At 36.7% G+C, this 144,179-nt stretch overlaps 10 protein-coding genes and 2 non-coding genes across 12 annotated transcripts in view; 6 read left to right on the plus strand and 6 right to left on the minus strand.

Annotated features, from left to right (window-relative positions):
- Positions 1-12,582: 12,582 nt before the first annotated feature.
- LOC146136113 (solute carrier family 22 member 4-like) lies at positions 12,583-13,911 on the minus strand. Its single transcript, XM_083396159.1, has 2 exons — positions 13,690-13,911; positions 12,583-13,008 (listed from the first exon to the last, which is right to left on the minus strand). The coding sequence occupies exons 1-2, from the start codon at positions 13,909-13,911 to the stop codon at positions 12,583-12,585; spliced, it is 648 nt and encodes a 215-aa protein (XP_083252285.1).
- Positions 13,912-17,636: 3,725 nt separating this feature from the next.
- LOC146136114 (protein transport protein Sec31A-like) lies at positions 17,637-47,317 on the minus strand. Its single transcript, XM_083396160.1, has 26 exons — positions 47,084-47,317; positions 46,037-46,232; positions 44,829-44,963; positions 44,467-44,577; positions 44,090-44,212; positions 43,789-43,914; positions 42,635-42,808; positions 42,174-42,311; positions 41,802-41,891; positions 41,568-41,711; positions 41,185-41,259; positions 40,053-40,133; positions 39,279-39,423; positions 27,473-27,651; positions 26,406-26,532; positions 25,692-25,846; positions 24,672-24,851; positions 24,354-24,501; positions 23,978-24,042; positions 23,662-23,764; positions 23,068-23,156; positions 21,946-22,155; positions 21,395-21,592; positions 19,974-20,117; positions 19,339-19,410; positions 17,637-19,008 (listed from the first exon to the last, which is right to left on the minus strand). Exons 1-26 carry the CDS (start codon positions 47,287-47,289, stop codon positions 18,829-18,831), a joined length of 3,594 nt encoding a protein of 1,197 aa, XP_083252286.1. The 5' UTR covers positions 47,290-47,317; the 3' UTR covers positions 17,637-18,828.
- Positions 31,743-37,146, plus strand: LOC146136115 (uncharacterized). The gene is made up of 8 exons (XM_083395580.1): positions 31,743-32,462; positions 32,770-33,332; positions 33,538-33,890; positions 34,103-34,245; positions 34,555-34,711; positions 35,343-35,413; positions 36,361-36,487; positions 36,553-37,146. Exons 1-8 carry the CDS (start codon positions 31,743-31,745, stop codon positions 36,810-36,812), a joined length of 2,394 nt encoding a protein of 797 aa, XP_083251706.1. The 3' UTR covers positions 36,813-37,146.
- An 846-nt stretch (positions 47,318-48,163) lies between the features above and the next one.
- On the plus strand, positions 48,164-55,737 carry LOC146136116 (uncharacterized). The gene is made up of 7 exons (XM_083396161.1): positions 48,164-48,262; positions 48,966-49,184; positions 50,142-50,306; positions 52,930-53,055; positions 53,505-53,592; positions 54,775-54,976; positions 55,644-55,737. The coding sequence occupies exons 1-7, from the start codon at positions 48,164-48,166 to the stop codon at positions 55,735-55,737; spliced, it is 993 nt and encodes a 330-aa protein (XP_083252287.1).
- Positions 55,738-55,877: 140 nt separating this feature from the next.
- Positions 55,878-68,550, minus strand: LOC146136117 (uncharacterized). The gene is made up of 11 exons (XM_083395685.1): positions 68,411-68,550; positions 66,929-67,058; positions 65,438-65,584; positions 64,858-64,980; positions 64,443-64,564; positions 61,886-62,012; positions 60,950-61,084; positions 60,015-60,121; positions 59,065-59,185; positions 58,110-58,201; positions 55,878-56,444 (listed from the first exon to the last, which is right to left on the minus strand). The coding sequence occupies exons 1-11, from the start codon at positions 68,498-68,500 to the stop codon at positions 56,352-56,354; spliced, it is 1,287 nt and encodes a 428-aa protein (XP_083251811.1). The 5' UTR covers positions 68,501-68,550; the 3' UTR covers positions 55,878-56,351.
- Positions 68,551-69,320: 770 nt separating this feature from the next.
- On the plus strand, positions 69,321-79,697 carry LOC146136118 (cation channel sperm-associated protein 3-like). Its single transcript, XM_083396162.1, has 9 exons — positions 69,321-69,460; positions 70,338-70,500; positions 70,673-70,804; positions 71,291-71,425; positions 72,378-72,560; positions 76,833-77,000; positions 77,161-77,234; positions 79,057-79,233; positions 79,616-79,697. Exons 1-9 carry the CDS (start codon positions 69,321-69,323, stop codon positions 79,695-79,697), a joined length of 1,254 nt encoding a protein of 417 aa, XP_083252288.1.
- On the minus strand, positions 73,216-76,148 carry LOC146136119 (mediator of RNA polymerase II transcription subunit 24-like). Its single transcript, XM_083395300.1, has one exon. It carries the CDS (start codon positions 76,146-76,148, stop codon positions 73,248-73,250), a length of 2,901 nt encoding a protein of 966 aa, XP_083251426.1. The 3' UTR covers positions 73,216-73,247.
- Trnav-cac (transfer RNA valine (anticodon CAC)) lies at positions 77,891-77,963 on the plus strand. The gene has a single exon. It is a non-coding gene; the product is annotated as a tRNA-Val (tRNA).
- Trnav-aac (transfer RNA valine (anticodon AAC)) lies at positions 79,429-79,501 on the minus strand. Its single transcript has one exon. It is a non-coding gene; the product is annotated as a tRNA-Val (tRNA).
- An 11,697-nt stretch (positions 79,698-91,394) lies between the features above and the next one.
- LOC146136122 (tryptophan 5-hydroxylase 1-like) lies at positions 91,395-96,658 on the plus strand. Its single transcript, XM_083396163.1, has 10 exons — positions 91,395-91,527; positions 92,172-92,278; positions 92,415-92,482; positions 93,161-93,211; positions 93,589-93,706; positions 93,938-94,068; positions 94,567-94,726; positions 95,457-95,552; positions 95,750-95,883; positions 96,167-96,658. The coding sequence occupies exons 1-10, from the start codon at positions 91,395-91,397 to the stop codon at positions 96,282-96,284; spliced, it is 1,116 nt and encodes a 371-aa protein (XP_083252289.1). The 3' UTR covers positions 96,285-96,658.
- Positions 96,659-100,597: 3,939 nt separating this feature from the next.
- LOC146136123 (uncharacterized) lies at positions 100,598-117,237 on the plus strand. The gene is made up of 12 exons (XM_083396164.1): positions 100,598-100,765; positions 101,319-101,382; positions 103,413-103,463; positions 103,697-103,815; positions 105,828-106,008; positions 107,500-107,646; positions 108,836-108,979; positions 109,827-109,934; positions 111,053-111,162; positions 115,420-115,570; positions 116,702-116,811; positions 117,130-117,237. The coding sequence occupies exons 1-12, from the start codon at positions 100,598-100,600 to the stop codon at positions 117,235-117,237; spliced, it is 1,461 nt and encodes a 486-aa protein (XP_083252290.1).
- The window catches only part of LOC146136124 (uncharacterized), a 32,362-nt gene continuing 5,027 nt past the window's right edge, over positions 116,845-144,179 (minus strand). The window contains exons 2-13 of the mRNA XM_083396165.1: positions 141,183-141,325; positions 126,675-126,762; positions 125,480-125,567; positions 125,217-125,350; positions 123,231-123,417; positions 121,800-122,345; positions 120,590-121,687; positions 120,406-120,487; positions 120,117-120,213; positions 118,617-118,659; positions 118,102-118,195; positions 116,845-117,803 (exon numbers count right to left, since the gene is read on the minus strand). Of these exons, the coding sequence (XP_083252291.1) occupies positions 117,464-117,803; positions 118,102-118,195; positions 118,617-118,659; positions 120,117-120,213; positions 120,406-120,487; positions 120,590-121,687; positions 121,800-122,345; positions 123,231-123,417; positions 125,217-125,350; positions 125,480-125,567; positions 126,675-126,762; positions 141,183-141,325 (2,940 nt within the window). The 3' untranslated portion in view covers positions 116,845-117,463. The remainder of the gene's footprint in view (positions 117,804-118,101; positions 118,196-118,616; positions 118,660-120,116; positions 120,214-120,405; positions 120,488-120,589; positions 121,688-121,799; positions 122,346-123,230; positions 123,418-125,216; positions 125,351-125,479; positions 125,568-126,674; positions 126,763-141,182; positions 141,326-144,179) is intronic.

The raw sequence follows: 144,179 nt of genomic DNA on the forward strand, positions 1-144,179 counted from the left end.
ACTAGCATTTTAAGTGTCGATCCGGATTAAATAGCTCGGTTTTGTGCCTACATGTTTGTGGTTAAAAATTGGGAGTGGAATATTTTTACGTCCTGCAAAACATGTTATTTGTTTACCATTAAAGGTCGCACAATACCCTGTATAGCTATCCCGACCTAAGGTCAACACTGACATAAAATCGGTGGTTGGCGTCCGTGAATGTTTTACATAACAATACGCTTTTCAATAAGAATATCAAAGTCCATGCAGAAGTAGGTATCATTTTGAACGTTCATATGTTGAAAATGAATAAAGAGTTATTCGAAATGTTCAAAATGATACCTACTTCTGTATGGGATTTGATATTCTTATTACGTCTTACTACAATACACTTTGTGTTGGCGAAGTTGCCCAATTTTACAGTACTACTCTCCGAAAATGGTAACAGGCACTCAGACAGTAAACAACAAAATTGGGAATAAATTCCCTTTATTCAGCTTAAAAGTGACTATGGCTTGATTCTTTTCAAACTTCAATATGACGTAGAAAGGGACATTAAACTGGGGTCGCTGTCCCGTAGGGTCGAAAATGTGTTTTAATAAATCCACAACCTCTTTCATCTATGTAAATTCAACATTATTTCACTATAGAAATGCAATTATCATTCCTTACTCAAAACACAATTCCAAACTGTTATCCAATAAATAAAAAAAAATGTTTGGTTAACTCTGCCCTAGGGCAAGGGCATACTATAAAGCAGGGGTTCCCAACCTTTTTTACACCGTGGCCCCTTTAAAAATTTGGAGAAATCAATGGCCCCCTACTTTTTCCAACCTTTTGAAAAAAATTAAACAACATCATTTTAATTAAAAAAATGGTTTATACAGTACCCTACAGTTTTTCATGGCCTCCTTGAAAAGGGCTCATGGCCCACTAGGGGGGACGGTTGGGAACCCCTGCTATAAAGTATAAACGATTGGCGAAACTTAACTATTTGAAAATATTATTGGCTGTGTACTGTATAGGTGTATAACACTATTTTAAATTACAGTGACAAATTTTTCACGCATAACTTTAACATTAGACATGTCCATATAATAACTTGCTGTCACCAGGAACAACTCACTTTTATCCTCCATAAAATATGTATAACTCTATGTGTATAAGTTACTTAAATGTAAAGCAAACACCATCCAACAATTTAGATGTGACATATCGAGATGCAATAAAACGAAATAACGGCTCATTGTACCACACTTATCCTCCCACAAGAGGAAATACAATTGTTACAGCATAAAACAATGGCATTTAAACGCATACAGGATTTGCCAAGCATCGATATACAGATTGAAAACGAATTACCATGACTGGGCTAATCATGTGGTTTATAATGCTAGATTAAGAACGCACCTATCTAAAACTTTAAAACGGCAACATCGAATAGTTAGTATAATGTAAATTATATATATTGCCGATTCGATCTCATTTCAAAAAAAAAATGTCAACGTAAAATTTATTCCGTTGCGTGAAACCAGGAACAATTACTGCTTACTTATCTTGATGTAGCCTACATTATAGCCATCATCTACACCAAAGCTTAACAAAATTAGGTTTTCTCAAGAAGTTTAAGGGGAGTCGCAGGTATAGGGCTTCGCCCCCAACAATTTCACTCAAAGTAGTGCATTACAAAATATTTTTTTAGAAAATCGATATGCAACTTAAAAATGGACACGATTCCCACATTGCTTCAACAAATGCGTACAGAAGCTAAAATTGAAAAATAATATGTTTTTCATTGTTAAACGGAATGGGCCGCGGATGTTTTATTAAGATAAATCGGTAAAGTTCTTCTCTACACAATGATAATACAAAATAATCTCATATTCATATGCAAAAAAGTGTTTAATACTATTTTAGAGTTAAACAGCACCATAACTATATATATAAGATATAGGCAACTTCCAATACCATACCTTTAAACCAACAGTATCTGTACAATGCCATAGTTTTTCGATTTTAGACCAAGACATAATCGCACCAAATGCGCAATAATATCCGCGATGGAATGAGACCAAAATCGCAATTTTCTCACCGGCCGTCCCAGCATGTCATTTTGGCGCCGCTGTTTTGGCACAGAATTGTTCGCCTGGGTTAGGGTTACGGGTAAATAAAGGTTGGAGTTCGAAGTTGGGTTAAGGTTTGAGTTTTTTGTTGAGTTAGTGATAAAGTTAGGTTATAGGTAAAAGGTTGTTTAATTTAAATTCTGGCGGTTTAGATCTTAATCTAAAGGTTTAGGGTAATTCCGATGTTTTGTCTAATTTTGGTTCTATTTGGAATATGTTTGTTTTGACATTGGTGTTATTCCAGGTTCGGCTATTGTCTAGAGTCGTGAGGAAGTGTAGGATTGCGTTCTCGAGATTTTGCGACCGGCCTATCAACGACGCTTTTTGTGTGGCCGGATACGATTCAGGAGCGCGTGGCGAAGCAATCTCCGCTATGGCTTCGCATTGAAGCTTCGAGTTACCAACAGATATGCCTAAAACACGGGCTAGTAAGGCACACAGAGTGCCACGAATAACAGTGGCTTAAGCATGGCAACCATATCGGCTTACTTCGCCCAATGACAAGACGCGCGAGAAGACGCCGGCCTAAGATCACGCCCCATCAACCTAAAGCCATAGCGAAGCGTTTTTAAAGGTACGACGGTATTTCACCCGTTTGACGCACACAAGCTGTTTGTTTTGCGCAAACGTTGGGTTCGCGACATGCGAATGAACAGTGGTGCAAATACACGAAACAGGTTTGGCAAGCTTTTAAAATGGCAATTTAAACAGGCTTCGTAACGCCCGTTTATGGTGAATTTTATTGCGTATAGTAAAAGCACAAAGGTGGTGGTTCACGTCTCCTTAACTTCTGTAATTCAGAACAGGCTTCATGTTTGACTTTTAGCATTCCATGCGGAATACTCTTTTCTATTGGAAGGCAGACTTCCTCGATATAATCACTAATCGTTTTTATTGGCTAAATCATAACGAACGCTTTATTTGTTGTGCTCGTTTTAATCATAACAAAACAACCAAAACAGGACACCCACATCTGGGAGGTTGATTGCTTGTAATGTCTGTACTCGTGATTCCCGCATGTGTTTTGAATGAAAGGAGGATGTTCTTTGTCCGGTTGTTGATCTGGCGACTGGGTGTCACGCCGGTACAAAACGCCTTTCTCTTTGTGGTACGCTGTCGAGCAATATACCACTGTTGCAGTAATTTGTCGTCAACGCTATAGGAGCGTTTTTAACATGGCCTGTTTCGATGCTTCCGTCCGTCCAATTAGTTTGATGGAGCAGTTATTTTTACGTATTACTAGGTGCAAAATTAAGTTTTCGCGTTTAAATTGCTTATGTTTAAGCATCGTGAATATACTTACAAAAATACAATAGAGTCATATACGTGAGACACATTTAGGTTTATTTACGGAACAATTAAAATATATAAATAAATATATATATATATATATATATATATCAATAAAAGAGGAAATTACGAAACTTTTACATCACAATTACTTTCATATAAATAAAATATTCGTTGGTCGGCTACGCGTAGTTTAAACTGGATCTAAGCGCTAAGTAAAAATACAAAGGCGAGGTGCCACCACAATGAAAATGACACAATCTATGCGCTAAGGTCGCGGTTTAAAAATAGCTCTATTAGCGCTGAGCTGAAGGGTTTCACGTTGCATTTACCGCAAGTATAAAATATAAGGCTCTGTTTGGCATAAACCTAATACTAGTCTTTATTTGGGTAAACGAATTGCACATTAGTGACTACAATAGGGCCAATCGTTTTTGAATTAATAAAACAGATGTTTTGAGAAATTTAACTGTTTTGGCTGCTAATATGTATGATAGAGGAACGCTCCTTATTTTATAAAAATAATTAAGGGTCGCTTCACTAAGCAAAGTATAGTATCAAAACTGTTACATCTAAACTCGAAAAACACTTTTTAATCAAAGAAGAGTACTATTAAAACGGTGTCTACGTGTTTTGACAAAAAACTCATTTTGGACAGGCGATCAGACAAATTTAGATGACTTCAAGTCGGGTTAAAATCTTCCTTGTTCAGACTTCAAACCAAGCGGTAAACAGCTTCTGTCCAGCTTTCTGTCCAATGGCCTGCGATAAGAATTTGGTTAAAATTAATTCAACAATATTAACCCGGCTTGACGTGAGTTCGAACCTCACTGCAGGCTAGTTGTTTTTCTGGCCTGCCCTGTCTGCATCATTGATCGACAGATTCGGCGAGTCTGCAATGGCTTTCGGTGTACTAATGATACGTAAGCCGTAATCGTTGGTTAAAACGTAGCTTCAGAAGGGCTATAGATCTCAGTTGTTAGCACACATATGTGTGAGCATGTTTTATTAAACCCAAATGGTATGTGATTTTATAAAAAAACATTATAAAGGCATCATGCGATATATGCATTTTCGTTTTTCTTAAAATTGATAATTGCCATTATCTTAAATTTAATTAGCGCGTTTTTCACTTTATGAAAAAGTAGCATTGTGTAGCTCATAGTTGGGTATCGAACTTAAAAACTCGCGCTTATGTCCCTGCTGACAAAAAATACCGTTTACTGCCCAATTAACAAACGCGAGTAGAATAACGTTACCGCATCAAGTCATATACAGAACTATTATCGTCCAGTAGATCAGTAGTTATCTTCTGCTCGGCCTGTATTTTACCCGGCGTGAAGTCATACAAGTTAGTCTGATCGGGTGTTATGAAGCGTCAGGTCAGACGAAACCTTCATTGAATGCTGTTCCAAGCGTCGTTTGCTTGCCGAATTTGCGCCCTTTATTTCGGGATTTCCTGATCAATTGGAAATACCAAAATAGCGATTCGAGGCTCTTATAGCTTGGCTTTGTGTCAACAGTATCCAATCTTTTTTTAAGTAACTGAAAAATTGAGAAGTATTGGTGCGAAGAACTTAACGTGCAAACGACAAAAAATACCTGTATAGGCCATTAACGAAATATATTTACCAAGTAAAGTGTTCGACTTTGGCGATCTGAACACACACAAGAGAAACGTTTCCCATACCAAAGGCCTGCTTTAAATCATAGAGTTTCTACACGTTCTAGACTAGACGAGTACGTCACGATAACATGTTTACGAAGGCACTTGGGCGCTCGTCGACGCTGTGGTTAAAAATTGAAGCGTCGTGAACTCGAAAGCAAGCATTAAACTTTTTCCATATGCCGCTGAGTATATGATTTGTGCTTTATTTCTCTATGGCGTGGTCCACCTTCAAGTAAAGCTAAAGTAATATTATAGGTCAAAAAGGTAAAGGAAAATCAAACAGATAAATATCTCGATAGATTTATTCTGTAGCTCCCACCGGACTAGTCAAATGTATGTACTTAAGAGGCAACCAATCAACATGCAGTTGTCCAACTGCCTTATTTAAACAGCATTTCGAAGATTCCTTGATAAACCACGGGCTTACACCAGCATCAGTGCCACAAGTCACGTATGCGACGGCGATGCTTTCGTTAAAATCCTCAATTAGGTTGCCGAATAAATGATCGATACTTGCCTATGATTACACACCGTTAAAAACATTTTACCTTTGTTATCCTAATTTTAACGCGCCCTTAAATTTGCAAACAACATCGTTTCGCGGATGTTTTTTATAGGTTTGCCATCGTTTATTGTTATGTAAACATACCTCGGAATATTAATCAGTTGAGATTGAATTTAAAAAAAGTTAAGGTATAAATATTGCATTTTTAGGCGAAAAAATCATCTCGTTTGGAAGAAACAACCGTTATTTCCATTTTTGCGCAATACCCTTTTGCTGGTGGTCGCATTTGTCGGGTCGAAGCTGTTGCGCAACTCTATACGCACTTGACGTGTTACCAGCTTTATTTCGAGCACGTGATGTTTACCACCTCCCTTTGTGCCGTCGATTCGCTCGCTTTATTGTGCACTGAGATACGCAGGGCGCTTGCACCCAACACTGCAATGCAAATTCGCAAAGGCTATGTTAACGGCATTGGATAACCAACGAGATGGCCAGCTTTAAAAGACGGCACGATCTTTGTACGTTGATGAACCTCAAATGCCGTTTGTTGGTTAAATGCAAAGAAAGTCAAGCAAGGATGACAGTTAATAAAAACAGTTATTGAAAGCCCAACTAAACGAATATTGTCAAACAAAGTTAACCTAATTTCTCGTTTTTACAAAAATACAAGGATCAAGGCAGCCTTTATTGTTCCAAGTACACATAAATGCAATTCATTGTGCTCTTTTTAGAATCCACTTTAAAATAAAGTGGTAATACCAGCCTACAAAGCTGAATCATCAATTTCAACATTGCACAAAAGTGATTACTTCTTACCCCATAGACGGGAATTTCAGCGTCTGTCGCAACCACGACCGAGACTTCTTTGTTCCCAAATAAACTCCACCTAAGGTTAAACCTCGGGTGATTCCCCTTGTTTGTGCACGACGCCTGACCTTTACGCATCACGCCGCTACGCTTGAGCGCATACGGGCTGCGTTGGCTCATGCGTCTGCTTATCAAATGCCGACTTGTCCCCGAAAAACAAAGCGCTATATTTCTTCCTTAGACCATTAACGTTCAAGTCTAAATTCTGCCGGGATCGCGTTTAAATATTTTGTTACAAATTTTATCATGTTGTTGATTTAAAAGTTTAAGACATATAAGTTAGACATATAACAATATGTCTTATATCAAAATCTGCTATGGTTATTGTAAATCAGACGTGCACTTAGTACTAAGACAGAAGCAACTTTGCTACACTAAATATTTAAATGACTGTGTCTTGTTGCAAAGCACAGTAAACAGTAGTAATACTTTTGTATGAACCTTCTTTTTTATTAGAAAACTCTACCAGTATTTATTTTTTTATCGTATCATGCATCAAAACAAAAGTGCTAAGATAAACGGTTTTATTTCCTGGTTATCCTCAAGGCTATATCCGACAATAGTCGATTTCAAAGTAAAGTGTCTTGAAAGGTCGCGACGTTTAAAGTTGTACCCTGAACCCAAATTACCCTTTTCGCCCAATCCCATAAAAGGTAATGCCTAATAATTCGAACATAAAAGCGCATGACACTGCCACCTATAAAGCCCGAATGTTCCCCACAGAGTTGATTTGAAAATGTTTGTTTGGGTCTCAACTTTCGATAAGTTGTCCTATTTGTTTCATGTTGGTAAAAATACAAAAGCGTCATTACTGGAAGTGGAAACTAGGTTACATCACATACGTTAGGCGTTTATTTCATCAAACATGGTTTATCAATGAAAGGTATAGATTTTGTTTTAAGTTCGATAAATTCAAAAACGCTAACAACTTTAGTTGGCCCCAATTAAACGTCTATTTAAGTATGTGACACACTTTCAGCAAACAAACGTTTAGTAAAAACCATCAAGCCAAAATAACGGTATTGGAATTTGTATCACCGTGAAATTCACCAAAAATACCTGAATCATGTGTTTTTTAAAAAGATGTTCGACGAAAGATTTTCCGCATTTAGGCACATACAGCGAAATTTCAAGCTTTAAAATTAGACGCTCGGTCCTATAAATAAACCGGCGGTTGTATCACAATGTTTTGGCAACACTGCTTAGTCACCTGCGTGGCCGCAGTTCTATTATCGTACAGATCACCGATCAAGAACGAGGACTGGTTTGATGACAGGCATTTACCTTATGCAAGAAAGGAAAATTTTAAATCGAAAAAGCTGAAATTACGCTTCCGAACTAGATGGTAAAACAAATAAAAAGGAATCTTGATGGATATGACGTGTTGCAAACTCAAAATACACACGGACATGTTTACCTATTGATGTGGGCAAACAAAGCCAAATATATCAGAAGGCCACTGCAATGAAGGACAAATCAATCCTGTGACACAAAAAATCGCTGGCGTGGATCCAGGATTTTTGTTTGGGGTGTTCTATGACATAATTTTTAGGGGTGACGTCAAACATTTTGGTCACAACGTGACGTTACAAAGCTACGTCAAAGCATGGCGACAACAAGTTGAATATAATAAACGAGACGTTATAAATATACTTTTTCGATATATAAGCTCATATTGCCGTTTCGCACAACACAGTAAAGCTTTTGTATCGTTTAAGTAGACATAACGTTTCGTTATTGAGGGTAAAATGGTCGAATGGTAAGACATACCAGAAGCACAATTTAGATTTTGAAAAAAGTAAAGATTAAAGGGGCAAACAAACCAAAAAAACTTTTTTGGAAGAGGGCATGTCCACACGTGCCCCCCCTACCTGAATCCTTTCCTGCGAGTAATTTGTCAACAGATTAGGTAAACTAGAAGGCCACACATTAAAAAATTGGCGTATACACTTTGAAATCCGTATCCTTTCAAATAAATTTAATAAACGATACTTCTTTTTTTACCTTGTTTTTATTAAATACATTTCATTGGAGCCTATTGGGTAATTGCCAAACAAACTGCAACCCAACAGCATCAATAGCTAGAAAAGTGCAGCCATTAGGACCGCCACAACTGGCACGTTCGCGAAACTCGGTACACAGCGAGAACGACGCAAACTGCGACCGAAATAACATTCAGTAAACAAGCTGGCAAACGTCACTTCATGAACCACTTAGAGGTGGCTTTATTTAACTATAGCATTTCACTTTGAGAGAGGGGTATTGGAAAAAAGTGAATGCCACCCCAATGTCACGGAAGCCTTGGGAAATACTCAGAAGTGGGCTTTCGTAGAATTACGTGGAACAAGCCAATGTTTCAGCAGGCCTCGAAATTCCCCGCAGGGTCGTTTATATTTTGCGTATCTCGAAAAAGCAAGTCGCAATTCTGAGGCCACGACATTTTTATTGCTAGTCCGACGAATACGCCACAATACACGGTTTAGGTAAAATTCAACTGGTGGTATTTGTTTCAGGTTGGGTTCATGAATTTCTTTATGCGCGGCTTCTTATGAATTTTTCCGTTTTGCGTATCAAGTTCAATGAATAAACAAGTGCGCTAAATTAAGACTGCGTTAAACCAGTTAACAGAGAGGTTAAAAGTACTAAGTCATGTTAATTTTAAAATATTTTTATTTTATAAAGCCTTAACACGTTTTATCAGCACTGGGGAGCTTCGTAAATGTAGTTAATTACCAAACGTTCATCAGATCCAATTGCCAATACCACATAAACACAGCTGAGGATCTGCATAAGGCACATTAAAAATTCTCAACAATGAAAATAATGATGTAGGGTCACGTCTAGTGGTACAAACATGATATACACTGCTGGCAATTAATCTGAAACACGGCTAACTAATTGCCGCCCACCAAGCGTTTATTACGTCATACCATAGGGCGCTCGCTGTTTTTCGGAAACAAATCAAGTGAAATGTCGCTTTTTCCTCCGAAAGCTATTAAGTTTTGTGTTACTGAAAATGACGAAATTAGTTAAAACAATTGCGTAACTAAAGAGCGCAACGTAAAAATTCCCCCAGTCGATTGAAACTTTTTTGTAGCCGTTTTTTTAATGAAGGGTAAACGTCCCACGTTTCTATTCATTTCCATTTAAAATGTGCCAAATCACGCTTCAAAGTTCACCCCCCATAAATTGTTGAGCCTTTGCGGGGATTCGTGACAGATTTGCCTGAAATCGGACGCATTTGCATCAATTTGGGGCGAACGAGCTCAGGATACGTCCAACTCGGGCTTGGCTTTGATCGCCAGGAACGCGCAAGGTGGAGTGTCTGGAAAATTCGTAATTCATCACGATTCTTCCAGGTCGCGTGCCGCGCTAGCATGTCATTTGCGGCGGTTGGCGAAAGTTCAAACGTCAACAACTCCAGTTGCTGATAGTTAAGGGTTGAAGGGGTCTTCGGGGTTTCGCTACGGCTCCTCGGGGAGCATATAGGTGTGAACACCAGTGGTCTGAACCCTTGCTGTTAAACACTGTGGAGCATTGTTTTTCAACCTATGGGTCGCACGCAAAATTGGGTCGCTATTTTATTTGGTTGGGTTGCAGAATGCAGTAGTTTTATATGGTTAAGTTTGTAAAGATGGTTCCCCAAGAAAATTGAACGTCGAGTTGCAGCGATAATGCGAAGACATGACTTATTTTAACTAAATTCGAATTTATTCATGCGATTTTCCTTATATTTTGTTTTGTTAATTACAAAAAGCGAAAAATGTGCTGTTGTATTTACGCTTTTTATTTGGGTCGCTGCGAATAAGGGTTGAAAAACACTGCTGTTGAGTAAAACACCCAAAATGGTTAGACCCTTGAACAGTCGAGATGACGAAACTACATAGACAGAAGGGTCATAACATTTTTAAATTACACAATTTTTAACTAAGTCATAATATTATCTATCAAACTTTTTATCTTAACTAACGCGGATTGCCAAACTTGAGAGCAGTAAGGTTTCGACAATTGTTTCGTTTTAAAACATTATGTGATGTGTGCAAAAAAATGTTTACATTGGTAATCGTAGGGTTATAACGAAACCTTGGATTTGTGTCTCTTGTTACTTTGGTATCTCCAAGGTTTTGTTTACTTGATAAGCGTGCCGTTAGCTCAATAAAACACGCAAAGTTTCCTGCACGCCGTTTGCAGTAGCTTTACCGGCCCACCACTACATACGTAAACGGTATTCACGGATTTACTTCGTCTGATGTAATTATTGTCGCATTCGTGGAAACTCTGTATGCTTGTTAAATACTCGTTTAAATTTCAGATGAGAGTAATTAGTTTCACCGCCAGACAGGTTAAGGCGAAATTGGAGGGCAGGCGGTACACGAGTTTACATGATTGCCGTCCGTGCCTTAATTGATTGCCGATTCGCCCTCTCTCTGTTAGCATGTGGAAACAAGCGGAACACCGCAACAAAGTGACAACATTCACGAGGACTATGGACTGTGAGGTCGAAGTGTACAGTTTACAAATGTACATTACCCATGTATTGCCCAATGTGAATGCTGCTGGTCATAGATGCTTTCAACTAAAATATTTGCGTTTGGAGCTGTAATACTTCCAGAAAAAAACAGCTTATACCTATCGCCGTTTGTGACTTTATTGATTCATATTCAGAGAAACAAATGCACCCAGGCACGTTCCTCAGACGAGCTTTTGTCTTGCTTAACACAGCTAAATTCGAACGGCGTTGGCTGTACGATATGCATTATGCAGACGTAAACTCTTACCGTAAGTTCATGTAGGTTGCTTTCACCCGCGATCAAGCAACTGTTTATGCTCGAGTTGTTTTCAGGCGATAACTCAAGTTATATGTATATATACACATTCATATTCGTTACAAACTAGCTCGTGATAAACAATATAATAAAAACGGAATACGAAAGAGTTTAAGTGGCACTGTTAACAGAAAGTGGGCACAGCGTTTTTATCTATTACCCAAACAGTGCATCTGGATATTTAATTGTAAAAGAAGCACTATAGTATTACAAAAATAGTTTTATAAACGCTTTATCGTTATGTGTCAAACATAGCTAGACTAACCGCGGCAATAATTGCTTATGTCGGTTTATCGATTGACGTCAATAGCGAAATGTGGGCATATTGGGAAAATTCGAACACACTTTTCTGTTTACAAGGTGATTTCCCCTGGCGCCATGACGTGCAATAGAAAGGGCGTGAGTCAGCAATATCGTTGCGCAAACTGGTGGCAATTTAGCAAAGGGCACAGGCGGTGCACTACAATAGCGATCCGCTATTGAATTTTATGGTGACATTTAGTTGGCCTGCATATTGTGTTGTAGAGTTGACCACAGTGGGTCTGTTGCGCCATGCGCACTTCAGATGACTGGGCGCCGGAAGTATGTTACAGCTAACTGCCGTAAGCTCAAAAGCTTGTTCGAGCGAAAATGTCCTGTACTTTGTATCACTGCGTGTAATAACATCAATTAAATGAGATGTTTTAAACCGTCCATCGAATAGAAGCTATATCCGTGCATATATTTGAACAATGCGCAAGCTGCCACGGCAACGTATAAGTGACAAAGTGATGACAACTAGCGGTACAGAAAAACTGACACATACCCACTATTCTGCTGTAAGGTGTTAGCTAATTTGCTCCACTTTTCTGAAATAATTAATGATTACTATGAAGGGAAAGCGATTTACCCAGCAGCTAAATGCCAGGGAGAAAGACGCAGTTCACATTTCACATTGCTATAAGTTTGTTGTTTTACTTACTTGTTGCGAAAATTCCATACAGCGTAACAAAATTGCATATATTCTAACGACTAACTGCATCGAAAAATAACCTGCTCGTTGCCTTAACGCCCAGTTTCCTGTAATCCTATACACTATTCGCTTTATTCTGCTTAAGATTTTGTTACGTATTGGGTTCGATTTGACGTTAAGGTGTTGTCACACCACAATATTACCGGGGGCGTCTTTTTTCAATATTTTGGACAAAGTGTGTTGCTGTCACTTTGATTAGCTTTGTGTAATTCTATCAGACATCTGATTATATAATTATGTAAATCGAAAAAAATTGAAGTGACATGGCTTACGAAAGGTTTTTTTTTCGGCTTGCAAAAGGTACACAAAGTCTACTGGTTTTCTTGCTCTTTAGCGTCTTCAAGCGGACGCATTTCTTGCGAAACTTGCAACGTTGGATCTCGCGCAGACATCCCTGAAGCGCACCATCGCTTGCGCGACATCTCTTTGGCTTCTGCGACGCTCTCAGGCAGCTTGGTTCCTTTCGTTTCGGGCAAAAACGCGCAACCAAAAGCGCTCAGCAAAACCAGGCCTGCGACAACTAACGAAGGGACTAGAATGTCGCCACTTTTGCCGACGTAAATGAAAAATGGTGCCAGAACGGCACCAACTTTTGACGCTACGACGACAAAGAACATTACGGTTTGCCTCACTTTTGTGGGAAACAACTCTAAGATTTGAACATAAACAATGGCGTAGACAAAAGCCATTAAGAACTTGCCCAGCATATCGAGCGATATAAGGATTGCCACTTGATTCTTTGGCACAAAGCAAGTCAGGATCATAGAAAGTCCAAACAGTGTTGTTGGCAGAATGTAAGAGTTGACCCTGCCAAGTTTTTGGCCGCATACAAAAAATAAAATTCCACCGCCCAACTCCGACAAGCTCGATAAAAATATATTTAAAAATCGGTTTGCACTTAGATTGTTGGTGTTGAAGCCTAAAGCATAATACATGAAACCAATGGTACACCACATGAATGCCGAAATCACAAGTCGAAACAACAAAACCGGCTCTTTTCCAATCTTAACAATGGTTTGAATGACGGTAAATGTTTCTTGACTCTCGCGTTTGGGAATAAAAACTATTTTTTTGCCACAACCTTTGTTTATCCTGGAAATGTTTTGGGATACTTTTTTCGCCTCACTCACCCTACCAGTTGCAAGTAACCAGCGTGGTGTTTCGTCGATTAACCAGTAGTAGGGGATATAGAGAACACCAATTAAACCATAAAATCGTAAAAACCAACGCCAGTTGCGCAACCAGTAAGCTAATGGTGACATAAGCATGTAGCCTAACGAATATCCTAAAAGAAGGATAAAATACATCCAAAGGCGATATTGTTTTGATGTCATTTCGGAACCTATTACAGAGGCAGTGTTGTAGTTCACAAGGCTACCTACACCGCTTAAAAGAAATAAAAGTGCGTATGTCCAAACCTTTGTAGCAAAACTCAAAATGAAAACTATAATAAATTCCCAAGCGGTAAATATAAGAAATACTGGGCGCCTTCCAAAGCGGTCTGAGAGGTATCCGCTGATTGAAGCTCCGAGTAGGACACCTGAAAACCTTACCGAAGTAACTACAGGCTTCAACCACGCCCTGTCGCATACAAGGTTGAAATCGGTAACAGCTGAAATCTCAATTCCCTCAAAGTACATTGATTTACAGGGAATCTTTGTTTTGTTCTTTTGAGAAATGTTCCAAGATTCGAACTGAAAACACTTGCTTCTGGATATTTTTCCATCAGTATTTTCCAACGGGATCGTCAAATTAAGGATTCGTTCCGTATGCAAATTTCCGCTGTGATTTGTATGGTCGATAGTTAGATCTTTCAATTGATTTTTACCCTGAACATCGCATCTATGTGGTGGCGTAAAATGCAGGATTAAAACTAGAAAGGCTGAAAATCCATTTGGAATCGACGATAAAAACAAAAGTAAGGAGAGACGCCTTTCATAGTGTCCCAGGTTTTCTAGGCCTAACATAATCTGTAACTTTAAAATATTGTATTAACTAAAGTTAAAATCAAAACCTAGTACACTACGGAACAACTTCATAGAAGGCCACTCACGCAGCACTAAATTAAAAAATATTTTCACAAGCTAACTTTATATTATTGCTAGTATTTGATTTTATTTTTTAACATATGAATTCATTTGAATTAAGATATACTGACGATGCCTTGATTGGCGAAATATATATATATATCTTTTAAGATCTGTTATTGTGTCTGACCTGAATTGCTAGCTTTGCTAGAATATTTTGCTGTTACACCAATCAAATATATTTATACCTTTTTAAACGGAAAGGCATAGCAAATGTCATGATTGGTTTATTTTTTAATTTATCACGTAGATTCAAGTGTCACGAGCATGTAATACTGATTTTCTTTCATAAAAAGACAAAAAAAAATACGGGAACACCTAACAACTTCTCAAAGCACACAGTTTGAGAACCACTTCACTATACCCGTATTATTAAAAAAAACAGCATGTTAGCTATGAAATAAAACTGCTTTACTGGTGGCCCTGCGTCTCAAACGGTCATTCAATGTCACAAAAGAAGCAAAACAACCCGAGTCTTATAGGTAGGACACTTTATTGCCATTAAGGTAGCTAAAAACGTTATTTTTCTTTTACTTTTTATGTTTCCTACGTTCTTGGCTAAGCAGTAAGGTTTTAGCTACAGTACGCCAAATATTAGGACAACGCAATCTAGAAACGCTGCTTCGGAAACGTATAACTTGCCTTCTTACTGGAAAACTAAGACGCATTTTTATAGTTTCAATTTTATTTACCTGTTTCCTGCAGGACCGTACATCGCGACGTTTTTAACACGCCTTCCTTGGGCGACAGTAATTTGTTTTTATTGAGTCGCTTTGCTGTAAGGCATTTTCTTTATTGCAAGCTTGTTTCTTCAAAATATGCCGGAGGATATTCCATTAGTAAAACCGTTAAAAGAACGTTCTTCTAATTGTCTGGAAAGTCAATGGTACTAGCACCTCCACCCGTCTCGAACGTCACCGTCACCTCTTAAGGCCGCTTATGAAGCTCGCCTACCATCTTAGCCTTTGATTCAAACCCCATAAATCCTTGCCACTAAAGTTGCGTATTGAAGTGACTCGAATTCTCTGCAAGCCAAGATAAAGTTGTTCGACCATATTATCAAACGTGGGCACCGCCTTGAACGAACACATTTGACCTTTGTACGAGCCATTTTTTTCATAGCTTCATATCGCCATATTTTTTATACTGTTTTTCGTGTCATACAAACCGACAGACCACTTATTTGTGGGTTTTAAATCCTATTTGCCTGCAAAATTATAACGACAATTGAAGACAGTGTGAAAACCTTATCCGAAGACAGTGCGAAAACCTTAGCTAACACATTTAAAGTGTTTGTCTGACAAATTAAAGTTAAAGGCTTTTCACAATAAACAAATATATTTTTAGACGGAAATCATCCCTTTAAAACACATTTTTACGACGCTACACCTCATCCGCTTGATAACAAATTTAGACCTTTAATTATACAGCGGAAAACGTTTATGCTCTATAAAACTCTTTTGGCGCAAAAGATAAGTAGGAACGTAAGCCGCAAAAAAATTACTAGATAAAAACATTACATTGCTGTACAAATGGAAGTATAGACTACATCTATATCTTATTTGACAGAAAACACTACTTCGGTAAATGGATATCATAATTTTAAGGATTAAAAGACCCAATCTGAAAAAAAGTTAAGTGTTTTTCAACCGTATTGTATGATTTGGGCCTATATATAACTCAAAAAATGTTCCAGCTCATCTGGCCAGAAAAAAGCCGCCAAGGCATTCCATGTCAATTCACTATAGGCCAGTGGGGATAGAAATTATAGCAACTTATATTTATTTGGTCGTGCCAGAATCGACGTTCATCGAAAAACCGTCAAAATAATAAAACAAACTAAGCGCTAATGAACAAACTTAATATAAAAATAAAGCAAGAATTTTGTTTAAATTTGAAAGGCGTTGTGCAGGCTTAAAGTTAACACTATAATCTTTGTACTAAAAGTGTAGAATGTTAAATTTGTATTTGTTGATAAAATTTAGTATGATTTAACAGTGAGGCGTGGGAAAATGTTTAAACTTGGGAGCAAAAAATATCTTGGTTTAGTTACGAATTCCCGATGTAATGTTTTGGTTTACAATTCTTTGCTACGTGAACGCAAATGTTATGCAGCTATTTTTTAAATAAATATTCTGATTCTAGATAAAAGCAAGGATAGATCCAGGATTTTTCATAGAGTTTATAAAGATGATGTCACGAAGTCGCGCGAAACGCTAAACAACTTTTCGGGTTAATACAGAAAAATTGGAAGCAAGTGTAATGATATGTTTCATATATTCAGTTATAGTTTGCAAAAAATTGAAATTATGTTATTTTGAAACACAAAATGGCAATCACGCTCTCAAAATGGGTTAAAGCATAACATTGATAAACAGTTAATTTTTAACGGAGATGTCCTAGATTGATTCTTAAAGTGTTTTCGGTGCTGATTCTAAAAAGCACGTTAGGTTTACTCGAATTTTAATTTTTTCAATACTGTGCTGTATTCATAATATAGGCACTTTGCGCACGGTGACATTAACCATCATGTATGTCAAATATCCCAAATTGCATTTAGCAATACCACATAATGCCCTAATTAATGCGTTTTTCACTTCCTCATCATGAAAGTCTTGAATTCTCTCTAATAAAGCAGAAGATGTTGGTGAATGGAATTTTAAAAACCTAACGAAAGTATAAAACCAATTCTATTTTCCAGGCAGGTTTATACAGCCTTACTAGATATGTGTCTCTTTCACGAGGAAAGTCTGAACTGCTTGTATTAGAATTCAAATAAAACAACTTGCTTGACAGTAATGGGTTAATAAGAGAAAGGAAATAAAACTTAGATCTAGGTTTTTTTGCTACAGTCATTAATTAATAGAAAATAAGGAATACAAGCAATGAAACCACGCTGCTTTATGCGCTTCTGGGACAGCCGTGCTACCAACAGCATTACTTTAGAAGAGACAGGCCTAGACGAGAACACCTCCGTTTGAACCCACTGATCTAAGATTTTTTCCAACAAAATTTTAAGCTATTTGGATAACGTTAGGCTGTACTACGTCTTTATTCCTATTTTAATTAAAAATAAGTTATTATGGAGAAAGTTAAAAATCATTAACACTTCAGTATCTTCTGACGAAAAAGGTTTTAGACGTGCATAAAAACCACCATTAAAATGACAATTATCTAAAAATTTTACCGCCACCATAGGCGGTCATAAACCAACCACAGTGTTAGCAACTGAACGCAGCTTGTATTCTCGAAACGCAAAATGCCATATTGTTGCCATTTCACAATCAAAAAGGAAAATGTTCGCGTTCTTCCGTTTTTTCGCGAAACAAAATGTTGTAGACAAAGATTTCGGCGGCTTACAGCGCTCCGTCAAATTAAAAGCTGTATAAAATTACGCAATCGTTTTAGTGCTGATACGATTTATTAAAATTGCAGTCACAAAACGAAAAATAAACACCACGAACGTCTGTTTTGCTTTAAACCCTTCATCCTCGTTCATACAGAAGCAGCTCGTAAAGTGGCAGAAATAGTATAATTAAGAATAGACTTTGTACAAAAGTTTCTACGACAACACAACACCACAAACACAGAGAAGGCCCGAAAATGAATATTGAATAAGTCACATGCTATATATAAAATGCATTGACAACAACATTTTTCATACAGCAGCCGAAGTAATGATACCAACAAGCGGTGTTATGACACCAGTTAATCCAATGCCGAAAACCCTTAACCGTGTACCTAAATTGTACACTTCTATGCTTTTTCATGATTTTCGACTTGAAAATAAAGCAGTTTAAACAACCTTCTGATTGTGCAACGTGCCACCACGCGGTGGAACAATTTTTTTACCATAGGGTGCCCAGAACAGCAACTCAGTAGTTCAGTCAAGCTACTGTTAAAATACATTTTTAGCTTAAAAGATTACAGGATTTTATATGTTAATAAAGACAGTGGAAGCTTCGTTGTTAGGTACTTCTACCTTAAAAACCGCGACAAAAGCAAATTATCGTTATAAGCCTCTTTCGTTCTAATTTTGTTAATTTTATATTTTGCTGGCGTGTTGCACTCATTTACAAGACGAAGCACAACACATTACACGTTTCAATAAATACAACACGCATCATTATATTATTGTTTGATAAACTTCATACCTCTTATTGAAGAAATGTTACAACTTTTTCTGTCGCACAAAAAAATGTAACGATACAACAAATCGAGGGTATTCATTTAAATTAAAAAACATCGCTAGAATACAAAATACTTTCCATTTAATTTTAAACCAACAAAAATTTTAAAATCTAATTACCGTTTGTTTATAAGTTTAACACTCGAGTGTCCAATTGTCGCGAAATGACGTTTAAGTTTTAGTTCACGCCAAAGGAAAAAAAATGAAACAAAGAATTTAAAATCCCGCGCGGGAATTGTGACCTCAATTTCCGGCCAAACTTGTCCAACTTTCACAACCTCTTAAATCCGCAGGTTGGTGGCGATTTGAAGCAACGATTTTACTCCGGGCATAAATGCCGAGATTTCGGAGAAGTTGGAATGCGAGACAATCTGCTGATGGTGACGTAAGCCTCCCGCGTAGTCGCGCATCTGGATGGACTGCGCCACCTGGTGGAGGCCGCCGATCACGTTCGGGGAGAGCTGTGTGTCGTCACAACACAAAGTAGTTGGTTACCAAGTGTGGATTTTGTGTGAATATGCGATTATGCATGCATTAAAAACAACTTCTCGTTATAATGAGATTCGTGCTAAATGTAAACCTTCTATAATACCCAAATATATAAAAATAAATTATTCAAGCCTTGTAGTCTAATACCCTCCTATACTTCGTGTAACACAAACTTTTGTTGTAAAACTATGATTACGTCATTAGCATCCCAAAAATAAGCTTGGTTTTGGTACGTCATAAAATTTGAGATCGGTCTTATACGGATCTTGGAACTTGAGTCACTTAACTTAACGTGGACTCACCGAGTTAGCACGGAGTTTGTCGTATAGAAATTCCAATCTTCCAGTACAATCCGTGATCTTTCGTTTTGTTTGCTGTGAAAAATAAAAAATGAATTGCATAACCAATTACAACACACACCTGATTTTTGTTTAAGCGGTTAAAACTACACATCAGTAATTGTCTCTCATGTTAACCTATTATGCGAGATTTCCGTTACCAACAACCATTTCTTTAAACGTTTTTAAAGGTTATTGTAATTTTTTATTTGTTGTCAAAAAATATAACCGAGAAATCTTTCGTCGGTTTTACATTTCCCAACGATCTTCACTATGAGCTATTTTAGGTCATTTAAAACAGTGTTTCTTAATAAGGTGAATGGTTTACCCCAGGGTAATTTTTTTTTTTGCAGGGGTGAAAATAAGGGTGAACCTTTAGAAATGGATGATAGCTTGCGAAACAACCTAGGACATTTTGTGCTGTTATATATATATATGCGAGATTATCATGAGACAAGGGTAAATGAAATTTGGAGATAGATGTTAGGGGTGAACGAAAGTAAAAAAAGTTTAAGAAGGATTGATTCCAAACACACTTTCAAAGGATTGATTCCAAACACAGTTTCAAGGGTTACGTTAACCAAATGCTTGCAACTTACTGCGTTGGCACTCGGATGGTTGGCGCACTTTTGTATCAGCTCGCCGAGCTGAGTTTGGAGAACCTGGTGTTCCTGGGGTATTGGGTCTTTCGGCACGTCCTTCAGGGCCCCGGTGGGTACGGAGGCGACGGGGGCTGGGGCCTGCTGAAACACAAAAAAAACGGGGTCAGGTTAAGCAACGTCTGGTGACACCCTTATCCGGTGCAAAGACAAAGCCACAAGTCGCAGTGATTTTTAAACTTTTTGCTGCAGTGCACTAGTGAATCTCGAAGGAATTTCAAGTGTGTCGCGCACAATGCATTTTGCAATTTTGGCAAACAATCTGCTCGCTACGAGATTCAGGCAAGTATTAAGGACTTCATAAGGAAAATATTTTTTAATTTAATGATAATAATATCGTATTTTGATATTATCTTGTACTATACCTAGGGTAATTGTCAAGGTACAACTGCAATGTACTGTAATGACGAAGGTGTGCCGCTATACCTAAAAAAATTGAGAACCACTTGTGTAGTGTATAGTAAACAACAGTCAAGGTGAAGCATTTCGTTAAACCTGAACTAAACCGGAACCGCTAAGTTTGTCATTTTACGGTTGAAAAAAAACCAGATGATATTTGTAAAAGAATTTCTTCACAATAATAAAAAAGAACTTATGTTATTTTATGGGCTATGTTGCAAAACTAATTTAAATAAAGTCTCGAAAACTCTAAACGACCGAGTTTTATATGCGTAAGCGGCCAAGGCCCCTAGAGTCAATCCTTCGAAGGACCAACGTTTTTTCTTAAAATTGGGTTCCAATATATATAAATAATAAGCAAACGTACAAACGTGTTGTATATAAGAAACAATGCATAATTTTAATACATTCCACATAAATCTACACAATCATCTAAAAATTGTATAAATTTACTATAACAACTACAGCCTAAAACTAAGTACAAATTATTAGCTGTTAAGTGTTGATGGAAGGTTTAACTTTAAAGTAAGCTAAGTTTTAATTTTCACCACATGGGATGTATAATTAATTTTGCGAGCTATTTTAATTGCTTTAATATTTAACTTTAACCAATCTAAGCCTATGTTACGGCTACAGAAAGTTGACAAAACGGTATCGAAATCTAAAACAACAAGTTCTACATTTTTGTACCTCTTCATTGCAAAAATCACTTTCTTCGGAATACAACGATATATCCTGTTTGTGAAAACACGCCAAACGGTAAAGTAATTTTTGGTGAAACCAGAATAAAAATATTTTATTTAAACATTAAATATATAACTCGCAAAATAATTTAGTTGTAGCATAAGACAACCATGTTCACCGCTACATCGAAAATATCAACATCTTTAACCCGTACTGTACAGTGTAGTTTAACATATGTTGTCTTTTTATAAATTTTACTCTGAGCATTTGATAAATACCTGCATATCTTGCATCATCATGTTTGGCGCTGGCTGAACAGGGTTAGCCCCCATGGTTGGTTGAGGGGGATAAGCGCCCATCATTGGGGCTCCGGGGGCCATGGGTTGTCCCATAAGGCCGGGGTGAGGGGCTTTTGGTTGCGCAGCCGGGGTCATAAGATTGAGTTCGCCCGGGTTGATGGTCGGTTGCATTGTTTGCTGAAGAAAAAGTTTGTATAAAAATGATAATATAATCCGATATGACAAAACTGAAAACAGTAGTTCTACTTGTCGTTCTCTTACTCTACTAATGAGTGACACACAGATAATAGCAATTGGAAGAAACTGTTTTTAAATGGTATTTCGTTTGAATTGATTCGACCGAGCACTATAAAGTGTCTATTTTGTACTGGAAGTTAGCATTGTTGTACCTTTACTAGGCTATTTTGTCGAACTAAAAGCATATGGCAGCGATATAACGTTTACACAGCTCCCTACACTGTTGCTGCCACACTACATGCGAGACGCAAGTCTCATATTCACAAGGTTTTGTAAAAATCACGTAAAAACACCTTTTTCTTTCTTGGTACCCTGTTGGGGTCCATGGCTGGTGGGTCGTTCCACCCACCAATCTGTTTCCTGGCCCCCAAATCGCCGGCCCCTGGTTGACCCTGTATAGGGACTGGGGTAGATGAAGGCTGCAGGGGCGGAAGGGGGGCGGGGCCGTTAGAGACTGGGGCTGCGTACGGCTGGAATGGGGCCGGTTGGTTTTGGGATTGTACCTGCAAAAAGCATATTTTTGACTTTTTTTAAAACTGAAATTAAAATTACATTTGGAGCCTTTATAAAATATTTTTCTATAAATGTTCCTATGGGTGATTATATCGGCTCGGAGCCGATAAACGATTCTATGTGACAAACAGTGTATCGATACTTTTGAGCACCAGCAGGGTGGTATCGGTATCGTAGCCGATATACCAAAGTAAGAGGAATTTTAAGAATTTATTTTTTCATAATTTTTGCAGCGAGCGATTCTACATTGAAAGGATAATGGATTATAACTATAAACTTCTTAACAGTGAAGCAAATTTCGGTCTAATAACCGGTAAAATATAGATTTCGTGTATTTTGTTTCTTTTGGCATGGTAATGACGTAATTTTGTATCGTATAGGAAGGCGATACTCTTTCAGACTATTCGCAACTCTTCGCGAAGCTTCATTGATTTTCGTGCAACATAATAAAGAAATGGATAACACGAAAACGTAAATAGATAGCAAAAAATAACTTTCGGACTTTGGGATGTTTATGAAAATGGCTAATACACGAATTCAAACACAATTATGTCTCAATCAATTTTGCGTGCTTTGACGAAGCTTCAGTTAACAGATTAATAACTGCAATCATAGATATTAGCTTAACGAATTGGACTTAAAACCATTAAGTACTCAGACTATTTTCTGACAAATCGTTGTATTATTGTTCCCTAATACTTAAATGGGGTCAATCGATAATACACAAGACTATTTTTTTATTTTAATATTCTTTCAGTTTGCTTTACGTTCATCGATTTCTACAATATCGTTGTACTATCGTCAATGACGCGTTACGAATCCAACACGAACCAGAGGCACGAAAAAATTGGTAATTCGTTTTTAGTAATCCAACTTAAACGAACAACTTAATAATAAAGTACCGGCATCATCATTGGGCTTCCCATCATGCCTGGCGACGAGTTTGCGGACGGTTGAGGAGTGTAAAGGCCGCTGGGGGCCGTCGAAGCGCCTATGAGTGGAGAAGTGTGGGTTAATATTGGTGCAGTATAAGGTAGAAAACGAAAGAATGACGACAACATAAAACTAGCTTGATGCATTTATTTATTTATTACGCGTTTAACTAAAATATGACTTGTTTCATTTATTTGGATAAATATTTTTCGCAAGTGATTCCCAGAATACAAAACTACTAATTCATTCTGTTGCTAGTCTAGACTCTTTAAGTAGTTAATAAAAACGGAGATCAAAGAAGAATCTTTATGCTATCTAATTTGGCAACGAACAATCTCATTGACCGTCATAGGAAATGTCGGATACTAAACCAGCGTGATAGTTGGAGAAAAAATAGTCGATAACCTCTTCCATACTTACTTAAGAATTAATAAGAGCGACTCATTTTTTATAGTAGCCATGCATACTTGCCTATGATTTTCAAGCTTAAAACCGGGGATGACAAAGGAAACCGGGTGTATTAAGAAGTGCCAATAAAAATTGTTTGATATCGGTTGTTTTACCTGGATATCGACTCCTTGGCTGTGACGCGTAGGGGTTGGATGGAGCTGGGTTTGGCTGAGACATTATTGGTTGAGGCTGCTGAGGCATAGAACGCTGGTTTGGCTGGAAAGCAAACAAGCCGTTATATATACTTATATTTAAATATACAATATACTTGTACAATACATAACACTCTAGTGATGCGCTAGTAAGCATTAAGTGAATTCCTGAACAAAGAAGGAAACGGTGTTTAGACGTATTGAATATCAATTTGTTATTTTTAACAATTTAGCAACATACTGTATAGTAAGAGGTGTTAAGTCCGCAGCATTTTACCTGGTAAGCATGCGGTTGCACGCTGTTGGAAAGTTGGTTTGGCGCTTGATTTTGCATTCCGTAACCTAAAAAAAACAGTTAATGTTGTTAGGAAACTTGTTATTTTAAACTGACTTTGTTAAAAAAAACGTATTTACTGCAACAAACTAGAACAATAAAATAGGAAATTTATTAAGGAAAAGCTGCCTACGTCAAGTTAAAAGCCTAATTAGAATAGGTCATCCGAAACGTGATACAAAATATCAAATAAAACCAGCATTGTTGTACAAAGTTGCTCAGATCTCGATTTAAAATAAATACTAAAAGTCATATTCTACAATTAAGAACTGCAACTTCTGACTGGCAGACAATAGACACCACCTCTCTTTGTACTTACCCCTTCTCTGAGGTTGTACTTGCACCTCCGGGCGTTGACCCGCTATCTTTCCCCCCTCCCGGGCAAAGGGGAAGGGTGGGGCTTGAGCCCCAGGTGCGATGTCACTTTGGGCGTGGAAAAGCCTATCCTGAAGGACCCGGATAACCTCCTGTGAAAGGGAATCGAACTTGCGACCATTGGAACTTGGTGGAAACAGGGTAATAGTAAATTTAGCCAAAGTCTAGCTAGGCATTCGCTACTTTACGAGCATGAAGAGCACTCCGCCATTTTAATCAATTCAAAATAACCGACAAAATATTTATTTACTGTGTTGAATACCTTGTTAGAAGTCTTTGGCAATATCTCCATTGCAGGTCCCAGCTCTCCTTGCGCGGCAAGCAATGACGCGTATTCAGCCATCTTGTCGGCAGAAGCCTCCCCCAGATTGGGGGGTGTACGACCCCCTTGGCTGTTTAGCTCCACCACGCGGAACAACACCATTATTTTCTCAATCAAATCCTGCAAAATTTTACCAGATTTAGAAATAAAATAAAAAGGATGTAATTGAAAAACGAGGAGTACTGATATTTTCGTGGAATGTAAAATTGTTGAGTTTTAAACATCCTAGATAAGTGGGTTGCAAGACGCTTTTGATGATTTGGCAATAAGCGTGACATTTCACCAAAACGAGTTGAACTGCATTGTCGAATCTAGCGTTTGGCTTAAAGGGGTGTTGCATTTTTAAAGATAACGTGTAGAATGTTTTTTAGAGATACTGGTACTTGTGGATTTGGGCTAAAAAATCCACCAAAGAGTCAAAACACTGCAAAGCAAAAAGAGATTGCTAAGATTATCAGTTAGTTAAATTTTCGTAGAAAGTACGGAACCCAGTTTAAAAAATATTATGAAATAAACCAAATCAAGTCATCTGCAATATAGCTTAAATCCGTCGTTCCCAATCTTATTGTTGTCACGACCCCCTTTCTAGTTTTCGAAAACCTACGCGGCCCCCAATTTTGGAGCATTACACATAAACCAGGTTTCAATCATATTATAAAGTACCTGTATTTGCGTCATATCGACATTTTATATATAAAAAATGTGTTGTGTGATTATAACGCAACACTGGAAAGTTGACTACAGTAATTTAAATAAGCCAACAAAATGGATTTCAAGTTTTTTTTTAATTCTAAAATATGATCTTACTTTAGATTTTTTTATGTATGTTTTCATATAATTTTTTTATTTTGCTAAATTACATATAGTACCGGGGCACGATTAAATATATCTCATGTACATTAGTGTGCCGTGGCGAATGGTTTGGATTATTGTCTTTAAGATGTTTTTTTCCCCACTTACCTGAATGGTTTTACTTGCGGGTTCGGCGCCGTGTTTGTGTGGTCGAACCTTATCCCAGCATTTCACCAGACGCTCAATATTGCCTGAGCAAATGTAGCAGAGGCAGGCGTGCGACTGATACGCTGGGCTCTCTTCGAGACGGGCACCCAACTCGTCTGAAGGATAAAAGAAGGGTGTTGACAAGAAAAAATGTTTTTTTTTTTCGTTTCGGAATTTTAAATTGTACATAATTTTCATTGTAAAGTTAACCACCTAACTGTAGTCTCTTTCTAACCAAATGCCTAAAACACAGTTGCAAACGCTTTTAATCTAAACTTTGTAAGTTTGTGAGTTTTTATGGATAGAAATCGCTCTTCTGATATAAACGAAGTATAAACCGACGTTTCGGCAGCAGCTTACCTCGTCAGGGTAAATGTGAGTTTTTTGTTAGGGTTTGCCGACGTTATTTTGCTAAAAGAACACTTACTAATTAAAAAAGGTACTAATTAAAACATTTAAGCAGGTAAGCGCTGCTAAGGGGAGTAATTAATTACTCATCCAAAATTACACGAGTTAAGTAATTAAAATGCAAGTTAATGTTCATTCCAACTATATAGTTAAAGGCGACACAATTTACCAATTCCATATAAGATAGTAGCCCAGCGATAGATGTTAACTATAGGTACCTGTACTAACACTAGTAACCGATCTTCTGGACCGAAACGAGTAACCTACCACAGAGTGCAACGAGTTCGTCGGGCGCCGCGTAAGTGAGTAGCGAGGCGAGTGCGTCTTTCCAGTTCTCCAACTCGCAACTTCGGACCACGCTGCTCCAGTCTTTAGTCACCACAGCAGAAAGGAGCTGAAAAGAGTAACGAGTTAGTTAAAAGTAGGTACGATTTTCCGGATGTTGATTGGCAGATCGTGCTACGCGGAAAATTCTATAAGAAACTGGTTTCACGCTGTATTTTTCAACGTCGAGATTATGTTTCTCATCCAAACGCGTTTTACTTTAATAACGAATACCGTGATGACGCGTAGCTGTTATAGGCAAATAGCTCTGTTTATACTGTACTTAAAAAACAACCAATTGTTTTACGCACGGACAAGTTTTTCCACACCGCATTTAAACATAAGCACATCGTGAAAATTGGATTGGCTTTTAAATATAATTTTTGGTCGCAGTTGGATGACACATTTGAAATGATAACCTCATTTGGTTAATTATATTCACTGGTCGAATAACAACTTGAGACTCGTTGCAATACAATCAATATTTTAGAAACATTTTATAGAAAGTGGAAAATTTCGTATACTAGGGCAGTGTTCCCGCTACGCGCATTTTTTTGCTCATTTTAGCACCTCCGCACGTGGCAAAAAAATAGAGGGGTCACTGCTGAAGGGATATTTTTTACATTTCATATTTTGCAGTTTGCCGACAAAAAACCGGACCGAATCGTTTTGCGATTAAAATATTTCCGCAAAATCAGCAAGCGCACTTTTTAACAGAGCTTTCCAACCAGTGGGTCACGAAGCTATTTCAGGTTGGTCGCGAAGTATTTGTAAATATTACAGTGTTTCATTAGATCGGGAAATTATTGCATTACCATTACGTAACATTTATGCACCGATGTAACCAATACGTCACAATTAGATATTTTGTGTCGTATTAACTATTTCAGTACGTAGTCAGTAGTAAATATGCACGTTTACGTAACTTTATTTGTTCGATCATATCTCATTGTGGGTCGCGAACTGAAAAAGGTTTGGAATCACTGCTTTAAAAGATTACAATATCTTACCCCGGCCAGTTTGGAGTCGGAAGTCGCGAAATATCTCCTTTGTGTCCTCTCGAGCAAGCTGCTCCCTCCAGCGTTGGCAATAACAATGGCGTCAGTCATGCGGTTGCCATGGATACAGAGGTCCACCGCCGCCTCGTAGTCTCCGATCAACAGAGCCTGGCTGATCATGCTGTCCAGGTCTGGAAGGAAATTGCGGGGTTTATTGGAGTTATAAAAAACATTTTCTTGGATAAATGAAGACCAACAGGCTGGAAAGAATAAATACTAACATTAAAAAAATACTATAACAGAATTCAAAAATTTGAAACAACTTTAATTGAAAAAAATATTTTTTTAGAAGGAAATATCTATAGAATATAAGAAACAAAATCCGAAAACTTAATTTGTGAGAAACGTCAAAACTAAAGTGGGGAATATGGGAACTTGGCATGTTAAATAATAAGTGTTGGTCATATAAAAAACAGATCTCATTACCTGCCAAGAAAAGTACAGAATCCGTTTTTTGTTTAAAAAGTGTAATTTAACTTATGAGTACAAATAGAATCATGTTGTTTTTCAATTTGAATTAAAATTGCAATAACCGATTTATTATTGATTAAAAAATCGCACTGATAGGAATAAAGTGTTTCCAGTACGTTTTTTTGATTTGTAAACAAACAGCAAAAATACGCATAAATTTCTAAACTAACATCCACGAATGTCGCTAAACCCTACACAAGCATTAAACTAACAATCCCGAAATTGATCCAAGAAACGCGCAGTGTTTTTGCAAAAAATAAAGAAACGTTGAACAACGTCTGAAACGACAGAAAACATACTTGCAACTACTAACTTACTACAGCTACAATTTAGTCAAGTGGGCAGAAACAGAATAATAGTTGGTTTACAGGCAGTCAACTGTTTCAAAATAACCCTCGCAACAAAAAAGCTTTGGTCAGAAAACAGTCATGCTCCTATCGTTGTGACGAAAGAAATGTTCATACACCTTTTTTTCGTATATTTGGCTGAAAAGCACAATTCATTTTTAATTGTTCAAAAGTCGTCCAAAATGGTTGTATTATTCACCCGCCTAGGGTTTAACGAAGTGTATTTTTTTAAATATGTTTATAACTTTAAAATATATCTGGTTTTGAAACTACAGTGTATAATCATTTGCTCGTGCACCACCCACATTTTTATCGTCGAACTGTAACATTTGAGGACTTCGCACATAATCAGAGACATCTCATTCGTCGCCACTACGTGGGGTAAAGAAGGAGGACGTCACCGATCCAAGCAGCTAGTTAGGCCGTTCACGCTTGGCGGCACATGCCGGAACGCAATGCGCTTTTCGCATCTGGCTTCCTATTCACCAGAAGCGCTGGGCCGAGTCGACGAAAAGCAGAATGCGGTTGTGAGGTTCGGTGCTTAGGGTCGCTACCGATTCAACGCTGGGTCTTGGACGCGAGATTAAGTGTGGCTGACTAGCGATGACGTTGTGTGATCTGTCGTTGACGTTACCGCACAACAAGGTGGCCTTTGCGGTCTTACTAGGCGGAGATAGTCGCAGGCGGATCACTTGAATATGTTTAGAATCGATGCTGTATTTTTGAAATCCACCGCGGTTAATTAATAGGCCAACGTTTGCTTTAGTTTAGTGCAATTCGCTTTATTTGGTCATTATTGTTGTTAAGAGGTTTGTCACAAGAAAGGTGTTATTTTTTTTTAGATTTAAGCCAATAAATAGTATATCGCGCTAAGTCGTCAGTGTGAATTGAATTTGGGAAAAAATGCTAGGAGTTAAAAGTCGTTAATGAGTTTTATTTTTGCAAAGTAGGAATACGAATCAGTTAAAACAATCGCTTTGGTCGGCTTTCGAATAATAACCATAGCTAAATTCGTCAGAAGCTACTTTACTGCCATTTATGTAACTTTTTGCAGCAAGGTTGTGCTGTCGTTTATTATTGTCTATGCAGGTGGTTTAATTTGCTGGTTTGAAAATTTCTCATTTTAAAGTTTGACAAAGAAAAAAGGCGCTATGTACTAGTTAGGAAGTACATCTACAGGAAAAGAACGACATCCAGGCTTAAGAGCGTGACGATGCCTTAAGATATGTGCTTAATATGAAAGCAGATATGAGAGAGCGTAAGATTACGAGTGGTCCTGTGGCGGGTAAAGTGGCCAATACAAACAATGCCAAGTCAAGCTGGAGCAGCGCGCTGTGTGAGGGTGGCTGGGGTGTCAAGGTATATCTACCAGAGATGTTGGGACTCAAGGCTGGTGTTTTCATTTTAATCACAATACGAACGCGTTTGCTGTGCCTTACCATTTGTCCTGCCGTGTCTTGTGTTTCGACCCCAATCTCTACCTACTAACAATCTGCATCAGGGATAGCACACACATTTGCACAAAGTCCAACGCTTGACAGGCCATCGACTGTAGACATCTGGATGAACTCAAGTGCGCCAGCTTGAACGGATTAACTTAACCGAACGACAACCGATTCCAATACGAGAGATACTTAATAAAATTCGCTCGTATGATGTCACAAAGGTTAACACAAGTGTATGGCATGGATTACACACATTTACTACTAACAAAAACAGATGGAAGAGAAGTTTCATAAGAAACACTTGGCTTTGTGTGCATGTTCTTTCAATTCCAAAGGATGTTTTGTTTTGCCCGTGTTTGTAATATTGCAAAAATGTTCGCAGGTGAAATGTAGAAAACCTATTTTGCACATGGACAAAACCTTTGTTTTTAACAATAATATTCCACGGGAAAAACGAACGCAAACAGAACTTTCCCAGAGCCGAAAGCGGCCCTTGAATATAGCATAAGAAGTTCAAGAGACACCATAGTTTTATTAAATCCAGGATTATAGAAGATTAGAACAGCGATTTCCATCTTTATGTGAACTTGCAGTTCCTTATATGCAAAACACAACCCTAAGAGTTTGTAAGATCTTCATTACATAACGCAGCAAATCAAAGAACAACCAAATACGACAAGTACCGCCACACTTACCAAATATATCCGACAATGAATGGAATTAATTTTTTAAACAAAGTTTCTGGTTTTAATTGCAACCCTTCAAGCTATTACTTGAATCAGCAAACGACATCTACGAACTTCAACATTATGCGATGGGGACATTGCGTTGTATAACTTCTACACCTAGGATATGCGGTGGAGTGCAAACGGTGATATCGCAACACAGAGCTTACAAGCGCGTTAAGGCTCTAGTGTGGGGTTCATTTGGATTGTCCAGTCACTCTGGTGTGCACCCAGGTAGGGGCGGTCCAATCCAAGCTTGTCATATATTTCGAGATGCAGCAATTTAATTAGAGGCGCGCGTCGGCAGCCTGAGGAATATTGATTTGCGCTGAAAGCCTTAAGCTGGCGATATCGAGCGGAGTCGCGACAAGCTGTGGAAATAAGTGATGGCATCAGACCGGTGCGCGATACTTGCGCGAGTACAACGGTGTGAGAAAAAAACTTGTTAATAAGTGAGAGGCGTTTTACGTTAATTAGATGGTCCGGCTGAAATATAAGCTGGGCGAATATTGAGCAAAAGTTAGCACAAGGCTAGTGTTTTTTGATTTGTTCGATGTTTAGGGTCGTTTTGTCTTCGTGAGAAGTCAGGTGAGCATTTCAACTGTCAACAGAAAACTAACTTTGTTTTCGGGGTGTCAGATGATTTGCGCGAAGTAGCAAATGCGATAACCAATATATTGGTCAAAATGATCGCTCGTCCGAATCGCTACGCATTTTTTCGTTACTTGGCAATTGATTAAGTATGGGATGCCCAGCGTAATCGGGAATCTATCAACTTGACATAAAAATCGTCTGAATATTTCTGCTTTTTTTAACTCGTCTGTGCACTGTGAAAGGGTAAAAAAGACGGGTGTCAAAACCGCCGCGCACTGTGAAGGTTAAAAGTCGGGTGCCAAATAAATTTGTATATTGATTACCTTAAACTTATCGATTAAATAGGTCAGTTTAGGAATAGTTGGTTGATGTCGGTGTTCAGCGCTTTTAGGTTACAGGAAAAGGCAGATTTAGAGAAGCCGAACAGAGTTAGGTTTAGCAAACAAATTTCGTCATATTTAACGACAAACTAGTAATGCTTGATATACCGATTTATTATGAAATTATATAAAAAACACCTTTTCAATTTTTTATAGTGTTAAATTTAAAAATATTTTTTCAGTTTACTGACGTACCTCAATGATAACATTATTGGGATACGCACGTATTTATGTTAGGGGCTTCCCCTAACCAATTAAAAATGTCAAGCTTAAACAAGGGGGAAAAGCTGAAAGAAATTGATCAACTTATTCGTCGTTGCAAAAACAAAGAAGTTCACAAACTCTTGCTCCAGGAAAGGATGAAACTTCAGGGGAAACCCGGAAAAGATAAGGAGCAACAAATTATGGGACAACAACATAAAGAAAGCCCTAAGGAACCAAAAGAGAAACCGAGGCAACTTAACGAACATGGCAGAGACAGAGGGCAGAGAAATAATTTCGACTTGGATAAAAACTTTAAATCGACTCACAAAAAAGAAACATTGAGGGATAGACAACGCCACAAAAGTGAAGCCTCGGGTGATAAAAAAGAAAATTATAGACAAAGGACTTCCGCGAAAGATAAACAAAAAATTGAAACTGGGACTTCACATAAGGAAAAAGTGAAACAAGTTGAAACTTTAACAGGTGACGATGACAAATACAAACACAGCAAGGAGGTTTCGCACGAAGGTCGAAGACATCGCCGTCAAAACAAACACGAAGGACGAAAATCACATCAAATCAGTCCACAAAGAGTTAAAGACACTGACAAAAAACATAAAATTGAACAACATGATAAAATCAAGCAAAAGACAGAGAAAAGGGCGACAAGTCATGATGATATTCACAGACACGCACATCCATCTACAGTGGAAAAGAAATCCGCTACTCTAGATGCGAGAAAATCAAAAGAGCATGATAAACACAATTATAAAGAGGTTGGTTAAACAGAGTAATATTCTTATGTGGTTGACTTAAATAGAAGCGTGACTATCAAAGTTTAAATTTGCTAGCAGATACCAGAAGTTTCACGCTCTGACGCAAAGGAGGATAGCCCAATCAAAACAGATAATACAATAAAGCAAAAAGCTAGAAAAGAAAAAATTGCAAAGCATCATCAAAAAACTCATAAACTTAAAAAAGAAGATGAAAGGGTAGGTATAGTTTTATTGTTGTATTATGCAAACAAACATTTTAAAAAAACCTAATCGTAAACCTAATCAGAGTATACCAATATATTTTTAGAAAAACACTGAAGAACTGGAAGAATTAAAAATAAAACAAAGACCTTCATCAAAAGTGGTTACTAAAACACAAAACTCTAGGCCTAAAGTTGCAAATCAAAAAATGGTATCAACTGAACCCACACTGCGAGCTCATCAAGTTAAAGCAGCTGAAAAACAGGAAAAAAGTAAATCTAATAACGAAGTTGCAGATGAAGTTGGCTTGCTGCAAGCTTTGCCAACAAAGGTATTCACAGAGGAAGAGATTGCACAAATGTCAAGACCCCGTCGAACAATAATAAAACCTGGGTACCTTCAGCCACCGAATTACCCGGTTAAAACTAATACAGATAGTCAAACCATACCTCAAATATCGCCGCTTAACAAATCAACAATGTGGAAAGAAGTAGCAGTTTTAAAGACACCTGAAGTGAGCAGTAAAACGGAACCTGAGGCTGTTGCTCAACCTGCTATAGAGCTGATCAAACGGGGAGATTTCAATGCAAGCTCAGGTTCCAGCACAATTTCACAACGCTTAATGAAATTAAGAGAAAAAAAGGAAGAAAATAAATCAACGCTAGAAAGGTGAGTTCAGCTTTTTACACATCACTCAGGTTACACAAAATTTTTTTTTAAAAAAGGATTTAGGTAAAACAAATATTTAGCTGCTTCATAAATTATAAAGTATACTTGTATATGTTTGCCTTTGAATGTATGTGAGCTTAAATTTAGTTTTTTTTTTTTTTTTTTAAATCACAAACATTTGCAAATTTTAAGCAATTTTATACAGCCTTAAAAGTCCTGCGTCTGCCATAAAAAATGAAAAGAATGAACTGATGTCAAAATCAGAAAAGCGGAAGCACAAGTTGCTTAGGTGGCAGCAGAGTGCTCCGGCTACCCTCGAAGAAGGAAATACAAAATATTTGGAGATTGGAAACTCTGAAACTGAGACAAGTGACAAAAGATTTTATCCCAAGGAGCATTATAATCAAGTTGAGGCCAATACCAGAGAACCTCCAAATGAACTTGAATGTGACAATAGCAGGGTTGTGTTTAGAGTTGATCTTGACAACCTTCCCAAAAAAAGTCAAAAAACAAGGGGCCTTTCATCTTTTTTTAGGCAAAGAGTTATGAAAACAAAAAGTGCCGAAAACAGGTTAAAACTTTTATAATATGAATATTTTAATTTAATTTTAGGCCTTTTAAAATTAATTGTTAAGTCATTTTGCATTGAAACTACCAATTTATTAAAATAAATAAGTTGATTTTAACTTTTTGCATTCCAAGATTCCAAAACTGCATAGACAGTGGCATACAAACCAAACCATGGGAAGTAGCAGGATTATATCGCACAGAACAATCGCAAACAGCCCGCAACAGCTTCAATGTATCAACGCAAACCTTCCCAAAAGTCGAAACAACAGCATCCCAAACATACTTGCACATGAACAGTGTTGCAACCCAAAGTGTGCAGTACAAGTGTGATGCACAAACACAGGTGAAAACCCTTACAGGAATACTAAATAAGTAAAGTTAAATTCCAGTGTGATAATGGTATGCTTATGCAGATTAATATTGATACAAATAAAACACAGGTGTTTTTCAAATGCCAATGCAATGTTGCCCTATTAGGAGACAACAATTTAGAATATATAATGTTTATAAATTACATTTTCAGGTACAAAACTAATGTTCATTACTTTACCGCGTTATATTAGTTGAAAAGTGAACCAATTGTTTTTACATTATATTAATAATTTAATTTACACAAAAATTAATTTGTTATATATAAAAGTTAAACATTTAGACAATGTCTTCTGGGGTCACATCAGAAACGCAGACAGAAGATGAGGACAGTCCAGTTTGGGGCCGGGAGAACCGGTTGAGCCTTGACCGACTCGTTAGAACAAGAGGGAGAAGAAAAAGTAAAAAAAATATCAGCTCTGAAGATATCAACGGTTTAGGTAAGAATAATTACCATATGCAAGAACATATGGCCCAGCCCAATACTAAAATTGACAGTGAAACATGTCAGAATGCAATATACTAAAACTTGGGAGGGATGCAGGCTGTGCGGTTCTTATTGATTGTAAGCAGTATTTTAAATGTGTGCTGTTAGTCTTGATTACGTTTATCCTTAACAGATAAAACGATTTAATTAAACTGATTTATTGTGCAACTTTTGATCGCCAATATTTATTTATTTAATATTCTAGGCCTAACAGTAAACTACTCTATTTTCGGATATAACGTACTTAGAAAATGTAACAACTGGTATTCTAAGTACTATACAGTGCAAAGTTAAACCCAATAAGCAACTACATAAAGTTGTCAAAAGCTTTGTTGTTTTACTGCAATAGGATAAAATAATTAATTGGCTTGTCACCGCTATATTATGAAGGTTTCAGGTGTAAGAAAATAAGATTTTATACAGTTCATTCTTTTGTGTCCACATTTGGACAGATCTTTTCACTATTTGCTTTTTTACAACTTCTTTTGTATAAGACAAGGTATCTTAAAAACTGTAAAAATATATATATATATATATATATATAAATATTATGTAATATATGCGTGTACATCTTTACCCTGAAGGTAGACCAACTAAAGATGAAACACAGCCCAAAAGGAGTTCAACCCTTCCAAATACAAGCAGACAAAAAGAGGTATAGTTTATAGGGCACATGATCCGTTAGAAATCAGTGCATTTCTAAGCAAAAAGGTCTACGACAATCAGGGCATCCAATGGCAGAAAAGTCTAGACTTTTAGACCTTGAGGTCCTGGCAATGCACTGATTTGGACCTTTAGGTAAACTCCCGGCGAAGATAAATTAAAAATATTCATTAAAAGTTCAGAAAAGATAACAAAAATTGTGAGATAGGATTAATAACACTTGACCCACCTAAACCCTAACGCTAACCCGAATCCTAACCCAAATAATGTGCGTTATTTTAATAATTCTTTAAATGCTGGGAAAAAAAGCCCAAACTCGGATGGTTTCTCATTGAGGTATTGGGGCCTGAAGCGTTATAATTATTAAATTATCGCACATTATTTGGGTTAGGGCGCTGGTTAGCGTTTGGGTTTGGTTGGTTCAAGTATTGTTAAACTTAATCTTCTTATGCACATTTGTTAATGCAAATTAGTGCATTGTCCAAGACCTCAAAGTCTAAAAGTCGGACTTTTTGATCCTTTGAATGCACTGATTGTCGTAGACCTTTTAGCTTAGAACTGCACTGATTTCTGACGGATCGGGTGTATAGGGTTACTAAAAAAAGAGACAAATAAAGAGTTTGGAGCCAGTTTAAAGTGTTAATATTCAAGTCTAAAAAATGCTATCTTTTTTATATTCTTGGATACACTACTGTATGTACAGATCTGTAATGTAGCTTGATAATGAATTGTAAAGCCAAAAAGATTGAGTAGATCAACATCATTTAGAATTAGATGATACAAGCTCTTATTGAAATATCTTAATCAAAATTATGTCAAACTACTCAATATTTTTGGCGTTGAAATTTCATTATTAAGCTTTATAAGTGCTGTGATGTGTAGATAAAAAGAAAACATTGCACAGTAAACAAATACCAATAAGTCATATGCTTCTTGCAGAAACCAGAAACAAAACAATCAATAAAATCTTATAACTGGTCGCAAACAGACAAGTTTGTAAAGGTTATTGTATCCTACAGTGGAGCACACCTGGTTCCAGTGGACAGGATAAAACTATCAACAAATGGTAAGACAAACAACATTTAACGGCCAACACTTGGCAAACTATCTTACTATTTGTATCCTATTTAGGGATCAACCTCCGGTTAAAGATCAATTCGGAGGAAACAGCATCAACAAGTAATGCAAACAGTAACAACAACAGTAATACTGAGTATGGTGATTCAGGCCAAGCTGAGCTCTTTCTTCCAAGGTTACGCCATTTCGTGAGTGGACTTAGCTACACGGTTCAGTCAGACATGCTGACTGTCCTGCTTCGTAAGCAAAAAGTCGAAGATTGGGACTCGCTGGAGTTCAAAGGACAAACTAAATTGATTAACGAAACCATTTGAAATATGAAAACATAATTCTTGGAGGCAACAGTTAGAACATACATAAACTTTATTTTGCATGGCCTTTGATGCTTTTTTTATTGTTTTCTCTATGGGAACTTACAACTGGAGCGACTTCTTAACAAAAGTGACTCAAAGTATGGCTGTCATTTTTTTCTATTTTTAGGTGTACAAGGGTGGGGAATTGTTGGCGATTAGTGATTTGAAAAGACACCTGTGATTTTTTTAACAACATTAATTTTAAAACCATACAACAACACCTCCATAATGACTTCCAATAGAATATATGCTGATTTTCTCTTTTTTTTAATTACCATATTTTGACAACAAATTATTGTTGCATTTATGAGTTGGATGTTTCACATAGTTTTATTTAACTAAATATATATTTTTACTGTTTTATGTATTAGATGGTATTTTAAGCAATTCAACAAATATTGCAAGGTTTTCATTTTTGCAAACGAATTAAGATCAGAATCAGTATTAAGTTTGTTAAATCATTTAAGTAAATGTTTTAAAGTGTATATTTTCTTTCAAACATTTGACTATATATTTTTTTTTTTTAATTCATGTTCCATACTATTTTGTGTTAGCGTTTGTTGCTACAATCATATTATGTGTGCTGAATATTAGGTACACCAGAATTATCACCATTTTTGTGAAGTTTTGTAACATGAAGTTAGTTTATTGCATTAGGAATTATGATGCACAAGTTTGATTTGACTACTTACAATTTTAAAATAATGCCAAACAACTTGCTTGCAAATGGTTTAAAAAAAACATGATACTGCAAACTCCTTAAAAAATATTTCTAGCCTAATGAAACCTTTAGTGTACAAAAATTAAACTTCAATCCTTTGCAGTGTAAATCAATTTTCAACTTACCTAAATAAATTCAGACCACCACACAATACTAAAATCTAACAGAAATTGAAAGCACAAGATTGGCAAAAAGTAGAGAATTAGGCAGAACATTTTTGTGGAATAGAAAACTATGCAAAAGATTGCAGGTATTTATAAACATGCGGATTACGGTTCTATTCAATGCACTACCTTCACCAACTTTCCCAAGAGTGGAAAGTCTCCGACCCATCGAATCACGACTTTTAACTGGGAAAAAATCATTAAAAACCTTATTTCTTGAAGTGAAAGTTAAATTTGGGTTAACAAAAAATAAAAAGCAATTTTTTTTTATTAGTAAGGTTTGCCACTAAATAGGTTTTTAAGATAAACATAAGTGTTGCAGTTAGGAGTAAAATTTTACTTTTATGAGAATTTTATAATTTTATTTGACTATGTATATCTAAATAAAAAAAAAAAAAAAAAATACTGCTTTTATATATAAAGTGAAAATATTAAACCTTGTACCAATCATACCCACCACCACTACAAGTATTAAATTAAATACTAAAGCATGACACAACAAAAGCTGGTGAACAGATTAGTACACACAGTTATACATCAGATAGGTATGCATTTAAACAACTTGGTTCCAAGGTTAGATCTGTTTTTTTTTCAAACGTTTTCACCTGGCAGACCCCTTAGGCTTTCTTCTTGGTATAATTGAGGGCCTACTATATCTAACTGTAGAAAAACGACTTTTAAGCACAAATTAAAGAGCAGGATGTGTTTCACCAAAATAAATTTAACAATTAATGAGTTTAACATAAGTCGAGCAGGCACCTTACAACTACCCTTGGACATCTACTTTAAAAACCATTGGGTTAAGAGCAAATAGATACAAAGAGATAATTCAGTTGCTTGGCTATTTAGAGTGTATCCTTCGATGAACGCAAGCATGGTGGGGGTTTGGACAAACTGTCAATAAAGGAGGCTAAGTATACATACACAAGATAAAATAACCAGTATTTTAGGTTAAATACAGTATTTACCAGTTAATTTTAACTGGCAAGAAATGGTGTAGTACAGGTGATGTAAATTAATTACATCAGCAATAAGCGCGAAGCGCGATAAATTGCGAAATATAACTTAATTTCGATTGAGCAAACAAAATAAAACAATCCATTATGCTGGGGGCTTTTCATCACTATTGCATATGATGTTGCAACGTATTTGGTTACCTTTTGTTATCATGATTAAAAAACTGAATGTGGAAATTATTGTGTAACCAAAAAGTAATGTTGCGGATAGTGAAACACCTTCATCAGAAGGCCAAATAATGCAAAAAAATTTCAAATGGCATAACATTTTTAGAGCTACATATTCAGTTAATTAAGAAATTTTAAAACATGTTTTGTCTGTGTTTGTTTTTGCTATGATCGGAAGGCAGCCAACATTGTAAAAAAAAAGAAAGGCACTGGTCGTCTCTATTTGCTTTGCCATGTAATCAACCATTTCAACAGTATGTTTGTGAAACTAAGCAAAACAGTAAGGATTGAAATCGTGTAATGCAACGTACACAAAATTGTTATAGCAGTTACAAGGTAAGAAACACTTTATTCTTACCTCCACCAGACACTGGAATAACCATTGGTTTAGCTTCAACTTTTGGAGAAGTCTGTTGCTGACTTGATGCGATTTGATCAAAAACATCAGCGTCACTATTTGCACTTTCATTTGCCCCATTACTGCTGCTGGTGGCCGACTTATTCTGAAATGACAGTATTGTTTTAAAACATGCACTTGTGTAATCAAGCCTAATAATAAAAGTTGCCTATTACTGTATGTAAGTGAAGGGCTAATCAAAAATCAGTTCACCAACAAGGATATTACAAAGAGCTAGCAGTATCTAAAAAAACACAAACATGTGTTTTCTTAGATCACCATCATTCTTTTAAAAATAAAAAAGGTAGATTCAAGAGCAAAAGTACCTTGCAACACGTAGTGAGTACCCTGGGTGGATGACATTACTGCTTAAATTATTGGTTTAAACTTGAATGCGATATTTAGTAAGCAATATCATGCATGTCGATTGAGTATTTTTAACCATTATAATTCAAGCCCAAAAGGATGGATAACAAATTATGCAATTTAGGTCAAATTCGGATTTGTTTGATTACTTTAAATTTGTATGAAAAAGTAAATATAACACTGCTGTGGCATATAAATTTTGCAGTCAAATAAGTTTTTTTCAGGCTACTCGGTGGTGTGTTACAGTGCAACAGGGAAAAGCTTGGCTTAAGATTAATGAATATAAAAAAAATTAGCACACAATTTTGTAAAAGGTAAATAGGCAAAATTGCTGTGCGCACAAAAAAAACTTCTTGGGATGCATCTCACCTTTTCATCTAAAGAAACATCGCCTAATTTTGAAGTAAGTTCTCCATTCACAAGAGGTGTCGCTCCGAGTACAGAGTTAAACTGAAAACAAACAGAAACTGTAGAAGTCACTGACAAGTTTCCAAAGCCTGGCAAACCAAACAAATTACTGAACTAAATAAACCTCAAAAATGTCGCTGTACTGTACATTTAGAGGCAAGTTTTGTTGCACAACAATACTTTCTGCTGTTGCAAGTAACTATCAATTTACATCAAAGGAAAAGCAGAGTATTTAAAAGTTGTATAAGGTATCTAAGGTTGTAAATTGACATCCAAATCTTTTATGGTTTAAAACATTTAAATGTGTGAAAGATCATGGTAAAACAAGTGGCAATGTAAAAAAAAGCCTCCAGTTATATGTCATATTTTGGGATTAGCTAAAATGCTTTTACCGCAGTGGTTCTTAACCTTTTTTCAACTGTGCCCTCTTCGGTAATTGTCCTGTACACCCCCTAGGAAAAGCAATTCAGTACTTTTTAAATGACATATTAGTGAGACAACATAAAAATAGTAAAGTGTATCGTTGGTTGCGGAAAGCGCGAACATTTTTTTAGTTTATTTGGTTACATTGGCTAAACTGTAATTTGGGAGGCTTTTCGTATTAGGCACACAACAAATTGCTCGTGCTTGACACATTTAATTTTTTTTGAAAAATTTTTGCAGTTTCAATGTTAAAGTAGGGCAAAAAACAAGTTTGTACAGGTGTAGGAGTGGTGCCCAACACAATTCCACAACTTATAGCGCATGTTCATAACTTACTCAAGTGTCCAATACATGAGCACAACTTACAACTAGCATATTGTTCTGACTAAATACAGCCCAAATATATATAAAAAATTAGTAGCGAAGCACGCAAATTTTAAATCCATGAAATATTTCTTCATGCACTTAACTATACACATGTAATTATAATGTAAAAGTGTAGGACATCATAAAAACAGAATAAACGCCAAACAAAACCATTAAAATCACAACAAAAAGTTAAATTTTTAATTAGATCTTGGGCACACACTAAGAATTGCTTGGCATCCCCCGCGCCCCCCTAGTTTATGAACCACTGATTTACAGTATAACAGTTAAAAAGTTGACTTACCTTGGATTTGAGCTCTGGGGCACTATATCCAAGAAGACGTAAGTATTGTTGTCTTGGATCAGCTTCAAAGTTAACCTTCAAAAAACAAGATTGGAAGTGATTAAGCTAAAAGTTTGCTGTATTTACATTACCAAACAGATGCCAGCTAAATGTTTGGAACTAATTTTGTTTCACCTATTACCAGATCTAAATTGTAACATAACTTAAGAGAACAAAAAATATCATTTTTATGCTCGTAAATATGTGATCCAGTGGCTGCTAGCAAAAAAAAATTAATACAAAATTGACGCCAACAAGTTGAATGATTTCCAGATTTTGTCAAAAAGTACTACAGAATAGAATATTTTCTTCTGTTAGATTTACTAAAGACAGTAATTCAAAACCTTTAAAAAGCTCCACACATCTTCTTCGAATTCAGTTTTTGCAGCAGTTAGTCGCTTTTGGCAGTAAGCAGAACACTGGACATTATCCAAAAGTGCGGATCGTAGTTCTGCTGAACGCTCCAGCAAGTCAACTTCAGTTACAATCTTAAAAGAAAACATATTGTTACTTAGGTGACGAAACATAAAAAAAGGAAATAGATTTTATTTAACAATTTTGTTAGCTGTTTGGCCTACCTGACTAACAGTGACTGTCCTTCTGACATTTTGATTTTGCTGTGGATCCGATGAAACGTTATGTGCAAATGACACAAGTTTGCCTCCGAACTACAAATAAATAAACGATAAACATGCAAATCAGTACTGCCAGGTAAGTAAAAAATGTTTTGTTAAAGTTTTGGAATAAAAACTAGGAAAAAGTAAAACAAAATATGAATTTTTTTTTTCATATATCAAAAGCTGCAGAAACATACACATATGAAATAATATTATAATAAACCAAATTCGTCCTAATTTTATTACTACTAAATATAACTACATAAAAATAACATCTTGTTTTTTACACATATAAAAAAAGTATATAAATGGCCTTGATTACTTGCTACCTACCACAAAGGAAGCACCACATGGCTTCCGCATCCATTTAGGAGGTTTCTTAAGAGTTACAGCAACTTTTTTAGTTTGTGCAGTTGGTTTAGTTTGTGATTGCTGGGCTGGAAAGGTGCTGGTTCCAAACGCTTCATCAACCTAAAGAACATAGCACTTTTGAATGGGGTGTGACAAAACTTGAATTGAGATATAAAGTATGGGGGAATTTGTAAGGTAAATCAAGAAATTATGCAACGATGAAACACTATGATATGCAAGTATTGGTAAATTGTGATAAATTTAGTAAAATTGGTGTCTAAAATATTAGTTTAAGGACTTGCAACAGAATAGCCTTTCACTGTTTCCTTTATCTTATTTAAAAAATACCTCAAGCATGTATTTAGTAGACGCAAACTTTAAAAGCAGTTCTGTACAGGTTTCAGGGAAAAATATTATAAAAAAATTAAAGTTAAGTATCTTACCGCACTTCTTTGTCTGCCTTCACTAGGTCCATCTTCCACAGAAACCCCACCCCCCATTAATGAGTGGACAATTATCTTGCCATCAAATGATCCTGTCGAAACCACATTTGGATTCCGTGGGCACCACTGGACATCAAAACACCACTGGGTGTTTGTCTCGAGTTCATACACCACCTACAAAATAATAGAAAGTTTCTAAATTCTATTTGCATTACAAAACTATACATTGAACAGATTGTGGTTTGTTGCTGAGACTGGTTTAGTGATTGGTGTTGCTATAGGTAAGTAAGGGGGGGTAGAGGATGGCTGCCTAAGTCTCTTATATGTTACTTAAAGTATGAGTTTTGTGAAAGTAAAAAAAGTCTAATTACAAATCACTTTTACCTAACTTCAACAAATTATTGCTACTAAATTCTAAAAAATACAGCTGCTAATAATTTATTTTTATGCATTTATTCAACATAAATGAAGACTATAATTAACTGGTTAATGGATGGATTATGACAATTATTTTTCATGCAAGTTTCTTTTACTGAGGCGTATTGGACAATGGACTTTGGACACTCATACATTGGAAGAACAAATCAACAGTTAGATAAGCAGCAAACAAACCACATATCACAAATTTTTACAAGTGTGTTACCAATGTTATTTATGCAAACAATTACAGTTGTTTGCACTACAACTAACCCACAGATACAACAAATGGTGGTAAATTGTCTCTGGTACAACATCAAAAATATGGTAGTTGTTTATATATTTACAAATACTTTGTTGCATTTGTTATATTTTCAGTGTTTTTGCTTTTTTAACACAGATTTCCAAAATATTTTTTAGCGTGAAATTTTCATACATAAAACATGCAGACATAAAAATCCTTCTGCTAAATCCTAGTGTTAACTTAAATACATACATAAAGGCAACAAAGAGTTTTTTTTCCAATTAGATATTTTCATTTGAATATTATACACCAATTAAAAATATGCACTGATATTTTAAAGAGACCTTTTCAAAGAGATATTTTTAAGCGGCCTTGATGTAGCACTTAAAAACTAGCCTCTTAAAAGAGCTTGCAGAACCCAGTTTAAGAACCTGTTGCGCTTCTACGGTCACTGGTTTGATTTATTTCCATGTCGTAACATAATGCTACGTACCTCAGGTGGGGATGTGTTTGGGTTCCAGCAATAAACCTGGTTGTCTTTTCCACAAGAAAGAAGTAAATCAGGATCCCTTGGACACCATGACACTGACATTACTCCTTTTCTGTGTCTCTCAAGAACCTTAAAAAAAAATCAGTAATAATTTAGCCAAGTTTAAATAAACATGTTTTATGCAAAGGTATTTTTAAAGAGTTTTCTGAAGCAGGCCGTTGAGTTTTTTTGGGGGGGTTAGTCACTAGCTAAATAACCGAAACACTTAAAATTGGTCCACATATTTTACAAGCACCCTGCTTACCTTCATGGGAGAGGTAGCAAACCTGAGATCCCACAGTTGCACCACTGGCGAATTGTCATCCTCGGATGACAGCACAAGTTGAGTTGCCACATCTGGGTGCCAAGCCACATCACTGCATTGCATCTGAAAAAAACCCAGAATTTAATTATTGCACTGCCATGCTAAAATGATAAACAGGGATCAGTGATTTATTATCATAGTTTAATAATGCAGAAAACCTACTATTTTTGGAAACAGAAAACTAATACAAACATGTTTACTTACTAAAAGTGCAAAGTTGTTCAACATATGTTAGAAACGATGCAAATTAATCAAATTATTTCTTTCTTGTTTAACATAAAAGTAAATTAAATCACAAAGGTCTTAAATTCACTCACCCTTCCCGATGGATCCTGCACTTTGATGATTGGTTCATTTTTACGCAAGTCCCAAACAACACAGCAAGGACCTGATGTTATTGCACTGGTCGAGGCGAGAATGTGCTCCACCTGGCAATAATACAAAGGATAATTATATTTTGAATTTTAAAAACATAATACTAAAAATGTATTACAAATAATATAAGGAAGATTATGTCATACAAACAATAACATTGCAGGAAAACTTTAATGCCATAAAAAAAATTAACAAATCGACAATGCTTCACAGTAAACAACATAATGTATTGGGACAAGAAGGTATTTGGAAAAAGATAACTACTTCGTCACCTGATATTAAAAGCACAAGTTGCATGACAAACCTGTCTGTTCCAAGCAATAGAACTGATTGGGGCAATAGGTTGAGTTTTAGCACCAGGAGTCATTGGGTTACCAGGATTCTTCATATCCCAAATAAAAATCTCTCTCTCACCAGCACCAGATGCAAATAGGTTTTTCTGTAATAGAATAAATAACAAACTTATAAATAACAAACGAATAAATAACAAACGTAATAGAATAAATAACAAATTAAACTGAGACGCATTTTGGAAGAAAAATGCTTGCCAACTAATTAATAGTTACATTTATATATTGGGTTAACACAAGTTACTCACATATTTGGTTCTATAAAGTTACTGTTATTGATATAATTTTAAAAACGTATAGAAATGCTAAAGTCATTAAATGTATATTTACCATAACAAACTAAGATAAAAGTTGACAGTTGCCAACAACACCTTTGTAATTGTAAGGTTACAAAATTCCATATTTTGTAATGTAGATTTAGTTTAATTGATTTCATACAAAAAAATTAAAATGGTTTTCGTTGAAGACTTTGTTGAGTATTTTCCATTTTCTATTTAATTCTACATTAGCACCAATAGCAGTGGTTCTTATGTGCCGATTCCCGGTAAATTTTTGCCCATCTGTGAAAATTTCTTAAATAAAAAAAATATACAAAACAACTAGCATATTTCTTGTGCAGTTGGCAAACTATGTATTTTTGTTCAAAACTTTCATTTAATTTTATTTTCTGTTATGCTAAGTCTGCTTTGCGTCCATTTAGCCCGAAAGTGCAGTGAGTGGTTCATGACACTCTAATTTGTACAGTTTAGGCAAAAAACGATGCTAACTTACAAAGGATACAAATTTTAGATTTTTTGTATTCCTAGATTATTTATTTTTTAGGTTTGGGATGTTAAATCTGCTTGTAATGCAAAATGCTTATAAGAAGCTGTCCCCCAAGGGGCCTCCTGGTAAGCACACCAAATTGATGCACTATTGTACCAGAAAAACACAATCTCCGACTAGATCCTCTTTATATGGAAAACTGGCTTTGCATATCACTATACTTAATAGGGAGAACATTGGTTGCAAAAAAATTTAACGCCCATTTGAGCCTGAGACTTCACAAGCCCTAGTAAACTCCTTTTCTTCCTGATGGTAGCATTTATAATTACACTATCTGTCTATACTACATCTATTAATCTTTAACTATAATGCGACAAACACATCATAGCGAACCAACCTGGAAAGGATTGAAGTCCAAAGCACCAACTGGTCCGTTGTGCTTAGAAGTTGAAAGAACAAGACAATCTTCTTCATTGTTCAAAATTTTATCTGGGTTGTATATCTCAATTCCACCTTTATCTGTTCCACAAACTATTAAACCACTTGTGTGTGGACTATCTGGATATCCACTGCCCCAGACAACCTTCTGGAACCTGGGTAAATTAGATAAATCATTTAATGTCACAATAATATCCAAACTTATTAAGACAAAACTTCCGGAGAGCAATAAAACTAAATTTTGGAGATACTTTTTTCAGTGCTATTAAATCAGTAGTTCATGCTTGAAATATTACATCCAAAGCTGATAAAACCAATTTGGCAATCATATTCAAAACAGCTCCTCTGGTAATTGTAGTTCTTAGCCAAAGGTTTTGATTGTGTTTTTTGATTAATATTACTATGCCTTGTAGCAACTGCTAAACATTGGCAATCATATTTCTGTATGTCTGTTTGACTTTGCAGCAATTCGCCATACATAAAGAATGCACCAGATTTTTCCAAAAGTTTAATAGGCCGGCTGCACTGTTGAAACTTTAATGCACCCAGACACCCAGGTTTTTTTGCCATTCACAGAGATCTTGTCAAGATCTGCCATATTTTCAGAGTGAATGACATGCATAGCAGCCAGTTTGTATTCTGTGGGAGGTGCACACCAAAGTTACTTTTAAAAACAATTTATGTGCACCTGAATTTTAGCAAGGTTGAATTGTGCCCAGTGGGTTGTCAAATTTGTGCACCTCTTAAAATTTGGCGGTCGGCACCCGAGATCCTATTGAAAAGTGACTTGTCATGCAAGCTGGTATGACTATTGCAACAAAAAAACTTTAATAATAATTTAACTTGAGGTTAAATTACAAAAAGCAGGGATCTAATATGAATACTTTCCAGAAACCTCCTGAACATGAAGTTTGCCAAGGGTTTAAAACTCACCGAAAAAAACTATAAAATAATATGGATTTGAGTAAAAAATAAGACAGGACGTCAACAGTAATGATTTTTTTACCTGTTGGATGTCTCCACGTGGCCAACACATTTTGTAGCAGTCCCAGAATCTGTCATATCAATTTCATACAGTTCTAATTTGGAGTTAGAGCTAAATGTTGCATCAAGCTGCTGTGCTGCAGTTCCAGCCGCAATGTAGATAGGGTGGTTTTCGGCTGGACTCCATGCATAGTTTGCAGTCACTTTTACTTCTTTGATTTTCACCATGTTTATTATTTTACCTAGGTTTGATTAAATGAATCTGTATTGGAAATACATTCCAGTTATTTTACAAAAAAATAACCTAGGATAATCTTTCAAGTCGCTCTTACAGGTATACGAAACAAAGCAGTTTAAATTTTCATCTCACGACCCTGCAAAACTTAAATTTCATACCGGTGATATCTTCAGCCCAGGGGCTTCGGGCCTTTGGCTACAACACAATATGATGCATTTTGGCGCTGGTCTAGAGTCCTACCACAACGCACATTATTTGCGTAAGGGTGCTGGTTAAGAGTTTGGGTTGGAGAGGGTTCTGGAATATTAGTATTAAATAATGAATATAATAATACTTGATACACCCATACGCAAACGCTAACCCGCACCTTAAACTATCACTATACGGAAGAATTAAATCGTTTAAAAAAATACCAGAAACTGGAAGTAAGAACATATGATAAACCTTTCACGATGTACTAGCTTGTTCTGGCAGCAACCCGCATCATTTACAAAGGCGTCAAATGTTTACACTTATTTCAACAAGCATATAAACAAAATTAAAAGTAATTCGCAATGTCTATTATGGACATACGTTAAAATCAAAACACACGCCGGGTTTTTTAAACAGGACGTGGCATTCGCTGTATGACGTCATTCGGATGGACGTAAACACAAACACCACCTTGTGACAATATAAACGCTATAGAAACGTAACAATGGAAAAAGAATATTGTGTTGTTTGGTTTAAAGTAGGCTAAAATCATTCAGGTAAAAGTTCTTGCTTTGTCACATGGATAAGCAGGTCTAAAATAAAACCTTTTGAGTTGACCGGGAAGCAAAAATCTTGCTTCGGTTGATGCGGAAAGGTGAGTAACGAAGAAAGATGGGGAAGGTTCAAGTTGATGCCGCAATCTTTGGCGGCTCCAGTGTCAAAAAGGTTCCACTTCGTCACAAAATTGACATGTTTGGTTCCTATGTACTGGTAAGTTGTACAAATAATTATTTTAGGATCATTGTAATAGCTCGCACAGCTTATAAACAAGAAGCAATGGCCCTGGTCTACAATCCATCCCCTTTTTTTGTAACGAAACTAGTTTTCAAAATTACAATTTCAAAGTAGAAATAAATATTATTGAATAAATAAAAATACTTGAAATCCCCAAACCCAAAGTATAACGCGCTCCCTAACCCAAATACTGTTAGCAATATAACCTCCGGACAAAATGTGGTAGGATTCTAGACGACCACCAAAGTAATTCTTATAATAATTTTAATTTAGGAAAAAACAATGTGTAAAATAACTGCCAAAAACGCCACCCAGACGAATTGTAAAATAAATAAGTAAAGTATCATAAACCGTTTAATCCAAAAGGTATCCTATTTTTTAAAAACCTTTTTAAAAATTTAAAACGCAAAAGCAAGATTTGAGCCATTGTTAAACAATATCTGCCTCCAAAGCTCAATGACTTGAAACTTGAAAGTAGGCTAATTAAAAGAGTATAGCGGTAAAGACCTGCCTAAAAGATTTAAAAAAATTATCACAGAATAGAATTAACAAAAAAAATATTACTTCAAATATATACTTGATTACTATAGTGTACTCATTCAGTAGGGTCATTAGGCCCTTACGGACATCAAATAGGCTTATATTACCTTTACCTAAACACTCTGACGCTTTATTTCAGCTGCTCTTGATCTGGATCGTCATTGTGATTAACACTGAGCTTTCCATCAGTCAATACGTCGCCAACATACCAAAGGAGATGATGTTACATGGGCCCGTAGTTATTAACTATTCGTTGCCGGATACAGAAAAACGGATGATTTGTAATCCTCTCTTTGAAAAATTCATCAAAGACGACGCTTTGCTGACGGATGATTTTAAAGGAGATGTGTTGACCAAGGTGTAAATCATAGGGATGTATGATTTAAGAATTAACATCTCTAAAATATATATTTAATTCGGTTGGCTATGTTACACAGAAGCTGCGTTTTTCTTTTTCTTTTTTAGAGATGACGTCACAAAATCACATAAGAAAGTTACGTTATAAAGACGTAACAATCAGATAAGAACAAAGTACCGGTACGGTACCTTTATTTTGGTAAAGTTATAGGTTGGAGGGCACTTGAACCCACTTTTTGGTCGCCGTGTGATTTGTTTGGGTCACCCACTAGAAGTTTACGTGGTTATATTTATAACGATTGGTTTTCAGCAGGATTTCTTTAATTTTTTTAGGAAATTGCCAGCGAAAAAGGTATTTTTGTTCAGATTAATTAAATTTTGATTTAATAATGCTATTTTCTTATTTGTGTTTTGTTCAGTTTACGCTTACAAAACGTTCAGTTAAGAAGATTTGGCCGCCAAAGCTTCGCTGATGTAGGCTACTTACGCATAATATTTGGATCGCAGCGAAAAAAATGGTTGAAACACTCTTTAATGTTGCCAAAACTTTAATTTTCTAGAGTGCGATAGGACGCATGACACCTTTGGCTTGAACGATTGTATCAAAATGGGCTAAGACGTATTTGAAACATAACCACGGTTTGGCGAATTTTTTTTGCATTTACGTATAGTTGATATAGGCAAAACATACAATTTGGAAGAACATAATTTGGGAGGTTATGGCCAGGTGTCCCCTGCCCTGGTTCCTTTGCCCTTCACGGGTTTTATCCTAGCTATACGACTCTGATTTCCTGATTAACTCTTCAGAGATACATTTTTTTCTTTTAATTTTACACTATAAAAAGTTTTCGTATTTTACTTGTAAAAATAACGAGTGATTGAGCACAAAATAACTATTTTTCCCTGTCAATGGTTTCTATTGTTCTCTAAATCTAATAAACCACTTCATAAAATGCAGGCGCGATCAGACGAGTTTCTGGCATTACCCGAAGTCGCTGATGCACTGGAAAACTTCGCCAACAAGACGTCAAACATGACAGCCATCGGGATTCTACCCAACCAAGTCTGTGAGCTCATTCCTCCCAATCTAATGCCCGGCGTCGGTTGCATGAAGTTCACTGACGTAAGTTTATGTGTTTAACTGGATTTTTTTTATTTTAACAAAAACAGGTTTAAAAGCTTTTTCCTGAATATCTGATATTCGGAAAGGTTTAGAGTTAGACTTTTGAGATGACATTTTTTGGTCTTTTTGCGATTGTTTGGGATAATAAGTTGGCAAATGTAGGCTTAGATTAAAATCTAGAGCAGCCGCTCGAAAAATATTGGTGGCAACGAAACATGGGCGCGAAAGAAAAAAAAATGAGTCGCGCAATGACGCGAACCCGTACTTTTAGTTGGGCATATTTATCGCGTGAATTTATAAACAATACGTCTCAAAATGTGAACATTAGGCCAATTTAAATTTGATTAAAACTGAGCCAGTATTATATGTTTTTATTACGCCGAATTAGGGGTCGCATGAGTTTTCGAAGTCTGAGAAGGTGGTCGCGTACGAGCGAAAAGGTTGGGAACCACTAGCCTACAGTATTTTTTGTGTCATTTCTACTAAACACCCTTTAGGTAGCGATTTGAACTGGTTTATAAAAACAAAAGCTCCGGAAGCCTCATTCTAAATCAGGGGCGGGCAACTTCTCCAGTCGGCGGGCCTGATATGAGAAACAGAAGTACTTGGCGGGCCGGATTCCTGATCGATATATTAATTGTACTGCCAAGGCCTACATGTTTCGTCGCATAATGGCGGCTAATGTTCTACTCTTTAAACATGGCAACACTTTCATTGTCCTGTAAACAACTGATTTTTTTATTGCTGACTGGAAAAAGTACTTCGGCATCCAATCGTTGTTAAACTATTCGTTTATCGGCAAAATCATAGGAATAATATTGATGTTAACTATAAATCTAAATTTGGAACACACAAGCAGAAAAATCAATCATACCATGGTATTAACAATAACGACATAAAACGACATAATAAAGCCAAACACGCAATAATATCTACGACAGAATAATAACTACATCGTCTAAATAAGGCACCAATCTGTCGAAATAAGTCCTAAATTCTTTGGAATAGGGCCTCTATGATCAAAATCACGCCTGAAACTGTGGGGAGAAGGTATGGGATGATGGGGGCCATGGAATTGGCCGCTTTTTTTTAATTTTGGGCGCCCTGGTTTGAAGCTCCTGTTTTGGCACCTGATTTTCTGGCCCTGTTTGGGGTTATTGGTGGCTGGTGGGTAATGAGTGGGGTTAGGGTTGAAGTTATTAGTGGAGTAAGTGATGTACGTGAGGTTGGGGTTAGGTAAAATGTTTTATAGGCCTGATTCTGGTCATTTAGGTCTTATTCCGACGGGTTTATGACTTATTCCGATTTGGACGGTTATACGACTATTTGATATTAGTCCTATTTTGGTCTTATTCCGTACCGGTACTGTGTTATAGTTTTATTTCCGAAATGTGTGATGTTGAAGTTGTTCTTATTTCGATGTTATGGCTGGAGTTCTCTAATTTAACCCAAAACAAAAACTAAAGAATAACAAACAATCACTGTTATTTGACGTAGTAAGAAGGTAATTGGGGATTGCGTTAGACTGTGACCGCGGGCCACATTATCATGTAAAACTGGAAGCTGTCTGCGGGACGCTCAAAATCCTATCGCGGGCCGCATCCGGCCCGCGGGCCGCATGTTGCCCGCCCCTGATCTAAATCATCAAAACGATCCAGAGAATTGAAAAGGTTGGGAACATTTGGCATAACACTTTTCTGTTTTTTCGTCGATCAAAAAATCGTTATTCAATAGTATTGTACAGGGTTAATTGAGCTATAAAAGCTACAAATGTTTAATTTTTTACCGTAAGAGCCATAATTTGGCTTCCATGCGTTAAACGAGATCGTAGGTTGACCGTGACTTTGATTTGCAGAAGTGTCTGAGTAAAACATAATAAATCGACCAAATAACGGTTGGTTTTTCTGAGTATGATTGCCACATATGCACTGTTTTGGCAAATTGTTTTAATATAAAAAGTTTAAATATTTCGTTTGTGCTAAGACAGGCTTTATCTGCGATCGATCAGAGATGCTGCCATTAAAAGAGCCACATCTGGTTCGTGTGACATGATTTGACTTAAGTCTTTTCAGCATTAAATGAATTGACTTGACTTACATCTTGTGGTCAAATTTGGGTTAAAATAAAGTGTTTTTATTAAACATTTTGATTATAAAACTGGGTCTTTTAATTCTAATTTTTGCAGATAAAACGATTTGCTTGCTATATACTGCGGTACATTGATTTTTAATTGAGTTTATTGTTTAATAATATGACAATTCACTAATTTGATAGTCAAACGTTTAATTGTTCTGACAGAGACTTGACTTGGAATTAACTTGCTAAAAATTATGACTTAAAATCTTAAATTGTTATTTATTCAAAAAGGCCTGACCTGTACTGAAGTTGTTTTACAAATGACTTGACTTCGGTAATTCAAAATGACCTGTTTGCAACACTGCATAGGTTATATATATATACCTCACATAGTACCTTGAATTTTCTCAAAGTAAGGTGTCATGTTTATTAGAGTAGTGTATTATTACATAAAATTGTATACATATAATATATATGTTTGAGTTGATAAAATGCAAAGCAGACTAGACTTAGTGCATTTAATAAACTGCGTACTACATTTTTTTAGATCGAGAAAGAATGTCTTAAAGGGGAATGCGGGGATGGAATCAACTTTTGCTGGTGGAATCAGATGGGTCTTTTCTACTACCTACTGGTTGGATCTTTCATCACCTTTATACCCGCTTCCGCCATGGTAATATTACGGCCAATATAAATCGTCGCATGCATTCTAAGTATGCACGTAAAACTGTTTAAAAACAATTTAAAATTCTGTGGACAAATATTTTTTAGTTTTTAATTTGAGAATAATGTAAGTGCACAAAAGGCAAATTTTACTGTGCAATTTTGTCGGATGTGGTTGCGCAATCGTACAGTTGCGCATCTTAGTGGAAACACTGATCAAGGATTTTGTTTTTTGCGAATCGATAACATCTATTTAAGGTAGGCTTTGCCTTGAAGGTTACGTCTCTCAATTGTCACTAAAAGTTGGTGGCAAGGTAAAATAAAGGTTAGTGAAAGTGGGATGCGACCTAGAAAAGGTTGGAAAGTCCTAGCTTAAAGGGAGTTTCTCGTCTTAGTGACATCATTCATACTGTAACCACATTGGTTTAATATAATTTCAATTCTTGTATACTGCGCCAGGTTGTGGTGATGATGTACGACCCCCCTCCCATCGGCATGCGAATCTTCGCCAAACCCATCTACTGTGCCATCTTCTTCTTTCTGACAAGTACGTTTAATACCAAACCGAAAATTCGGTAGCGTTTTTTTTTTCGTTTTCCAAAATATTGACCGTATTGGAAATCATATCTCAAATTCTTTAGAATATTCCTAATCTAAACTGATTTTGCGTTGGTTTACCAGTATATAACAATATATTGCCTTTATCGAAAAGCGGTTGTTATTATGAGACCTATTGGTTGTCTTCATTTGTTGATTTGTGACCAGGCACCAGGCATGTTAGACGCCAACATACCGAAGCCCAACTAATAAGTAAATTGCTTAAGAAACACGCTTGCCAATTAACTAGAACAACAATAAACTAGCGCATTAAACATGGTAAAAACTCACCACGAAAATATAAAAAAAATAGCTAGAACAAAAAAGCAACTGCCGACATTTTTAGCGAGTGTATTTTTGTCTGGGTAAGTGTTAATTGGCAGAAACTCGCCCGCCTGTTGAGTGCAGGTTTCAACTCAGTATAAATTCTGCAAACACTCGATTTTTAACCCGCTAAACAAGAATTCTACAATTCCCCTTTCTTGTGAAACTATAGGTTTTTTTAGTTGGATGTAATAAGAATATCAAAGTCCGTATAGAATTATTGGCTTTGCTATTTCTTCTACGTATAGGGCCATTAAATTGCATCTTATAAGATATACTTTGTTGATTGATGAACTGATAACGGTAAGTCCCTCTGAAGGTGCACTGTTCTAACGTAAAACTTACGTTTAATACCTTTTAAATTGGAAACGTATCTAGCACGAGTTGAATATTTGCAAATGTTTGTTAAATTGAGCAATTTTATTATTTACAGAACGTGTAAGATTTAATCCTAATTGTTTTTTGTAAACTTAGTCTTTATAAATGTCAAACTGGACGTATTGGAGATGGGCATAAGGCAGTGACTTTACTCTAAACATTTAATCTTACTTCTAAATGCGTCGCCGGTATGTCGAAGAATGCAAGCTTGTCGAATGGCGTTTTAGTTTTAAAGGGAGAATACGCTTTGGTGTAATAAAACCAAGCAACAAAATTATCAAGATCAAAATGTCACACTGCCTAAAAGGGCAATAAAACCCGACTAAAAGTAGTAGATTCTTAACGATACAAATATACTATTGCGCGAACGAATTATTGGATTTAAAAAAAAATGAACTATTCTAAATCGGCTGCTTGTGACAATTCGCAGCATTCCTGGGTATCGGCGATCTGGTGATCATCGGACTGGGGGCGACCAAGTATCTGGACCAGGAAGCATTGAGAAGGGACTACGCGGGTTACTCGTACGGACCGAGTACCGGCTACTGGTGCGTCCACATCGTCACGGAGTCCTGTGCCATCTTCGGACTAGTGTACTTCTACATTCACTTCTTCACTCCAAGCTACCCGAGGTCGGATCAACACTTGGTTTTTACTTAAGGGACTGTTTTTTATCCACTTTACTTAGGTCCTATACTCCTATAAAGGTAAATGACCTGACTTGGCTATAAACCAGTGTTTCTCTTAACTTGTGGGCCGACACCCAAAATTGAGTAGCTGTTTTGATTGGTTTGATCGCCGACTGCAATAGTTTTTTATTCAGTGAAGTTCAGTAAACCTAATTCGGTTTTCTGAAGGTAAGCAGGGGGCACAAATCGTTGAGAGCCAATCTAAGTGTCAACATTCATGAAACCTGGGAATGACTCTTATGGTAGATATGCGGTTTCACAAGTTTAATTCATTGTGTAATCAGTAGCTACTGATCTAACTGGAGGACATGTTTTCGAATGTTAAGGATTACAAAACTGGACTCATGTAGCATCAGAGTATTGTCACTCAACTATTGTCCTAGCTAGAACAAACACAAGGCTACAAGAATAAAGGCAGCCATGTTTAAGTTACCCGCCAGGCGTTTTAACATAACTAAACCCATTATCTACCAATAATATTAAAATACTCTAATGCTGATTTTACTTTTCTAATGGACAAATTGTTTACCACTTATCGAAGCATCCACCTGTTAGCAAAGCGCATTCGGTATAAATTAGTCACTGTACGTTAACCCTGGTTCCCGTACAGGCATCCACCACGCTTGCAAATTCGCCGAAACTTCTTCAATCGGCAAATGAAAAATCTTCAGACGAAGTACAACATTGATGAAAGCACCGCCTAACTCGAGTCCAAACTTCTGTATACCCCACATAACTGGTTATTAATGTTCATTTGGTTTACGTGGAAACGTTATTTTTTTAGTGAGTTACTACAATAAAAGTTTGCAACAGTTTTCGTTTTTTTTTTATGTTTGTCGTTACAATGTTATTAAAATATACACCCAAAGTTATATCAGATTGTAAACGAAATTTAAAGCTCCGGAAAACATGCAAAAAAATACAGTTTTTGTAGATAACGATAATAAGTTTTCGTTAAAAAATTCCAAAGTTTAATCCAATATATTTCGAGATGATGTGTATTTATTTACAACTTTTTAAACAGCACATCTTTAAAAATCATCCCCATGCAAGAACAAACAGGCCTTATATGCATACAGACGTTTACCACGTTATGTTTATTGTTACAAATTGTTAGCATCCAGAATTATAATGGCGTAGTCAAAAAATAGAAACGCGTGACAATATGTTGCCGTAAATATCCATGAAGGTATAAACGTAAGTTAACACTTCTTAACGATTTGTTATATAAATGAAATTAGGTAGACCCCACCCCCCCAGAAAAAATGGCATTTACGCACTATCTACAAAAGTGAAAATTCCCTCATCACCTTCCACCTTAACCCCGAATGCCGCATTTGAAGAACTTAGTCTGGCACTTGCTTTGACACAGATTATTTTGTTGAAGAAGTTGAATAAATTCGAACTTCATCTAAAAACGAAACAGAACCGCGGTTAGAAAGTTTCAGCAAACTAATAGGCCTACATATAAAAAATAAAGGCCTATTCAACATAGTTTGAAAACTTAGTATATTGCACAAGGCTGGTTGACGGTTATGTCTTTCGTAAACAAAAAAGGCTCAAATATGGAACACGCAATAAGGGATAAGACCTAGAAAGCAATAATATCTACAGCAAAAGATTAGTCTTAAGACTAAAGACAGAAATGTATCCTGATATGCAATAGTATTTACGGACGAATAACACCTGCAGTAAATCAGGTCGAATAATAAAATAAACAGTCCGAACAACTCATACACCTACAGGACTAAGTGACATCTAAATCTATATATACTATAGGCCAGGGGTGGCCAACCAAACAGATACCAAGAGCCGCATTTGTTACTTGGTTAACCGTTAAGAGCCACACCTTACACAAATGAAACAAAATGAAAGGGCCTCACTTCATTTCTTATCACCCGCTCCACAAAGCGATCGCGCGAAACGCGAAAAAAGTACCTTTATTTCGTTAAATAGACAACATTTCAATTTAGAAGGAGAAACAAATACACATTTCTCGATATAATGTCGTATATCAATATTATTTGGGCATATTTTTTGTGTTCTTGTTTCAAAAGTGTTACTAAAAATACAATGACATGAGGCAAACAGTCTGAGTCGAAACCGACAATAATCCATAACTTAACCAAAGGAAATCGAAACCAAATCATAAGTGCAACATGAACGTAAGAGCCGCATACGGCTTGCAAGCCGCGTGTTGGCCACCCCTGCTATAATAACCTTTTTATCGAAATTTGTCTGCCAATGGGTAAAGATATTCGCGATTTGCGAAAAAAATTAACAGAAGATTTAGGAATTTATTTTTTTCGACAACGCAGATGATAATGATATATTTTACCAATCCAGTTATTAAAAAAAAAAAAATTTGCTTTAACACGGGTCGTATTCTTAAAGTGTGGTCATCTTATCATGGGGAAGCATTTCATGTAGGTAATCTTTAAACAAAAAAAAAACTCTAACGAAGATGTGACGCCTTAAGTAAGCTTACATGACTTTTTAGTTACATGTTAAATTCGCACAGTTGCATTTCATCCAACGGCTATATTACGAGGCTTTAGCACTCTTACACAGTCATGTTAGAACGTAATATGTGATACGTTAATTAAGATCTATGTTGTTTAACCACGCAAAATTTTTACAATTTGTTTAATCGCGCAAATTACAGGTAGATTGGCAAATAATCGTGCTTCTTGTAACAGTTAATGCTTAACATTGCTGGGACAACGCCAGTCGAAAAAATTATTTTAAGTTTACGGTGTTAAGCTGTCAAATACCGTATATAACCCGGACAACACGGGATATTTTGTCTAGTAACATCTAAAACCGTAGGGGTAAGGTATGGGACGATAGAGTTTGGAATTACCGTATGTTCATTTGTTTGGTTAGGAGTACAAGGCGAGAAGGTGTGGTAAAATGACTAAATTGGAAAATTAGTGCATGGTAAAGTTGCTGGGGTGTCGTTAGGCAATAGTTTGTTAAAATCTTCTTCTGGAGTGCTTTGGTCTTATTCAATTTGGTTGATTTCGACGTTTAAATTACTACAATTTCGGCCTTATTGCTTGGGTACCGCAGTTACCTCTTGAATTTGCTCGCTGTTCAATCCACGGCAGTCGTTTGTTGGCAAGTACAAAAATCTTCGACCTCTTCGGGTGGAGGTGGGCTCACGTCCTACAACAAAAAGTTTGTTCGCACCATTTGGGGCATAAGGCAAATGCATTGCAATTACGCGTTTCCAAAACTTTGCTGCGCCTGTCCTAAAGCTTCATGACATGTCGATAAGTATACAATTTGCAAATTGCGATTTAAAAAGTACTCAGGTAAATTTCAAACAAACAAAGTTTAGTTTCTTAAAACAGTCAATTTGGTAGATCACCACTTGCCCTATTTAGGCTAAAATGTTGCTGTGGTAAACTAACATGGCTATACCTTCTTTTTAAAAAACATGTAGTGTCGCGTCCCAGTATTGTGACGGCTTAAGTCAACGACTTGAATTAATGCACTAAGTCTTTGTTTTTTAAATAACATGACTTGACTTGAGTCTTTTGGACAAATTACTAGACTTGGACTTAGTCATTGGGTGAACGAACTTAAGTTAAAATTAAGTATTTTCATTTAATATTTTTTATTAAAAAAGTCATTTATTTAAATTTTTGCGCATAAACAATTTGATTGCTATATTATTATTTTTAGATAAAGCTCATAGTCGGACGTGTTTACCTATTTTATTAATCTAAGGTCAATGACCTGACTCCAAATTGACTTTCTCTTATAGTGTGACACTACTGGAATTTGACTTATGTAACTCATGATTTGGACGACCTGGCCGGGGTTTAAAACACTTCAAATTAACTTGTTTACAACACAGTCGCGTCTGCCGTTAGAGGGTACACAAATGGGGTATACAAAATGCGTTATTAAATTATTAACCTAGTTAATGACTTATATTTATTATTCCGATACTTAATGTCAAACTTTCGCTACTAACTGAACGGAAAACCTGTTTACGGTCGTTAAATCAAGATCCAACTTACGTCGGCATCTTCCGAGCATCAAGGCGTCTTCAGCAAATCCGCCCGACCAACGATGTGACGTCACATGGTTGCAAACTTCCCAAATACGGTAATATCTGTTGGTGTTCACGAAGTCGTATCCCTTGGCAATAAACAGGTTGGTTAAGTGTAGGCCTATCGACAGGGCTTCCCAAAGTGCGGGTCGCTCAACGAGTTTTGGGGTCATCGGTTAGGCTAAATCAAGGTTACAAAAAGTCGTAAAAGCAAAACCCTTAAATAACAATACTTCATCAAACGTGTGCTGAATCAAATTACAATGAATCCTTTATTTAACTTTGTTAAAGGGTCGATGAAGGTTTTGATAAGTTAAAAGAGGTCACAGACTACAAAGTTTAGAAAGCACGCAGGTACAACGCGTACAACGCTAGTGAATCAGGAACCCTCTGTATATAGATGTCAATGAAGTCGTTGGAAAAATTAGTTATAGGACAGGTATGACGATTAGGCAAAATGGGTCATTATAGGAAATACATATAATACCTTATAAATGATGTAAAAAACACTCGAGCTTTGATAAAAGTATAAAAATTCAACTGTAATAATCTGATTTTCTGTTCCGAACAGTGAATTTAAAAAGAAAATATAATTTTCTTTGAAAAATTCACGCTTATGCTAAGCCTTCCTAAAGTATTTAACGGATAATAGTTTTATAAAACATTTTTTTAGAAAAGGTATTTTAGCCTATAACTAATGACTGCTTCTTGAATGTTTGACACAAACTTTACCTGATTTAGAGAAGATATTTGTTCAGGATTCTAACGATTGATTATATTGTTTTCCCATGAGATGACTCAGCAAGTAAAATTCAAAATTCAAAGAACAAGTAAATCTTACTGTTAATGATAAACAAGGGAAACTTATGGCTGTATAGAATAAAAACCCGCGCTTTATTTATAACATAAAATGCTTACCACAGCGCACATGGGCTTGCAATACAAGGTCTGCTTTGTTCCAGCTTTGCCTTCAGCCACGCACAACATTGCTCCGTTAGGTGGCGGGTGGGGGTCCACGCAATACCCTGGTAACAAGCTTAGTAAATCTATGGAGGTTTTATTAAAAAAAGCTTAGTAAAATCTATGGAGGTTTTATTAAAAAAAGCAGTGGTTCTCAACTTTTTTTTCGTGGCCCATTTTCGTTGCACAAAAATACTGTGGCCCAATAAATGTTTATGAAAAAATACAAACTATAAACTAGGTTTGGAACAAAAAACAGCAAAACATGTTTCAAAACAGATGATTTCTTTAATCGTGCATTAGTGAGATACTAGCTGCTGAACAATAAATTTGCATTCCTTCTCAATTTCTCCCCCAGCCATTATTCCTGTAAAGTAAGTATAGTGACATAAATTAACTAAATTCTTTAGTAAATCTAGCTTTTTTAAATTGGTCTGTGGCCCACTCAAAATGTTCCCGTGGCCCACTGGTTGAGAACCGCTGGTCTAGTGTTTTTATTTGTTAATTGACTTGGGGCCATCTAACATAAATTTCAAAACTTGATTAAGGACTTTCAGAAAAATATCAAAAAGTATTTTGCATAACGGGTAGTATTTCTTAAATAGTGTGCCATAGTGTGCGGCGAAACTATTCGTGATTTTGCAAAGTAACCTATTTTTATTACAAATTGGCAAGCAGCTATAAGCATGCAAGACATTAAAAACTCTATTTAGGAGATAACTGAAAACATGAGGGTATTTATTTACTATATTGCCGTGTATAGTCAGGGTGAAGTATCCTAAAAATTATATGGGTTTGTAAGAAGTGCGCCGCAAATTTGCTTTTAGAATTTTAGGATGCCGCAGCCTGAATACGTTTAAAAACCACAGATCGAAAGCCAAATAGAAACGCACCAATATCGCTGCACCTTCTGTCGCCATGGGCACGGCATTCACATCTCCACCTGAGGTTGTCGTGGGAATTGTGCGTCCTGATCCAGGTTTCGCCGACCAATCGAATCGCTCCGTCTTCTGTGACGCAATGAGGCTCTGCGAACGCGTAAAGCGATGAAGTTACATCCTCTATATACTTTCGTTGAGTTTGTGCACTGCGTTCCTTAATGCTCTATAACGCAGTGGATTGGTCGCTTGCCGCTCCGCTTTTTCAAATTAGTAATAAATTTCCTGAACTAAATTTTTTTAAGGCGGCCGACCACATAACTGTTATCCCAGAATTGTAGAAAAAACAAGTTAACAGTTGAAAAAATATAGAGTATGTTTATCCTATTGGATTCAATGGCGATATTGGAAAGACGTGATGGAAGCGCGAAAATCGAATTTAATCGTTTATCCAATTTGAGTTGTCAGAAAAAAGTTACATAAAGGCTGATTGATGGTAGACTCCTGGATTGGTATAAATACTTGCCAATTAATACAAATATTGCGTTTTGTTAAATCTTTTTGTTAAAATTCAGCTAATATTAAAACCAGCTGAACACAAATAAAGCACTAACGTTTATTAATATAATATGTTAATAATGATGCTACAACTGGAAAACTTTTACAGGCCCCCTACAAACGGTTTACGCCCCCCTTTGATTCCCATGAACACCTGTTAAGGACCGCTGATTTAGAGAAAACATATTTTGCATCGGAAAGTGATAATATTAAAAACTTTCCCTAATTTAGGTGGCGCAATTTTAAACGTATCGATGTGCGCATAGCAACGTTAATAGTTCACAAATTGCTGCGCAACAACGAATATTTAATGCAGCCGCTAAACGCGCCCCGTGTATAATGACGTCACAATGGCATGAAGGACAACTTTTCTGTGACGTAGCATATACGCACCCCGGCGTCTCGTCACGGTGTAGGGCGTGCACATGATGAGGGCGTCCCGGCACACGCAGTGGTTCACTGTGACCGAGTTGGCGCCGATCTCCGAAGTTTGGTTCCATGTGTATCCACTACTCACCACCTGGCACCATAATCACATTTGCTGGTCGACACTACGCTTTTTAACCAACAATTTAGAGAAGTGATTAGAACACTTTACAAATTCAAAAAAGGTACACTTAGGGCAAAACAAAGTTGCGTTTTAAATTATGTTTTTTACAAATTAAACAAAGATTTTGATTCACTAATACCAGTGATTTCAAAATAGTGTGCCGCGGCACAATAGTATGCCTTAAGATATTGTTAAGTGTGCTGCAAAACTTTTTGTAACTTTTGGAAAGAGAGCAGTTGTACCAATAGGCAAACACGCAAGCATTTTAGACTTGAATACGTACTATTAACTACAAATTAATAATTTGGGGACATTTACCAATAGTTTGTCGCGTTATTATCAAGATGATGTCGATCTACTCGACCTTTTTGGCTTTGAAATTTATTATCAAAGTACATTACAGATCCGTGCTTAGTGTACCCTACTCTATTGTTGTTATGTTAAACATGTGCCGTGAAACTGTTTTTTTTTTTAGTGTGATCCAAAAAAGTATGGGAACCACTGACTAATACAGTAACTTAACTGCAAGTCAACAGGTGGACGTCTTGTTTTATAATAGGCCTACATGTCGTCATTATACAACAATTGAGTCGAATAAAAAATTGGCATTGATCCCTAAAAAAGGCAAGAAAATAGGTTCATACCATTTTCAGTTATCTAACTCAGGGTGGTCCAAACCCAAGTCCACATGTGGCCCGCGACATCATTGGTCGTGACCCACGAAGCACTGTTGAATAATTGTAATGCGAGCTGTTGAAGGTTTAATCAAACAAATATAAGTTACGAACGAACAGCAAGCATGTTGGAATTATTTGGCTATTACGTTTTGCGAGTTACTAATAAATAAAAACGGGTTCCCTTCGCTCAACAATTTGTGTATAGAGGGTGAAAAGAAGTCCTAATATTGTGCATGTGTTATTTTGTTAGACCGTCTTCGAGGGAAGGTGCATGTGCGTCCTATGACACTTACTGAAATGACTGTTTTGCCAACTTATATGATATATTTGCGTTTTTCCTGCAGCACGCAAATGTTTTCGGTCTGTTCAATATAAACGATAAAATATATCTAAAATATATCAAAGTTCTAGAAAGTTTTTATACAGGTTTAATGTGTAATTACGCTAATGTCCTGACTCTTTCCAAGATGCAATTTCATCCAAATTAATCTATAGTTCAAATTTTTTTGCACGACTCGAATACGTCTTTGTAATTTAGTGATAGCGTGGTATGCAGCATCTCTTTGACTTAAATAAACAACGCACTGTTCTTTTAGTCCGCGAACGTTTTACATGTTTTCAACCTTACAGTTATCGGGTCAATAACTCTCACAACTCTTTTGCCCAAAACATCTCGTGTATCGCCAACAAACTTTTCGCGCTTTGCGCGCACGATTTTGTCGAGTCATTTACAGTTTCATTTGCATATTTGCGCACAACTTCGAGGATAACAGCAGTTTTTTTTGGATGATATGTGTTTTGGGGTTACTTTTGGACAAAATTTTGTGACGTCATTTTTAAAGATTTTTCGCCCCGACCAAATGAAAATCGTGCCCTGTTGCCCGTAAATGCATTGTATAGCCCAGGGATGACCAACCTGCGGCCCGCCTAATGTTTACGTGCGGCCCACCTCTTACTATCACTTTCAGTAGCCTTTATTTAAAACAATTGTGTCGACTATCATCAAAATGTGTAAAACGCGCAGTATTTGATGTACGCCTAATCAAATATATTTTCTGAGACTCTAATGGAGTCTAATGTTGTATTTCAAAATCCACCAAACACTTGCGCACTACCCATCTTTGTTAAGCAAGATGTGTGTTTTTTCTTAATGTGTGTTTTTGCGGACCGTTTTAAGGAAATATATCAGCCCAAAGGTGTCGTACCATGGCATCATATGGCATGTAAACTCAATTTTTCGCGTTTTGCTCGATTAGGCCGAGATTCACTTAAGTAGTTTTATGACGTCACGATATGACGTAACCTATAACGTAACCCCTTTAATTTAATGGGTTTTGCGGCGCATCGAAATTTTTAAAGTGGCAATGCGGCCCATTCTGCTAAAAGGTTGAACATCCCTGGTATAGCCTATTGTATGTGGCCAGTAGATAATATTAACAAAATATTGTTGCCCCCGATGCCATCAACCTTCGACCACTCTGATCTAACTAATAGATAGTTTACATTCAAGTTTTGTATGCCATGGTTGTCTATTTGTAATACAAGTAGCTTTTTTTCATAAATTACAAAAAAGTTTCTCGACAGCTTTGAAAATCTGTGAAGTAATAAAAATAGCTTTTTTGTATAACCAACAGCTTACTTTTTATTTATTGCAAAAAGTGTGTCCACAGAACACAGTTTGCGAACTACTGCTACAGACGCTTAGCAAAACGAATTAACTTACCTTTGTTCCAGTGTCGCAGGCCTGCAGAGTGGCAATCTTCGGTCTGAGAACTTGCTGTCCGTAGACAATGTGGTCCTCCACCCACTGGGCGTTGGCTTCCGGTTGGGGCACCTCAGTAGTCACTGCCGAGGGTTAAAGTTTACAAACTTTACATAATAGTACACTGCACAAATCACGATATTAAATTTTCATAGGGGATGTTTCTAATAAATCCGATCACGTATTTTTTCAGGTTGGGGCACCTCAGTAGTCACTGCCGAGGTGAAAGTTTACATAGTAGTACACAAAAGCACAAATCACGATTGTGTGATTAAATGTTCATAGGTGGTGACTATCTGCTAATAAGTCCGATCACGTATTGGCTCACCAGCCACACCACATCAGCTTTATGTGTGCCGTTCTGTTTTTGTCTTACCAGAGGCTCGACATGAGATTTTCTCAGCACCCAGGCATTGACAATCCATAATAAGCCCCGTGATGTCACTTGATTGCCAGTCGTCGCCGCGCCGGTAGGAGGCGCCATTGTGATGACAACGGTCTGAAAAAACTCACCCCATTAAAAAAATAAAAAAAGTAAATCACCTCTAATTACCACGTTTAATGAAAATAATGTAAGCGTCGCGTTAAAATATAAGACAACATTAAATTAAATTACCCAAACTAACGGTGGAAAATGGAACAAGGATCTGAACATTTCGAAACTAGTATTTATTATATCCTTGTTTTTTTGTTTGTAGTCGATCTTCGCCTTTAAGTCTTAACCAATTAACAAAAACATCGAGACAACAGAATGTCGATCAAGCCTATCTAGCACATAATAAACATCAATGTTGTCAATAAATATCGCAATATCAAGTCTAATTCGCAATATCAAGCCTAACTAATTGCGCAATTGCGAAAGAAGTGTTTTTGTAGCAACGGGTGCCCCAAAATAGTAAAACGATTAAAAGTGTAAGAATGGGCTTAGTATGACCTCTGACCACCGAAGCACTTACTTTGTCCCGAACAAACCATTTGCATTCTCCGGCTTCTTTCATTTTGCTCGCACCTGCAATCCAGCGTTTTGCCGTTAACTTGCCTTTCCCACTCGTCGTTGGTCGTGCGGTATCTGCGCACACTTCTGTCGTAACAGCGACGACTAACTACGAAGTGAAATAGCCAGAGCGTTACCATAGAGCAGGGGTTCTTAAAGGTGGGTCCATGGACCCCTTGGGGGTACGGGAACTAGTTTTAAGGGTCCATAAAGGCCTAATTGAAATATTAGTGTATATTTAGGAAGTAATCAAATTTCAAAAAAAACAAACAATTTATTTAAAAACAAATTGTGTTTGCACTGAATGTATTTAGAATCCATTTCACTTTTACATTTTTGGACCAAATCAGCAAATTTATGAATTCTTTCGTACTGTGACGTCAATTTATGACGTCATTTTTAAATTTTTTTGCCTACAATGGTCCACGCGAGGTAAAAGAAAATGTTAGGGGTCCGCGATAAAAATAGAAGAACCACTGGCCATAGAGAGTCATTATAAGAGATCAAAGAAAACACCTGAAAAAGAGCTGCAGTAATATTTTTAACGAAAGTTGGTTCTTCCTAAAGACTGCGTCAATTTGTATCGCAAATATTGAAGCCAAAATTAAGCAACAGCTTGGAATTATTTCCCGCTAAAAAATCTTTTATTGCTACGTGGTAAATTACATGCTGCCTAGATATGCTATTTCTCAGTCAACCGCAGCACTATACGCGACTACTAGGATCCACTAAAAACAGAGATTTTGCCGAACCTTATAGAACAGTACCTCGCAACCTTTTTTCACTTGTGGCACATCAACAGAGCTAACACAGATCATCGGCACACCTACGAAACATATGTCGACAGACAATAGACAACATCTGCAAATGTTCAACGCAGCCCAGAGAAAAACAAAGCGATTTAAGAAAAAATGTGACGAAGGCGCCAAAAATTTACATATTACATTTAAAAATTTCTGAAATCGGTCAAAGTCCTAAAAATTGCACCCTCTTGCAATAGCTGATTAAAGAACAGAGTGCTTTTATAGCATTCGATAAATGAAACCTGGCATTGGTTCTTTATACTTGCTTGCCTAGTTTATTTTTCGAAACAGTTGCCAAGAATAATTATACAATCACAAAATACCAAATATATTTCCAATGATATTTCATTGGTTTCGAGCATATGGTTAATCTTCCTTTTTCACTTTGGTGTAAAGTTTGAAAACAAATGTTAAACTTCTGGTAGTTGAGTCATTTAAAAAATATTTTAATATTTTCGGCAATAGAAGGTAAGGCGCGTTAATTTGATTAAATTAACTTTTAAAAAGTTCCTTTAAAAATGCAAGTAACATATTTTCGGTGACGTCGCGGCCACATGACATGGTCTCCCGACACACCGGTTGCCGAGCACTGCCTTAGAGCAGTATGAGCTATATAACCCAGGTATTATAGCGGTGTCAAGACTGATTACCTTTAGAATTGGACCACGAACATGAAGGAGTTCCGTTGTTACAGGTACAGCTAAATGTTTTACCCAAGACCGCGAAAGTCCATTGCTCACCCGACCTGTACCTATGGTCTTTGAAGACGCATACGCCAACCTTAAAAAGCAAAATATATATTAATCCCTAAAACTACACAGGTCATTTCATAAATAAACCAATAAGTACAAAGTTGGCCTATATTGTTGGACAAGCATGTTTGAGCATTAGCCTATTCACTGAAGTGCAAGTTTCTACTTGTTTGAAACAAACATCGTTCCCATGTGCAAGTAAAATGCAAAAACCAGGGAGTCGAACCGTTTGACTTTTTCGGTTCAGGTTCGGTTCGGGTTCAAGGATTTTTTCGGAATCCGGTTCAGTTCCGGTTTCGATTCGGAGGAATTTAAAAGTTCCGGTTCAGCTCCGGTTCAACCATCGCTATTTCAAAACCGGTTCGTAAAGTTCAGGTTCAGATACAATATAATATGCGTTAAATCTCAAAATGTGGGTCGATAAATATAGGGAATAATGTTTGAATTGTAAGTCATTTAATATAAGTTACGTGACGTATTAAAAAATTAGCAACTCATTATTGAAATATCTAAAAAATAAAAACAATTTGTATATAAAACAAAATTTTATTTTTATCTAAAAAAATATCAACAATTTTTTCATTCAATATTCATATTTTTTTCATAAAATTTCGAATATGGCGTAACTTGACTCTGTAAAATAGAAGTTGTGACGTCATGCAAAATAGAAAGTTGTGACGTAAAAGGTTTGGAACCCCTGCTGTAGGGAAAGGGTATGGGATGACTAAGGGACACCTGTTTGGCATTGGTCATTTGCTGTCGACATTTAGCGCCGTTGTTTTGCCGCCGGTTTTTTTGCCTCTGTTTGGGCTCATATGGGCCGGGGGTAGTTGGTGGTGTTAGCAATTGGGTTAGGGTTGAAAATATTATGGGAGTTAGTGACAGTTATGGATAGTATTAGATAAAAGGTTGTTCATGCCTTATTTTGGTCATTTAGGCCTGATTCCAATTTCGTTATTATTACGACTATATTAGGTATTAGTCCTATTTACGCCTTATTACCAACGGTCTTTTATTCCGAAGTTGGTGTTGTTTTTATTTTGGTCTCAAGGCTGGAGTCTCTTTAAAGATATGCACAACTATGAAGCCTACACAATAAAAAATTGTTATTTAACTGAAATACAGCTACACCTCAAAAAATGGGCGCTCGCCTCGCTCGCAAGGTGCGCCGCCACATTTTCAAATGTCTCTAGGTGCGCCCCCAAGTAAAAAAGGTTAAGAAACACTGATTTACAGATTCGGGTTCGGTTAAGGTCCATATCATTTGAAAGTTCACAGATGTTTTAAGAATAATTGCTCTATGACGTCACAAACTCATTTTAATGGACTTTGTTACGTCATTAAAATAGTTTACTGACCACTTAGTTAAACTATTTTTACCTGTCTTTTGTTCCTTCCTGTGGAGGCTGATTCACCAAAACTCATTGGAATCGTTATTGCTAATAATCCATAGAAGTAAAGCGGAAACATGGTTTATTTAAATGCAAGGCTAGCAAAGTATACTCTTTAGGCAAACGACCTGTTTTACAATTAAAAAATAATGAACGTAATATATACCATCGTAAACGTCTTATGAAATATCATATTACACAGAAAATGCAATACTATATTTTTGTAAACAACTATTGCACGTTCCTGCATAAACATTTCTTCTCTAAACGTACTGCGCAACCTTTAAAATTATGTAGATATAGCAACAGATCTACACCTCTACCTGGCAATACAACTCTAAAACAAAATAAGAAGCAACGCTACCAACCTAAATCTTCTCAATTACTAGAGTCAGTGACCCGTCAGCCTGTCAAGGCTCATTTCGCAGCCAGGTAATAGTAAACAGGAACCAGCGGGTGCACCCGAAACCCTTTTATCCTCGTAGTTGTAATGCCTGAATGCAAGTCATGCGTTCAGTGGCCGTAAACAAGAGGCCTCTTAACAAGTGAAACAAGTAATGCCTTTAAAAATAGCAGCAAAGTAAAGGTCATCGCAAAATGCTGAAAACACTGCTTGAAAAAAACAGACCAAATAAAGGCCAAAAAACAACATGAATTTATATAAAAATAAAAATCTATAACAATTTAGAGAGATAATTTCCGTAAAATTCTAAATAATTTTTTAATTACTTTTTTGCAGTATACAAAAAGCCATTATTGAAATAGTCAAAAATACCATTGTTTTGCTTTGAAAAATCTTCAACAATGTCCAATGTGACGCAATAGCACCAATTTATAACCAACAGTTATTTTTTTATATTAAATTGCACAACATAAAATACTTTGTAAATATAAATACAATGGATGGTGCGCAAACCCCGAGAAGGCGAGGGGTAGTTATATCGCACGAAGAGGGGCAACAAGGAATAGATTATCCGCCAATATTCAAAAATTTCGATGACGAGGACAGTGAAAGTGAAGAATGGGAAAAAGAACAGGGGTAAAATAACAACACGTTTGTACTTATGACAACGCTTGCTAGTTATAGGTTTTAGTGAATATAAGATAGCAGGATTCTAGGTAAAAATTTTCCCTTTGAATTTAAAAGTCGTAAATATTTCACAAAGTCGAAACTTATATCTCAATAAAGTCTAAAAATTGCTTTCAGCAGAACTTTGCGATGCTGTCTTTTTTGCGTTTTTGTCGTCACGGGCATTTCTAGGCTGTTTCGTCAGATTTCGTACATTTAACCAAGCCGTCAGAACAAATCTAAAGCTGTCGAATTAGTACCTAAAGTTGCCAGAATAATGTTATAAAAGTGCTGGAGTTAAAAACGATGGAAATGAAACGTCATATTCTGACTGGTGTCGGTCGTTTTGCAAAAGGTTTTGCTATTATTGCGACAACATTCGGTCTTAGTCCGACGAGTTTAATTCTTCAGACGTCTTTAGGTAGTATTCCAAACGCTTTAAGTTTTATTCTGTATAGGGTTTTGGTCACATTCCGAACAGCAGTCTTATTCCTACGTCTGTAGGCCCTGTTCTGATAGGTGTTGAACTTGGTCTTGTGGTTTTAAAACTTTCGGTTTTTAAGTTTTCCGCATGGTTTTGATTTTATTCCATCGTAGGGTTTATTGCAAAATCGTAGATTTTAGTAATCTTTCGTCGTTATGACAATATTGCCGTTATTGCGCCATAGGTAGATCTTATTCCGGCGTAGAAGTTATTTAGCCTTTGGTCAAAATACCATGTTATTACCGACGAAAAATAAGGCTTTTGTACTTATCGGGGTGTCGGTCGTATGGTGTGTTCGTACTACAAAATTAGAATAACAAGGACAATAAATTTTAATTACTGAATATGTACCGTTACTTGCAGCTGTCAATCGTGGCGCAGGGACAAGGCGATTCACGCATTTGCCCAACAGGTCAGCGAGAATGGAATCTTCAACGGGCTGATAATGGTGGCTATTTTCGTTAACTCCATCATTATGATGATGGAGGTTAATAACTACTACCCTTCAATGAGACCATACTACCCGGTGAGATCTGTACAACACACTACTTTTAACATTTTTAAAAGCTGGACTTTCTAAAGGCCTACTAGAAAAAGCAATACTCGTTTATGTAAAGGTTAGAAATACAGAATCGCAAAGTTTATTTGCCCCTACAAATTAAAATAGTACTAAAATTATTGTTTTATTTCCTGGTTAGGCGGCCGACATTATCTTCCTGACAATTTACTCCGTCGAATTTCTCGTCAAAATTTACGCAGAGCCTATCGACTATTGGAAATCTTGGTCAAACAAATTCGATTTCTTTATTCTGCTGATTTCGTACATGCAGGTAATACTACCGCACAATAACGACCACTAACCAAAAAGGTTACCGAACATTTACAAGGCATGTCGCTATATGCGCAAACTTTTTGCTCAAAAAATTATTGAAATAAACTTAATCTATTTTCTTGCGTTTAAGAGTACCAAAACAACTCTCGTGAATAATTAGGTGCAAGATATTTGACTTCTATAAGATATGAACTTATCGTGATTACTGAAAATAAATCAGGTTTGTATTTTAAGTATATATAATGTATATAGTTTTGTTCAAGCGAACTGCGTCGAACCAACTTCATCCAAATCAAAGTATAATTTGTTGCTCTTTAGTGGCAACTAACGATTACGTTGCATAAATATTTTGCCCACTAAAGATCAATCTCGTTTGGCATCAAAGGAAGGTGTTTTACCTGCCAGGCTAGCAAGCTGTTTCACACTACGTTTCAAAAGACCAAGATACACACAACACACCAAATTGTATGTTGATTTATTTCAGGTGCTTGTTGACCAGTATTTCGCAGAAGTTTCCGGAGAGGCATCCTGGACTGAGGCTCTTCCTATATTGAGAACGTTGAAGGCCACACGCGCATTGAGAGCTATGAGGGCGGTCTCTTTTGTGCGTGGATTGCAGGTTGGGGAGACTTTATTAAGTTTGCCACATTTTAATTTTTTGATCACATCGGTTTTGATTGTTGTTCAGCAATCAAATACCAAGATTTATAAATGTACCGACACTGGACAAATGCTTTTGCACTTGTAATCAGTACAGGTTTCACGTGGGTATTATTTTATTGCTTGCCTTGGACATAAATAAATTATAATTGTCAAAACTGCTTTTTTCGCGCATTGACAATAGCCAAGGGAGAGGGATATTTTAAATTTTTTCATATTACCGTGCCGTATTAGGGACTCGGTAAGATTGTTCTTTTGTCCTAGTAAATGAACCTAAAATACGAAAGTTTTTAGGTAACAATTTAAAAAAACGTTTGCATTTTATGAGTGTAATTTATAGTAGTTTATTATTTTTAATAACAAATTTTGCAACATTATGGCTATACTCATTACACTATTTGTCGGCCAAGCACCTAAGGCTCCGGGACCACATTCGCCCCTGTGTGCCTGTCGTGTTTTAAAAAATCCCGAGGTTATTTATGACAACATAGAGATAGAATGCCTAACGAAGTGCATTATCCGATAAGGTAGGCTATCATGGCAAAAATATAATAACTTCGTGTAAATAATCTTTAAAAGCCTACCTTTTTAAATAGTTTATGTCGGGCGTTTATGTTTAAATAAGACACGCCATTCTACAACAAGTTGTTTTCTGGCCAGGCCCAGCCCTGCCCCGAAAAAGTAAAATAGTCCATCTGTAACGCTCAAATGTAAAACAGTAGTTCGCTCTAAATCCATGTGTTAGGATTTTGTTTTAAGTATATTCAATTCAGTGACTCCCAGTAAGGCAGATAAAAATGTTACGAAATCGCTCTTTCGTTGGTTAATGTTGCAGATAAATGCACTGCACTTTGTGAATGTGGTTATACTAAGTTTTACCCGATCAGAATTCCTCGTTTTGTGTTGAATAGGTCCTCCTGACGGCATTGATAGACACGATGAAAAAGTCCTTCATCAATGTGATGCTCATCCTGCTCTTTACAATGTTTCTCTTCGCCATCTTTGGCTACTACATGTTCGGCTACGAGGGAGGAGATGAGGATAATTGGGGAGATCTCGGATCGGCTTTCTTAACTCTGTTCAGCTTTGTTACCGTAAGGCAGTGGTTCTTAACCTTTGGTAACCTGTCGAAACCCTATGTTATTCTGCAAGCGTTCGTTGAACCCCAAATTTTCGCTCAGTATTCGTTTCTTCCTCCTAGCAGCTGAAACTAGGCATATTCAAATTATAAATGTGCATTTTTTTTATATACGTTAAATAGGCCAAACTTTCAATTTATAACGTTACATAACAACTTGGCACATAAAAGAGATTCGAATTTAGCATGAAATACCAGCATTCATGTTTCAGAGCATTAAAACAGTTATGTCGAACCCTGGTTACGAACCACTGCTGTAAGGCGATATGCTGCGCAGTGCTCTGAACCGGGGTGCCACGAGATTAATTTGGGTGCGCAGCCGAGTAATAATTTTATTTTAATAGAAACATATTTCCTAGTAAAATTACGAGACTTTTAAATATTCTCGCTAGTTTTGAAGGTCTAAAAGTAATCAAATATAATAATTTATACTACATTTATATTATTCGGGTCCCATACATTTAAATAACAAATACGTAGTGTTTTTCCTAATTCGTCGTCGCCTCGCTTTAAATAGCTAAAAACAGTTCATGTGTAAAATAATTATTATACCAGAACAACTCAAATAGATTGCGGATCACTGATGTTAAGTACCAAATACACAATTATGACAGATTTAGATTTATTTAAAAAAGAAAGAACTTTACGATAGATTTTCGATTTGACAAATCGCTTGGGCAGCTACGCGTCGCACTTCGGGATTCCCCAAATCGGATGCTGCAAACAGGAGCTCTCTGCTTTCCTTAACAAGAAAGGAACTGAAGTCCTGCACCATTCGCGTGGTTAAGCTTTGCTTGACTGTACTCGACAATAATGGACTCGAGTACAGAGTCATCTTGATAAACGCCGACACAAAATCCGGAATAGGGCCCCACTTGTGGTCTTTTAAGGCATTCCAAAGACACTGGAGGAATTCCTCTAGGACGGTAACGAGCGGGTGATTCGGGGGAATACCGGACGCGTTTGCAGACAGATCGTGTTCCGTAGAACAACTCAACATGCGCCGGACCTTCATGTTATGATCCTGCTCTGGTTTCGCCTCGTGGAGGAATGGATTAATTTCCTGGCGCTGCAGGAGAGACTTCTCTTGAAGAACGGCGTCGTTCAGCGCGATGTCAAGCCCGGCGACCACGAGACGAGCAATCGCTCGGCCAATAGGTGGCGCCAGCATATGTGACTCAGACATAAAGTGTTGCGGTATTCCATATTTCAGCAGGTAGATTACCATTGATCTCATGTCGAGCCGCATGCACGCGAAAGTTACGTCGACCGCAGTGTTTACCGCGTCCAAACGAGTCTCCTGCAAGACGAGACTGAGAATGCATCGCATGAATGCGGAGACACCAAGCCGCTGTAAATTCTCATGAAGCACCCTCATGCATTCCAGGTCAATCCACCCAGCATTAATAGCACTACTGAATGCATCTTGTAAGGATTTGATAATGGATTTGTTTGACTTTGTCTTTTGTAATTCTGGTACAAGGTCGCCGACAAAATGCCCAAGTAAACTGCTGAAGAATGTGTATCTTTGGTCATATAAAGGTTGAAGTTGCTGATGATTTTCACTCTTAGTGGTCAGCTTTTGAAGTACATTAACATGCTCTGTATGGCTGTGACACAGCCTTGCACGATTTGCAACACTTACAGAAACAGCCATGCAAACTGACAATGGGCAGTGATCACATATAATTGACACTGCTCGGTTCAAATCAGCCGCTTTAATATATCCTTTCTGATAAGCACACATTAACTCCAATACCGCTTGTGGCATGTTATTGCACACATCGTGCCATTTTGCAAGACCAATGCGAAACTCTGTTGAATTTCTTAAAGTTTGAATAAGCAAATTTACATTACTCGGATCACTTGGTAAAGTTTTACATTGAACCGATTTAATGTGTGGCTGACACCAAGCAGTAATCCATGAATAAAGAAATGTGTTATCCAATGCTCTATTATGGTGGGTTACCTCAATTAATCTGTCTTTACCATAAGTTTTCACCATTTGGCAAGCCATCAAAAAGGTGATGTCAAAAACGACAGCTCTCATATGGGCAGTTTTCGTATTTTCTCCGGAACTGACTTTTACAGCATCATTACAGAAAATTAACTTGCTGCAGATAGCTGAAAGTTGACCACTGGCACTGGCTGCGGCTGTAAACAGTTCAAAACTGGAACTTGTTGATAAACTTTGCAACATATTTAAAAGCCTCTCTAAATCGGACGTCACATCAGAAGATCCTAAAATGTTTATAAGCTGCTCCACTGTGCTCTCCATTTTGACAATCATAAGTGGGTTTACATTTTCTGAAGCTCCATCCATTGCCATATTTTGGCGAAATAAATTTCTTGTTTCTTGTATGGCAGTTGCTGCTGCATCTGTTAGGAGACGTTTAGAGGAAAAATGTTCAGTAAGAATTTTTATCCAGTCAATTCCACTGCCATGTTGATCTAATGTGTCCAATAAACTATCCATAGCTGCAAGGCGATTCAACGATTCGCATAAATTGGCATCAAACATGGCAGCCTTTTTGGTTGACAATCCTGAGGGCGAGTCAAACTCTGAGCCAACGATTTGTGACTTAATTTGCTGGATAATTTTTGGCATGCGAAGAAAAATCATGGCAGACCAGTGTGCCTCATGGTCATTTTTTTGCTGAATGCTATCAAGATATCCTATGAGGCAAGTTTGGAAACAATAAAACAAGAGTTGGCTTGTTGAAAGACCATGAACTTGAGAAATCATGACCAACTGTTGTGCAATTCCTTGGTTTTCAGTTTGTCGCTTTAGCTCAATCTCAAGTATAATGAGGCTTGAAACAGATAAACATAACTGCAAAGTGCTCTCCTGTTTGTAAACTGATTGCGGCTTGATTGAACAGCGGGAAAGTTGAGACACATGGTGACAGGATTCGCTTATTTCCGCATGCATAGAATGCTGGCCTGAGCTATTTTTGATCACAGCCAAGTCTGTTTCAATGTGACTCCAAACACCGCTCTCTTCAAACCGTGCAATTGTTAGCAATGCAGATGTCCTTGGTTTGGTGGTAAGCTGTTCAAGGGTTGAACAATTAAGTTGGAGTAATTCTTCCGCAACTGCTGGGTGAACATCATGAACACCCTTTAGGTACTGCTCAATATTTCTTAATAGCCATTGCAAAATCATCCGAAGGGCACTGCACAGATGCATAACATCTTCTATGATTGGACCTTTGTTTAAAATCATAATTAGCTGCTGCAGAAGTTTGTAAACTCCTTTAGTGCTCTGAACTTTGTGCAACTCCTCATGCTTTGAAATAGCAGTGATAATCGAGCCGTATGAGAGTAGTCCTGTGTTTAAAGCATGCCATATGTACTCAAGCAAAAGATGATTTGGTGATGGACCAATAAATGCTTGAGATACCAGTGCATCAGCAACATGAAAAACATCAGAGGGGTGAATCAAATATTTGCGTATATTTACTGACCACCTCTTTTCAGTCCACCTGTCCCTCCAAGATGTCAATATTAATTGCTTTAGATCAGTGTGTAAAGTAGAATGCATCCTTGATTTGAAGAGGACAAGCACCAGACAGTTGTTTTAACTTATGAGAAGAAGGTGCTACAACAAATAAAACATAATTTTTATGTTGGATGCAATTTGTTTTGTTGTAGTATAAAACTCACACAAATAATTACATATCTACATATTTATATGTAGGATCAGTCACTTTGAAGTTGGACTGGTTAATGATATTGGCTGTGTATCATTAGTACCCTACTTGGAATTGCCAAGGTGGAAAATATGGCAATAGTCAAATATTTTTTCTTTTATTGAATAAGCACTTCAAGCTTCACCAACCATAAAAAAGTAAAGCTTGAGGTGTGCAATCAAGGTTCTATGCGCACATGAGGTTTGAAATCTCACCACAACTTAACCTTTTACAAAATTTAGGTTTACAATTTACTACTTCAGGTATGCTTATGAACACAATGTCTTTACATAAATCTCAGGTGTGCACCCCTCAGAATGTGGGCTGATCAAAAACACTGTGGGATTAATGAGCTATCCCCCCCCCCCCACCCCCCCACCCTGCCCCAACCTTTCAGAAAAGTGCTGGACTAAGCTATACAACCACCAGCTCAAAATAAAGCAAATCAGAAAACAGCCATGGCCCTGCTGTATTCTGCATCCTGATAGAATTTCAGTGCTTAAAATACTGTGACATAACTATAATTTTGTTATTAGGTTGATGGCTGGTTTGATGCACAAATAATTATGGATGAAAACACATCTCAACTTTCAAGGATTTACACAATTCTTTTTATTGTGGTTGGACACTTTCTTATTTTTAACATTTTTATCGGAGTCAATATCATGAACATCCAAGAAGCAAACGAAACTTATCATGAACAGGTTGGTTATCACGGTAAATTAAATTTTAATGCACACTATCCTGATTGCCAGATCTTTAGGTATAAAATTTATTTTTCATGGAATTTTCGCAATTAGTCAGTTAGTTTTGTTCTGAGCATAGATGTCAGACACAGGAGTTAAAATGTTCATAATTTATCAGGTTATTGCAGAAAAAGAAGCAACATTGGCCCGCAAAAAGGAAAGCATCTTGCACAGACAGCACGAAGATGTTAGGTCAGTGTTTCCCAATGTGTACTGTGTGGTACCGCCCCTGTAGGCGTTTACAAGGGGGCTTGAGAGTCTTTTCTTAATTTGAGCGGTGGTAAATACACATAATGGGACATTCATCACAAATGTTTTGTGTCACAAATCATACTATGTAACACGATACAAGCTACATATCTATTGTTTGCAAAACACCTGTTTGCCTACAAATACTATTATCAAATGTAGTGCTTAAGTTCGCACATCGGGCCCGGGGTAGTTAACCAGTAAAAGACCAATGAGCCTTGTTTCTCACTTAAATTTGCATGTTATCTGCCCAGAGCTACACATACCAAACTGGCGACGACCTGAGCAAGTGTACTGTGCAATGATCACTATACATAAAAGCTGCATTTGAGCCACGGTTGTATGAGCCTGCAGTTGCCCTGTACAATGCATTTTTGCATGATTGGTCATATTGTTGTTGCGTCACCACGGCAAAATAACTTCATAAACACGTAAAATTGCTTACTGCAGTCCCTTTAAATTCGAGGGTTGACTTGTGCTTGGCAGTGACAAGTAAGACATGTAGTTACAAGTAAAATTGAGTTTTATTACTGTGCAAAACGCAAGATGTGCTACCAGCTCATTCTAATATAAATCTTATTTCGCCACTCGCCGTCGTGGTTTTCGTAGTGTAGTGGTTATCACGTTCGCCTCACACGCGAAAGGTCCCCGGTTCGAGCCCGGGCGGAAACAGTTTTTTCATGGTTAAAGACAGAAATTTTATGAGGTCGTTTTTTATCTTTGAATCCTTAAGCCCCCCGAAAAACTCCAGTGATGTCATTTGGTGTGAAATATCGCCAGCCTAGTGATTTAACAACGAAAGACACCCCTATTTATAAATTAGATATTACAGAATTTAGCGTAGTATTTCGGCAATAAAGAAATTTATTTTGGCTTCCATTTTAGTAGGCCAGTTACGTTTGATTTAACTTAAAGCCAAAATAAATATCCAAAAATTGATGATATCACGCGTGAGTGAGGTATTTTTTTGTTCTGAGTTTGATTTTCTTCCGCTTTATATCTTTCGATCAGTGATTTCTTTGCTATATCGGTTGATAACATGCTTATTTGCGTCCTTCTTTTTACTCTGTTTTCTAACGCTTGTTGCCATTTGATAGTTGTTGTTTTTGCCTTTAACCTCTGCAGGTGTTAAGATTTTATACACGATCTTATATTACATGTTTTACATTTTAACTACTAGTTTTGCATTTTATATATGTTTGCTTTTTGTACAGAAACTGATGATGCCTATTTAAAAGGCGAAATATATCTTTCTGTGAAATTTTATATTATTTGACTTTTAGTCATTACAACACTGATATTCTTTCCGATTTAATTTCTAGGGGCAAAGTGGAAAATAGTTTTTCCGATTCAATTTTGAGGGACATATTATAATCTGATTCAACCTAAATCACGCAGCATTACTTTCTGATTGAAATACTGTCCAAATTAAATTTAATCAGAACGAACTGTTGTCTGATTTAGGATAAATTGTTCTATACCGTATAGGCTAAGTTAAATCGGACAAAGTTTCACTCCGATTTAATCTAAATCGGACAAAAAAGTTGTCCGTACAGGCGAAATATTTTTTCCAAACGGCGGCCATAAATATTTCGGTTTTCGACCACTGGATTGAAACATCCTGATAGCAAACACGAGTTTGTTCTGAACAAGGCATTCGTCTTAACATTTGCATATCGATAGGCAAATATATCATTTTTTAGTTTATAACACCACACCAGTTTTGAAAGCTTTTTACGGAATATTAACTTTCTTCTGGTTTTAGAAAGCTGAAAGAAAAGCAGATTGAGCGAGACTGTGGCAACTTTTACGACATGGTTCGGTCGTTTCAACAATCACTGCGAAACGATGATTACGTCATTCAAGAAGACCTGGTGACCAATTTAGATTGGATCGAACTGTATTTGGAAACTTTAACTCTCATGGACGATGCAGCTCTTAAGTAGGTTGACTATATATACTAGAAAAACATATTGTACGAATAATTCAGTAGATCACCTTGGAAAAAAGATGCAGATTAATTTAAATTAGTTCAACTTGGAAAGAGTGCAGATATAACTTAAATTCGAATGGACGTTGTTATTTTGGAAACGTCGAATGTGAATTTTAATCTTGAAAGATAAAAACCAAAAAGAATTGTTTCCGCCCGGGCTCGAACCGGGGACCTTTCGCGTGTTAGGCGAACGTGATAACCACTACACTACGGAAACCACACATACAAATGGCGAAAATCCATTATATTATAACGTAACCTAACTTAAACTCGGATTACATTTTTACTTTGTAAGATTTAAAACACAAAACTATATTGTTTTACCTTTCAGAGTACAAATGTTACATTTCGAGCTGGCAAATATTCTGACACTGTCACTCAACAAAGAAATATCGAAGAGACTCGGCGAATAAAACGCAAACGATAATATTTGCTTTTTGCAACACGTTTTTGATAAAATATTGTATTAAAATTTTGGAATGTACCGTACAAACCACATTAAAGAAAAGTTCGTAATAACTTACAAGGACAAAACGACTGCATAGCAGTGTTAATCGTTTACAACTATCCGTAAATAGAAACGCCATTTTTTGCATTTTATGGCGGAGCACTACATGAAGTGAAGCATAAGGCAGTTTTATTAAAAACTAGAAAAAAAACCTACCAGTGCGTTTGTCCTTTTCAAAGAGAATATAATAATCTATTTGGTCGTTTTAGACTTTTAGGCTTTTAGGTTGGAGGGTGTCGCAAATTGCTTTGACTCTTCTGACAGAATTTGCACTTTTTGAAAGGTTCTGAAATCAAAGCGCTAACCTATTTGTCAACAGAAAAATTGTGTGGCAAAACGACTTATTTTATCGGTTATTTAGTTAAGGTTGTCAACAATTGGTATTTCAATAAGCTCGTAATACTATCGAAGCCCGATGTGTTCATTTTGAAAACAAAAGAAACAAGAAAGGGTTTAGTCTTTAAACGATTCCTACAAAACGAACAGGGACGTGCAGTCAGGGGAGGCAGGTGAGGCGCGTCCCAGCTATGAAACCTTTCTTCGTCCAGCTTGAATGCCCACATAATACGTGTACATTGACTTTTGTAGTGTAAAGCTCTAAAGTTGAAGTCATAAATAAAGGCAGACCTGTTGCAAATTTTGCATCAGACGACTGGACAAAAAAAAATAACACGCAACTTTGAAATAGATTGGTAAAAAAGGAGTGGATGTGTGGCTGTCATAGGCGTAGCCAGGGGGGGCATGGCCACCCAAAAATTTATAAATATTGTACTCTTAATAATAATTTGTTTTGTAGCTTTTATGAGCAGTAGCCTACCACAACAGTCGATCACAGGCATGCCACACCTTCAATTGTTATGCACTGTTACGTCATAAACGATGTAGTCATTATTACGTTTGCCATATTAATGTAGTTTTACTAGTTTTTAGCAGGGAGTTGAACCGTTTGACTTTTCCGGTTCCGGTTCGGTTCGGGTTCAAGGATTTTTTCGGAATCCGGTTCAGTTCCGGTTTCGGTTCGGTGTAATTTAAAAGTTCCGGTTCAGCTCCGGTTCGAACATCGTTATTTCAAAACCGGTCCATAAAGTTCCGGTTCAGATACAATATAATTTGCGTTAAATCTCAAAATGTGGGTCGATTAATGTAGAGAATAATCTTTGAATTGTAAGTCATTTAATCTAAGTTCCGTGACTTATTAAAAAACAGCAACTCAATATTGAAATATCTAAAAAAAATTTTATTCAACATTCATATTTTTTTCATAAAATTTCGAACATTGCGTAACTTGACTCGGTAAAATAGAAGTTGTGACGTCATGCAGGAGCGAACCGCTTTTATTTACAGGTTCGGGTTCGGTTAAGGTTCAGGTACTTTTAAATTATTCGGTTCAGTTCCGGTTCGGCTCCTTAAAATCTTATGAAAACCAGTTCAGGTTCGGTTACGGTTCAGAAAAAATTGACCCAAAACCGGTTCATAAAGTTCCGGTTCGGTTCCGGTTCGACTCCCTGGTTTTTAGTCATTTTGCTTTTGCTCTCCGAATGGTTTTTGAGTTTGTTTTATTTTTATTAGTACGATACCGTTTTTGTGGTTGTTAGAAAAACGTGACTCGAAAATATTGTGCCTCACCATCTAAAGGAACCTCACCGCACGTCACTGAAAACGAACAATAAAGCAGTGGTCGGCAAACTTTTTTTGTTGCGGCCCAAACTACACTTTTCAAAGCTGTTGAAGGCCCACTACGTAAAACCACTACGAAAACAGTGGCGGATTTAGGATATTTATTTTTAAGGTGGAGTATTACACGACGCCTTGATGGGCAAAACACTGCCACGCCATAATGCAAAACATATACGCGCAAAAGCGCGAAAAATTTTGCGTTTGCATACATTTAAATGTGGCAAAAAACATAGTTCGACAGGTAGGCTACTCAGGACCACATTTGGCACGTAGGTCTGAACCACGCTGCGACAATATAAAAATTTTAAAACAGCATGTATTTTTAAAACAAAGTGCAATCAATGTACGACTATCACGCGGCCCACAACTACATAATAACACTAAGCTTATTGAAAAGTAACTCGCGGCCCACCAACAATGGCACTGCGGCCCACAGTTTGCCGACCACTGCTATATAGAGTATATACCGGTCATGTTCAAATGGTGAATCGCGATCCGGTTCCGGATCTTTTCAACGTTTTGTGCGGATCTTCTAATGTAGCCTTGAAAAAAATAAAATACTTACTTTTGACTATTTAAATTGTGGTGTTGCGGTTTTGGCAAAAGGAAATCGAATTTACAGAAAGCTTTATTGTTGCACTGCTGTTAACGACTAACCGTTTTGTAAATTTGTAAGGAATTTTGGCAGCTCACTAAGAACAGTTACCTCCATTAATTTCCATTAGTCTCGCATTAGGTGCATGCTAAATTATTATTTGTCCTAAAATGTCCGAATTTCACACCAAATGTCCTAATCCTAAACCAAGCATCTGACCACTCTGTTTGCGCCAACACTTTACTGCCTCCTTAAATGGTATTAAACACGCTTTTAAGTGAAAAAAAGATCCGAGGTTCGCCTGATTAAAAGTTGTTCTAACATTTTAATAACACATTTCTCAGATAACATTTTGTGCGGCCCACAAAGACTTTTCTGAGTTTGGTGTTGGCCCGCGACTAAAAAAAGGTTGCCGACCCTGGTCCAAACCAACTCATCATTTTTCTCACTGAAACAATCTTGGTGCTGTAGCACACTTCACTTTTGACTTTTACAAAGTTATCAATATGTTGTAGGGTACATTTACATAAATAAAGCACCATAAAAATTAAAGCGTGACCAATATGTTTACTATTCGTATTTGGTGGATCATCATGTTGTCAGGTTTGACTGTGGTGGATCATGGCAGAAATCATTTGAACACCCCTGGTATATACAGTCATATAAGATTAGGAAAATATTTCGCATTATGTAGGTAAAATATGCAAAAAATTCAGTTTGAGGGCGTTCCCCCCAAGGATAGACCCTGCTATGCACAAATATAGCTTCCGTTTTGCGAACGAGTAAATTTCGTAAAGCTTAAGGCCTTTTAGCTCTATCTAACCCAGGGGTTCTTAAACTTTTTTCCCCGCGGACCCCTAAAATTTGTTTGGCGCGTGGACCATGGTAGGCAAAACAATTTCAAAAATAGCGTCATAAATTTACGTCACAATATAAATAGACTTCGTAAATCTGCTAATTTCTGTCCAAAAATGTGAAAGTGAAATGGAGTCGTAATACAATTCATTGCAAAACCGTTTTATTTTTAATTAAACTGTTTTCTTTAAAAAATTTATTACTTTTTAAATATACACTAATATTTCAATTGGGCGACCATGGACCCCCTAAAACTAGTTCACGGACCACCAAGGGGTCCATGGTCTCCAGTTTAATAACCCCTGATCTAACCTGAAAGTGACGTCAAGTGACTTTTCAAAAAGATAAATAGGCCAGTAAACAAGGTGAAAAAAATGGAATAAATTGCAACAGAAGGTTTTTTGTTGATTCATGACGAGAAAGGTGCCAGGAACTCCCAAAAAAAGGCCCCGAAAATAAAACGTGTCCAACACGTCATAATGACGTCATCCATATTCCTTATAGGATCAAAAATTCAAAGTGCTTCTAAACACTCGAGGTTGGTCTCAAATTAAAGAATATATTGTTAACAAAAAAACAGAGTCGAACCGTTTGACTTTTCCGGTTCAGGCTCGGTTCGGGTTCAAGGATTTTTTCGAAATCCAGTTCAGTTCCAGTTTTAGTTTCGAGCAATTTAAAAGTTCCGGTTTAGCTCCGGTTCGACCATCGTTATTTCAAAACCGGTTCAAATAGTTCCGGTTCGGATACAATATAAGTTGCGTAATATATAATGTGTGTCAATAAATGTAGAGATTAATCTTTGAATTGTAAGTCATTTAATCTAAGTTACGTGATGTATTAAAAAAAAAAACAGCAACTCATTATTGAGATATCTGAAAAATAAAAATATCAACGTTGTTTTTAATAAAATTTCGAACATGTCGTAACTTAAATCTGTAAAAAGAGGTTGTGACGTCATGCTGGAGTGAACCGCTTTTGTTTACAGGTTCGGGTTCGGTTAAAATTCATTGTTCTTTTAAATTGTTCAGTTGTCCAGCCCGAACTTTACCACTCCTTCTGAGTTCTGACAACGTGGAAATCATTTTTAAATTTCGTATAAATGTTCGAATGAGTGTTAGCAAGTTGCCTCAGTAGCCTACTTGGCAGTTCCACAACAACTGTATATATTCCGCTACTACACTCCTTGGTCTGCAATAGTCCACATTACACACTTTTACGACATATAAAACCAACAATATTACTACTAACTAAACTATATATATAGCCGTTAATCAGACCGTCTACGTCTACAACCGCAAATTAACTAAGCTTACGTTTTTTTGCACAAAAATGTTAATATTGCATATATCTTTGTTTACGTAAGTCAATAAACGTCATAATAGCACCCTACGTTTAGACACCCAGGACTAGGTAGGCTACATACAATATTCATAAGCTAAATACATATTTCAAAAAAAAAAAATCTGGCTAATTTAACTGAATTAAATGTTTTGGGTCTACAATGGGAGACTATTTACCAAAGCATTTATGTATTACTGTTTCCAAATGTATTGTTAAATTTCAAATTGTCTCGTGGTAATGGAACCGCTGCTTTAAAGTTCACAGTGATGTCATTATGACGTCATATGCTGGTCCAATCGTTTTTGTTTAAATTACTTTTTTGTTTCTTTAAACTTCACCTTTCATATGAGACTAATCTCAAGGTATTAGAACTATTATGAAGTTTTAGCCTATATTGCCATGCTTTTGGTTTTGACGTTATTATTACGTGTTAGACACTATGTTTTTCCGGGGACTTTTTTCGGGAGTTCCGGGGACCTTTCCCAATATGATTTAGCAATAAAACCTTTTGTTGCAATTAGTACTAGGTTCGAACCTTGGAGCATTTCCTGTCTACCGGGGTCCATGCAAAGCAAAAAAAATTAGGGTACCGCGGTAAAAAAAAGTTTAAGAACCCCTAAGTTATTGTGATGTTGTTTTCTAGTAAGTGTATACTGCGAATAATTTTGGTTTTCTTTTTGTACCGCAAGTACCAATTGAGGCAGTAACGTAAGTTTACGAAAATATCAGGTTAATGTTTCTTCATATAGTATCAGACTGTCTAATACCACTTTGACGTAATTAGTGTTGGGAAAACGATGCATATTACTTGAAACACATACTAGATAAATTATTTGGACATAGAGCCTGGAAGCTGTGTAACCATAGAGCACTAATATTAGTGCTCTATGGTGTAACGTTATAAAATTGTTTAAATAAAACGACAAGCTCACATACGAACTGTCACACTCAACATCCTGCAACAGGAACTAATGTATGCCGCAGTTGCCGCAAACAGCTGTAGTGACTTATCTGTATTTCAGCCTAGCGGTATAGCTAAATATGCCCAACAGGATTTCTATTGCATTAAATTGGTTATCCGTTTGTCTTGTGTTCAACGCATTGGCCTCCTGGTCAGGGCAGATCAATCATCCCTTGTATCTTTCTACACCGCTACTCTGCGACCTGCAAATTAACCGTGCAAACAGGGGGCGGCAATAACCAATTGAAGAAATGTTCTTACTGAAATTGGTAGTCATGATCTCACTGGTCTGTGTAACTACATGGTGGGTGTCATTGCTGTTAAATATATTTTTATTTTGAAATGTTTGTCTTTTTTAAAACTCTATTTAACCTACTTGTTTTATGACTTGGTTATCTGACTGGCAAAATAAGGTTGGGAAACACTGGTCCACACTCTAAATCTAAACTAGTGCTCCGCGAGTGGTGTATCGCGAGACCATGCCAGGTGTGCCATTACGTGTCCGGGGGAGTGTTACTTGCACTTTTAAGGGTACTTTTCACAATAATTTGAATTAACGAGAAATGTGCATTAAGGCAGGAATTTTGACCATGTGTAATATTCCAGGTATATCTTTGTGAACTTTCCATAATATTTAAAACTTTTTTACCACTTATGGTACGTTCCGTTGCGGGAAATCAAATATCAAAATAGTTTTTTGACATACTTAACTACCAGGAGTATAAATATACAATAAGTATGTTCAAACTTTGTATTTAATAGGTTATCATAATTTCAGCACACAAAAGGAGGACATTTTTTTGCCGGCAATTAAAACAAAACTAGAATTGTTACAAAAATTAGAAAAACAACAAATCAAATTTGTTTTTCAGATTCAGCCCATGAATATTTTGCGGTTCCCTAACTTTTGCCAAAAAGGAATTGATCATTCTAAAAACGAGATCGTGAACTTGTTTGCACAAAATATATTTGAAATTATATACAACCGGCAAGATGCTCGCGACTGATCCATCTAAGGCTGTCTCTATCTTTGCACCATTGTGACTACATCAAAGAAAAAATGCGTTTAACATTTTCATTATGGGCCATAATGCTGAAGTAAAATCGATTTTTAACAGTTCACTAAACATTTATTTGGTTCTGGGCGCAATGTTTGCAATAACAATCGAGAAGGTAGGGCTGGTAGGGCAATTAGTTGGAAAAAGAAATAAATACAACGTCTCGCCTAAAAGTCTTGTTGAAAGTATAAGCAACTAACTCGAAATGCGAAAAAAGGACATTTGGGCATTTTTGAGCGTCTTAGGAGGACCATTCACTTTTTTTGAGAAAAGAGGACAACTCCCCCTAAAAGAGGACATATGGTAGGCCTAATGTTTAACCATACGCCCGAAACCCATAAAATACTTTGGTAAATAGATTGTTGGAGTTTTGTGGTTGTAAAATTAATCTTGACAACTGTTTCAATAAAAGTAAAAATATACAAAGCACCAATGTCAGGTTTAACTTTTTGAATATGCCATCCTCTGGGCTGCCTGGGATATTTGCTAATATTGTCTATTGCCGATTGACATACATTTCGTTTATGAAAAGCACTACTCTATCAAAAGTTAGGAAAATGATTATACACTCTTAGTAGCAGGCCTACGGTGTCGGAGTCGGACTCGGGACAAAGGCCAACCGAGTAACGGGTCCAGCATACCATAAGAAGCAAACTGCACATCACAAAGGTAAAATATTTTCTAAACACGTTTCGTGAGTAGATGTGTTGTTTAACACCTTAGAACGAATATCTTGCTTATTAACTTTATACTTTATTTATGTATCTATAACACTGGTCCCAAGTCAAACTTGGGAGTCGGACCAGACTTGTGTAAAATGACTGTACACAACTAAACATGCAGATTAGTTCGAAGACGCTTTGTCCCCAGCGATGCTAAAAGTGGGGTCCACAAGCCAATTAGGTCCCCGTGAAATAATTTTAGGGGCATAATATTGAAAACAAATTATCCCAAACCAAAAAAATAGGTTATTGTAATGAGAAGAAGAAAGTTTACCCATCAATTAACTTCGCTATTTACGATTACTTCACGTATATTTATTGCAAGGACCAGTCGCAATTCATCGAGTTGTTCGCAACGTAAAAGCATTCAAAACTTTTGGGAACGACTAACGGTCACTACGATTCGCATTTTTGACAGCTAACGGCTTGAAATATGTTGAACACTTAAAGCAATTGTGACAATATATGAAAACCCTGACAAAACAAATTACAGGTATATATCAGTACAGTACAAACGTCACGGTTTTCGAAATACCAAATACCGAGATTCGATATTAATCAGCAATCTATATCGACAGATCAAATCAATTCGGTGCAGGTTTTATCACAAACCAAAACCGATCGCTTATCTTCTCATTAATGTGAAATTGCCGACATGCTGAGTGATCTACGCTCTGGTATATAAGCCAAAAAACACCTTGAAATGTTAATGTTTCCTCCATATTTGTCTCCTTTGTTAACAAAATCAACACAGTTGGCCCGTTGCCCAGGACGGCAAAATTCATAGCAAAAGAAGACGCATTTTCTAATTTTACCCGACGCCATCTTGCGTCAAATGACGTTTTACGTGAATCGAAGTTCACGATGTGATGACGTCACAATGCCCGACGCAATTCGGACGAAATCGATTGTTCGAGTCGCGATTTGGCCGCTGTGAATAAAAAAAACGGCGTTCTGTTGATAAGTTTTATGAATTTAGCGCCAATCGATATTTCACGTGTGTGGAACGGAAGCCAGGAAAGCCAGATGTCCTGCGGGAAAGACGTTCCGGTGTCGTGTATATATCCTTTAAGTGCACTTCAAGCTATTCATTTGTGGCCCAGACGCTAACAAAATCTCGCTTAATTGGCAACTGATCGTTAGTGAGGGTGAGAGAGAAAAATAGACGCTGTAAACATATTTTATTGTGTTTTAATTAATTACATTAACGTTATGCTGTTAAATCGATTGTGGAACGTTTTTAATTGAGTGTTATCAGCAAAATTGAAATACATCGTAAATCGACTTTTAAGCGAGTTTTATGAAAATTGGTAATCGACTGACAGAAAATTGCTGAGGGTGCGTACTTTACAAGATGGCATTTTGCTGAGCCTAATTGAGGAAAACTAGTGTAGAATTATCTACATATATCATATATTTAAAAACTACAAAATTCTCGATTTTTTAGAATTGGTTACGCCCCATTACAGATTTCAATAATTTTTAAATTTCAATGCGCTCATGGCAACTAAATATTTTTGTCAACTTGAAGCTGTTTTTGTAGCTTCGGGAATTACTTAAATTGTTTGACGCAAACGATCCCAATCGAATTGGGCACAGCGCTCAAACACGACTGAGAAAATATAAAAATACGCAATTTATTAATTACATGTTTAAAAAATTGTATGTCGCCCAAATAACGGATTTGATCCGATTTCGACTTCTTTTCTGCTAAACCATGTTTGCACAGCGTAGAGCTCGTGCAAGCTTTTAATGCTACGAGACCATATTTCGGTTTATTACTTCGATTTCAAAGAAGTACGGACTTATTTGTGCATTATATGATCTCAACAATAAGATTTTGCTTATACTTACCTTCAAAGGTGGCATTTTAGGGTGTTGGTTTTTTTTTCGGCTTGATTTTATTTGATTATATAGCCTTGTACACACGTTACAATGATTGCTCCTGTCCATTTGTGAAGGCTTGAGCTAAACGATATAATAAAAACTAGTTTTAAATTAATTGTTGTTTATTTTGTTTTTTAAAAACTGCTTTCTGGCTATTTATTTATAGAAAATTGATGCATAACGATAGAAAAACTATGGAAGACAAAAATCAAGTTAAGGATGGTGTAAAAGCAAAACTAAGTCACGTGACTTCACTTGACGAAGTGTTCACAGAAAAAAGAAATTTTCCCTTTGATGTGAGTACGTTTTAATGTTATTTTTAACTGAAACATTTCGACATGTAAGCTACTCCTGTAAACGCTTTTGTGATTTAAATAACACCTAAGGAACAATGGTGCGACACTGAAACAAAAAATAGACTATTTTTACTAAAGTTTCCGGGGTCACACGAGAAACCACCAAAGTATTTCCTTCTATTTCGACTTACTAAAATCCCCCCACAAAGCATTCCTATTGAGTCGCCTATATATTAGTCGCCTATATATTTCTATTATTTAGATTGGTCGCAGTGGATAGAGAGTGGAGTCGTCTTTGCGATATAGGGCTTTCGGCTGCACAGCCATGCTAATATGTTTAGACAGATTTATTCCCATCGGAAGCACATATCACACAGAGTGTATGCGAACGCCATCAGGGTTTTCAACTAATATTTGTTTTTAGTGGATCATTTACGTTATTTCACGTGTGCTTGAAAAATATCCAATGAATCAAATACGAATTAAAAATATTTTTGCTTTTCAAATATTTTGTATCTTTAATTTGGGATACACATCTTTTATTTAAATCTTTTAGGATTTGTATCTTTTATCGCATGCTTTTATTACATATTACCGGAAAAAACCTAGAAATTCATTTGTTTAGAATATTATTCAATATTACAATTTAATTACTAAAATGTCTTAGTTTAATCAATATGGATTTTTTAAGGTTAAAAGTGGTAGCTTCGGGTATTTAATCTCTGATGAGAAGCTTGTGCTTTAACTAATATAATATGTCATATTAAATAGATAAATGTTGCGGTGACCAAAAGGAAAGTGGAACCTATGCTAAACTAAAGTTTGTCAATATATCAAGTTTTAAGCTCTATATTTCTGTGACAGAATAGTATGCGAACTATTAGCAGGTTGAACCAAAACACCTTTTTACGTTAAAGAAAATAATATGCATACTTAATTCCCCTTGTTGTATTTAGTAAAACATTTCGACTGTTTCTGTGTTAAATTTTTTTTACTTTATTTTTAGTCAAAATACTCGATAATAATATAATGAAACGCTACCAAACGGACAAAGATTTGTATGAGAAATGAAACGTGATCTAATTGTGTTTTGGAGGCTGTCTTATCAAAAAGTGTTTGCTTTGTATCAATCACCACTATGGTGACACATATGGCCTTCGAGGGATATTGATCGTTATTGATAACTCATTATCGTCAACTATTAGAAATATTTTACACTATACAATCGCAAATTTGACATTGAATCGTGAATTTGTAAATGAAAATGGTTTTATTCATTAAACGAATTAAACAACGGCTAAATGGCTTATAATATTTTGATATATTTAAATATGGAGCCTATCTATTATTATAAAAAATAGCAACAAAAATAGCCTTGAACTTGACCATATAAGTTTTCAGTTTTAATATACTCAATAATTGAATTTCAAACCAACACGCTTCACCACATGTTCGCATTGGGTATTGGCAATAATAGATTATTTAATCTAAAGCTTAGAAAGCGAATTTCAAGCCACAAAATGGAATGGCATTTTCATACGGAATCTTGGTACAACGATATTATATTTATTTATCGATTTATATTTCCTGTAGAGCTGTTGTACCGGCGTCGCGTCTATTCGATTCAAGCTTCAATCAAAACAACATTCTATTACCGCCATTCTACAATTATTTGAGGTGACTGTGACGTCATATAGAAAATAGAAGCACGGCGTGTTTGGCATCGATTTGTTTTGTAATACTCGTGACACTAGACATTTTATAGGGCAAGAGAGCAATTCACGCGAAGTTGCACTTTAAAGCGAAATTATGATTTTTAAAAGCAAAGCAAAAAGTAAAGCTATAATATTTAAAACACTTCCTTCGGAACAAAATAAGTTTTTGGCTTTTAACACACCTTGAAATAACAGATGAATATAGCTCACACAAAACGTTAAATAACGTAAAATTTAATTTGAAAAAATTGAAAAGGAAACATGCCTGAAACGTCACAATTGGTGAAATTCGTTAACGCAGTGTATTGCGTCATAGAAACGATACATAATCTGGCAAACATACGGTTTTGACATTTAAGCTTTAAAGTATAAGCTGTAATATTACTATACCTCAAGCCTATGTGCTAAACATTGACAACGGTTTAGGTATATTTACGTTAAACATAACACAACATTTTTTTATTATAGAAAAGGGGTCTTTTAACAAAAGTTAAAATGATAGGGAAAAGTAACGAAACTGTTGCTGAAATCGATTTTGATTGTTCTGGACAAAATCTGCTTAATGACGTCACAAAAGAAGTTCTCTCTCATCCAGATGTGGCAGAAATAGACGTTTCAGAATTTAAAGGTAAGTTGATAAGTATAACTTGTATTTTTCTGGACGTTGTTTTAATGTATAATTAATAAAAAAATTGACAAATTAAATGAAGCGACAAGAGGAAACACACCAAACCTGACGTTCTTAACGGGGGTTAATTTTCCGGTAGGATATCATTTTAAAATTTCACGATAATTTTGGCAGTTGAATGACAAATCGGGGGATTTTAACATTTGTGTAAGGAAATATATTTTTGAATTGTTTATGGCTAGTATTTTTATTAGTGGTTAAAAACTAGTTTTATTTTCTGTTTAAGATTGTATTAGGGCAAACATCACCCTCAACATGTTTCTTCGCTTGACCTATTCCTTATATAAGACTGCGCTCCAAGCATGGGTGGATCGATTGTGAAATTTCAGTTTAACCAATCAAACTTTTTTTAAATCGATACAGGGTGACCGCAAAATACTTTTTCCTTGCTTTTCAAAGGTATAACAATTAACGTTAGAAATACCGACTTAATCGTACGTGATTATTTAGGTTTATTTAAAACACGCGAAAACATCGAATCAGGAGTAACCTAAAAAAGTTAAATAATTTATATTTTCGCCACATAAAATATGTGTCCTAGACGCCTATTCGAAGCTCCGATTAAAAAAACTGTTTAAATGCAGCCCCAAGTCCGGGAGTGTTCTGCTCTTTCCCACGCACCCTCGGTGATTTGGATGACTGTGGAAAAAACGTTCTGATGTACGGGACAGAATTGGACGCCGATCATCCCGTAAGCTACGCGTACTATCTAACATTGTTTTTAATAGCAAATGCTTTGTACGCTAATGGCTGTTTAAACTATATATCAAAAGCATACTCAAGTCATTTTTTTAAACATACTCAAGTAATTTTTTTTTACTTTTTAGGGTTTTAAAGATACTGAATATCGCAAACGAAGAGATATTTTCACAAACATCGCTTTGAATTACAATCAGTAAGTGACGACCTAGTTGTGGTCATCTTATAGCAATTGCGCAGATTACGTCGTGTTTTAAATACAAATAAACAGAATAATACTGTGCGCTTTTGATGTAACAGTGGAAAATGAGTTTACGTAAACTCGTAGGTAACTCGAACTGAATAATCTGGATCGTTTATTCCAAGTTTGTAATTCTAAGTCTAAAGGGACATTAACACAGATGTTATAAAATTTATTATGCGTGTATACTGTCGGACTGTTTAATTGGTGCAAATGTTGTTACAGAGAACTTAAGTAACTATGAATGTTGTTTCAAAAAGTTTTTTAGTGTCGCAAAACGGAAATTCGGGAGTTGAAAAGTGGCTATTGTTTTAATTCTATTATAGACAAGACTATTTGACGGAAACTACTTTTTTTTTTTTAAATGGCACATTGGTAACATCATACACACGATTAGTTCGCTAAAGCAATAAACACTAGCTGTACGTTTGCTTAGTTTACTGTTAAATGGCAGATTAATTTAATATCTTGTTCGTTATGTTACTGGCCTTAATTTCGTGGTATTATAGATAATTCCGCCTTAGATATTCTTGATTTATATAGGTAATATTGTGTGTTCCCTATTGAACATACATTTATAATTGATTTTGCAATTAAATAGTTAATGTTCATTTAATTTTAACTTGTTTTTAGTGGTGATGCTATCCCCAGGATCGATTATACGAAAGAAGAAATTGAAACATGGTAGGTTTAGCCTAAATTTAAAACAATTGTTATAAATAAGTTTGAGTCGTGCTTACATTATCCTAGAGGCGTGCAATATACAGCCCGTGGGCCAGAGTTTGGCCTGCGGCACCTATTTTTGTTGCTGACACAACCTTGTCAAGTAATCAAGCCAATTGTGTTTATACAGTATGTTTTTGTTTCCAACAGAATCATCGTGTTTTTGACTTTGTATAAGGTTGCGTTGTCAATAAGTTTATCCACTTTGACCGCCTTTTGAACTGTTGCAACTTGCAAGCCCCTGTCTTGTACGAACAGATTTTCTTGGCATGGACCGTATTTAGCACGTTGTGTGTTTATTATTTTGTTTTCTGTTACTAGCGTTTTGTTTTGTCCAGGGGAAAGGCATACAAAGAGCTGATGTCGCTTTATCCAACCCACGCGTGTCAAAGTTACATAAAAAACCTTCCTCTGTTAAGCGAAAACTGCGGATATAGTGAACATCAAATTCCGCAGGTTGGTACTGTTACTCAATAAACTATTGTGACGTCAAACCAAAACTGTTGTAACGTATGCTATCGGCAGTGAGCCATTTAGCCTTGCTGGTGCCTTTTAGTTGCAACGAATGAATATGGTAGATTAAGTTTTTTCAAAAAAAAACAATTGTTATCAAATATTCGTTTAAAAATGAATAACTCGTGTTTTGGAACGAAGCTTGAACTGACTTTGTGTTTTACTTTAATACAGCTTGAAGATGTTTCGAAATTCCTTCAATGGAAGACTGGTTTCCGCTTGAGGCCGGTAGCGGGTTTCCTCAGCCCACGTGACTTTCTAGCCGGGCTGGCTTTCAGGGTCTTCAACTGCACACAATATATAAGGTAAAGTATGGCGTGGATTGGCGTGCATAAGAACAAACTAATTGGCAGTTTTTAACACGTTTTTAGTAAGAACGAAAGGTAAAAATGTCTAGATGTTTACATTTATGCAAATCTTTTCCATGAGAGTATTGCCAGTACCTTATTTCGAATAAACAAAATGGATTTTTGATTTTTGAGTTTTGTTTTTAAACTTAATCACTTAATATGCAATCAAAATAGTTTGCTTTTTAACATACATTACAATCAGGTAATAATAGTAGACCATGCGTTTAAAAAAGTATCTGCGGCTGCAAAGTTAATGATGCTTTACGACCTAATGCGTATAGTGCTAAAAATATTTTCAGCCCTAAGATAATAATCTTTGGGACAAATTCGGATCGAAAGGCTGCCGAAATATGGTAGTGCAAAACGACACCCAAAACGTATACCTGTGTCGCTATCCACAAGCGACCCTTACATTTTTCCTGCCAACCAATGCATTCGTTTTGTTTTCGCCAGACATTCGAGCGATCCGTTTTACACGCCTGAACCCGATGTTTGTCACGAGTTACTCGGCCATGTGCCGCTACTCGCAGACCCCGAGTTCGCCGATTTCAACCAAGACATCGGCCTTGCTTCACTCGGAGCTAGCGACGAAGAAATTTCCAAACTCGCGGCGGTGAGTAGAACAATTTAAAACTTTAGCAGAAGTGTTACTACAAAAATACTCGAAAATATGTCATCAACGTCGGTATTAGATGAAAATGTGATCAGTTTGAGGTAGATGCGAACTACTAAACTAATCCCATAAATTAGACTAGATCAATGCTTTTGATTGTTTTTAAATTCTACGCCACTTACAACTGCTCTAAAATAACTTGAAATAAAAGCGACACTGCGCTTGTGAAGTGAAACAATAAACAAAAGTAACTAATATAAATCGACCTTTATTGAGGATGTTTCATTTGATTTGCTAAATTTTATTTGAATGTTTTAGGTTGGGTTTGACTAAAAATCTTTTCATTCTCCCCTAAAACTGACTTATTGGCCCAATTTAATTTGCTGCCCGAGTTTAAACAAATCGTATGTTTTCGATTATTCTAAACACAGTTTACAAAATGCACGTTTTGACTGCGCATTTGTCAAGATTTGGGTAAACAAATGCGGATAGACAGCGAATGGGTTAAATATGAAATACCAGCGGTAATACTAAGAATACCTTTTGTAACTGGACTAAATCTAACTATCCTTAATCATTTTGAGAACTTTACTGGAGATTTTGGATCTCTACCACTTTTAAGTACCGAAAGTTTGGATAAAATTTTGACGAAATGCGTATAGCTTTTGTTTAGCGTAAGGTATTTTTTTAACCTTGTTCTGTATTTAAAACTGATTTTGTGATTTTCTAGTGCTACCTTTACACCGTTGAGTTTGGGATATGCAAGGAGGAAGGAAAACCCAAAGCTTTCGGAGCTGGATTACTTTCATCTATTGCCGAACTCAAGGTATACTCCTAATATTGTTGAACGCTTTTCGCCATTAGTATTTATTAACACTTTTTCAGTCGTAAAATGATTCCCGGGGTGTAATTGGTTTCGGCATTAAACTGCACTCACACTAGCAGAGGCATTTGTCAGATTGAGACAAACTGTGTTTTGACTAGTTTTACCCCGTGTTAAACCTGGTTCCGTCGCTTGTCCAGCACGCCCTATCGTCAGCTTCCAAGCACCGTGAGTTCGATCCCGAGCAAGCTAGCAAGCAGGAGTTTTACGTTACAACCTACCAGCCGGTGTATTTCGTGTCTCCCACCATTCAAGACGCAACACGGAAGCTGAGGTTAGTAAGAGGGTATAATGATGGGCGCGGTAAGGTCAAGGCCCTGGTTTGATGCACTGTCGTGTGATCAAGCGGATTACAAGCAAATGTACATGATGGATTAAAGCGTGTTTTAAAACATTTGATTGTTTCACTTTTTGTATTTTTTTTATCATTGAAACGACATTCAGAAAAAGTCGAAATGTTGGCATAAATTTTTCAATAAATATTATTTTTTAATATTTTTTGTTGGCGTCAAAAGTTAGAGTTTGTAAATATATATATGTATAAAATGTTTTTAAAGGGATTTTGTAAAGACGTTACCCAGGACTTTCAGCGTTAGATTCGACGCTCCTTCCAGCACGCTATCTGTAAGCCACAACCGTGGCTTGAAAATGACATCGTGCGCAAATGTGAAATGAGCTTCGGGTCCGCTAAGTGGCAAAGTGCTGCGAGTTCTTTTAATTTGGTCTTAGTATGCAGAAACTTTATTTTGCAATATATACAGAAATCGATGAAATGCATGCCTGTTTAGCCGCATTACGTTGGAGAAATGTTGTTTCGCCAAAATATTGCTTTATATATATAAAGTTGTTAACCGATGTGATGGTATGTTTTAGCATGAACGTGTTCAATGGTAATCAGCTTGTTGTAATGTATATGCGACGTACATTTTTTCGAAATAAACCATAATTTATCTTAAGTTAATTCACTAGCTCAGTTTAAGGTGGAAATTTAAAGTTACTTGACACCAAACGATTGAACATAAATGTAAATAGTAAATGCGTATCGCTTATGACGCTTATGTCGCTTATGTTTTATTTAATTACGTTTCGCTTATGTTTCAAACTGCATGTATCTTTACAGCGTTTGTTGTTTATATCCTTGATCATTTGTTAGACAGTACTGCAATACTTGTTTTTCAATTTATTGAGTAATAAACAAGGTTAACGGCACAGAGGTGTTTGTTTGCCAGTATTAACAATATTATATTCCAGGGGTTGGCATTTTCATTTAGCGGGGCGCATGGGAAACATAAAATGTTGTGGAGGGCCGGTTCAAAAATAGGATCTCACATACGCACAATATGACGTCATACCGTGACGCTATAAAACAATTTAGCTTAAGAAACCTGTTATTAAATTGGGAGTTATGCATAGATATGCAAGTGACAATTTTTATATTTAAAGAGGGACGTGACGCATTAAGCACAGATAAAATATATGTATATTGCGCGATATATTGTCATTGGTCAAGTTGTTGGGGTCGTTGTTAAGTACAACAGTGTCTCTTGTATTGCATTTTGCTTCAAGAAGCGAACATGCAAGCAGGTATTAGATGGGCTGCTCATGCCCGCAGTCATATAGGGTCGAGTAGTCTCATTATCGTCACCTATATGGCGACTATGCAGCGCCCGACGCCTGATCTGAATCGATTCTGCTGTCGTATATTGGCGATCTTATTATTTCAGTTCAAATGTCCGGACAATAGTCTAGAAGCCATCGGATAAACTTATCGTCCAAAAGTGTCAAACCGATTGTCCAACTTGGTGGACCATATATGGATCACCATAAGACTGTGGTCTGCAGTCTCTTCCTTCAAACCACAATCGCAGGTAGCAGAAGGAGCCAGGCCCAATTTGCACGTGAAAGAACAAAACGCCCAACACCTGCTGTTCTCAGCATATCAAGGCGAGTCCCGCCCGCCTATAGGAAGGATAAAACCCAAAGGTTATTGAAAACGATGGGCAATAGTCGTGAAGAGGGGTAATCTTGTTAACCCACTCCTAGTTCAATTTGATTTAGCTACACTCGAAATTTTACTCTCCTGCAGTAATGTGAGTGCAGCGGGTACAAAGGCGGAATCGATGGTAGCCTTAGCTTGAGGTTAGCAGGCCGTGTGATCTTGTGGTAAAGAAGATGTTGCTCCATGTGAGTGCGGCGACCTAAACGCAATGTGGCTCCTCTGCGGCGAAGCTCAGCGGGCTGGATGCCTGCCAGGATAGGAAGATCATCGACTGGCGTGGGGCGTAGGTAGCCAGTGACAACGTGCATTGCCTGATTAAGACCCTTGTCAAAGAGATGGTTGTGAGCGCTCCTGCCCAACACAGGAGCACAGTATTCGGCTGAGGCGTAGACAAGAGCTAGGGAAGATACGCGGATGATAACCGCGCCTGCTCCCCTACCCTGTGTCAGCCAGCCTTCTAACAAGTGCAACGCGAATGTCCTGTCCAGATGCACGCCGATGCGGCTCGATCTGGAAATCCAAAGTTCTTCCATTAGTTCAATGAAACATTCACACATATGTGTGTTAATAACTGAGATCTAGCCCTCCGAAGCTGCTTTTTGACCAACAATTACGGCTTACGTATAATTAGTACACCGAAAGCCATCGCAGACTCACCGAATCTGTTGATCTATGATGCAAGCAGAGCAGACTAGAAAAACAACTAGCCTGCAACGAGGTTCCAACTCACGACCTCCGGTCAATCCGGGACCGTCGCTCTACCAACTGAGCTATGCAGGCTCAGAAGGGAACGAGTCGAGAAACAACCATACGCCAATGCTTTCCCAATCTGTTAGTACAAGCAACCTCATTGGAGGGGATCAACAGTACCATATAATTTATACGATGAAACATTCACACATATGTGTGTTAATAACTGAGATCTAGCCCTTCGAAGCTGCTTTTTGACCAACGATGACGGCTTACGTATAATTAGTACACCGAAAGCCATCGCAGACTCACCGAATCTGTTGATCTATGATGCAAGCAGAGCAGACTAGAAAAACAACTAGCCTGCAGTGAGGTTCGAACTCATGACCTCCGGTCAAGCCGGGACCGTCGCTTTACCCACTGAGCTATATGCAGGCTCAGAAGGGAACGAGTTGAGAAACAACCATACGCCAATGCATTCGATAGAAGTTCTTCCATTAGTATTGACGGACAGCTAACGTTTACCTTCTTTGAAATTTGTCTCTATTTCTGGAGGTAGTCGGGCAGGACCGACATACCCTGGCTAAGAATCCTCTTAACGCCCTGTCACTTTCCGTCAGCATGCAAAATCGCCAGGTCACAGCGTATGTAGATTTCTTGGAGACTGTGGCTGGCAGATCACTCATATAAATATTTAATAGGATAGATAGAGGGAGCCAGGACTAAATGCCGAGGCACGCCGTTCCTAAGGCGTCGTAACCTGTTTTGATGGGAGCAGTTGCTGTAGTATTTTAAACAAAACTGCGACTATGGACAAGTTTCTTAATCATGCTGACCACCTGTTTGTCCGGTAGCATCAGGGGCGGATTAAGGCGGGGGCTGAGGGGGCTGCAGCCCCAGGCCCACCAAAAAAATAGGCCCACCGCAACAATTAATAACACCCAAAAATTTATATGCTAGACCAGGGGTCGGCAAACTTTTTATTGTCGCGGGCCAAAACCAAACTGAGAAAGGTCTCTGCGGGCGGCACAAAATGTTAACTACAATTGTGTTATTAACATGTTCGAACAACTGTGAAACAACTGTAATTTAGACGGGCCTCGGATCGTTTTTGCACTTAAAAACGTGTTTATTTAAATTTAAGGAGGCAGTAAAGTGTTGGCGCAAAGCGCGAAAAAAAGCGTTTGTTTTGTTTAAATTCGAGTTCACACGTCGTCATCCATACTACTAATGAAAAGTGAAATAAAACTACTTTGGGGAACGCGATAACATTTAAAGTTAATCTAGCTCAGTGTTTGTAAACGTTTTTAAGTGGGCACACCTGGCGAGCAAAGCGAGCGCGATTTTTTTTTTTTTGTATACCGGCATTTCTTTTGAATTTCTTGCAAGTTATTATTACATTGCCAAAAATGAAAAATAAAAAAAATCTTAACAAAGATATGTCCAATATTTTTGAATACGTTTTCCGTTTTTCCGCGAAGCACTTTGACAGCTGTCCACGGCGCAACGGTAAAGAAGTGCTGATGTACAGTTGAAAAGACAGCATCAAAACGTAAGCAAACCGCCGGACGTGGATAGATGATTCGCGCGAAGCGCGAAAAATTTTTGCACTTTTGTTGTTAAAATAGTCAAAAAGTCTGTGAAATGGTGTCTAATTTGTCAAAGAGGCGGCGGGCCGTAGGTTGCCGACCCCTGTGCTAGACATTTCACCACGGACGCCAGATTGTTACAATACCTGAACATCGTGAAGTGGGAACATTTTGGTATCGATTATTTACTTCTGGAGGCTGCATTACCAGCTACAAATTCAAACGGCTTTGTACTAACTGCGTCCTTTTTTTAGGTGTGAACAACCCAATCGCATATAAATTCGTAATGGCGACAAATTTGCTTCAGGATCTAATAATTGTGTTCAAACATTAAAGTCCCAATATCACAAATTCGAAGAAAGAGGTTCAATTTTATTGATGAAAATAAGTTCATGTGTGCGTTTTCTAACGTATCTGTTGCATTAAGGATGCATCTTTGTCTGATGATAATTAATTTTTCAGACGAACGCTTATTTTCAGTCTTTAAACGAGTAAGGAACCAAATGCGTTCGTCTATGGACCAAAATAGGTTACATTCCTTAGCTCTACTCTAGATTTAGAAAAAAAATAGACAGCGATGAAGTTATCAACAGCTTTGCTTTATCTAAAGCTAGAAAACTTTTCATTTGAATCTGTTTAACTAGTGAATAAAAAATGTTACTTCATGTTAATTCTGGTTGAAACAATAAACATAATAAAAATAGACGAATATGCCTCTGACTGCCATTCAGCCCCAGGTCCATGAAAACCTTAATCCGGCCCTGGGTAGCATACGGATGCCGGCCTGTGTCGTATGCAGCCGTGAGTTCGAGGAACACGGCGCCGTTCTTATTTTTTGCTTCTCGCTCGACGAAAGGCAGCTTGCTCCTGCGAAAGTTGTTGGTCTATTACTGGCTTGTCTCTCTATTATTGGCTCGTCGATCAGACGTTCTTGTGCCATTTTGTTAAGGCACTGATCTTTACTCAATTGAACAGTTTTTGTAGGAGCAGTCGACGATTTACGGTGTCGCTGCGTATGCTGCCGACAGATCCACTAGTGCAGGGGTGACGATCGAACCTATTTGCTGTCGCGGGCCACTTTGTCAGCTACCGCTGAGTAAGCGGGCCGCACAACTTTTTACTCATATTATAAAACCTGGTAAAATCATAAATAATTTCATCAAACGAAACTAATCGAAAGCCATGCGAACCATATAGCTAAAATTATTTAACGCAATATTGAAATATAAAATAATAAAAAATACCAAATAAACATTTAATGAAATATTTTTCTCAATGAAAAATTTGGAAACATTTTGCTTTACTAAGCGCTTGATATTAGGACGAACTGTCAACTGTCAACTGTATACTAAGATTTTCGTCTGTTAGCCTTGACCTGTAACGACTTTTTGTGATGTTTATTATAAATTTTAAGTATTCTGTCACATTTAGGTCACTGTAACAAACGTAACAGAACATAAGGAAAGGCAGGGAAAGATTGGTTTCAATGAGAAGAGTAAGATAAAATGTTTACATGAGCTGAATTTCTGTTAAGCTTAAACGAAGTTTTAAAAGTATATTCGTGTTAGCAAAACTTGGTATTTCGAAAAGGTGTTGAGTTAACTGTTTAATTTGATTTTTAATTTATACAAAAAACACGCCTGCCACACAAGGGTGGTCCGTTTGGTGCGTCGCCGGTTTGCATGCCACGTGACAGTAAGATGTATAGGATAGCCCTAAAAAGAGCTCATATTTTTTATATTGGTATCGTTTTGACGGTTAAGTGGTTTGCATAATTAGTATGCATCATTGGTTTTGTGTATAGTTTGACTGAAAGGGGTCGCGACGTGAACGCATAAATCGGGCGAAACAAGAAAAAAAGACAATCACTAAACTAGGTTTAAAAATACGAATCGAAATCTTTTATAGATTGGAAAACGTCCGTTGATGCCAAATTTTTTTTTATAAAGACGGCAGACATTCGATAGAAGTGCAAAAACGCATTTATAAATATTACGCTAAGTTTAACAGTTTCATTTAAACGAGTGTTACAGAACAAAAGGAAAAGAAAAACAGGCGAAAACAATTCCGATTTTAGTATTTAGAAACGGGCGAAACATGGAGTTTGACAGGGTCATGACCGGATTCCACCCGTTGGCTGTATTGAATTGCTTTTCCCGCCGGCACGCATTTTGCCCAGGCTAGTTTCCTATAAAGCCATCACTTTCGTTTTACAAACCACTCTAAACTGTAATAAAACCTTGCAAATTTTCTAACAATAAGCTAAGTTTGGAAACCAACGCAGCTGTAGACAACAGCTTATAGCTTATTGCTTCCACTCAAGTTTTTCTAACATTTTCCTACAAATTTTGCAAACCCTAGCGGCCTAAATGACGGTGTTTATCTACGTTAAACACTTCATTTTACGAACGGAAAACTAAGTTAGTTGACGGATAGTATTGTTATTTACTTGCGATTTTAAAAGAAAAAAAATTAAAAACCGGTTTCAAATTAAAAAAGTAATTATAAAACACAAACAACCGTTGTATCAACATATCAGAAAAAAACGTCAAAATTTCGCGTTTATTTTGTAATATTACGACACGCCGCTTCATTGTGTGCTCAGTGTGTCGTCACTTAAGCAAACGCTAGGCTAAACATTAATGGTGAGATGTAGCGCCAGCCCTCAACGTTTATGTGCTTTTATGTTCAGTCTCTAACTGCGAAACAACCTATGTTGTGTTGTTGTCCATCTGACGAAATGAAGATTTTGCGACTAATATGCGTTGTTTTATGTTTTGCAATTGGAATAACATCAGGTAAGTGATGTTTATTAAGACTCGGAGACGTTTAACTTTTTTGTGTATTCTAGCTGAAAACTTACCATAGTCGTCTGATCAAGTAATTATCAAAAATGGTGTATTATCCTACATACAGAGCCTATTAAGAATATTCTGTTGTTGTTTTTAACTGCGTGGTAATTGTGAGAATCAGAAGTGTGTTAAAATGACATACACGCACATACACACACAGTACAAACACACACACGCACACACTCAATTTTTTTGTCACGTAGGCTATTAACACGCACTATTGTAAACGAACGAGAGAAATCTTACTTTGTGTTTGTGTTACACCTAAACGTTTTAATACCATAAAAAGATGAATAAATAAATGTATATTATAGCTGTCTCTCCCAATCCAATGACTCTCAAATTGTCCGTAAAAATTTGTATAGGGGTAAAGGTTTTTTTTATGTTTGTAAGAAGCGCTTTTGAATGTAACATTTTAAGCTTGAACATTTCTTTGTTTTGTTTGAATCAAATTTTGCATTTTCAGTTCGACACCAAAATTGTATTAAACATTTTGCAGTACTTTATTGACAAAAGCAGGCTACTTTTAAACTGTTGGTAAGATTTTTTAACTGTTGGTTAGACGCTTGATCAATTTACCAAGTGTACGGCGTTTTTAATACCTACAATTTTAGAATGGCTATACATATATTTTGTGAATACATCATCTTAAATTTGTTTGCATATGTTTAAGGAGACGACAGTATAAAAGAAAGACATGAAAAGGAAGCACATTTCTTACAAGGTAAGTACAGTACAATTGTGCAAATATATTTATAAAATTCATCTTAATCCAATATTTTGCTAACCCAATGCTATCTTTAAAGGTTTAAAAAAGTCAAATACATTTAGTTTTAATTTGGTATTGTTTTGACATACCAGTACAATTCTGTTAAAACAGCACGTTATTGGAAAACTAATAAACTTCTTTCAATATAAATGATCTAAAACTGCTTGTGCCACGATGTTATTACGCAGGCCGTGTTATGCGCAGCGCTGATGGCTGTAATGACCAAAGTAACACCACCTACAAAATGAATGCAACCTCACTACCGACTATGGTATTGTGCAGCTGTGGAAATGTCGGAGATATGGTGGTAAGTTAAACATGGATTCAGAGTGGGTTTTTCAACTTCTTCTATGTTTCACTAAAGTATTTTACTTTTTTAATATTTTAGCAATCAGAGAGCAATAACTTTTAGGGCTTGGCAACATTTTTTAAGTATAGTTCACTAAGGGTGCAGTTTTTTTGCAAATACACAATGCCTTAGGCTTAAGGCAAATACACCCTGTCTTTAGTTTAAAAACAATGCCTTTCAGATTATAGTCTCGAGCGAACTATAGTATACAGATATGCAACTTAAGAGTTAAAAAAATGCGTTATTTTGTTTAAATTTGCTTTTGATTTGAAGGAGAACGTATTTTCTCCAACAGTAATAAAAAGCAGAAAACCCAAACAATCGCGCGTAAAAGTGTTGCGTTTACGCAGTTAAAGTTGACAAAAAATAAAGTTTATGGGACATGCCCTAGTGCTCCCTTATCCCTTCGTCCACGGCCTGTAGTTAAACCACGCTGAATTAAAGAACAGCGACTTACTTTTGATCTAACCCAGGCCTGTACAACATACGGCCCGCGCGCGGCGCACCGTTATAATGCCGGGTGCGAACACGTAATATTTTTTTCGTTTTTTCTATTTTAATTAACTGACTTGTTTGTATATTGCGCGATCAGACACAATTCCTGTAATGAATGGCGAAAACAAAGAAGCGCACAGTTTAGTGTATCGTATTCTAGTTAAAGTGACTGTAAAGGTTTATAGTAATTCAGTAAAAGACCAATTCAGGAATGGGCAAACTTTTCAGCTCACAAGTCGCATTTCAAATTGGGCAGTTTAACAAAAAGTCGCATCGAGTGGTTTGACGTATGAAGACTTTTGGCGACGCCAGAATTGAAAAATTAGTCTATTTTTCCCACACTAAACTATATTTTTGATAAACCTTGGTGAATACTGTATTTTTATGTTCTGTGGGTTTTCAATATGTTTTTGTAAAATCATTTTAGCCCAAAAGGACTATGTATAAATTGTTTAGCCAATTTGAACCAAAGTAGGTCCTACGACTATTTTATCTTCATATTTGTGCACAAGTTAGCCCAAAATAAACTTCAGCAATGGCCCTTGTACCAATTTGAGTTGTGCAGGTGTAAACCCATTGCGATGTGCGTTTATTATACAAGACAGTCTAAACAACTATGTGCTTCGGTCTTGAACACGCATAATGATGGCGTCCTAAACACAATTATCGTTCACTGAAGCAAATAGCATTACCAGTATTGTTAAATAGGCGGGTGCTTTTTATCTTTCTACTTCAATTTTTTTGATATATTTTGTCATTTTTTCCTATTTATTTTTTCCATCGCCAAATATTACGCGTCCGATCTCTCAGACAATCTCTTGCGCCACCTATAGGTTGGAAACCACTGCTTTAGATCATTACATTTGATTTGTAAATATAGTAAATATATTTTCTCGTTGCCTTGTTAAAGTAGTGTACAACACAGATGTTTAGCATAGTAGAGTTTAAGTTTTCTGTAGTTGTTGCATTTGCTTATTGCTGGTCAGCATATGTACGATCAAATAGGTGGGCCATAAGTGGGCCATAAAAACCTTTGCGGTGGGCCACAGACCAAGTTAAAAAAAGCTAGATTTAGTTTCATTTGTGTCACTATATTTAATTTTTACAGGAATAATGGCTGGGGGAGAGTAATTAAAAAAGGATGTAAATTTATTGTTTTTATTGCCGTATCTCACTAATGCATGGTTGAATAAATAATTTGTTTTAAAATATGTTATGCTGTGTTGTGTTTTAAAGTTAAACCTATTTTACAGTTTTTTCTTTCATAAAAATGTATTGTGTATTTTTTTAAACGTAAACGGGCCACGAAAGAAAAAAGGTTGAGAACTACAGGATTAGCACCTTAAAAACTCATCGCGCAGCGTCAATTTACAAAGCTGAGGTTTAGAATGTTGTTTGTTGGCCTTTATGATGCTGTATATCAAGGTTTCCTAACTGTGTTTTCTATTGTAATTAAACTGGCTCGTGTTTTTTAGACTTGGTCTGACGCAAACTGCAACGTCCTCACTTCACTCAGTTTAAGTGATGACGTCACGAAGAATGGCTACGCCATCGCACCACCGACCTTGGAGCAAGCCAGCGTTGTGTATTACTGCAGCAGCGGTGATTGCGTTCAAAAAGTGATCGTTGTATTAACAACAACAGATGATGTCACTGGTAGGCTATATATACCACAATAGATACCTAAAACAGGGGTTCTTAAACCCGGGGCCGCGACCTATGGGTGGTGTGAGTGGTTAGGAAGGGGCGCAAAGGACTCACTATAAAAAACTTTTTTTAATGTACGAAATACTAAGTTTTGCTAACACGAATATACTTTTAAAACTTCGTTTAAGCTTAACAGAAATTCATCTCATGTAAACATTTTATCTTACTCTTCTCATTGAAACCAATATTTCTCTGCCTTTCCTTATGTTCAGTTACGTTTGTTACAGTGACCTAAATGTGACAGAATACTTAAAATGTATAATGTCAGGGTGGATTGTACTAAAAACTCACCTTTTATAAAAATTAACCAACGATTCCCTAGCAATTCTTGAATTTTCTCACGATCCCCTAAAAAATATACACAAATAAACACAAAAAACACGTTGTTTTTAATGGTGTAAATAGGCTTGTTGGTACCGTATTTAGTATTGTAACGCCAACGAAATCATTTTTGACTAAAAAAATCACGAACAGTTTCAAAACCGTGACCATACAGTACAACCCACTATAAAAACGTTATTCACATTAGTTAGCACAACGCAACACTAAGACGTCACAATGCACAAATCAACTCAAATCATGCAATTGCATAAATGAACAACTTATCGTAGCTTGTGATGACGAGCGCAAACAAGTTGGAATTACGTTAGCGTACTTCAACTTTGCGCGTATAGTCTATCCTGAGTTTGGCTTTCCTTTTTTGTCCAACAATTAGGTCTATGTACGGCATAGTTATTAGTATTGTGTTTGTTAAACTTGTTTTGGAAAAGTTGGCTGAGAATTTTATTGCCCAAAAAAAAATTGTCTCGTGGACCCCAGTTTGAGAACCGATGCCTTAAACACTACGTTATTGTGACATAAACAACTTTAATAATAAGAAAACAAGTAATATGCATAATTTCATTGCCAAACTAACGTTTCCCTAAAGAACGCCACAGATATGAAATAAATTTTGCGTAATATTTAGATTGGTCCTTTATTTTACTGTCTGTACGGTAAATATATTAATCTAAAAACACTACAGGTATTGGCCCGAATTAAAAAAAATTGTGTCAAGGGGGGTGCGGCCCGCTTTTTAACCTATGAAATCCTAAAAGCGTTTGCGCGATGAACTAAACCAGGGGCTACCAACCTGTTTTCAAAAAGGCCCAGATAAGGTTTGACCATAGCGGTCCGAATAACTGTTGGGATTTACAATCCAGGGCCGGATATAATTTTTTGTCGACCCTTTTAACTTGAGTATCGTTAAATAAAGGAAATGTTTAGTTTTTATTTGTATCCGACAATATTTCTACGGTACCTCTCTTAAAATTTTAGTTTGGCCGGCGTTTCGGACATTTGGACGAAAATACGCATGTTGCAAACCCCAGGTCCACGTCATAAAAGGCACGCCTTGTCATTGTCTATACATTGCAATATTAAGCGATATGTAAATTTCAGCTACAGGGATGTCAAGTGGTGTGCGAGGTTTCTTGATATTCCTCATCATAACCCTTGTGCTGGTTGGAACGTTAGTGGTGGTTACGCGATTTAAACGACAAGTGTATCTCGGATTCCGCGACTCCTGTGTACCAACTAGCGGCAATGGTAAGTTACAACCTTGTCCGCTAAACAACACTTTTATCGTGTGTTCACAAAAATAAATATGGGTATAATTTTTTGATTTTACTTTTATAACTAAATTTTTTTATTCTGATTGTTTTGCCTTACAAAAACAAATTCTTGCAAAAGTCCAGCACACCTGAATAACCCAACTTTGCCAACCAAGTTTAAAAGACAGTAATTTGGTAGTTTAGTAAAAACCTTTACAGCATTGAAATAACGTTATAAACATCGATTTTGGTACTCCTTTGCAAAATAAACAATCGAATAATAACTAAACGATGAAACTTAAAGCAAAAACGATAAAAATAAAAATAATTGCAATGACTATAGTTGCCGGCACGCACTTCCATATTAACATAACATTTATAAATAATACATTAAAAGCGTGTTGACGTGTATTTAAAACATTAATTCAAGTAGACTGGTTAATATTTCAGTTTCTGTGTTGGTCCCGTTTCCATTTTTAACACACAAAGCCTAAAGAAATGCATTTCAGTCCTGCAAAATGATTGATTTGATTTGCAGCGCCGCTCTTGCAGCTTTAAATTAAATCACGCATTCATTAGAAAGTTATGTTTTTGCGACAACAAAGAGAAAAGAGAAAATACAGCTGGTTAACGACAGGAAATTGTTTCGGAGTAAATCAGATGGGAGATTCCACGATTGTTGCACCCAAAATGTTTTCGCGATACCCAGCTTTACACTATCGCACGTGTGCCTATGAATTCTTGTCACGACCCGTCAATTTAGATCCGTTGCGACATCACTTCCCTCGTAAAAGATAAGGCATCCTTGATCAAGTATCTCGAACCTAATCTGCTTCAAAACCAGTTTTTCTGTCATTTTGTGACGTATAGACGCCGCAATGTGACGTAACAGATAGAATCCAGATAAAACATTGCGACTTTGAGCAATGAGAAGCCATTTGAAAGTTCTCAAATGGTTGTCGAAAATTAATGCTAATGAACTCTCCGAAAAAGTGTGATGTTTTACCAGCTTATCTCATGGTAGATGAACACTGAGTGCATGAGATGGATTAAAATCGCTCTTTCAAAATATTTTTCAAAAATCACTCTTGCGAAATATTTTCCAAAGCTTTTCAATGAAACGTTTCGCAACTGTTTTCGTAGAAAAGCATTGGTTAAAAGGTAAAATTGCTTATTTTTTTTAGACGGGATTGATTTTGATGCCTACGTTTCAATTGGAAAGAACGAAAGCGACCGAAAGTTTTTGGAACGCAACGTTCTCGATGTTCTAAAGCAGGAGCAAAAGTATAAGTTTATTGTCGACGACGAAAATCTGCTTCCTAAATTGGGTGGGTTGCATTTTGCAAGTTCAAAAATATAGTTATAAGGTTTAAAATTGTTTTAGATGCAAATAATACATCTTATAAAACTACTGAATAACGTTTTAAGTTTTAGCAAACAACACTGTTTTATTCCAACCTACACTGTTTTATTTGAACGAAAATTTGCAATATACGTGGAAAATATAAGTGAAATTTGGTGGAGAAAGTTGTATTAAATCTTGGTGGAAAAAGTCATTGGTTTAGTTTGGAACAAAAAACCTTTTCTCTTTCTTATTTCTCCGAACTTGAAAAACGATAAATCGCGCAGATATATATGATTTACGGCAGCATTAATTTAAAGTGACAAGTTAAAAGTTTTTAGCATGTTGGTGGAATTAACGTGCAGAATCTAATCTCGCCAATCTGATGTCACGTTTAAAACATTTTACGTTCATATCTTTACGAAAAAAGTCCATCGCTTTTATGGATAGCGTGAGAATGCTGGGTTTTCGCTAAAACATGACTCTTTAGATCTTAGATTTTTCTACAGTGAACAAAATAGCAGGTTTGTTGCGTGAAAGTTGGAAGTATTGACATCTCCAGCATATTTATTTGCTGTTATCACTCTGGTGATTTGTTACTAAACCAAGTATTGTCAAATGCATTTTTTGAAAATATTACATTTCCGTTAAAAAAATAATAGTTATTTTACGATGCTGTCGATTTGGGTCACACATAAGACAGCAATCAAACTTAAAAAAGACGAAATAAAAAATTTCAAACACGATTACATCTTAATAACACTTTTCTCATTTTTTTGCAAATTATTTTTGCACTAATTAAACTTTGGTAAATAAATAACCCGTTCCCGCAGATTACTCTGATAGAGTCCAGGACAAGCTGCACAGAAGCCATCTGCTCATCATCATGTTCACCGCCACCTATATGACCAACGACTGGTGCATGTACTGTTTTACAGAAGGTAACATTTTCAGCCAATACCGGTTTTATAAGGACTCTAGCCGTAAAACCAAAACTAGAACAACATCAAAGTCGGAATAAAACACAGCTCAGAGTAGCCCAAATTAGAAGTAATACCTTATAGTCGTAATAACGTCTAAATCGGATTAAGGCCTAAACCTGTCGGAACAAGACCTATAAATGGCCATAATAAAATCTATGCAATATTTTACTTAGCTCCAAATCCGGTCCCTAACTTCATTACTAACTGCCCGTGTAATTTCAACCCTAAACCAAATTCTAACCCTACCCATCGCCCGCCTCTAACCCCAAACAGGAGCAAACAATCCGGTGGACTAGGGACCAAAACGGCCGATGCCAGGCCGGTGTCTCCCAATCGTCCTGTGTTTAAGTTCCAGGAAATTTTCTTCATATAGGTCACCACAAATATAAGGTTGTTTTCATCCGCTAGATGGACGTGGAGCTTGGTATATTTAAACAACGTTTCTATTTCATGCTATAACGAAGGAGCATCTCGCGTTAAATTGTTTTACATAGAGTATTTTAGATTTCTACTTAAAACAACTTTATCTAATATAGTAACTGGATAACTAATGTCGTTAGTTATTTAATATTTAACACAAAACATATAGAAGAATTGTGCAACTGATTCAATAGTAAATGGTTAACTAAACCACAAACTTCACCCCTAAGTACATCACTAACTCCCCTAATAATGCTCACCCTAACTGATTTTCTAACCCCACCACTAACCCCAAGTAGGGCTAAAAATCCAGTCGCAAAAAGTGGTCCCTTAACGGCGTCGTTCAAACTAGGGCGCCGAAACGTCTGCACCAGAGCAGCCGATCCCAGACCGATGGCCTCTGGTCGTCTCATACCCTCTCCCTACAGTTTCAGGCGGTATTTTGGCCATTTATGCCTTATTTCGATGAATTTAGGACTTCGGCGGGTTTTTGTCGTATTCGAACGATTACGGTCTTATTCCGACGTGAATATTACTGCGTATTTGGCTTTATCATGTCGGTCTTAATACTATGGTATTATAGATTATCCCGCTTTAGTTATTGTTGCTTTGGATTTGTTGTTCTATTTTAAAAATGTTTTACATTAATTATTCAGGCCTTCGCAAGTTACTTGAGCTCAACAAACCGATGCTGTTTCTCGTCTGTGACCTCACAATTCAAAGAGAACTGAACTCTGTGTCATCACTCATCGGCCACGTGCCCAAGGTATAACGTTGACTTTGTTCGAAACATGCTGTGGTGCCACGACTGGGCGTCAAATACGCTCTAAAACGCCCATTGAATATAGCGACGCAAATAATAAGCGCGTCGACTGATTTCTGAGAGAGGTTGTATGCCAATCAATCATCTAAGAAAGTGCGATTCTTCTGACTTTTTGGTGCTGGGCACAAGCTAGCAAAGCATCGGAATACCAGACGGGCTAAAACGAAACATTGGCACACAAAATTTTTCGGCCAACTTTTGAACTTGCTAAATCCTCAGACACATAAATAAAAGGCTTCCCACCCACCAGCGATGTTCCTCTACAAAACAACAAGAAATATCTAGGTCAGAGTTCGTGTGTTTATATAGCTAAATGTATGTATGTTTGTGGAAGTTGAACACCCAGTCCTAGAGAACAACATGCATCCACCGCGCGTGTAGCAATTTCCTTTGCCGACACTGCTTCCGAAAATATAGGGAACGTTATGTTGCCGGTGTTCTATCTGTAAAAAGGCGGCATAATGCACCCGTTTAAGGTGTTTTAAGCATTTAATTATCTGACATGTTTAAAATTTACTTTAAAACTACAAAACACCCGTGACCTTGTATGTGAAACTTATGATAGACAAATAAATATATGTGACCTGGGTGTAAGGACCTAATCCATTGATGACGAGGGAAGAAAAAATCTTTCGATTTGCATTACAGTAACTTTGCACAATGCATGCAGTAGTTTATTAAATAGCAGCATAGAGTGGATCAACTTGTGGAGACTTATTGCCACGCCAAAGTATGCTAAGTAGTATGTTGTGGGGCTGCATAGTGAGTTTGTAAAAACATGGTCATAAACAGGGCTCGTATTTTTTATGTTTTTGTCCGTTGTAAGGAAATCTATTTAAAATCTCTGACATGTTACGCAAACCCTAGAACATTTCTGGTAAATTATGTTCCTGATGCGTCATTTTTTTTTTTAATTAAACATGTTCCCAAGTTGAACAAAATAAAGGCAACCTTTTTCGCGTTTTGCGCAATTAGACTGAACTGCAGCTGCATATTTGCGCACGAGTTCTCCCGAGATTATTATATGCACGACACAATGGTTATGTTAACTTCAGTATGCGGCACGCGAACTTTTTTGCTTGTTGCGGCCCTTGCATCATTTTGAGTTGTGCAAGCCTGCATGGACAGGCACATGAGCAACGAGAATGCATTTGTTGTATTTAATCCTTTTCCGTACCGAAATCTGGCCATCAAGATGCAAAGTAAATAAACCTAATTATCGAGCAATCCTCTTATGGAGTAAACCATTGAGCAAAAATAATTGCTTTCGGCAAAGGCGGTGATAGGCAATGCGCTTTCGCAGAAAACTTTCAAATTGTTCTGAGAAATTTGCACCAGACGACAGTTTCCGAGAAATCGGTGCACTTGACGAAAGCCGTAGTCACGATTCCGGCGTCTGTTGATTTGCGGCGGTCGTCGCCTTGTTTACGCCCTCAAAAGTGACCCGGGCTCGGGCCTACTTCGAAAAGGTCCCGATTGTCTGTTTATTGAAAAAAGGTGCCGACCGATGGCAAGCAGGCCACTTTTAAAGGTGGCCAGTTTGCATGTCCGCTAAAAAAACGACCGGTTCAACTTTTTGGCCTGCTTCCCACCCGCACCTGCGAGTAATTAAACGCAAAAAAACACCAATATAGAATCTTTGTGCTGTGTCACTGACTTTGGGCTGCGTGGAACATTGCTTATACCGCATTCGTACAGAGTGCACGTATACAAAAACGCAGTGCGGGTGATTTGTGCGCTTTCACGACCAGACTTGGAGAACTAGATAATTTTAGTAACTTATAATTCGACGAATTAAAGGGATATGCTGCTGAAATATAAACTGCCAGCATGTGTCCTAATAAAAGTGTACCAATCTTTGCCACTCACATCCTTAACGATTTTGTTGAAATTCATAGTGAATTGTGTAAAAGTAACTACAGATTACTTTTATTTTTTGGAAATTCATTAACTCTATTTCTAACAGTAATTCTAATATAAATTCTAAATACTGAAAAAAAAGTTTAATTGTAATGTAATTTATGAACTATAATTTCTAGTACAGGTTTGGTGCGGAGTATTTATAATCGACCAATAAGAGTATACCCATGATCGAACAATACTTTTGGTAAAACCATAAAAGATTGTCATACTATTTTCTTTTATGTGGTGATATCCGTATTTGTCCTATTCAAAACATGCGACATTTTTGTCAAATTGTATGCAATATCTAGTGTTCGTAAAGTTTATAACCTTTCTATGCAATCCATTTTTTTTTGGCAGCAGGTTAAAATAGTAAATTTATCTTTTAGCGCGAAAATTTTAAACAAAACGATATAAAAGCCAAACAAATAAAATCTCTTTCTATGGAAAAACATAAAATTGTGAAAAATTGTGAAAACAGCTACACCGAAATCTACAAAAACTTGCTGATAATAGTTGAACTGCGTTATATCTTCTCTAAAGAAAATATATGTAAAAGGAAGTTTTGCGTTTGAAATGCTCTGAAGCAATAAAGGTTACAAACTTAAAGAATAATCTTTAACGTATGGGTATTTATTTAATTTGAGCAACAGAATATAAAATACTAAAAATACATAACACCAAAAGAAACCTCATGTTAACCAAACTTAATAAAAATTAATACTCAAGCAGTTTTAATTAGGTCTACCATGATTAGAGTAAATTTTTTTTATTCAAGTTGCAAAATTTGCTTTGTATTGTTGAACATCGAAAAGGTTAACGCTTTCGGATCTTTTAAATACTCTGGTTAAGACAAGCAAACCAAACGCAAACAAATAGCTTCATACATCAGACACAGGTGGTGTAAATACGTTCTTAAACACGATTGGCCCAAGGCGAATTTAAAAAGATGAGATTGAGATTATTTCCTTTGTGACGTTGCAAAGTAATCGCTGAATAATCAAACTATCGCAAAATAGCTGCCCAAACACGACATTGAACCGACCAAGCATAGACAATTGCTAAATAAAAATAAAATAGTAATTTAAATATAACACTAAATTAAACAAATAATATGCCATGCATAAACTTCACCAAAAAAACGGCCATCCGAAATGATAACATTTGAATTACTCTCTCGAATGATATTTTGAATTAGCCACTAGTTGTACACAAGAGCAACTTAGAAGGCACGTGCCAATCGTCACGTCACACTTACACCACAATTGCGTCATACAGCAATACTTACCGATCCTATCGGGTAAAAATTGCAAAACTTTCTGAAATATCAAGAATGGTGGCCACGCAAAATCGTAAATGTTTTAAATCAAAGTAATTGTTAAAAAGTCCTATTATGTTTAATTAGAGTTGCGACCTCGTAAGTCTTGTTTATTCTTTACCGAGCAGTCAAATGGTGATTCTTGGAAAATGAAGGTAGGCAACCGCAAAGACTTGAACGGTGTAATTACGGCCGCTATTTAATTTAAAGTGTACACACTTTCTACACAGTGTCGCAGCATGGCCACGCGTATTTACTTCACCGGCCGAAATACATCTTGGCACGCCTCCCTTTCCGAGCAGCTACCCCCGCGAGACTGGCACGAGGTTAAAAAAATGCCCGTGACCTTCACTGGCGTCACGCGAATGACCTTAGCATGACGTCACCAGACAGAAGTCACTTGAAACGCTACTGAGAAGGGACACTTTAAGCCGGGGTGTGCCCAGATAATTTGGCGGCGAATCAAGCCTTAGTTTACCGCCAAACTGCGACGCGACACTCGAGGTACTTGACCTTGATGATGGTCGCTTTAGGTCATTCGGAGGTCGTGTTTTGTGATGCAACAATTCGATTTGGACTAAATATAAACGTTTGCTGAGGCCTCACGTTTTCAAAAAACGGGGACAACGACATCAACCTCTTGCCCAGTGCTTCTTGGGTATTGGCAAGCTCAAGCCTTTACACATGCGCAGTTCATGTTTTACGCATGATTTCTAACGTTGTATTTTTTTTAGTTTTTTTGTGTTCGCCTTTAATTTGAATCTTATTAAGATATAAACAACTTTTCATCTCTTTTGCAGCTGGAAGCGTTGTAAAAAATGCCCTGTTGTTTTTTTGTATCAATCCCAAATTGGCCAAATTAATGTAAAAAAGAAAGTCACAATTTAAATGACACGTTCAAAATAAAAATTAAAAAGTTTTAACTTTAACATGTTTGGTAAAGGTTTGATACTATTTAAAGTCATGTGGAAATTTCGCAGATATATCTTCCCCTGGTTCAAACTGACAAAGAGAAACAAAAAATACTACGTCAGATTAGAATGCACCTTCCCGCCCCCCATAAGAGAGGCCAAAAACGCACCATGAGGTCACCCATTTTAAGCGATGTTGAGGACATCGACCAACATTCCCGTAAGTTTCTAAGGTTTTTGCCTGTTTTTTTTCGCTTCGAATTCTGACACTATAAACTTATATACACTGATGGAGACATGCATGTTTTTATAGTAAAAGCGCATTTTGTTGCCATACGTTTTTTGTAAATCGATTTTCAACCTCGACGGACTTAATAGTATACTGCTGCGCTAGCCTAGTCTGGATAGGAACATAACTATGTTTTGGATATTACAAAACAATACACAAACCTTATAAGAACATAAATCCTGGAAAAAGCTTCGATAATAATCCATAAGGGCCGACTCTGAGCTGTAAAAGCATGCTATTAGAAATTATAAAGATAAAATGCTTAAATAATACTCTTAAAATACACTTATAAACTATATCACTATAAAGAAGTGTTTTTATTCAAAAAGTCAAAGAAAAAGTAAAAAGCAAAAAATGAAGGGTTAAAGGTAATAAGTTAGTATAAAATAAAGGATATATGCTAATTGTTTTTTTGGGCAAATGCCTACAACGCTGTATATGTATTAGGAAATTCATAGCACGATTGTTAAAATGGCATGTCTAACCATTTCGTGTTTCCTTAAATTATGACCCTTTTCGGAATGCATATTAACAGCAATTAATCCAGGTTCTTGTATCTTAAAGTGTTTTGTACTCTGAAATTATTCCGCTGGAGATTTTGTATTTATATAAATATCTGCACTTGAATCAAAATGTAAGCTTACACGTTGGCGGAAATATGCCGTGTACAAAATACACATTCGTTTAGTTTTTATACTGATATCTTCCAAAAGTTGCTAGTCTACAAAGTATTTATGATTTAAAATTTTGCCCCCACAAATGGAAAATTGCTACGGTTCAATACTTTATAGTATATTTGTTTGCGTACTTTGTAAAACCTTTCATCTAAAGTTATTTCAGTAACGCTTCCAATTGAAGGTATTTGCGGAAAATAGCATGTCGCAGACCAAATCACTGTTGTAACAGGTCAAGTTATTCAAATGACTTAACTTAAAAGTAGGTTTGGATAAAAATCTTAAATCAAGTTGAGCTTATTTAAAAACGGAGTGTGTTAAGTGCACTTAAGCCAAGTCGTTTAAGATATTGACTCTTTGCAATTCCCTTATTTGATGCCCTTTTCAGTACGAGCAGACGGTGAAAGCTACGGCGGAACAGAAACGAAATATACTTTTAAAAAAGACGACACCGACGACCACGTGATTCCAATGGACGAAATAGACCACCCAAATGAGGTGAGACGCTTTCAGTAAGATATCAGAATTTAGAATAAGCTTTATTTAAAAACTTATTTGCTTTTTGGCCAAAAAAATTGATAAGACTATGTGCACAACATCAACCATGCAAGTAGCTTTAGGTTGTTATTTTAAAAATAAAATGATAGGTAAATGTTTTGGTATATTGTTTGATGAAAGTTATGTTCGCTTATTGTACAGAAATATAGCGCCTTAAACAATCCTGATAAAATAATATAAACCTCGTGAACGATTTAAAATCGCCTATAGGTACAAAGTTGAAGCTGACGTGTTTTTATTATTTTCCCTTATTTTCAGGACGAATATGTTTTCGATGAAGGGGAGGACCCGCAATCGATACAAATTAAGGCATACAAAGCGAGGCCGGATTTTTACACTATAACAAGTGGCGTCGATGATGCGTAGCCGTCGCAAATCAAGCGTGGCAAACAATTGTTTCGACGCAATTAATGCGTGAAGGACTTTGATTGACCTTTGATTATTCATATGTTGCGTTCACTATAGTGTTGCTATTTTTGCAGTTGAAAAACGTGCGGTCAGCCATAAGGCACCTCTCCAGAGTTACCAAATATTAAGGGTTTTTTGTGCATAACATTGAACCTCATTTTGAACGCCTATCACCAAACATGTGTTATTCCAGCCTTTCGCCATTTTCCTGAAAATAATCGTGATCCAGCATGGCGTAGGTAATTCCCCCTGAGTCATCATTGTCTCCGCCCAAACTGCACTGTGACGTCAGATAGACATGGTTGCAGTTCGAATTTGCGTTATTGAAGCGATAAGATTCTTCATCGATTCCGGCGTAGATGCCTTCCTCGGGACTTTGTTGGTCCTCGTTTATTTCGTCAAGCGACTTTTCCGCGTCATTGTACTTGGTTTTATACCGTAGTCGATTTTTGATGATCGTCATGGATGACGTCAGACTTCCAAGGCTTAACTTCTTTTTGCGAGCCGGGTCTTTGGAAGTAATCCTCCGAAACACAAATTAAATTTAAACGCGTGAAAACCTTTCAAAAGTTTTTCTGGCGATAATTGGTATTGTAATTCCCCGAATGTGGATAACAAATTACTTAATTATAGGAACATTAAACAATGTCGCCTTTATAGGCTTAACCAGATGTACTTACAGTTGGTCCTACTTAGTTATGAGACAAATCTGAACTTTCCCATCATGTTAAGCTATTGTTCTAAATATCATAATTTAGACAGGTCAGGCCATCTAGGTTTATTACTAAGAATTTACAAAATATCCAATGGTGTTAAACTTACTCAGAATCCTCACTACAAGTGCTAAACGAGTCACTGGATACATCTTGAATGCAAGAATAGGTATCAGACTCTAATCCGCTTGTCGGACCCGCAACTGAAATAAACGTCAAAATAATAATTGTTTATCTAAATATATTTTAAGTCTATCGTAATCACGTTGCCATATATATATATGAAAAATCTTCAGTTTTGAATTTCATACTAAAAACACCCTGTGTCCAGGTGCAAAAAAGCATTTGTTTTGCGCTTAATTAATTTCTTGATTCGTGTTTCTGAGCTGAACTTATAATAGTGTGTAATCGACTGCTATACTTCTTATCTGCGTTTCTGTTACTTTAATTTTTGTTTTGTTATTTTTCATAAGTTCCTTTGTTAAGTTTTTTGTTACATTTTCGAATATGCAAGTGTAAATATATGTAATTTCATTTCATTAGTTTTCTTATAATCATGCCTTAAAAAAATTGTTAGCAAAAACAAATAAGTTTTGATAAGCATTGATAAATAATTGAATTTACCTTTCAATGTAGGGGAGTTGTTTGTGATATTTGGGGCTCCATCCTAAATAAAAATGCAAAACAGTGATGAATAAATTAGAACAAATAGTTAAAATATCAATCGAAATTATTTTATTCGAAAACCATCTTTACTCATTACAAAAATGGTAACTAGAAAACACTATAATTTAGCATTTGCATGCGATTTTATAACAAATAACAACCAGCAGGAACAAAAATAACACGTTTTTTCAAGTGCGGATCCAGAAAATTTTGTTTGGGGGCCAACTTTTTTTCAAATATGACGTAACAAAGTTACCTCTTAACGTGACGTCATAAACAAGTAACCTTAAGAACGTCATATAGTTAATTTGTTTAATTATTATTCAAGTTTAAGGTTGGAGAGGTGCTAATACTTTAAATAAAAAAGCTACATTTTTAAGATGTCATCGATTCGCGCAAAGCGAAAAATATATCGTTTAACTCGTGCCTTCCAAAACATTCATTTTCGAGGGTGCGATGAGACGCACGCCTCTGGGTGAAAAGAGTTTCAAAAAATAGAAACAGACATATTCTCATAACATAATAGAGTTTACGCGATTTTTTTCGCAATCACGTATTGTTAAAGTAGGCAAAAATTGCCCTTCCTGAATCTGGCCCTGATTTTTACTACAATGACCTAATGTGATTCCATTTCTGTTAAAAAACACATTCTACAAAACACATTAAAGTGGTAAAAATAAAACATAAATCGTGAATTGAATGTACTGTTCGAGATCACACACTTCATAAACAACTAGTTTCTCCCTACAATGTGTCCTGTCTGTTTCATTTCAATCCCTTGGTATGTGTTACGGATAAAAGACGGCAACTATTTATGTGATAATTTCACTTAAATTCATCACGTCTGGGAGCACCCTTCCGACTGTTACCTCACACCAGCTTTGTCGCACCTTTTATCACGTCACACTGCGTCATGCTAGGAGATTTATTTTTTTAATAGCATCCTGATGGCGACAACAACGTCTCAAATTTACAAGCAAATTCACGGTGACGCTTCAGAATAGAGTTACAACATTTAAAAAGAAAATTGGACATCTGCAGAAAAGCCTTTGTTGTCAAACGAATTGCTATGATGCTCAAAACACGAATGACATTTTACCGAAACATTTATTTTATGTGTTGTTATCGCCCCCATCACGATGTTTTTTTATTTTTAATAAAAAAGTTGCATCTAAATCAGTACGTTCGACAAAATAAAAACTTTTATTATTTCCTTATCAGGGCTAAAATGCACTTTATAAATGAATATTGCGGTCGATGATGTAACATTAAAATTAGTTTTACAATGTCGCATTGAAGTTAAGCTTTTTTGTCAGCGCAATAGATAAAAAAAAGCTATCGGAATATACCAATGGTTGCAACCTTAATATTTGATTCACATTAACACCTGCATTCAATAACAGTATTAAACAAATTTGTAGGTCGAATTTGTTCGTTACGAATCTACATTTACCTTACCTTAGAAGTCGTAATTTGAATTTTTTTCTTCCCACCATGTGTCTTCTTTGGAGATAAAGTTGAGCCTGTTGAAACTAGATTGCGTCTGTTTTCAATTCTGAATATAAAGTAAAAAATAATCAAAATTTAAGAAATCTATTTCTGATAGCTCCATATATTTTACACAATTTGTAAATAAACGGCAAATAAGTCGTCAAAAGTTGATTTTACGTCGAAGTAATTACGAAACTACACCGATTTCAAAGTTATTCGCAAAAAAGTTCAATAGATTATTCGGGACACGTCATACTTGGTGGCAGCCCTTCGTAGTTTGGCGGCATTTATGTTCTTCTGCGAAGGTGGTGGTGGTCTCACTGGAGCTGGTTTGGTTGCTGCGAATCAAAGAAAAGCTCGTTAAAAGTACAAGGAAATGCATTAATAATCCCCAGATTATGTTTGGAAGTCTCCATTTAGTTACAAACAAAACAACTGACCCTTTTCTTCGAAAGACTGCTGCGGTGTTATAGAAGGTCTTGGTGGCGGGGGAGCGGTCGGTCGCATTTTCGGGGACTTTCGGTTGTTATGACCTGGGGAGGAAGTGGGGGAAATTACCAGGGATTTTCCCCCTGTTTCGGGGCTCCCCTTAGGCTTAGAAGGGATATCTGGAAGTTTCGTGGAGCCTATGGACTCGTTATTTTTGGGGCTGTCGGCTGGAGAATGGTCGGCCAAGTCCGGCGAAGTGACGAGATTTTCGTCGATGGCTGAGTAAACGTCGCTGCCTTCGTCATATAAATCAACACGATCGGTTACGGCATTTTCTACAGGTTTCATATCTTTTGTGTCTTCCCATTTCACTTCTGTTGACTGGGAAAGGTTTGGCAATTCGCTTGACTTCGAGTTGTCGACTTGAGGCGATAAAACAGCTTTAGATCGTTTAACAGGACTGAGAGTTACAGGCTTCGTATCGAACTGAGCCACTGCGTTGGCAAAGGCATTGGACGCATGTCGAGAAACTACGGGCTTCGGTCGATTCTTAGGAAGTTCGCTTGTTCCAGCAAAAGCAGTAGGATTTCGTTTTGAAGGCAATACATTAACTGCTTTCGTTTTCAAATGTACCTGTTTGTAATTAGGAAGGACTGATGAAGAATCATTCGACGTGGTTGAATTTACTTGTGACTTAACAAAGGGTTTTGGCTTTTCTGGCTTTTGAGGTCGCTTTATTGGGGAAGACAGCATTTGTGGGGTAATTGATGGCTTTTCAGGGGATACCTGGGACTTTTTCGGAATTCCAGGAATCGGTTTAGACGGCAAGAGAGGGACTTTCTTTTTTCCAGGTGCAGCGATTTGTTGTGTGTCAGGTTTAGGGGGTGGGTAAGTAGGTTTGCATGGAATCTTCGGCGTGCTTTTGACAGTCTCAGATTGCAGTGAAGTTTCTTGAAGGTTAGGATATTTTTTTGACCTCAATCCGAGAGTATTCGCGTTGTTTTGCCGTTCCTTTATTAAAACCGCCACGGGGTGTACTTTCTGTTTGGTATTGGTGAGTGAGGGCAAAACAGGCGAATCACCAGGTGCTTTCCGTTCATTTTCTTTCTCTATATTGCATGAACAGTAAAAAAGCTAAAGTTTCTCCAGATTATTTTTCGTATTTCACGAAGAAAAATATAACAATAAAAAAACTCATTAATATCAAAAACAAAAATTTACCTTGATTGGTTTCCACTGGTGCTTTGGGTAATTTCGGGGGCTTTTCCTGATCGCCAAACAAAGCCCCGCGTTTCGGGGTTTCAGGGGGTGTTGGAAACTCCCCGGAGCGAGACAAAAATGGCGAAGGAGGTCTGTAAGGTAACTTAGGGGCGAAGGATTTAGCTGTTCGCGGTAAAAGCGGGGGAGGTTTTTCTGGGGTGCCGGGCGGTAAGGTCGCGGCCATATTTGGGTTAAGAGGGGGTAAAGCCGGTGGGAAGGGCGCGTTTACGTTACAAACCTGTGGGGAAGCGTTCATGTCCGGTGTTATGGGCGGTAGTGGAGGAGGCAGGGGTTCGTTCCCAATTGGCGCAAGAGAGGGGAGAGTGGGGGCTTGCAAGGGTGCGTTTACAGCTGCACTTGGAGGGGGCATTGGAGGGGACGGGGGAGGTTCTGTTGGCATCGACGATTGTCTCCCCACGATCGAGTGGTCGAGGGGTTGTGATGTCACCTCCTCGGATATTTTTGGTAGTTCCCCTGTCTTTGGTGTTGGTGGAAGCGGCCTGGAACCTTCAATGCGTTGCAATTGAGTGAAAAACGTAAAAAGGACAAATTAAGTTTCTCGAAACAATTGTTGAACAAATGCAATTGCAAAATCGCCGCCATATGTCTCAACACATTTTGAAAATTTTGCATACCGCAATTATTACGTAGAACTGGCATACGGCAATTCAGTCCATTAATCCTACGAGACCCACGTTGTTTTTGTTTAATAGTCAAGAGCATATTGGCTTGAAGGCATACAGTGTTTGTTGCCAAGGTATTAACCTGACAACAGTTGTAGTATAGATGACGAGGAAAAGAAAACAAAAGCTTTAAAATGACTGTAGGTAAAGCTAATAAAAGCTTGCAAACATGATGCGCAGATATAATCAACCCACTAGTACTCCAAGAATAGGATTACCCTATCAAGTTTAATCTTGCAAGGTAAACAAGGTACGACTGATTTTGTTGGGCGTTGTGCTTGATGTGAATATTTGCCTGTTTGCCTAGCCTTGTCTGCGATACTTAGCTGACAATGCCAGGTAAAACACCGCTAGATAAACAAGGAATTTTAAAAATAGTCAGGCAAAATGCACTAAATGTGTAGGTATTTTTAAGTTGTTTTTCTTAGGTTTTATCGCCAAACGCACAATCTATGTTTGCTTCAGCATCGTGTGATAAGTGATAACTGTTGACCATCCCAACACAAACAACGTAATTTCTCACAAAATAAAATTAGGATTGGAAAACTTAATTGTTCAATTATGCTGCTATTTCACTGTTTGTTTTATCAAATAAGAAATTTGTTCAATTAGGTACTATGCAAGAACCCTATACTTTTATACTATTATACGGCATGAAGAAAACCAATTCTTAATTAGATCTAATACTAGGCATTTTTACGTCACAAACCTCTTGAAGACGACGAAGAAGTTTCGGAGGTCGAAGTTGTGGGCGGGGCAGGGGGAGGGGCAAAGGGCATTGATATTGGTCGGTTGGAGGGTGTGGGGTTGTTTGAAGTAGTTTTTCTTAACTTGACTTGACCTTGGGGTAACTTTGGAAGCCGCATGGTGGCGCTAATAGGGGGGCGTCCCCCATTCTAAAAAAAAGAAATAAAAATGAAGTTAGTTTTTCGCCTATTTTAACAGTTTTTACTATTAGGTTTTGGCTTATCAGCAAATTGTTTTTTTGCTAGCATTGGAAAACTATTGGAGCAAAACATAAAATCTACATGAGCCAGTCATCCGTTTTAATATTGTAACAATCACTGCCACATCGAAAACCACTTCATGAATTTATAATTAGTGTAATAGTAAGAAATATTGTTTACTTGCTCGTTTGATAAAGGAAAAATAGGGATTAAACAGTTTTGCGATTTTGCAACAATCAAACACTATTTTGTGCAACTTGCAACAGTTGTGTATAAAATACGATAATAAAGTTAGTTTGGTCATAATAGAAACTTAATTTTTATAAAGGAACGTTAAAGTAGTACTTTTAAGTTGAAGGAGAAAATATTAAGAGTTATAAACCATTTATACCGTGACAACGAAACGTTATCCTTTAGCTACAGTGGTCGGCAACCGCCGGTCCGCGGACCAGTGCCGGTCCACAAGAAGTTCGTTACCGGCTCGTAGCAGCGTTGCCAAATTAAAATTTTGATATAAACCCAAACAGTACGTAAAAGGCCGGAAAAAGCCAGAAAAAATAAATAAATGTATTTTTTAATTTAAAGCACATTAACTTTCGTTTACATATGCTTGATTGGTATGATAAAAATGCTTGATTGGTATGATAGAAAATCACAACTATTATCAAGAACTCACGAGGTTCTAAATCTAAACCAAAAGCAGCGGTCGGCAAATTGTTGGCCGCGGCCAAAAATTGGGCCCCAGAGCCATTTCTAAGGGGCCGCAAGTAACTTTTGAATAGCTTAAGACTTAAGTGGTATCATGTAGTTGTTGGCCGCGTGACAGCCGTACATTTATTTACCTTTATTATAAAAGTTGGTGTGGAATATAATTTTTAAAGTGGCTCAGCTTGAAAAGGCTCACTTGCCAAATGTGGTACCGAGAGCCTGTCGAACTATATTTTTGCCAACTTTAACTGTATGTAAACGCAAAATTTTTCGCGCTTCGCGTGTATATCCTTCTTTTATATTATGGTTTACATTATGACATGGCATGGTTTTGGCTATAAGGCCACTGTGAAATATTTTACCCTAAACCTAACTTTCCTGAATCCGCCGCTGTTTATGTAGTGTATTTACGTAGTGGTCCTTCAATAACTCGAAAATAGTATTTGGGGCCGCGACAAAAGGATTTGCCGACCACTGATCTAAACAAACCAGTGTGCTAAGACTATATGAGTTGCATAGCACGTTCACGACATTTACAAGTTGTTTTGTAATAGAATCAAGTCAAACAAACAATGTTCATAAACAATGTCCCATAATAAAATGATTTAATATTTTGATGTTCAGACAGGAAAGTTTTCAAAAAAATGTATGCCATTTAATTAGTTCATTGAAAAAAATTGTAATAAATTTCCTTTGATAAACAGTTGTTGTTTTAAGGCCATTGGAAAAAAGGTTGCCGACCCCCGCTTTAGCACATGTCATGATCAAACCAAACTTGACCATTTAAATATACAGGGCCATTCGTCCTATTCTGAAAGTTAAATTTTGTGGCACTTGAAGACTTTTTATACTTGATTAAACAATCTTTTAAATAAAATAAAAGATATTTCCTATACGATCAAAAACAACGTTTTGCTTGATATTGTTCTTAAGTTCAATATCGGTTTTTCCCTTAAAACGTTCAAGGGAAAGCCGACCCAATGTCAAAAACCATTAATTCAGGCAGTATGTAGCCGATATGTAACTGAAATCTATCCAACCTGATTATCTTTATTCTTGCCTCGTTTGTTCTGGCTGGTCAGTTTACCTCCCATTGACAATGTCGTCGCTAATCCCGTATGTGTTGCTGATGACGTCACGAACTTCGTTGACAAATCAACTGAGTCGGCCGAACCTTTCGCATGCAAATTTGACAACAGTTAGCAATCGGTTTGTGAACGGCACCGTTGCATTGTTTCACGCTTGAATGCACAACGGGAGGAAGCGATAAGGATTGTTACGTCACGAATTACAGGAAACTTACTTTGGTTCGACTCGAGGTCCAAGTAAACTGTGGAAGGATCTGGATCCGCATTGCTTCTATTGTCGGCAAGATCACTAGGAACCGATTTCTAAAAAAGGAAAAAGTTGACTCGACAACCCGAAGCTATGATTAACTTAAGATTATTCCTTTAAAAATTTAGGCGACAATAAGCGGTTTACTGTTCACACTTGCACACATTGTCGAAAGCTTTTTTCGCAGGAAATTATGGAACACACGGCCACACGCTAATTGACGTCGCTTCAACAACGATTAGTTTTAATTTAACAGATAAACAAGATACATCGAGCACAGAGTTTAAAATCTTATATAACCAATTTTTGTAAATGTATTTTAGCTATTCTAAAGCTTTTTAAATAAAATAAAACGGTGATTATTTTTTCCCCATTGAATCTTAAGTTCCCCGTTAAAAATGCTTAAACAAAAGCAAAATAATTTTTACAGAAATAACGCGAAGTTAAAGGGTGAAATTTTGAACATATTCGTGTGAAACATTTATACAAACACGTAGCGCTATCAACGTTGAATGTACCAATTTTTTTAAAGTTAGGTAGATTGTTTGACGTAATCGATGAGTAGCAAAACTTGATATTTTAGGAAACCATTCCATTTTTTTGCGTTAAGTAACATAGGCGAAGTCTAAAGACAATTGTAAAGTGTTCCTTTAGCTGTGGAATTTTGTGTGATACGAGTTCAATTCTAAAGGGACAAACCCATTTTTGCGTCGTTGGGGTTGCTCCAAAGTAACCGTGCAACCACGGTCTTGCAACAACAACCAGGGCGGGTATAGTGAGCCGTGTTGTCATTAAAGCAAAACAAACTCCTGTCTAGACTGACTGCAACGTTGCCTAACCACAAATTGAGTATAATCAGGCTAAATTCGAGTTTTATCAGTTTCGATTAAAAAACAGGCGCCAAACAAGCCAGAGAAAAAGTCAGTTCGAAAAAGTTTATTAAATCAGGACAAGCAATGGAAACACAATGCACATTTTCATAAGCGACTATACCCTTATGTATGGTTCAGCAAAGCTAACAGAATGCATTTTTATCCTAAGGTGTTTTTTCACATTATTTTCTCGCGATGCCTGTAAAACTGTTAAAATCCGAACACTTTAGGTATGGTGTGTTCATTTACCCAGGTGGTATGCTATTTATACGACTGTTGCGTTGAGTATACCTGATGGGTTGGTGTTTGCTGGGATGAGACGCTTGACGGAACTGTATAAATTCCATCAGATGCTTCGTCTTGTGTGTCGACGGGCACGCTAAAAACAACAACATTAGTCAAAGGGATACGACTGCCGTATCTTATCATTAGGGGAATTATTGTTGGACTGACAAAGAGGTAAATTTTAGACATTTTTTTGACTTAATAGGAACTTTGATTTAACAACGTGGTATTGTATCAAGGACTGCTCGGTGTTGTCAGCCAATTATCAAGATATATTTTTGGTATTTAACGTTCGGTGGAATGCAAATGAGTTTTTTGGGGGTATAAAGAAATATTTACAGACAGACATAAAAAGTGTTTTTTTTTAAAAGAAGACTGTTTATTTCAGATTAAAAAAAATGTTTATACCAAAAAATTGTTTATTTCAGAAAATTTACTAAAAGCGAAAAGTTTAGTGAAATACATACAGGATAAACAGCATATCACACCATTAACGCAGACCAAGAAAACATAATTGTGCACCCCCACCACAGAAAAAAATACACAGCAAATACTTGTTGGAACATTTGTCCGAAATATAGATTTACAACTATTTTAATCAAAAACAAAGTTCGAGCTGAACCTGATCAATAAACCACTGCGGGTGAGTTCTGCGGGCTCGTGTATATTTCCCCCTTTTTTATAAGATAATAATTAATGTGCCGTTAAATTCATCCATATACGCACCGCACTGACCTACGACAACAGTACACATGTGTAGCAGTAAACGCCGAATTGAGGTAGAAACTGCAAATTTTGTTTGGTTTGCTTCAATAGGAATCCTTGATTGGCCGACTAGTTGTTTTTTCAGAAAATATATTTGCATTTTAAATTTTAAAAAATTGCTCGTAATTTGTGGGCACTGATCGTCTTTTAAATAACTTACGTTGTTGGACAACACCGCAGATACGAATCAATGTTACTTCAAACCAAACAATTCCAAAGTCCTAACCCAGCGGTTAACCTTCTTCTAAGTATTTATGCAAAACAAGTGTTGCAAAGTGGAAATTGCTTATATAATTTTATTTACGTAATTTGTTTGTATAAATATTTTTACTTGCAATATAGATTTGTTTGAATCTTGGACTCGGGTCTTACTTGCATTGTAACTTAAAATATGCAACCTGGACTTGTGGTATTTAGTAAATAACTTGTGATTTAAATCACTTCATTATTATTTGTTTGCAACGCTAAAGAAAATTACATTGCTTTTTCAAAAAATTCTCAACTAGTGCTCATTGTCTTACAAATATCATCGCCCCATAAACAAAGACATATTTTTAACGATTTGCTGTTTATTGCAATATTAATGAAAGGTTTTGTGCTAAAACAATTTTGCGATGTTATGCTATAATTATACTTCACATGAAAACAAAGTTATAAAGCAAAGGATTGTAATTATATAATTAGTATTTTTAAATAGCCCGTACTGGCGCATTTATAACGGTTATGTAACCGGATCTTCCAAAAATAACAGATGAAAGTTTTACGATATGGTTGTACAAGGCCACCGCATGTATGATTATGACGTCACAATGTCACGACTGCGTCGCATTGTATAGATAAGATCGCGTAAATAAATCTTAGAGCTACCGATTTTGGCCGTGTGCTGTACCCAGTTGCAGAAGCCCTCAAATTTTGCACTGTAAGATTGTGGTACGTTGCAGACGATTGATTGATACGATAAGTGATCTTTGGAGGCGCCATATTGGACTTGCTGAGCAATTAAAGTATACAGTAGGGTTTGGCGATGCATGTTCCACAGAGCAACTTGTTCTTTTTACGGTAACCTTACGTCAATTTAAAAATGTTTTAAGGTGTGGAGACCATGATCGGGAAATATTTTTTTAAGCGAGCGCTCTCATTTGTAATTAATAGAAAAATCCCTCATGAAAATGTGATAAGACAAGAAGCTAAGGTTGCAATATCAAAATGTCAATCGTGCATTAAGTACATAGCTTCCTTGAAAATCCAAAAGTAAACGACGTTGGGATATTTGGAAGTAAATGTCAAACAAGCTGCAGAGAACGGAATTGCCATTTAAAACATATTCCCGCAAAAACGATTACGCCATAATTCTAATTAAATCCACGTTTGACATGCGCGGAATAGTGACACTAATCCGGCCGATTTTAACCTATTTAGACAGGAACACGATTTGAGTTTATTTTTTTCGCATGTATTGCCGCAAGCATAACAACAAAATTTGGTTTATGTCGTACTAAAATAGAAAATCCTGCAGTTTGCTTTTTAAAAAAAAAAAACAAATATTTAATACGTGTTCTTTAGGCGTGGTTCAACGACGGTGGGCCAGACGCATTTAGCATTTCCTTAACATTTGGCGGTATTTATTTAAAACTTTACCCTAACCCGAATTTTGATTCAGAAGACCATTTTTTTAAAGTCATCGTATATGGCTGGAGTGGCAAACTGTCAGAGACCATCTCCTCTGGTAATTGTAATTAATAACCAACGTTTCGGCAACCTATTCAAGCCGCCAAGTTTTTGATTTATATTACCATGCCTGGTAGCAACAGTTTAAATAGTCAGAGACCATGACTGCAAAAGTTGGGCGAAATGAATATTATCCTGTTTCTTCACGAACAAACGATAATACCTTTGCTCAGATAGATTTGTTATAAATGTTGCACACTAATAGTAGTGTGTTTAGGCTAAACCTAACATAATTTGCGTATAGGCAAGCGAATTTTTATTCAAACTTCAAGACTTTTAAAATATATGCCATCACAGTGTCAAAAAAAGCAATAGAACCTGTCGAGCGGCTCGCGAGATTCGATTTAGCCACCCCTGGTATTCGCAGCAATCCGCTAAATATTTGTTGCCGCATCTACAACCTAAATGCTCCAAGACCGTTATTGTTTATTAACATTAAAGATAAATGTTATATCAATTTTTTACCATTTTACATGCATGTTGGTCTGTTTGCTAATAAATTTATTGTAACCTAATAAAACATACACTTATGCCGATTGACTTGTACATTAAATACATCGCAGAATAAATTAAAAATTTTACAATTTTGCGGTAAGTAGCTTGACATGGGCAACCAAGGTTCTATTTCGAGCGTTTATGTTTTGATCATCGAGACTGATAAGGCAATGCGGACGAGGCTCTTCTATATTAAAAAAAATGCTTTCTTAGGCCAAAAAATACTTTGCCTGTACGTTTTGATTAGGGAGTGGCTTTAAATCTATAAATAACTTTTTGCTTATCGGACCCCTGCCTGTAACATGTCATTGGAACTCCATACCCCATAAAATACTTATAGAGGTTATAGCAGAGGCCAGTAACATAATTCTGGGTCAAACGCGTCACGAAAACAGGTCAACACACTCACGTTTTGCGCTGCCTTACGCATGAAAAGGTTACGCACGCTACGATCCAGTTCACGGCGTAACGCAATACGTAAACGCAAGCCTTCAGCAAAACAAGCAACGTGACCTGACGCTTCTGTTCATACATTTCAGTCGGAAAACGCAACACATACAAACTGGTCCTTGACTGGCATTTCACGCTCAACGCCAAATCAGGAACCCTAAATACAAATCTTGGTGAAAATCACATCAATGCATTCTTTAAATAGCAACCATTGACGTACGTTAAATAATCAGGTACACAAAATATGCCTTTCAAGATATTAAGTTGTGGCCAATTTTTTGCAAAAAAAAGCAGTAAATTGATAACAAATGAATTGCAAAGTCAAAAAGGTCGATTAGATCGACACTCGATACGAGCTTGTATCATCTTCAGTTAATGTGTTAAGTGCCGAAACGTCTTAATAATCAAGATGATGTCGATCTACTCGACCTTTTTGCTTTTCAATTCATTATCAAGCTACATTTCAGATCCGTGTATAGTGTACCGAAGCAGTAAAACGTATGTCTGAAACGTAGTAATTTCAAGGCGGCAATGGTTACATATAGTTTCTCATTTTTCCAATTCTGGAAAGGTTGAGGAACAACGACATGCGACTCGAAATGTCACGAGAATGTCACAGAAAGCGCGCGAAATAAAATGATCGGACTCGGAACGAAGAAAGTGACCACTTCTTATTATTAAATTATAAGGAAGAAAGGCCAGCAATTAGGATTGTTTAAGATAAAGCCTCAAAGTCGTTTTCACTAGTATTGATGCCATTCGATGCCCTAAAACGTGTAAACTGAGTGATGCGCGTAATTGTGGTGAGCATTACGCCGGAATGATTTTTAAGTCTAAATAAGTTGGCCTTGCAAATAAAAATTACAATCTTCAAGGTATTTACTTTTGATATATAAATACTTTTTGGGCCGTTTTTATTGACCTGAGACTCAAATACAAAGCTCTAATTTGGGTAGACCCTTTACAGGCTTTCCAACGCCACCGATTTGGCCTTCCAAAAGGGTACACGCGGGTAACAACAAAGCGGAAAACAAAACTGATTTGTAGGAAGTTGGAATGTTTGATATTGCCGCTGTATTAAAAATCGTTATTGATTTGCATTTTAAGGACTTTGGAGTTGAAGGCTTAGTTACAATTCTAAAAAACATAAATCCGTTTTAACGTAGACCATGTAAAACCTTTTCGTGTCTCCAGTTTAAACACGCGGTAAAGACAGTTCACTTGCATAAATCGCGCCACCTTGCTTATTTATGCGATAAATACCAGGTGACTTTAACCAAACCCTGCTCATATGCCGGATCGTCTATTTGTGTCCTGCGTCGAATACTGAAGAAACGTGCCAAAAGATACCACTGGATCGCATTAGATAATAATTACGAAAATATTAAGATAACCAACGTACAGACGATGGTACGAAAATGCAAGGCGGGCGGGGAGCACCTATACCCCGCCCTAAAGGCTTGCCTAAGCCTGCGAGCTCAAAGCGTGCATTATTTCGACTGTTTATACGCGGATCACGTTTCGATGCAAGGCAACGAAGATAGGATCTATACCTTACATCAGTATTTAAGTAAGTTTGGTGGACAATGCATAATATCGGCACTGGCATTGGCTATGGCCTGCCACGATTAGCGGGCATTTAGAGGTGGTGCTAACCCCAAAATGATTTTGATCATCACGCTTTCATTTTTTCTAAATTTGGAGAAATGCCGTCACAGCCCAAACACGCAGACACGTGTTTACACAATTGTAATAATAAATAGTACTAAACCAACTATGGCTGTATAGAATATAATAGTTTCAACCAATTTATCCATTCCAACCAGCGATCTTTAATTTTATTTTTTTGAATTGACAACAAGACGACAATATGAAAAAATGTAGTGGTTCTCAAAGCAATTAAGACATTTCCTAAAATCAGGGGCCGCATTTCTAAGTAACAATAAGACGACACTAAGATTTCGTTTAGAAATGTTTGAAATAAATCGAATGACAACTTCTTTCCTTAGGTTACTTGTGTCGTCTCGTTATAACGTAAACTTGTGACGTCATATCTGAAAATTTGCATGTGTGCCGGTAAGAACAATTTTAACGTTCCTGCAAGAAAATTGTTCTACCTTCACCCGTATAGCAATGTTTTGGTAATACCTTAGGGCAGGGGTCGGGAACCTTTACAGCGAAAAGAGTCATAAAAGCCGAATATTTTTTGGTTGTATTTTCATGAGAGTCATATTATATTCTTCAACATCTATATTGGGTTGTCAAAAATAGTAATTTGAAATGAGCCGTTTTGAAATGAGCCAAAAAGAAAACATATATTCTATAGAAAGCACGAAAAAATACTTTGCCTAAGTTTGCAAACATTTAATTACGGGGTGCCACAGTACGAACAGGGGCTTTTATATACAAAGGGATTTCATCAAACCGGCTAACAGCCACGAAAAGACAAACAGGATTCGCGCTAACCGCGGAAACTTTTGCTATTATACTTAAAAAAAATACAGTTTGAAAGGGGTCATGGCGGCGTGGAGTTCTATTCAAGTCATTTCAAAAAATATTAGCTCAGATTTATTTGCGAGCAAGATTGCATTTTCAAACGAGCCATATGGCGTCCTCAATAGGGCCCTAAATGGATCGTGAGCCATAGGTTCCCGGCCCCCGCGTTAGGGAAACAGAAATGCGAAAATTCTCCAGTGATTTGGCATTCTTTAAACTTGTTTGACCTTCTGTTCTCGGTTGCGCAAAAACAACAAAGTATAATCCAACTACGCCGAAACCTTAATCGGATATGCTACAATATTTACACTTTAAGGCGATTTCTGTGCGAAGTCCATTATCCAGGTGCATATACAGGCTTAAAGAATGACAACGATATTACACACAGGTTTACTCGTTCTTGGAACAATGCAAAATTTTAAACCTAAACCATTGTTAAATATAGAACTGTCTAAATATAAAAACACGATTATGCAGCTATAAAAGGAGTTGTTTTGTCAGTAATGATGGCGATAGTTGGGCAACAAGTATTACCTTATACAAGCTTTTAACATTTAAGCAATCCTAAGAACAAAAAACTTATCGTAAAGTTCAAAATTATTAAAACCAAATTTTAGACTTATTGTATGATGCTTGAAAGTTGTTATTAAATTTTTTAGAAAGAATGTAAACCGACACGACATATAAACATAGTGACATTTGGGATTTGCAAATTTCCCTGCAAGAACATGACATTCAGAACGCCACCTAATCTTTGTGGTTGTAAATCAGGTTAGAATTACTAAACACGGCCCGTAACCCCCCCAGCCTAATCCTAGTGGTTACGGCGCTATTAAAAACAACTTCATTTTTACGTCCATATTTGTTCGGTTCACTGCAGGATGTTGTCTATAAACTGTAACTCAATACCAAACACGGATCAGCTAAAACACAGCCACATCGATCCCGCGTATCGAATGTTTAAAAGCAGGTGATGCACAGCATGGGTGGCTGTCTAACTAACACAAATCGGCTTTTAGGGTTGGTAAAGCCTTAAGTATACACAATCTCGGATATCGTATAAGATAACTGGATTGGCGAATGCAAAGTCAACGCGTCAATGCTGTCTGCCTATAAGAGACCTTGATAAAAATAGAATGGCATCTGGTATTATAGCGAATAAAGGTCTATCTTTGGGGTTCATAAACATAGCAACTGTAATACAAAAATAGTCGAGCTTGAAGGAGCTATAACATACCATCCGATTGAGGCCTTGATTTTGCCTGGGCATAAAACGAGTAACCTCACCAATAATAGTGAAATAATCAGAACATGGAGGAGTTAAAAAAAACAGCAAAACGCTTTTATTCATGGGATCATAAAAAAGTAAGAAACACATTAAAATTATCGCGTGGCGACAACCTATAACAGAAGTAAATTTTTGGCGTCAACTCTGAAAATTAGCAAACCTCGTTGAAAGAATTATACGTTCAGTAAAACGTTACAAGTGTCGCCAACTTTAAATCAGAGTTACAAAGCGCTGCAAAGCAAAATCATGTGAATAAAATAATATGTTAAGGAAAGTGGTATTCGCTCTTTAGGCCTAACCTAAATTTTCTCAAATTTCCATTTCCGAGAAATTTGTCTACGTACTTGGCGGTTGCATTACAACTCATAGCAGCAACAAGACCGTCCTTCAGTCTTGTGTACATTAAACCGAATCTAATAAGATAAACATGGCATTAAGACGGGCGGAATCATGGGACTAAGCCTTAAAATCGCCTGTTCATGCATGGCTACCATGCCTCCTGCAGGTTTAACAGCAAACAAAGCAAATCGCTAATTTAAACGCGACTATTAACTATCAGATCCGGCTTGCAGCACGATGTATAGAACTCGGAAGAATTGTAAGTATGGTGTAAGACTTAAACATCGTGAGACGTCTAACAGAGATTTAGCACTATAATACGAAGTTATTATACCATAATGATAAATGAAATATATGCGGATTTATAAAGGTTTGTAACTCTTAGTGGAATTAGCTTGGTATCGTGAGAACTCCATATCCGCCAAAAATTGCTTTCAGCTTATCATAGCTTCATTCGACTTAAACTGACTTTAAATTTTTCTACGTGAATCAAACCAAAAGCTGGTTTAAGTTCGAAGTCATAACGTTTTGTGTTGTAATCAGTTAAGTCAATTATTTGACTTGACTTGGAGATGACTTGCTCTAATAATGACTTGACTGGTACTTGACTTGCGTAACTGATGACTTAAACTTAGACTTGACTTGTTATTACACATTTTGAAACAACTTGACTTGGACTTTCAAAATGACTTGTTTACAACACTGCGTTTTAGGCCTATAGGTTAGTAGTCCCCAAACACTTTTTTGTAACGTCGTGGGTAAAATGTGTTGCACTTGCAACGTGTCCAGTGATAGAAATATTGGGTATTTTTACACATATATTAACAGAACAGCATAGAACGAATCAATTGGTGCTTTTTGTAACAATGAATTCGAAGGTGTTTGTCATAGCATCATAATACATGTAAGCATCAATTAACTTTAGACACGACATGGAATCGTTGAGCGACGCCTTTGAAACATTAAACCAGCGTTTCTCAACCGGTGCGCCATGGAAGGATGCCAGGTGCGCCGCGAGCAAAAGGAAAAAATAATGTATAGGTCCTATTATATAAAACAATATCTAAATCAGATAATTAATCTATAATAGACTACCATAAAGCATAAGTACAGGCTTTAAGACCACCGACATAATTACGCCAAATTCGCAGTAAGAACCACGACAGAATAAGACCTAAAATAGTCCAGATAAAACCTATACATATCAAAATAAGTTCAAAATTAACCGGAATAAGACTTAAATGACAAAATAACGTTTTTAGTCTTAAAGGCTAGAGTCCCTTAAAAAAAATTGCAGGCAATTTAAAAGAAATACCGGTACAACTCAAAAATTTTGCGCTTGCTTCGCTCGCAAGGTGCGCCGCCATGTTTCCATACGTCTCTAGGTGCGCCCCCAAGTAAAAAAGGTTAAGAAACACTGCATTAAACCGACGTATAGTTGGACAACCACTGTTATCGGGTAATAGAATATTATGTTTGCAATATTGAGAATGTGTTTCAGTCAAATTATTCCTTTTTAAAGTTTTAACAATAAATGTTTCGCAACGCTTATTTATGCGGCCGTTGTTTTTCACTTTGCCCGTGCAAGGTAAATTATTCGGTGCAGGACATGGTTTTTAATACAAACAATAGCAAATTTCGAACCCTAAAAAGAGAAGATGTTATGTGCAAGAGAAATAGTTCTTCATGACAAGCTATATATACCAGCGCAGCTATAAATGCATATAAATCCAGTTAAGGCGTGTTTACCAAGTCCAAGACATTGTATTAAAATTAGAAAAGCCTAGTTTACTTAAGGAGATACAGAGGCAAAGGGTTAATGCGAAAGATATATAAGAGGTTGAATAGGACAGCATTGTATTAAAGGAGAGGTTACGGTTTTGCATTTGTTGTGATCTTGTAGATTTAGAACAAGGGTACCAAACATTTTTTCATGAAGGGCCGGATGACTGTAAGGTAAGGCCTGACGATCGCGGGCAGGACAAAAAAATGTGTCGAACTTTATTAAATTGATTATCGTTAAACGATGAAAATATTGCCGCAAAAACTGTTGTGAGCTTTAAATGTTTGTCGTTCAGTTTAATATTTTATCAAAATTTGACTACATTTTAACTGTACTTTATCTTTATTAAAGAAATAAGCCGTGGGTCGTTAGAATCACCTCTACAGACCGGATTTAGCCCGAGGGCCGTGGTTTGGAGACCCTAGTTTAAAGGGTATGCCTGTAAACAAGTTGATGTATTTCTCGTCTTATTCATTGAAAATATATGCCATTTTTAGGAACACGCAATAAGACCTAAAAAGCCACAATATATGAAGCAGAAAAAAATCTATAAAACCATAGTATTAAGACCAACGACATAATAATCGCGAATATGCAGAAATGTCCAGTACATAATAATATCGAAATCGTCTGAATAAGACCTAAATCAGCCTGAATACGTCCTAAATTCATCGGAATAAGGCCTAAATGGCCCAAATACCGCCTGAAACTGTAGGAAGAGGGTATGGAACGATAGTGGGGCTGTCGGTCTGTCAATGGCCGTTTTGGTGTCGACGTTTGGATGGCCTAGTTTTACAGCTCCTTAATTTGAGGCGCCGCTTTTTGGGCAACGGATTTTTGGCTCTGTTTGGGGTATTTGTGGGTAATGGGTGGATTTGGGTCAAAGGTTGAAATTAATAGGGAAGTTAGTGATGTACTTTGGGTTGGGGTTTGGGTTAGGTAAACTGTCGTCTAGGCCTGATTCTGAGCATTTAGGTCTTATTCCGACAGGCTTAGACCTTATTCCAATCTAGACAGTATTACGACTGTATAGGTATTAGTCCTATTTTGGTCTTATTCCGACTGTGATTTATTCCGACGTTGGTGTTGTTATTATTTTCAGTATTATAGCGAATAAAGGTCTATCTTTGGGGTTCATAAACATAGCAACTGTAATACAAAAATAGTCGAGCTTGAAGGAGCCATAACATACCATCCGATTAAGGCCTTGACTTTGCCTGGGCGTAAAACGAGTAACCTCACCAATAATAGTGAAATAATCAGAACATGGAGGAGTTTAAAAAAACAGCAAAACGCTTGTATTCATGGGGTCATAAAAAGTAAGAAACACATTAAAATTATCGCGTGGCGACAACCTATAACAGAAGTAAATTTTTGGCGTCAACTCTGAAAATGAGCAAACCTCGTTGAAAGAATTATACGTTCAGTAAAACGTTACAAGTGTATTACGACTGTATAGGTATTAGTCCTATTTTGGTCTTATTCCGACTGTCTTATGGCTGAAGTCTGCGATTGAGTCAAACATATTTTAGTTTAATTACCTTAAAGTATAATGTTTTAGTTTAATTACCTTAAAGTAGGCTATAATGTTGTATCACGACCGGAACACATTTTGCATATATACAAATCATCTTAAAGGGTCGTATGTTGTTGATACAAATTTGGCTATACCTTAGAAATCAGTGTTGTAATGCCATGTCAAGAAATGTTAGCCAATAGAAAGTGTTCAAATAATTCCTGGATTTCGAACCTCACAATGGACGTTTAAGTTTCTACCTGTGTTGTTTACAGCTTGCTGCGCTGCCACTGTGGGCTGTGCGGTCACGGTTTTAAAACTTATCGTTATTACTTCTCTCAAATAAAGTAATTTCGTTAGCTTTACAATAATAAATACGGCGTCAACAAGCCTATCTAGGAAGTGCACCAGCCCTATTTGATACTATTAAAAACAATGTGTTCTTTTGTGTATAATTTTTTTAAACGAGCAATTTAAAAAATTGCTTAGGAATCGTTTTTTTTTAAGTTTGAGAACCATTGGTCCAGTAGCTCGCCTGTAACGCAGATAATATACGCTTTTCTAAATTCTCTACGCGGCAAAGAAAGGTGAAAAGCGTATTTGTGTTTGGAGCTTATATGTTCCAGACATAACGGTAAACAATAAATGTAAAATGGTTTGACATATAAAACATGCGAAATTAAACACCCACTGTTTCCAATAACCTTGACCAGAGCCCTAGCCTTGTTCAGAGAAAATTTACTGAGAGAGTGAGGCCTATTACCGTGGGCCATGAATTTTCTACAAACTGTGGAGTAATGACACTATAACCACGGCCTCCGTCTGCGGTCGTGTCTTTGCAAGGTTGCGACCAGATCCCGGGTTGCCTTGAATTTTTGCATGTAATCCAGGTTTGTTATCCCCATCAAGGCTCGCCATCGCCGAACCTGTGACATCTCTAACGCTTAAGTGGATTACAAGGGCAGGGCGGTTGTACTGTACGCATGTCCGGTGCACCGGGAGGCCCAAAGCATCCTTGGGAGCGAAAAGAGGCAGGCCCTGATGCGCAGAGCTCGAAAGAGCTTTTTTGTAATTTGAGTCGCGTTATTTCGCTTGATGGGCACATAGGCCTACGATCAATGTAAAACACACAGAATTTTTTTAACTGGACTCGTTCTGTGAAAAAAAGACATTTTTGCGCGATGGTATAAAAGTTCTTTACAATAAGTAATATTTAATTCATTAACTTGATCAATTTTATTAATATTTTCAAATCGTTCTGTGCGACCCTGTCGCATTGTTAGCACGTAGTTTAGAAGCTGATATTAATTTAAAAAAATGATTAAAAATAATAACAAAAGCTACATAAAAATTGTTATGTTGCAATAAATAGACCGAAATTTGATTTACGCCCTACTTTGTTTATTTATCACATTTAGAAAATTGAGCACAGATAGTTTCGTCGCAAGAAAAATATATTGGTTGGTAATTTGTTTATTGTTCTTGTTTGTCATGATTTCAATCTGTCTTGCCTGTTTGGCATTTTAGGAATAATAATAGTTTGATCAGAATTTCGGGATGACCTAGATAAGGAAAGACATAACAAACACATTTAAGGGACAGGTATCATACTTGTTGCCTAGTCTAAATCATTTCTTGGTAATCTTTATGTGCAAATCGCATAATCACACATGCTGTGGTTTTTATCTCAACTATATACAGTTGAAGCGGCTTACATTTGAAAAGTAATTTAGGTGTGACGGATATGCAATTTTTGTTCACTGGCATTGTATATGGCGTTAAACCATCAAAACAGTTTTATCTATTTCTATGTTGACTGGGGAAGCCATTTTTTCTTTTAAGAAAACCGTTAATGTCAGGACTTGTTGTAGTTGTTGTTTGTTGTTTTTGTTGTAGTTGTTGTTGTCGTTAATGCTTTGCTCAACACATAAAAAAATAACCACGAGGTTGCTGTTCATACAAGTTGTTCCTTATAACACATACTCTAAATAATTTGTAATTCAATGTCCAACGTATTTCATTAGTTTTACTGACACTTTAGATGGGTCCCCTTTTACATTAGAAGGGGAATTTCAACAGGGGTAAAGTCAGGTGTCCATTGATTGTTTGGATGCACGTTAAGCAAGCGTGAAATCGCGAGCTAAATTCGTTCTCAACGTCGCCATAATTGCACATCGAACCTTTGCACGTTTGTTTAGCTGAAGGGAAATATTTCTGGGTAATGTACTGCAAATATTGCCGCACCTTATACCTCTATACATAGCAATGTGGCAATTTACTTAACTGGCCGTTTATTTCCTAAATGCAAATGTATTTCAAAAGACAAGACTTTTTAAGGTACGAATTTTTAAAAGGTACGTTTAAAATCGCAGAACAACTTTTTATTTAAAAAAAAGGGTAGTTCGAGTTTTTAGGATTTTGCTAATTTTTGCAAAGTTGATTAAAATCCCGTTAAGATGATTATATATACAATATCAACAACCAGACTTTTCAAATGTAACAATATTTTTGTTTGATATGTAATGAAATTTTAAAAATCGAACCGCCTTTATTGAAAACACTGTTGTAATTTCGAGGCATGCATGAAAAATGAAAAATCAAACAACATTACGTAACGGTTTGTTGATACTAAAACAAAATAGACCAGCGAAAGATATCGAATAACAAGGACCTGGTAGACACTTTTGAATGTTAGTATAACACTTCTGGATATGGTGTGACACAAAAATTGAAAGCAGCCAGTGCCAAACTTCAAACATAAACCTAATTATTTCAATTGATTGTCTGGGTCCCGAGTAACACCAGCACAAGAATACGTCATTCGTTAATGTTAAACAAACGTCTGCGCGCAATTTAGTGTGGCACGCTGCGCACAGAAATCCGTTTGCGACAAATTAAACAAACAATTTCCAGGCCTTCTTCAGGCACACTTGCCAAAGTACGATTAAGATCAGATTTCATCGCCTGGTTGCAGCAAAATAAATGCTTTTGTTGTTATACCGGGTCGTGTGTCATGGTAAATTAGAGAAGTGTAAGCAACGCTCCGCCTTATCAATAGGTTCCATCTATGTACGACGCTTAAACAAGGCCCAAACGTCAATACAACAAAGCCTTGTTAGGTTAAACACGGCGCAGACTGGTTATTACTGTTACTCGAAGATTGACGTAAGCGCGAAAACGTTTAAGGTGTGTGGTGTTCTTGCGGACGCAGAATAGCCAGAAAGTTCTCAAAGCAATCCTCGCCAAAGTTACCGAAAGACACCCACAAAATGATCTTCAGTAAAAACTAATAACATTTCAAAAGCAAAAAAAACATTTTGAATCAAAAAATGTGTGCTCTGTTGAGTGTGTTAATTAAGTTGCTTTTTAATTTGCTAAAAAATGTACTACGCACTAAATAAAACATACAACACATGTAATATACGTTTTCTTGCTGGCCTTAGTGGTACTCGCTTCAATAAAAACTTCTATAAAACTCGTACTCCTCACAAAGTATACTTACTCATATTGTTGGACTCCGCTAACCTACAACTTAAAACCATTTCGTACTGGACGAATAAAATGAACAGAGATAAGTCAAACATGTCCGATCTTACCACTATGCGAAATTAATTGTTTGACAGTATTCTTTTTTAACTATTACAGGATTTTTACCTTACAAAACTGTCGTACTCGGTTTCGCCTCTCAACACCAAAACGCTTTGATTTCGCACCAAACCACCACTAGCTGGCTTGCGGGAGGGTGAGTCCTGGGGGGAATTCCCCAAAAAGGTTGGTGACGTCACAGCGTCTTCAGCCTGAAAATTGAAACACAGTTTTTGTTATTTAGTAAGCGCTAGCATTGAGTTACACAAAGAAAATGATATTTGTAAGTGAGTAAAGTTGGTACACGTTTAGTTAAAGTTTTAAACTTTGAAGCTCCCCTGTGAATGAGGCACTTTTGTTTATTTGAAGTGCCAACTGTTTGCGGTTGTGTTAGTAACACGTTAAAACCAGCGTACCACCCACAGAGAGCTCTGTATACGCTTGCATAATCCATCAAATCGTCATCAAACAACCTTCAAGGACGCGCGCTAAATTTAGAAAGGTTTTCAAGATATTGTTTGGACCAAATCGGTTAAGCGCTTGGTCGACATACATCAAATACTGCGAGGCCGCTTCAAAGGCGGATTTTGTGAAAGGGTTTTGCCATGCCACAACTCTCAATTTTCGGTAACTTTTTTAATTGATGAAATTCTAAAAAAAATTTATTGTACTAGAAAATATGTTTAAACTTTACTTTTAGGTTATTTCGTCGTAGAAAATATGTATTTTTCATTTGTTAAATAATCTAACATTTACCAGACAAAGTATGAAAAAGTTTATTAGAAATGAGTTAAGTCAAAGTCAAGTCGTTCGCGAACAATAGCAAGTCCCAGTCAAAGTCACTGTCATGACATGTCGAGTCCTCAAGTCATTTACAATAAAATATTTTTTTTAATTACTGTAAAACTTGTAAACTCGTCCTATCCTCAGCGACATTTTGATTTGCAAAGAAAAAATTGCAACATATATTGCTATCCTACTTTGGAGCAAAATGGTTGGATGTTGTAGGAAGACGTAATAAGAATATCAAAACCTATAAAGAAGTAGGTATCATTTTGAACGTTTTCGAATATCTCTCTTTTCAGCAACAAATGAATAAATGAATAAAAATGTTATTCCAAACGTTGAAAATGATACTTACTTCTATATCGGCTTTGATATTCTTTTTACGGATATCCAACCGTTTTACAATAAAAATTATAGTAAAATTAAGCGAATTTTTCAAGTCAAGCCAAGTAATTTTCGCGCTAAAGATTTAAGTCAAGTAATTCTATTTAAAACAGAAACTTAAGTGTGCATTTTATTCACGTCATTAAATTAGGTGTTTATACAACGGATTTTTGCATTGGTATTTCAGATTAAAAAGTTAACCTAAAATAGTAAATTTCAAATTTCTGAAATTTACTGCTATACCATAGTCCTATTCGTCAAAAAAAAAATTCTATTAAAAACAGCATTGAAATCCCATCAAAGTCACATTACACTTTTGATATATTTTTGCAAAATGCCACGGCTTACACATGAGTAGTGCGTAACGGTTAGCTTTAATGCACTCAAGGAATATGTTTGGCAAAGGTTCTTTCAACCTGTGGTGCCAGAAACTGGGCTAATGAGGACTTGTGGCTTCAAGATGCTGCAAGGTGGTGCAACATTAATCCATGACAACGTAATCGCTCGTTGCTATTTATAGGACTGTCACGAACTTAAAATAGTTTGAAGGCGGTCTACGTGGCATATGCGACTGATTTTTTATACCAACGTTTTATTCAAGTTGTTGCCCTGTCGAGATAATTATATTTTACAGTATGTAGTGTAAAAAAGCTTAAGTATTTTACTGTTAGGAAAACATGTTAAAAACTATCGTTTTAATAGATTATGTCTCTATCCTGAAATAAAGTGTTATAATTCCATTTCTGTCTCAAAATTATACGTTAACTACTTGATTTTATATTTCATAAAACATCTCCTTTTAAGGTGTATGGACGCATTACGTTGCAAAGCTTATTTAAAATTTGTTTCACGACCATGTGTACAACAGACTACCTTTTCGTATAGTTTTACAACAGATTACCTTTTCGTATATGGTTTTTTAAATTGTGCTAAAAATGCGTTTAATAATTGTTGTTAGAATACTTACAATAGTGGTGTGTTCTGTTTATTTGTGCAAGGTGTTATTCAATGCACTTATCAGATGTGTTGGAAGTGGCACACCGCGTGCCACGTAAAGAATGTTTGTTAATGTTGTTTAAACAGCACATTTAATTTTTGTTTGTTAAGGGTTCTTTCTAAGATTTTCTATATTTTCATGATGCGATTTAATAGCAGCAACAGTGGCTTTAATCAGTATTTTTACACAGAAATGTAACAGTAAACAAAGAATTGTGTAAAGTACTCGCTCATGCTCGAATCGTACAAAAATCGTTAGTATAATTGCCGCAACCAATTTCATCTGACTCGGTAGGAATGTCGCAGGTTGATTTACTTTTAATTTAACTTTAATGTTCTGCCGATATTCTTGAAGGCCAGAAAGTCCTCTATTTTTAGTAACTTAGTCATTTCATGTGTTAAGCCATGGTAGCTTGTACTGATAATAATCAGTGTAAGGCTACGCGAAACATACGGGGGCGAATCTATTACTGTAATGGAAATTTAAACTGCAGAAAGTCCCATGTTTTTGTCCTATATCATTTATTAGCGTTTGAAGTATTTGTGGTTAATTAGGAAGTTACATGCAAATTTAGTAACCGCAACGATTGGACCTTGTACTGAGCATAAAAAAGCTGGTGTCTGTAACCAGGTTGTGTTAAGAACTTAAACACTTTACCGAAAATTTGCTTTGTACGGCAAATTCCATTTTACTTCAAATATGCCCTTTACTAAATATTCCAATATATTTTTAATTAAAAATATTTCCCATATATTACTATCATCGAGCGAAATATATATAAAATACCAGCGATTGTATGTTTTTTTTTCTAGCATATGAATAAAGTCAATACCAAAAGGGTTTACTAAAACTGGCATATAAATTTCCACCATGTTAATTTTTTGTTATTAAATGAGATT

This window comes from Ascidiella aspersa, chromosome 8 (genome assembly GCF_963924565.1).
Source record: "Ascidiella aspersa chromosome 8, kaAscAspe10.2, whole genome shotgun sequence".
NCBI classification, from domain to species: Eukaryota; Metazoa; Chordata; class Ascidiacea; order Phlebobranchia; family Ascidiidae; genus Ascidiella; species Ascidiella aspersa.

What these genes read in the sequence shown, in the direction of transcription:
- LOC146136119 (XM_083395300.1), bottom strand. Translation starts at nt 76,148, where the DNA reads ATGCATTCTACTTTACACACTGATCTAAAGCAATTAATATTGACATCT.
- LOC146136116 (XM_083396161.1), top strand. Translation starts at nt 48,164, where the DNA reads ATGGGGAAGGTTCAAGTTGATGCCGCAATCTTTGGCGGCTCCAGTGTC. An exon ending in AAGGAGATGTGTTGACCAAG is followed by an intron (nt 49,185 to 50,141) that starts GTGTAAATCATA and finishes CATAAAATGCAG; the next exon opens with GCGCGATCAGACGAGTTTCT. An exon ending in CATCTTCTTCTTTCTGACAA is followed by an intron (nt 53,593 to 54,774) that starts GTACGTTTAATA and finishes GACAATTCGCAG; the next exon opens with CATTCCTGGGTATCGGCGAT.
- LOC146136122 (XM_083396163.1), top strand. Translation starts at nt 91,395, where the DNA reads ATGATAGGGAAAAGTAACGAAACTGTTGCTGAAATCGATTTTGATTGT. An exon ending in ATCGCTTTGAATTACAATCA is followed by an intron (nt 92,483 to 93,160) that starts GTAAGTGACGAC and finishes ACTTGTTTTTAG; the next exon opens with TGGTGATGCTATCCCCAGGA. An exon ending in CATCTATTGCCGAACTCAAG is followed by an intron (nt 95,553 to 95,749) that starts GTATACTCCTAA and finishes TCGCTTGTCCAG; the next exon opens with CACGCCCTATCGTCAGCTTC.
- LOC146136123 (XM_083396164.1), top strand. Translation starts at nt 100,598, where the DNA reads ATGCCTCTGACTGCCATTCAGCCCCAGGTCCATGAAAACCTTAATCCG. An exon ending in GATTGGTTTCAATGAGAAGA is followed by an intron (nt 101,383 to 103,412) that starts GTAAGATAAAAT and finishes CATATGTTTAAG; the next exon opens with GAGACGACAGTATAAAAGAA. An exon ending in AAATAGACCACCCAAATGAG is followed by an intron (nt 116,812 to 117,129) that starts GTGAGACGCTTT and finishes CCTTATTTTCAG; the next exon opens with GACGAATATGTTTTCGATGA.
- LOC146136117 (XM_083395685.1), bottom strand. Translation starts at nt 68,500, where the DNA reads ATGTTTCCGCTTTACTTCTATGGATTATTAGCAATAACGATTCCAATG. An exon ending in AATGGTTTGTTCGGGACAAA is followed by an intron (nt 64,981 to 65,437) that starts GTAAGTGCTTCG and finishes GAGTTTTTTCAG; the next exon opens with ACCGTTGTCATCACAATGGC. An exon ending in GATGCTCGGAAGATGCCGAC is followed by an intron (nt 58,202 to 59,064) that starts GTAAGTTGGATC and finishes TTTTTGTTGTAG; the next exon opens with GACGTGAGCCCACCTCCACC.
- LOC146136114 (XM_083396160.1), bottom strand. Translation starts at nt 47,289, where the DNA reads ATGGTGAAAATCAAAGAAGTAAAAGTGACTGCAAACTATGCATGGAGT. An exon ending in CTATTGCTTGGAACAGACAG is followed by an intron (nt 44,578 to 44,828) that starts GTTTGTCATGCA and finishes TATTATTGCCAG; the next exon opens with GTGGAGCACATTCTCGCCTC. An exon ending in CCCCAGAGCTCAAATCCAAG is followed by an intron (nt 40,134 to 41,184) that starts GTAAGTCAACTT and finishes GTTTGTTTTCAG; the next exon opens with TTTAACTCTGTACTCGGAGC.
- LOC146136118 (XM_083396162.1), top strand. Translation starts at nt 69,321, where the DNA reads ATGGATGGTGCGCAAACCCCGAGAAGGCGAGGGGTAGTTATATCGCAC. An exon ending in CAATGAGACCATACTACCCG is followed by an intron (nt 70,501 to 70,672) that starts GTGAGATCTGTA and finishes TTTCCTGGTTAG; the next exon opens with GCGGCCGACATTATCTTCCT. An exon ending in CTTTTGTGCGTGGATTGCAG is followed by an intron (nt 71,426 to 72,377) that starts GTTGGGGAGACT and finishes TGTGTTGAATAG; the next exon opens with GTCCTCCTGACGGCATTGAT.
- LOC146136113 (XM_083396159.1), bottom strand. Translation starts at nt 13,911, where the DNA reads ATGTACTTTGAGGGAATTGAGATTTCAGCTGTTACCGATTTCAACCTT. An exon ending in TTTTGAGTTTTGCTACAAAG is followed by an intron (nt 13,009 to 13,689) that starts GTTTGGACATAC and finishes TTTGTGCCAAAG; the next exon opens with AATCAAGTGGCAATCCTTAT.
- LOC146136115 (XM_083395580.1), top strand. Translation starts at nt 31,743, where the DNA reads ATGTCAAGCTTAAACAAGGGGGAAAAGCTGAAAGAAATTGATCAACTT. An exon ending in AATAAATCAACGCTAGAAAG is followed by an intron (nt 33,333 to 33,537) that starts GTGAGTTCAGCT and finishes AATTTTATACAG; the next exon opens with CCTTAAAAGTCCTGCGTCTG. An exon ending in ATACAAGCAGACAAAAAGAG is followed by an intron (nt 35,414 to 36,360) that starts GTATAGTTTATA and finishes TGCTTCTTGCAG; the next exon opens with AAACCAGAAACAAAACAATC.